Here is a 144,179-nt window from a genome sequence, read left to right as displayed (position 1 = left end):
GTCCTAGTACTTAGATTTAGGTTATATCTATAGAATGTGTTTTATATATACTCCTTGGAATCACTTTTCACTTAATGTATATAAGTCATTCTGTATGAAGCTAAGTTAAGCATTTATATGTTTAGGGCTTAAAAGCACATCTTAGGTCAAATCCAAACCTCTATTACTGGATAACACTGCCTAACTCCAAGACCCTGCTTATACATTGTATTCCCATTGTGTAGACATAGAAATTGGTTTTTGCAATTTAATTTGCCCAGTGTTCTGAGCTTTAATAGCACAGCTGAAATTTTAGTGTGCCCATGGGTTGAGGATCCATCTTGATGTCCCATTGAAGGGTTGAAGTCTTTGCTGTTTTTAATTGGGTGGCTATCCTAAACATGTATGTCTATTCTACAGAAGTATATGACAGGTATATAAGCATTTTACAACTGATAAAATTTGCCACTCTTAGGATTCCAGTAATGAAATTCCTGCCTTTCTTCCCAGGAACCCAGCCCACTTTGGGTTACCTTGTCCAGTGGCTTCAGTTAGCATATGTAAGCTGTTCAGGTTTCTCTATCCAATTACGTGCCAGATGCCAGAGCCTCACTGTAAGTTGACAAGCCCCCACACCTGGTTTTCAACCCATGTCCAACACATGCGACACAATCGTTCTGATACTGGAATTTTCATCCCGAAACACTTCTGCAACATCAAAGTCCTTTTGATTCTGTTTTTTTCCTCCTATCAGGTCTCCAAAACACCAGATGTTGAAAAGGGATTTTCGTAGAGCAGAACCTGGAAAGGTGTTAATACTAAGGTTTAGCAAAGATGCTATGCTAACCTATGCTAAGGTAACCTGCTGGTAAGTCACTTCACTCGTGTCCGACTCTGCAACCTCATAGACTGCAGCCCACCAGGCTCACCCGTCCTTGGGATTCTCCAGGCAAGAACACTGGAGTGGGTTGCCATTTCCTTCTCCAATGCGTGAAAGTGAAGTCCTCAGTCGTGTCCGACCCTCAGCGACCCCATGGACTGCAGCCCTCCAGGCTCTGTCCATGGGATTTTCCAGGCAAGAGTACTGGAGTGGGGTGCCATTGCCTTCTCCAAGGTAACCTATGTTAACCCATTTATAACAACATTGTGCCAGATCAACTTCTAATTAGCTTGGGGAAACAAGAAAATTTCATTGCGTAAGAGTCTTACAGTTCTATTCCTGAGGCCAGCGGTGATTTAACCTTTCCTAGAGGAGCTGGTGTTCTCAGTTCAACTGAAGAAGTTGGTAGGAAATTAGCCTGGCAGTGAGCTACTGACTTGTCCTCTAGCCAAATTTTCAGCATTCTCTGCACTAGGAAGTTCTATAACTACAGTGGCAGTTAAGATCATTAATGGCTAAGGAGTAGGTTGTTAAGCAAAATGTGCCTTCCTAAATCAAAAGATGCACTTGCATACAGTTCTGAAATTTAACTAACACATGCCAGGGTGACTGATGGTTTAGCACTTGTCATCACACAGGGATAATTGCATTTAAGCCATAAGCAATTCATAGGGCCTGAAATACAGCTAAAACCTGGCACTTAAAATTCAGGAATTGCTATTATCTTCAATTCCTTTGTTAAGTCACTAAGTTTTGTGGGGCTCCCTGGCCCCATGGACTGCAGCACACCAGGCTTCCCTATCCTGACTAACTGTAAATAATGGAGTACAGGGGAGATAGCAGTGAACTAACTGGGTTTTTAGTCATAAGTTCCACAGTTGGTTGGTTAGGTGACCTTAAACTTGCTTACTTAAGCTCTTTGGTCATTAATTCTCATCTGTAAGAGGGGAAAGGCTACCCACTCCTGTGTTCTGGCCTGGAGAATTTCATGGACAGTATATAGTTCATGGGGGTCACAGAGTTGGATGCGACTGAATGACTAAACTATTCCAGGTAAGATTTTTTTCCCTCTTCTCCAAAGGAAACATTAACGTTTTCCCCCTAAAAATAAAGAGAAATTTTGAGACCTTCAGTAACTCACTTAACATGAATGAACTAAAGTGTAATAAACATCTGCCCACTACCTCAGAGGACTTTAAAAGGACAAATGAGAAAATATACATAAATGCATTTGTTGTTAAGTTACTCTGTCATGTCCATCTCTGTGACCCCATGGACTATACAGCACGTCAGGCTTCCCTGTCTATCACCAGCTCCCAGAGCTTGCTCAAACTCATGTCCATTAAGTTGGTGATGCCATCCAACCATCTCATCCTCTGTCTTTCCCTTCTCCTGCCTTCAATCTTTACCAGCATTGGGGTCTTTTCCAGTGAGTCAGTTCTTCACATCAGGTGGCCCAATTATTGGAGCTTCAGCTTCAGCATCGGTCCTTCCAGTGAATATTCAGGACTGATTTCCTTGAGGATGGACTGGTTTGATCTCCTTGCTGTCCAAGGGACTCTCAAGAGTCTTCAACACCACAGTTCAAAAGCATCAGTTCTTCGACGCTCAGCCTTCTTTATGGTCCAACTCGCACATCTGTACAGGACTACTGGAAAAACCATAGCTTTGACTATACAGATCTTTGTTGGCAAAGTGATGTCTCTACATGTTAATACACTCTTAAACATTCAAAAATAGCTACTTAAAATCCATACTGGGCCTTCAAATATTCATAACAAAATAATGGTAGTTTACATAGTGGTATCGATATCAATGAGTCTGGGTTGTAGGCCATCTTGTATGGATTAGGGAGGCAGAGTGTTAGTCCCTCAGTCATGTCCAGCTCTTTGGGATATCATGGACTGCAGCCTGCCAGGCTCCCCTGTTCATGGAATTCTCTAGGCAAGAATACTAGGGTAGCCATTCCCTTTCTCCAGGGGATCTTTCCTGTCCAGGGATCAAACTTGGGTCTCCCACATTGTAAGCAGATTATTTACCATTTGAGCCACAAATTAGCCCGAGGCAGAGGAAGGTTGAAAGTGGGAGGCTCTCCAGTCCTTACCACATTCCCATTAGATTCACAGCTACTTTGTTTTAAACATGCAGCTAAACCGGAGACAACAGCTATGCATTGCTAGGTCAGATTTTTCCACCTGAGGCTCCTAAAGTATGTATTAAATAGGTTCAGGACCTGGGATGTAAGGTAAACGGGCAAGAGAGGAGATTCGGCTGGGCTGTCAAATCTGTTTCAAGTTTAATTACCTGGATATGCAGGCTTAATAAAATACTTCTTGGAGCCTCAATTTTTATGTGCAAAATGAAGGTACTTGTGTCTATCTCAAGGTCATACTGGAGGTTCCTTTGTCTCTGGGAGACATTTTCTAACAAAATCAAGACTGGTTTGCTAAGTGCATAGATTTCTCCCACGGCGACCTCGATTCCCACAGGGTGTGGTGCACTGCTGACCAATGGTGTTCGGTGAGATTATTTACAGGGGCATTTGAGCCCAGGACATGGCTTTCCTAACTGCTTCCTCCTTCACCGAACTAGTGAGTACACAGGTCCAACTCCAAAGCAGAACGTGGCAAAGCCAAAGTTTAACCTCTAGAAACTAAGAAGAACTAATTCTCATTCTAGGTATACTACTTTTCACTTTCATAGCAAATTAGACTTCCAGAACAAGAGAACTTGATCTTTCTGTATGTTTTGTCCTATAAAGTGCTTTTTTTTCTTTACATAAAACCCACCCACCCCAAAAGGTATTGTTAATATTGAAATCTTCAGAACTTTTCTTATGAATACAAGTATATGTGATTTTAAGCTATTCAATATCTTTTCTTTAGCCATATAAAATTTCTCTCTTTAAAAAGACATGTGAGACAATACTAAACATATTGCTCTCTGTATATTCTGATATTAAGTGATTATCTGATATGTGATTTGCAAATTCTCCCATTCTGTAGGTTGCCTCTTCATGTCAATTCATTTTGAGTACATTTTTGTATATGGTATAAGGTGATTTTTGCAGATGGCTTCATTCTTTTGCAGTATGTCTCTGTATTTCTCCCAACACCATTGGCTGGAAGAGACTTCTTTTCCCCAGTTGCTTGGTCTTGGCACCTTTGTTGTTCAGTCTAAGTCGTGTCCAAATCTTTTCAACCCTATGGACTACAGCACTTCCTGTCCATAGGGTTTCTCTGTCCTTCACTATCTCCCAGAGTTTGCTCAAACTCTTTTCTGTTGAGTTGGTGATGTCATCCAACTGTCTCATCCCCTTCTCCTGCCCTCAATATTTCCCAGCTTCAGGTTTTTTTCCAGTGAGTTGGCTCTTTGCATCAGGTGGCCAAACTATTGGAGACAGCCTTTCCAACGAATATTCAGGATTGATTTCCTTTAGGATTGACTGGCGTGATCTCCTTGCAGTTCAAGGGACTCTTGGGAGTCTTCGGCACCACAGTTCAAAAGCATCAGTTGGCACCCTTACTGAAGATCACTTGACCTTCAGTCAAGGCTGAAGCATCCTTGTGTGCAGGAATAAATCCCACTTGGTCATGGTATATAATCCTTTTATCATGCTGTTGAATTTGACTTGCTAGTAGTTTGTTGAGGAATGCTTCAGTGTATTCATCAGAGATAATGGTGTGAGTTTTTTTAATTGAGGGCTTCCTTGGTGGCTCAGGAGTAAAGAATCTGCCTGCAATGCAGGAGACTGCCTGAAATGTAGGCGACGTGGGTTCTGGCTGGGAAAGATTCCCTGGAGGAGAGCATGGGAATCCACTCCAGTATTCTTGTCTGGGAAATCCCATGGACACAAGAGCCTGGCGGGCTACAGTCCACGGGGTCCCCAGAGTTGGACACGAGTTAGTGACTAAACCAAACCACCATAATTGACATATAGCATTATATTAGTTTCAGGTGTACCATGGAATGATTTTATATTTGTATATAATCAGTAGTTTTCTTGTAGTGTTTGGTTTTAGTATTGGAATAATGCTGCCCTCACAGAATGAATTATGAATTGTTCCCACCTCTTCAGTTTTTTGTAAGAGTTTGAAGAAGATTGGTGTTAGTTTTTCTTCCAATGTTTGGTAGAATTCCCCAGTGAAGTTGTCTGATCGTGGACTTTTCTTTGTTGTTCTTTGTTAAAGCTACTTCAATGTCATTACTAGTTCAAATTTTTTATTTGTTCATGATTCAGTCTTAAGAGGTTCTGTATTTCTAGGAATTTATCCATTTCTTCTAGGTTATCCCATTTGTTGACATATAAGCATTTATAGTATTCTCTTATAATCCTTATTTCTGTGGCATTAGTTGTAATGTCTTATATTTCAATTCTGATTTTAGTTAAGTAGTTTTTTCCTAGTTAATCTAGCTAAGAATTTGTCATTTTTTTTTATCTTTTCAAAAATTGAGCTCTTAGTTTTATGAATTTCTCTGTTATTTCCCTATTCTCTATTTTATCTCTGCTCTAATCTTTATTATTTTCTTCATTCTGCTAACTTTGAGTTTAGTTTGTTCTTTTTTTAGTTCTTTGAGATGTAAAATTAGATTATTTTTCAAGAGTGTATTGTTTAATTTCCACATATTTGTGAATATTCCCATTTTTCCTTTGCTATTGAGCCCTAGTTTCATTCCATTGCAGTCGTTTGGTATGTCCATTTCTTTCCTCAAATTTAGAAAAATTCTTTTTTTTTGCTCTTATTTCTTCAAGTAAGCTCTCTGCATACCCTACCCCTTCTCCTTCTGGAGCCCCTATAATTATTACACTGATCTGCCTGATGGTGTCCCAGAACCCCCAAACTGTTTCACTTTTCCATTCTTTATCCTTTCTGCTCCTCTGACTTAATAATTTCAAATTATTGTCTTCAGGTCATTTGCTGATTCTTCCTTCTTCTTGATTAAGTCTGCCACTAAATCCTCCTATTGAATTTGTTAATTCAGTTACTGTGTTCTTCAGCTCCAGAATTTTTTTTTTAATAATTTCTGTCTTTTTGTTGATCTTCTCATTTTGTTTATCCACTGTTTTCCTGATTTTCTTTAGTTGTCTATCTGTGCTCTCTTTTAGCACATTGAGCACCTTTAAAGTGGTTATTTGAATTCTGTGTCTGGTAATTCATAGACTTCTTGTTTCTTTAGGGTTGGTTTCTGGAAATTTATTTTGATCAGTTGATTGAGCTGTTTGTTTCCCCCCTTTTAATTTCTTGTAAGCCATGTGATCCTTTGTTGAAATTTGGACATGTGAAAAATGGCCATCCCTCCCAGTCTGTTGTTCATTCACCAATTTGTGCCTGACTCTTGCGACCCCATGGGCTGGACTGTAGCTTCAGGCTCCTCTGTCCATGGAATTCTTCGGGCAAGAATACCAGAGTGGATAGCCATTTCCTTCTCCAGGGGATCTTCCTGACTCAGGGATTGAACTCGCGTCTCCTAAATTGGTAGGCAGATTCTTTACCAGTGAGCCACCAGGGAAGCCCCAGTCTGTAGGGGAAGTCTAGTCTGTAGAGGAAGTCATCTTGGCTGGAGATTTGAGAACCTCTCACACTTTCTGGGGGTACGTCTCTCTGGGCTTGTGTGTATGATTTACTAGAGACAGAGACTTGCCTGTTTCCTTCTCAGGAGCCTGTAATCTCTTACTCCCTCTGGTGTCTGTCTGTGGTACTGCATTCTCCATGGTATCGGTTCAGTTCAGTTCAGTTCAGTCGCCCTGTCGTGTCGGACTTGGCGACCCCATGAACTGCAGCGCGCCAGGCTTCCCTGTCCATCACCAACTCTCGGAGCTTACTCAAACTCATGTCCATCGAGTCGGTGATGCCATCCAGCCATCCATCCTCTGTCGTCCCCTTCTCCCACCTTCAATCTTTCCCAGCATCAGGGTCTTTTCAAGTGAGTCAGTCCTTCACTTCAGGTGGCCAAAGTATAACTCCAACTGAACATGACTTTGTTCTCAACTGGCCTCGAGTCCGGCAACCACACACAGTATACTGCTTTCCCATCAGTTCCCTGAGTTCCAGAGAGTGAAATTAGTCCCTTAGGCAGTCCCGCAAAAAGCCAGGACATTGGACTCATGTTCCACTTTATTTTCCCTTCCAGGAGAGAAGCTGGGAGCTTTCTTCTGGTCTCATCCTGGACGGGGGTGTGGGTGGTCACCTACTGTGACCCTTCTTGGCTTTGTGCTCACCTCATGCTGCAGCCTGTTGCCTGGTTCCTGGAGTCGTCACAAAGATACTGTGGTCTGTGTATCACTGTTAGGTTGGTGTGTGTGTTAGAAGAAGGTCTGGGGCTTCCTGTTTATCCCTCTGTCTTGCTGACATCACTCTAATGAATCTTTTTGAAATATAATCAAATATCATAAATAACAATAACCTCTTAATATTCTTAAATATCCAGTAGTATTCAAGTTTCTTTGAGTATTTTTACTGTTTATTTATTTGAATAAGGATCTGATTGATGTTTCTCAAATTTCTTTTAATCTAGTGCTTCCCCTTCCATCTAAGAAATTGTTTAGGTACAGTCAAACCTCATTTTGAGCAGTAGCATGGGACCAGAGAAAGTAAACACGCAAGCTGAAAACTTGCAAAAGGTCCTAATAATCAACAGGAAAAATTATGGTGGTTCTGTTACCTATAAAGTTTTACAAAAAATTAAGTCTTTGCTTTCAGTTATAAATGTAAAGGAAAATATAAAATGGTAGAACTGATATTCAGTATGTGTGTGCTGTGCTAAGTCACTTCAATTGTGTCTGACTGTTTGCAACCCTGTGGACTGACGCCCGCCAGGCTCCCCTGTCCATGGGATTTTCCAGGCAAGAATACCGGAGTGGGTTGCCATGCCCTCCTCCATGGGATCGTCCTGACCCAATGATCGAACCCATGTCTCATATCTCCTGCGTTGGCAGTCCAGTTCTTTACTACTAGTGCCACCTGGGAAGCTTGATATTTAGTGTACTATCATCTAAAACATTAGTAATATTAAGAAAATATTCTATGCCTTTGTTAAAAAAAAAAGAACGAAAACCAAAAACCCAAGCTCATCAATAGTAGTATGAACAGTGCTTGCTTTCTCATTACATAACTTACGGCATTTTTTTTCCTATGCCTTGGTGAGCTGTCATATTTCTGACTTTGGTCATGAAATATTTCTAGTTTCTTTTTAACGTATAGCTTTTTAATGGTATCCCCCCTCTAGGACATCATCACCCTTTTCATCACAACCGCGCTCCTCCTTCATCTCAGTAAGTCTGTCTTCACTGAGCCTCTTTGGCTGTGTTTCTGAGTCTCTCAACATTGCACTGTCAACAGGCTCAGGGTCCACTGTTCGCTCCACCACCCTGTTCACGTTTGATTCAGACTTCACATCCAGCATTCTCATGTTGCTTCTTCGCTGTTCTTTTGTCTTTGTGTGCCAAATTCCTGTTCTTAAGTCTCCATTTTTGTAAAACATCACATGGGTTTATGGCTCCATGCTTTGTTGTCTCTGCTGCCTCTCTGAGGACTGAATAACATGAGCCATCACCAGACTTTGAGAGAAGTGACGTTGTTATGTGTGTGTTAATGATTTGTAGACTGAAGTGTTTGCCACAGAGTTTATCTTCTCTGCAGCTTCTCACAATTGATGTACTGTGGTAACTGATACAGGAACTACATCGGGGGGCCTGGTGCTGTGGGCCTCTACTGTGATAACTGTGATAGAGCTCGTGCTTATCAGAACCTGGCAAAGCAAAGACCACCCACATTTGTCTTGGAATTATCTCTGATTTCTCAGGGGCAATTGTCTATTTTGATTTTTCCCCTTGAAGCTATGGGGAATCTTTGGTTTCTTTTATTTGTACTTAAGAATCGTAATTAAGCTTTTCTTTCTGGTACTGGTCTGGATCTTCCCTCTTAGGTAGACAGACCTGCATCTCTAATAGGCTCTTCTTTACCATTTGAAGGATTTTCAAGGCCTGGAATTCCCTGTAAGGTACACGTATAGGCAGCCGGCTGCTAGACTGGGGACCCTCACAACAGACACCACTTAAATGAAGAGCAACACTCGGTCACGTTTGATGCTTTTATCTCTTCCCAGGGTTATTCAGGTTATAGACAGCTACAATCTCCCTCTTGTCCTTAGTGAGGCAGAAGCTTGTGGGGCAGGCTGACAGGTATAGGTGCTTCAACAACACACTCTCAGTTAAAAATTAAGCCCCCTGTTGGTAGCCTTCTTCTAATCCTGCACCCAGGGGTGCACCATCTCCTCCCTACCCAGAGCCCCAGGAAGGGCAGTTCCCGCCACCAGCCCTATTCTAGGGTGTGCCTCCTCCATTCTGTCTCTTCTCACACATTCTGGATCCTAGAAAGCGGTTGAACTCAAAAGTCTGTTCCATTCTCTTTCTTGTTATTGATTTAATCCTTTGTTTTCCTCTACGATAGTTTCAGCGAGGTCTCTAAACAGAGGTGAGGCAACTTCCTTGCTCAGTCTGCAATCCTGAGCTGATTTCTAGCTGATTCTTACCCATCTGGGACCCGCCTCCTTAGGAAGAACGGTGGACTAGTGTAGTAAGCAGAGCAGGGGCTCCTAGCCAGGCTGTCTGTGCTCATAGTTCGACTCTGCTCATTTCTAGCTGAGACTGAGTTATTTATCCTCTTGTATCTTGCTTTTCTCATCCAGGGCTTCCCTGGTGGCTCAGATGGTAAAAATAAATCTGCCTGCAATGCAGGAGACCCAGGTTCGATTCTGGATCAGGAATATCCCCTGGAGAAGGGGATGGCAAACCACTCCAGTATTCTTGCCTGGAGAATCCCTGTGGACAGAGAAGCCTGGCGGGCTGCATTCCATGGGGTCACAAAGAGACAGACATGACTGAACAACTAACACTCACTTTCTCATCAGTGGAATAAGATTTACTTATAAGTAAATAAGTACTTATTTATACTTATTTACTTATAAGTAAATCTTACTTATAAGTAAACTTACTTATTATATATTTATAATAAGATTTACTTATTTTCATCAGTAAAATAAGAAAATGCCTCATGGAATTGTTTGAAAATGAAGTGAGTTAACATTTTTAATGTACTTAGGACAGTGGTTAGCACAGAATAAGAACTATTTAAGTATTTGAAAATGAATAGCTTTGAATTTCAAGAAATGAAAAATGAATCTGAAAATGTGGCCCCTTTAATTTCTTGTCTCCACATCTAGAACAGAGTTCCCTGAATACAAAGAAGCTTAAGAAAAATTTTTTTGCCTGCTTAAAAATCACTTAGGTTCAGTGGTGACTGCTTTTGCAGTTAAGTAGGCAGTTCATAAGAAGTAAATGTGTAAGTCTGAAGAACTAAGTGTATCCCAGACAGGACACACAGGCATCAGAGTAGCAACTGAAATGAATTCACCATACAAACAACTAACAGGGAAGAGACACAGCCTGACAAAGGAGGCTCAAAGACAGGATTCCAAACATCTGTTTGCTTCTATTTTTGGTAATCATTGCATCCTCACAATACTTCAGCCAAAGCTCGAGGAAAGCAAAAACGCTACCTATTGAAAGCCCAGCAAAAAGACCACAATGAAATACTCAGCAAAAGATCAAGTTCTGACAAAACTGCAATTAAAAAAAAAAAAGAACTGTGGACATTGTTTTCCTATGAACATTCAACAGGTGTTTTCAATCATTTATCATTTGTTCACTTATGACTGAGCACATTTGTACATTATCAAGTCTCAGATGTTTTCATTTCTAAAAGCGTCAACACTGAGCTGGAATCTTTTCCAAATACGAATCCCATTAAACTTTGGTTTAAGGAAAATGATGGAAAACCCACAAGAACAAGAAGTAAATTGTCTCAAAAAAAAAGTAAATTGTCTCTTTAAAACAGGAAGGAGAAATAAACCAGTTACACTATGAACAGGAAGCCTCATTGATCCCAATTCTTGTTGGGATCCCAAAACTTGTTGATCCCAAAACTTGTTGATCCCAAAACTTGTTGCTGCCATGTCAGAAAATAATGTTGACAAACATATGTTCCTTAAAGATTCTTTCTTTTATTTTTCCTTTGTAACTGCAAACTTACATAAAAGCTGTAAGAACAATACAAAGAATATTTTGTCACCCATTTGGATAAAAAGGATCAACATTACATCATCCTTCAAATACTTCCCTATGTATATTTCAGCCCTGCCCCCCCACAACCATAGTGCAGCCACCAAAATTAGACCAAGGATGCTCACCTTGGTCTAATCCTCGTGTCTCATTCAAGTTCTGTCACCAGTCCTAACTCAGCATCAGACTCAGTCAGGCATCGCACTGCATTAAAGTTCTGTTTTGCCTGATTTAGCCCACCCATTCCTCAGTCTTCCTTTGACCTTCATGACCTTGGCACTTTGGAGGGTTACAGGCATTGTAATTTGGATACCTGCCTTACCTGAACAGGCTGCAGCCCCACTCAGGGCTCGCTCCTGCAATCTTGTCCTTCTCCACTGAGCCCTTCCCTCTCGGGCGATGTCCTGGGCTGGGCTGAGCTGCTGGTCCCACCACCTCCCCCCGCTGGGTGCTGACACCCTGCAACGCGGCCACTGCCCTCCCACTCCCTCTGGGGGTGATCAGACCCATGCTGAGATGCTCAGGGAAAGAGGGATAAAGGATAAAGGGGAAAGAAAAGAAAAGAAAAGGAAGAGGCCTCTAACAGTCTAGAGAAATATGTTTTCGTGTGGGTCTAACTGTAACTGTAGCAGGTAAAACTTTGATCCAGTCGATGATCTGAAGTCATCCTGAGTAGAATCACAGATTTTAAACAAAATGCCTTTCCATTTATGTCATGAATCTCAGAAGAATATTTTGAGGGGTTAGGAAGTGGTCATACTTAACTATGATTATTTTAAAAATTCATACAGAGAATTCACGTGGTCTTAAACATTTATGTGTGTACCCCAGAATGATATTCAATCTATTTTGCCCACACTGAAAAATGAAATCAGTAAATTATTGTATAAAACATTTAAAGTAGTTAGAGGTTATTGTGAAATGTGGGTTTATGTTCTGCAGTGATGTGTTGGGGTTCTCCAGAGAAATAGAATCAATAATGTATATATGTTGTATGAAATTTATTGAAATGTATGAAATTTATTATGAGTCATCTCACATGATTATGAAGGTGAAGTGTTAGTCGCACAATCATGTCTGACTTTTTGTGACCCCAAACGACTGTTTGATGTCTGTGATGATTAATTTTATGAAATTTGTAAATTAATTTATAAATTTTATGAAATTTAATTAATTTCAGCTTGACTAGGGCATGAGATGCCCAGGTATTTGACCAAACATTTTTCTGGGGGTTTCTGTGAAGTGTTTTGGGATGAGATTAATATTTAAATCTGCAGACAGTAAATCAAGTTGCCCTTCCTAACATGAGCAGGCTTCAGCCAATCAGCTGAAGGCCTGAATAGAACACTGAGTCTAACTCTCCTGGGAGTAAGAGGGACTCTTCCTACCTGGCTGCCTTTGAGCCTGAACACGGCTTTATCCTGCCTTCAGCCTTGAGCTGAAACACTGGCTCTTCCTGGTCTCTGGCCTGTTGACCTTCAGACTAAAATTATTCCATAGATTTCCCTGGTTCCCAGGCCTTTGCACTCAGTCTGGACCTAAACCATCAGCACTCCTGATCTCCTGCTTGTTGCCTTGTCCTGTAGGCCTTGGGGTCTGCCGACATCCATAGGGGCTTTCCTGGTGGCTCAGATGGTAAAGAATGTGGCTGCAATGCAGGAGACCTGTTCAGTCCCTGGGTTAGGAAGACCCCCTGGAGAAGGGTATGGCTACCCACTCCAGTGTTCTTACCTGGAGAATCCCATGGACAGAGGAACCTGGTGGGCTACAGTCATGGGGTTGCAAAGAGTTAGACATGACTTAGTGAATAAACAACAGAAATTTAATCCTCTAATTTCCAAAGCTTTTCTATTATTCACTCTCAGGGGAACTCTTCTAATATAGGCTATGCTGTTCCCTGATGTATTAAATAGGGTGTACCAATTATCTAGGCCTTATCTGCTAGAGGGCCATCTGAACCTCAGGTGTTAGAAAACTGTCTGTCCTCAAGGGCCATGGCACCATGAGGGGCTCTTGAGTTCACTTAAGGAGATGCTGCTCTAGTTGTTCTCCTCTTCCAGGAAGGTTTCTCAAGGCTCTCTTTCCAGTGGCATCACGCTTACTAGAAAAGCTGTCTTATGGAAAGAGTGAGCAAGGTGCCAGAAGGCTGAGTGGAAATGGACTGAACATAGCTAGGCCCCTGCTTGGTCCTATGGCCACGTGATTGCATCACTTGCCCTTCTGAGGCTCCAAGAGCCTGTGTGAGGCGCTTGTTGTTGTTCAGTCACTAAGTCGTGTCTGACTCTTTGTGACCCCATGGACTGTGGCTTGCCAGGCTCCTCTGTCCATGGTATTTGCCAGGCAAGAGTACTGGAGTGGGTTGCCATTTCCTACTCCAGGGGATCTTCCTGACCCAGGGATCTAACTTGAGTCTCCTGCATTGGCAGGCTGATTCTTTACCGCTGAGCCACCTAGGAAGCCCAGTATGAGGTGATACACACCCACTGATACACACTCCAGAGAGCGTGCCCTTGCCCCCCATCCAGGTCTAGCTATAATGCCTTTCTCAAATTCTGTGGTATCCTACGGTGAGCTCTTCTTGAACAAAGAGCTCTTTTCTTTTCTTAGGAGCTTTGGATTACTGGACATTTGTGGTGGACTTCAGTGAATTCACTTTGAAATTACAGACAAAATTTTGCTTGGGCTTATGCCTGACCCTTCTGGAAAGAAGATCCAACAATGTCATCAGATTCTCAGAAGGAATGAGATGGGCTGAGATATTACTCCTAAGATGGGCTGAGATCTTACTCCTAAGAAGAGGAAGTGATGAAGCGAGGTCATTAGTCTTCTGAACAGGTTTGGTCTGAGCTGAGCAGGTATAAGCAAACTGATAGAATAAATTGCCAGAGTAACCTTTGTGGAATGAGACTCCGAGGCACCCAAGTGTGTACATGGAACTCAAATTACAGTGCTGTCTATACAAGGTCCTGGTTTCCTTCACTTACATATCATAGACATCATTTTATTTTTGTTTATAGAACTGTTCTAATATTTTAAAAATAATTACATAGGATTCCATTGTATGGCTATACTGCAATTTATTTATCCGGCACCTCATGGATAGATATTTATAATTTTTATTCTAGTCATTTTTGGTCGTAAACTGTGCTACCCTGCAGATCTTTGTACATATGACTTTGCACAACATATAACAGTATCTTTTTGCTCATTCCCTTCCAGCACAGGATATTGTGATTATCTTTTGGGAATTTTCCTGAATGAAAGGTGAAAACTATGTCTTTTACTTGTTATTTATTCTCTGGAAGATGTTCGTATATTTATGATTATCCGTATTTCTTATTCCATGAAATGTATGTTCACATTTGCCCCATAAATACAATCTTTCTAGAGTATGAAGTGTTATAAATGAGAAGCCAGGGTGCTAGAGGAACAGCTTCCATTTCACCGATGGATATGTGATTTGACCCTGGAACAAATTATTCATGTCTCTGTTTTCTCTTTTCAATGATTTTTTGCTGAATCTGTTAAGTTCAGCTGGAAATCTGATAGAAAAGTTAACTGCCAAAAGACTAACAATGCACTGATGCACTAAATAAAGATTTATTAATACCCGGTGATATTCCAGGAAATAATAGGAACAGAGCAGATTAAGAGGTCAAAAATTCTATAACATGACCCCAACTTAAGTTGACTATGAACCTACTTAAGGAAATGCTCATAGCAATCATCATAGTTTTTTTTTTTTTTAGGAATGCTTTGTTGTAACCATAGATCTCATTATTATCTATAGAAAAATAATTTAATGTCCTGTAGTGAAAACTATTATAAAACTTCAAACGGGTTGTGATTTTTAAATGCAAACTTTGAAGTTTTATTCCTTGAATAATCTCCCTGCAGGTTTTTAGAAGTTGGTCTATTTCTTTTAACATGTGCTTGATCCTTTAAGAGCTTATTAGGAATTTGGCTCCATAAGAGGTGAAGGGCTGAGCTCTGTGTTGAAGGCAAGCCTTGGTAAATCATATGTTTGTCTGTAAATTTCAACATGGTTATGATAAAAATCACAGTTTCAATTCAATACATATTTGTTTTATTATCTGCAAAGCTAGATGTTTCACCTAACTCAGATTTTGGAAATAAAGGTCAGAATAAACTAGATTGTGGATGGGCGCCAGGGCTGGGGGGGTCAGGGAAGTACTAAAGAGGACGAGAACAGGTGAAGGGACATTCCAGGAACAAGGACCAGCTCGCAGCTGAGAAAGAGTGTGGCATGGTAAAGGGGCTGAGAGAAGTCAGGTGTGGATGAAATGCCTAGTCTGGGTTCATGTGAGGAGAGAAACAGGACTGGTGCCATAAGAAGGGTTGGGTCATACTTTACCCTGTGCTAAGGAATGTAGCGTTTGTTTTCCAGCAAAGGGGAGAACATCAGAGTGTTCGGTCAGAGGCGTAAGATGAGGGGATCTGCTGTTAAGAGTGGATTGCAGGGAGAGGGAAGCCTGGAGGCTGACCAGTGATTGAAAGGGTCCAGTCGAGGCAGGAATGCAGCTTGAACTAAAATAGAGGGACTGGGGATAGAGGAAGTTCTATCACTATGAGAGGTTTCAGAGGAAGATGCTACTGCAGTTATGAGTAGGTCGAATAGGAGGAAGGGTAAATAAAGAGTGAGGCAGGATCTTGAGTGGTGAATGCTGACTGAGTATTTACAGAGAACTCTGAAGAAGGGTTGTACGGCTGGATCTGACATGTTTGAAGTGGCCTTGTGCCTTCCATGTGTAGAAACTGATAAATCGCTGGACAATGTGGATCTAAAGATTAGGAGAGGAATCTTGGGTGGGGAGGTGGACCTGGGAACCTCAGCATAAAGATGATAATCGCAACCATGGTCATAGGTGAGATGGCCCAGGGAGTGTGAGACCAGTGAGCTGAGCTGGATGGAGCCCTGAGCAGACAGATCCTGAGAGGAAGGGAACCTGTAAGTGGGATCAAGAAAACCAGCAGACCAGAATGAGGGGGACACCAAAACAATATTTCAAGAATGAGGGTGGTGTTAATTGGTGCTGATTAGACACAAGTCAAATAAGTCCATTCAGTCAGTTCAGTTGCTCAGTTGTGTCCGACTCTTTGCGACCCCATGAATCGCAGCACGCCAGGCCTCCCTGTCGATCACCAACTCCTGGAGTTCACTCAAACTCACATCCATCGAGTCAGTTATGCCATCCAGCCATCTCATCCTCTGTCGTCCCCTCCTTCTCCTACCTCCAATCCCTCCCAGCATCAGAGTCTTTTCCAATGAGTCAACTCTTCCCATGAGGTGGCCAAAGTACTGGAGTTTCAGCTTTAGCGTTATTCCTTCCAAAGAAATCCCAGGGCTGATCTCCTTCAGAATGGACTGGTTGGATCTCCTTGCAGTCCAAGGGACTCTCAAGAGTCTTCTCCAACACCACAGTTCAAAAGCATCAATTCTTCGGCGCTCAGCTTTCTTCACAGTCCAACTCTCACATCCATACATGACCACTGGAAAAACCATAGCCTTGACTAGACAGACCTTTGTTGGCAAAGTAATGTCTCTGTTTTTCTATATGCTATCTAGGTTGGTCATAACTTTTCTTCCAAGGAGTAAGTGTCTTTTAATTTCATGGCTGCAGTCACCATCTGCAGTGATTTTGGAGCCCCCAAAAATAAAGTCTGACACTGTTTCCACTGTTTCCCCATCTATTTCCCATGAAGTGAAGGGATCAGATGCCATGATCTTCATTTTCTGAATGTTGAGCTTTAAGCCAACTTTTTCACTCTCCACTTTCACTTTCATCAAGAGGCTTTTTAGTTCCTCTTCACTTTCTGCCTTAAGGGTGGTGTCATTTGTATATCTGAGGTTATTGATATTTCTCTTGGCACTCTTGATTCCAGCTTGTGCTTCTTCCAGCCCAGCGTTTCTCATGATGTCCTCTGCATATAAGTTAAATAAGCAGGGTGACAATATACAGCCTCATGTACTCCTTTTCCTATTTGGAACCAGTCTGTTGTTCATGTCCAGTTCTAACTGTTGCTTCCTGACCTGCATATAGGTTTCTCAAGAGGCAGATCAGGTGGTCTGGTATGCCCATCTCTTGAAGAATTTTCCACAGTTTATTGTGATCCACACAGTCAAAGGCTTTGGAATAGTCAATAAAGCAGAAATAGATGTTTTTCTGGAACTCTCTTGATTTTTCGATGATCCAGTGGATGTTGGCAATTTGATCTCTGGTTCCTCTGCCTTTTCTAAAACCAGCTTGACCATCAGGAAGTTCATGGTTCACGTATTGCTGAAGCCTGGCTTGGAGAATTTTGAGCATTACTTTACTAGCGTGTGAGATGAGTGCAATTGTGTGGTAGTTTGAGCATTCTTTGGCATTGTCTTTCTTTGGGATTGGAATGAAAACTGATCTTTTCCAGCACTGTGGCCACTGCTGAGTTTTCTAAATTTGCTGGCATATTGAGTGCAGCACTTTCACAGCATCATCTTTCAGGATTTGGAATAGCTCAGCTGGAATTCCATCACCTCCACTAGCTTTGTTTGTAATGATGCTTTCTAAGGCCCACTTGACTTCACATTCCAGGATGTCTGGCTCTAGGTCAGTGGTCACACCATTGTGATTATCTTGGTCATGAAGATCTTTTTTGTACAGTTCTTCTGTGTATTCCTGCCACCTCTTCTTAATATCTTCTGCTTCTGTTAAGTCCATACCATTTCTGTCCTTTATCAAGCCCATCTTTGCATGAAATGTTCCCTTGGTATCTCTAATTTTCTTGAAGAGATCTCTAGCCTTTCTCATTCTGTTGTTTTCCTCTATTTCTTTGCATTGATCCCTGAGGAAGGCTTTCTTATCTCTTCTTGCTGTTCTTTGGAACTCTATATTCAGATGCTTATATCTTTCCTTTTCTCCTTTGCTTTTCGCTTCTCTTCTTTTCACAGCTATTTGTAAGGCCTCCCCAGACAGCCATTTTGCTTTTTTGCATTTCTTTTCCATGGGGATGGTCTTGATCCCTGTCTCCTGTACAATGTCACGAACCTCCATCCATAGTTCATCAGGCACTCTATCTATCAGATCTAGTCCCTTAAATCTATTTCTCACTTCCACTGTATAATCATAAGGGATTTGATTTAGGTCATACCTGAATGGTCTAGTGGTTTTCCCCACTTTCTTCAATTTAAGTCTGAATTTGGCAATAAGGAGTTCATGATCTGAGCCACAGTCAGCTCCTGGTCTTGTTTTCACTGACTGTATAGAGCTTCTCCATCTTTGGCTGCAAAGAATATAATCAGTCTGATTTTGGTGTTGACCATCTGATGATGTCCATGTGTAGAGTCATCTCTTGTGTTGTTGGAAGAGGGTGTTTGCTATGACCAGTGCGTTCTCTTGGCAAAAGTCTGTTAGCTTTTGCCCTGCTTCATTCTGTACTCCAAGGCCAAATTTGCCTGTTATTCCATGTACCTCTTGATTTCCTACTTTTGCATTCCAATCCCCTATAATGAAAAGGACATCTTTTTTTGGTTTTAGTTCTAGAAGGTCTTGTAGGTCTTCATAGAACCATTCAACTTCAGCTTCTTCAGCATTACTGGTTGGATTACTGTGATATTGAATGGTTTGCCTTGGAAACGAACAGAGATCATTCTGTCGTTTTTGAGATTGCATCCAAGTACTGCATTTCGGACTCTTTTGTTGACCATAATGGCTATTCCATTTCTTCTAAAGGATACCTGCCTGTAGTAGTAGATATAATGGTCATCTGAGTTAAATTCACCCATTCCAGTCCATTTTAGTTTGCTGATTCCTAGAATGTCGACGTTCACTCTTGCCATCTCCTGTTTGACCACTTCCAATTTGCCTGAGTCCATTAGATTTAGCAAAAATTGATAAAGGACAGTTTCACAAAGGTGATGGGAATGTGAGGTAGATTACAGAGGAGAAGGAGAGAATGGAGACCCTTGAGCACAGAAAAATCTGAAAAGTTAGGCTCTAAAGGAGATAAAATAGACAAAGAGCAAGAGTGCATCAGCGTGTGGTTGAGAGTGGACCTTTGTGTTTCTCAGATGAACTTTAAGGACTTTTAAAGGTTGCCGGGAAGGAAGCAGCAGAGAGGCGAGAGCTGAACACACAGGACGAGGCGATGATGATGACATCATCACGGGGGAGGAGGTGGTGGAAACTAATACAAAGTTCTATGTTAATTATATCTCAATAAAAATACTTTTGGAATAAGATCAGCAATTTCAATTAAGCTTTGCATTTCATCAACAGAAAGACTTTAAAATCCTGCCTTCGGGGCTTCCCTGGTGGTCCAATGATTAAGAATCTAGACCAACCTAGATAGCATATTCAAAAGCAGAGATATTACTTTGCCAACAAAGGTCTGTCTAGTCAAGGCTATGGTTTTTCCAGTGGTCATATATGGATGTGAGAGTTGGACTGTGAAGAAAGCTGAGCGCCAAAGAATTGATGCTTTTGAACTGCGGTGTTGGAGAAGACTCTTGAGAGTCCCTTGGACTGCAAGGAGATCCAACCAGTCCATTCTGAAGGAGATCAGTCCTGGGTGTTCTTTGGAAGGAATGATGCTAAAGCTGAAACTCCAGTACTTTGGCCACCTCATGCGAAGAGTTGACTCATTGGAAAAGACTCTGATGCTGGGAGGGATTGGGGGCAGGAGGAGAAGGGGACGACAGAGGATGAGATGGCTGGATGGCATCACCAACTTGATACACATGAGTTTGAGTGAACTCCAGGAGTTGGTGATGGACAGGGAGGCCTGGCGTGCTGCGATTCATGGGGTGGCAAAGAGTCGGACACGACTGAGCCACTGAACTGAACTGAACCAAACCAATCCTGGTTCAATCCCTAATCCAGGAAGATTCCACGTGTCTCGAGGCAACTAAGTCCCACAACTGCTGAGCCTGTGCTCTAGAGCCCGGGAGCCACAACAGAGAAGAGAAGCCACCACAGTGAGAAACCTGTGCCCTGCAACTAGAGAGTAGCCCCTGCTTGCCAACTACAGATCGCTTGCTCAGCAATGGGGAACAAAAATAAATAAATGAATCTTAAAAAAAATAGAATCCTGCCTTCATACACCATATGCCTTGTCTTTATACAGAAAAAGATACACATCCAGCCACAAACATCCAGTGAGAAAGAAATAGTTATTGACAAATTCTGTTAGAAGAATAAATGGGCTTTTATATTTATCGAGGTGGCAAAGGAAATAACATCTGAAGATACCACAGTTTAAAATGGAAAGCTAACCTCTCTGCTGAGCAAGAAAAACAGCTCTCTGGCTGTTTTTTTTTTTTTAATTGAAGTATAGTTGATTTACATCTATAATTTCTGCTCTACAGCAAAGTGATTCATTTATATACATTCTTTTTCACCAATAGATAATAATACTGCAGTGGACACTTTAAAACCTGTTAAGAGGGTAGATCTCATGTAGGGTCTATTTTACTATGATTAATATTACCATGTAATAGACCAAGAAATCCACAAACGAAAGGGAGGATGTACAACAGAAGAAGATTCTGATTGTTACGTCCAGTCAGCGTGAAAGGAAGCCAGAGCCCATGATGAGCCTCTCACAGCAGCAGGGGAGTCGTGACTGTGCCTACGTGTGAGCCTGCACAAATGGCGGAGCTGAAAGAGCACAGGACTCAGTACTGGGAGAGATGGGCTTCACTTCTGTTCTTCCTTCTCATTTGTCCTTGAGCAAGTGGTTCGACCTCTCTGGGACTCGGATGCCTAGTATATGAAAGTTGAGGCTAAGTGAGATCTCAGCTTTGAACTCTACAATTCTATGATTATATTAAGGAGAAATAGTTTTTTTCCTAATCGTAAACAAGTGTAATGCAAACTTCCTCCCATGGCTATATAACATAATTAGTAGGAAAAGTGTTATACTCCATGATTACAAGAGGACTTTCTATTGCTGTAATTCTAACTAAAGATCTGAGAATACTGGCATTGATGTGCTTGGAAAAGTGCCTACAGCAAAGAATCTAGTAACATTCAATAAAGCAAGTTTGTTGTTGTTAGAACGGAGTTTTAGTAAATAAGAGATGCTAACTTATTTTTCATCTTTAAATAAACGTACATAATTGGGTGCTAAGTTGCTTCAATTGTGTCCAACTCTGTGAGATCCCATGGACTGTAGCCCACCAGGTTCCTCTGTCCATGGAATTCTCCAGGCAAGAATACTGGAGTGGGTTTCATCTCTTACTCCAGGGGATCTTCCAACCCAGGGATCAAACCCATGTCTCCTGTCTCCTGCATTGGCGGGCAGATTCTTTACCATGTTGCCATGTGGGAAGTCCTAAATAAATGTATGCAGTACTGAAAATCCTAGGAGATGCACAAACTTTCCCCATGTAATTAATGAAACCTCTCCCTTTTACTGCCCCCCCCCCAAATATCCCAGTCTGGATGCTAAGATGGAAGGGCACTCCACTGTTGGTAGATTCTTTTCTACTTTGCTTAATTCCAAACCCACTTCAAAGATATTCTTCATCTGGTTCTCAAGTGGCTTCAGATGGGCTTTATGAAAATCAATTGCAGCCAGAAGAGTGGGTTTTTCTCTTTCTTTTTCATTTCCTAGCTGTGGGGTTATTAAGAGCATATTTCCAGCGATCCAACATGCTGATGCGGTTTCTGCTGTCACAGGTAAAGAGCTCAGAAGTCATCATTCCCTCCTGTGATAAGAAAAGCTGACCAACAGAAAATCAAAGAATTTCCCTGTACTCATCTGAGAACTGCAGCCACAGGGCACCCTCCCCCCCAACCCCACACCAAATCTGGAGGGTCTATCACAACCAGAAAAGTTCCTGGAGCAGAAACTGGGGATCCCAAGCTGGCAGAAAGATTTAAATCATCCCTCAGGACCCTCTCTGCCCTCCCTCCCAACCCTGCTTCCTGGAGAACGTCCCTTCCATTCTCCACAAGGTTCCAGAACTCACAGCCCAATATATCTTTATGTGTTTTTATTAATTCCAGGGACTCAAGATTGGCATGAAATTTATTACAGCAAATTTAAAGCATTGCACAATTTCACTGCAACTTTGAAGAGATTCCCTAGGGATTTTTTTTACGTGAAAATTTAATCAAATAACCCCTTGGTCATCAATCTGCCCGGCCAGTTGATGGGGAGTTGTGTTCACACCTGCAGTGACGTGTACTCCAGACTCGATTCAATTATAAATCTCGGTGACCTCAACTCACCTACAGATGGCACTGAACGGCATGGAAATGGTTCAGATCTGCATGCTGTCTATAATTACAGTGATGTATCCAGTTCTGCAAAATCAGTGAACAGCTCCTGAAGTTGTTATATATAGCAAAATGGTGCAGAGTTACATGAAAACTGAAATCCTACTTCGTTCCGTCAACAGGGAAAGGCTTGTATCATCTCTGATTTTCATTTGTTTTTTAATCAACTTATAATGGCTATAAATGGATGTTTCTCAGAGAAAATTTGACTTAGCTCATTGTCAACTACAAATGGGCACTCGCCATAGGCCCTTGCCTCTACAAGGCTGAAATCATGAACTACTGCAGCTGCTGACCTTCAACACCTTCTGAAAGGAGTTCAGGGTGGAGCACAGAAATGAGGAACGCTGTGCTCAGGTAGAGGGGAGGAGGGAGAAACTGGCAGGACAGGTCTTCAGGTAGTTTGGTATTTTCAGGAGCTGATTTTATGAGCCCAATTCTTATATCTCCTCGGGTCTAGAAAAGCACTAAAACCCTTCATGGAGACCACTGCTCCTTGTGACTAGCAGAAAGTTTCTGGGAAAATTTGTGCTTGATTGCATGTACTCTCCCTTCACCAAAATCACACACATACTGACCTCCCCCCACTGTCTCTTTGGAGTGGTCTCTCAGAGCTATCTGAGGTGCTGTTTCCCGGGCTGCAGTCCGCATTTTGCCCCCAATAAAACTTAATTCACAGTTCTCACATTGTGCATTTTTTAAAGTTGACGTCATCGCCACTTTTGCTATTGGGAGTTGTGGGGTGGGGGGTGGGTGGTGTTTCTGTTGAAACCTCACTCTCTCCGGAGAACACAGAGCACTGCAATCTCTCTTCCTCCCTGAGGACCCAGCATCCTTCAAGAGACCGTCTTATCACAGCCAAAGACTACTCCTTCCAAGCACCCTGGAGATGCCAACCTGCTCCTCTTTGAGCTCCAGCCAGTCCTTCTGTATCTGTTGGAGATGATGTTGGTGGCAGCTTTGCCTCTTGGTGCTTTGTCCTAGAAAAGCTGCCTCTCCTCGTCTCCCTGGGGCTTTCCCATCCTCTCGAAGTCCCAAGACTCTGATGCTAAGAGATCCTTGTATGTGCTTAGTTGCTCAGTTGTGTCCGACTCTTTGCAACCCCATGGACTGTAGCCCACCAGGCTCCTCTGTCCATGGGATTCTCCAGGCAAGAATACTGGAATGGGTTGCCATGTCCTTGGATCTTCCAGACCCTGGGATCAAACCCCAGTCTCCTGCATTGCAGGCAGTTTCTTTACCTTCTGAGCCATCAGGAAAGCCTTTATATGTCTGTACATGTTGCTGCTGCTGCTGCTAAGTCGCTTCAGTTGTGTCCAACTCTGTGCGACCCCATAGACGGAAGCCCACCAGGTTCCCCTGTCCCTGGGATTCTCCAGGCAAGAACACTGGAGTGGGTTGCCATTTCTTTCTCCAATGCATGAAAGTGAAAAGTGAAAGGGAAATCGTTCAGTCATGTCCGACTCTTAGCGACCCCATGGACTACAGCCTACCAGGCTCCTCCATCCATGGGATTTTCCAGGCAAGAGTACTGGAGTGGGGTGCCATTGTCTTCTCCGATGTCTGTACATATATATATGTATGTATATATATATTCTTTCTCAGATTCTTTTCCGTTATGGAAGATGACTTCCTAACCAAAGGACACACATCTTACAGACATAATCTCTCCAGGGGTCTATCTTAACATGCCTTGGTGGTTAGAAGACTACAAAGAGTGTCAATCAAATTAACATCTGAAATGATTTTTTCCATCTATTCATATGCCAAGTATATAGGAAAATACAGGGGGAGGGGAATAAATTTTTGCCATTTATATTCTAGGCAATCTGCTACTTTGGTTATCTGCAGTTTAAATGTGCCAGTTATTTCAGCTGTGTTTCTTTTTTTAATGACATATTTTGAAAAAACATTCAGGTTTATAACCAATATATGTTAATTAATCATTTCAGTTTTTTCCCTTGAGATGTTTTAGACCATAATTGACCTCATTTTTCCTCTTTCAGTCTTTATTCTTAATAAAAGTATAACTTTATGAATAACAATCTGATATTAATATAAGCATGGACTTATTAAACAAGGGAATTTTATGTAAGTGTTAGGGTAAAGTTAAATAACACAATATTAATATATTGCTTTATGGTTTCTAGAACAGACGCTTGGAATTGAGAGATCTCAATTCTGCTGTCTTAGAAGGCTTAAGTTATTTTGTAACTTTTTAAAGTGGCTCTTACTGACTTTTTCATCACTTCCTATTTCTGATAAGATCTCTTTCATACACATTATTATTGGACTGAATATTTAAAAATATTTTATAAACAAAGATTCTAGGCTGAGCTTGTAAGTAAAACCAAGTTATTGAAATTTGATGGCTCAAGCCATTTGGTATTGAAAGGACTTCTGGGGAAGGTGGGGGGAAAGTGCTTTCATTTCATTTTTCTTTCAGTTTTGTATTTGGATGTAAGGTAAGGTATAGCTGATGAAGTAACCAGACCACCTCTGGTTCATTTATGTGACAGGACACTAGATGGCACTGTCTTCCTTGGGAATTGATCAGAATTCTTTTCAAGTGCATTTGTCAGGGATATGTTTCTTTTGTGTTTTCCAGAAATCAGATAAAAAATTCCCTCCACTTGCTGTTCTTAATGAAGTGTTAACTTTGTGAATAAGCATCTATACTTGAAACACAGCGGACTGTCTGAATAATGTAACTGAGTAAATGACGGGTTGGTGGCTCTTTATGGCTTCTGGGAACCACGACTCCTGGAACTAGTTTCCTTTTTCATTGCTGTTGATGCTAATAAACTTTGGAACAGTTTCAGGTTTACATAAGCATCTCAGGGCTAGTGCAGGGGGCTCTCGTGCACTGTGCCTCCAGGTCCCTGTTATTGCTCCCTTGCTTTAGTGAGGCACAATCGTCACACCGATGAAGTGATGTTAACTTACTGTTAGCTGAGGTCCGGACTTCACCCCGTGTCCTTAGTTGTTGCCTCATGTCCTTTTCCTGCCCCAGGACCCCCTCCAGATGACTGCTGGACATGTCGCCACCCTGTCTCCTCGAGCTCCTCATGATGGCCTCGATGGTTGCCAGGTTACTGACTGGGTGAGTGTCTGGTGCTCCTTTGCAGGTCAGGCTGGGTTATGGATTTAGGAGAGGAAGACCACACAGGTGCCAGGCTGCCTCCTCGCCTGCTGTCGGGGTGCACACTGTGCTCAGTCGTGTCCGACTCTGAGACCCCATGGACTGTAGCCCACCAGGCCCACGGGATTTCCCAGGCAAGAATAGTGGAGTGGGTTGCCATTTCCTTTTCCAGTGTGCACACTATTTAAAAAATTAATTTATTTTTAATTGGAGGATAATTGCTTTACAATATTCTGTTGATTTCTGCCATACATCAGCATAAGTCAGCCACAGGTATACGTATGTCCCCTCCCTCTTGAACCTCTTTCCCACCTCCCAACACATCCCACCCCTCTAGGTTGTCACAGAGCACTGCTCCCCGCGTCATACAGCCAATTCCCACTTGCTATCTATTTTACATATGGTAATGTATATTCTTCCGTGCTACTCTCTCGATTCGTAAGTGTCCACAACTCACACTATCGATGTGACCAATCGCTGTGTACATTGACCTTCATTTCCCAGCTGAGGGGTGCTTGTCAGGCTTCCTGTTTCCCCACCGTCAAGGTACTTGTCCCCTCCTTTTCTCTACTTTTCTCCTTGGAAGGAAGTCACTTTGCACAGTGAAAACTTGAGGAGGTGGGTGTGATGATTCACCTCTTGGAAAGTGAAGTATCTATTACATTAATCATCTGGAATTTTTCTGCTTTGGAAAAATTTCTCTTCTCCTCCATTTATTCACTAGTTTATTTATTTATAACAGTGTAGACCCATGAATATTTATTTTACCCTCTGGGTTATAACTCAGTACTACTTTATTTATTTTGTTAGTCACATTTTTCCAGCTTTGGCCCTTGGGGGATCTTTCAGTTGGCTTCTGTGTGCCTTTGACATACTTCCATCAATGTATTTTTTTCTTTTTAAGCAGTTCAGTCTACAAATGGGATTTCACACCATTATTCTGTGAACATGACTCTTTTCCATTACTGGAGTAATATGTTAATAATGAAAACTAAAAGATAGATGAAAGTAGAAAGAAAAAGAAACAGTCCACTTTATTTAAAAAAAAAAAGCCTTCGTTACTTTGTCAATTTTTGTTACTATTCGTGTGTTCTCTGAAAGTGTTTCTTTTTTCATTATTATTTTGCATACTTTTTTTTACATTTCCTCTTTAAAAAACAGGTTTACTCATTCTTTGTAAATAATTTCATATCCTGATCATTTCTATTTAACAATACATCATGGATATTTTTCCCATGTTATTACATATATATTACTTGAAATGTCCTCCATCGAATTAACCTTTCCTTTAGAGTTGAATTGGCTCATAAGTATCTTCAGTGTGTAATTCTGGATGCAGAACGACCTTTAACACATAGGAATTGAATAAATTATCTCTCAAAATTATCTGTTTCAACATTTTAGAATTACAGTGATGTGAAATGAGTACATTTGAGCCTACAAGTTCTTTAGGCACTTTCTCCTTATTCAAGTATTTAAGATTGCTAGGAGTTGAGCTAGGTCCCAGGAGAGCAGCCGTATTTTTGAAGCCCTTGATTCATGTTTGGATTTTACAAAATTGGGCAAGCTGTATGAGGGCAGCCTAGGAAAAGGAAGGGGAAGATGTTGTTCAGACTACGCAAATAAGCCAGGGATCAACAGCCAAGAAGCTAAGCAAAATGAATTGCTTAGTAAGAAACAGGCTTTTCATAGAAATGATGTCTAATTCAGAGGCTGGGTGCTGCCCTTCTCAGCACAAATTCTTACTCCTTTACTGAGAAATTATGCAACTGACTTAATTCCACGTAGTTCAAGAAAATACAGGAGGAGATGACTCCATATCCTGGGTGGTATTAGTCACCTTATCCCCTCAGGAGCTCTCCTAAGCGGGCAGAACAATGAGAACTTATATTTTTCCCTAAGATCTCTGCTTAATCACACCACCATGCTATCCAAAATATTCATTAAACAGTTAACAAAGGTGACTGAAAACAGAAAACATCAGAGGCTAGATTCTTACACATTTAACCAGAGATTGTGCATTAAAAGAATGAAATGGAATTTCTGTCATTTTTTGTTTTAAAATTATTTTTCTCTCCAAGGAGAGAGTTCAGCCCTCGTTTTGTATTATGTGGCATAATAACACGGAATTTCTTTCTGGGGTTTCACATTCAGAGGTTAAACCTCACGCACATCACCTATGTGTCTGGCAGGGAATCCTCACTGCCCCACTCATCTCCAATTCTCCCGTGAGGAGCTCGCAAGGTTTTCACTTCATCTTGTCTCAGCTTTGTCCTTGGGGAGCAGGGGGGCCTATTTTCTCATCCATAGCTCTTGTTCCAGAAATTTGTGTATGTGTGAATTCTCTTCTCAGAGGACTTCTTTGTTATACTATTGATTGATAAGAAGAAAAATATTTATTTTTTATTTGATCCTCTGGAGTTGAGGGTTTTCATCTAATTTTTAAGTTTTTCACACTCTCCTTTTCTTTATTTCTTATTACAGACTGAGCAGCTCTCTGGAATATGATTGGGATATTTTTAAAGCTGTTGACAGATGGGGAGCTGTTGTTCAGAGAGCTAAGTGACAAATGACTGTGGATGTGTGTGTGTGGCGGGGGGCATTCGTGTCGGGGTGTCCTTAGAACGAAATGCATTCCAACCAGCCAGCACCCGGCACGGTCCCTGGCACATGGCAAGTGATCCACAACTACCTGTTGATTGAATAAATGAATGAATAGCTGGTATTTTATTGTGATATGATTCCCGAGCTTGAGATTTTGTGGTTGTTGTTCAGTCACTCAGTCATGTCCAGCTCTTTGCGACCCCATGGACTGCAGCACGCCAGGCTTCCCTGTCCTTCACCTGGAGTTTGCTCATGTCCATGGAGTCGATGATGCCATCCAACCATCTTGTCCTCTGTCACCTCCTTCTCCTCTCTTGGAGCCAAGGGTGGTCCCAGAGAGGGATTCCAAGAAGGGAAGATGATGCTCTGTCCCAGAACCAGAAACTCAGGGGTGGGCCAGGAATCTGTGATGAAGAGGCAATTCTGAGGCCTTTAAGATTGACAGTCATGCCCTAACTCTACAGTCTGGGGGGCTCTGTCCTTTGATGTCCACTCCCTTTGGTGCCCTCCTCCCCCCTCGCTTCAGCCTCTCTCTGAAACCCCCTGCAGCCTTCTGTCTGCTGCCAGCACCCTGTCCCTCCTCTAAGCCAATCCTGAAGGTCACTTCTTTACAAAGCCTTTTTGCTGTTTGTCCAGGCCTGTCTTTGTAACCAGCCCCACCACCTCTCCACAGAAAGATCCTCTTCACCTCCCCCCTCCCCCACTTATAATCGTTTTCCTGAACTTGCATGATCATCACTGCCCTTGTCCCCTTAAAGCCGGCCACCTGAGACTGAGTTCAGTGAAGCACTGTAATGAATGACCACTATTAACTACGGGATAATGTTCTTTCAAACTAAATACATTGACAAGAAATTAGGAGTGATGATCCACTTTGGGAAAAAAATGCCTTACAAAGAAGAATTCAAATCCTTTGACAGGGCAAGTGTTTTAACATCTGTCACCTGTATCCCCTTGCTCACATCAGAGTGACTTCCAGGGCAGTTAGATTTGGGAGTTCACCATCAGTGATCAGAATTGAACGGAACGCCCCCTTGTGGTCTTTTGTGAAAGAGCATCTCCTTTTGTTTGTGGTCTTTGCCTGCTACTGCGCCCATTATCTATTTCAGCAACCACATCACTGGCATCTTTGTGGTCACTAAAACCACTAGACATTTCTTCCCACTTGAACTTCGAAGTCCCAGGCCTCCCTGAAGTGCATTTGATCAGACAATATTTTAATGACTATATTGCTTCAGGGCTTCCCTGGTGGCTCAGACAGTAAAGAATCCACCTGCCAATATAGGAGACTGGGGTTTGATCCCTGGGTTGGGAAGACCTCTTGGAGGAGGAAAAGGCAACCGACTCCAGTATTCTTGCCTGAGAATTCCATGGACACAGGAGCCTGGTGGGCTACAGTTCATGGGGCCACAAAGGGTTGGACATGACTGAGCAATTAATACACACACGTGTTGTTTCAAAGAGATGCATAAATATTTTGCATCTTGCAACATAGCCGCATTAAATAAGTTTTGAGTAACCACAACCCCCCTGTTGGTCAATTTGAACTGGACACTTCACTAACACTAAAAGATCTCACATACTCTTCAAGTTCTGTGGTCCGTCGCCTTAGCCCCGGAAGTCCAAAACACCCCAAACCAGGCATATTTAAAGAACTCATTTGGTGGTAAAACCTGATCTGAAGCTATGTATAGGTTATATTCACTCCACTTCCTATGAACTCAGGTATTTTTCCTACAGAAATGTTTTATTTGTTTAGTGGTTTCTTCTCCAGTGTTCACCGAGAGAAATCCACCAAATATTCAGTATATTTATTGTATTAAGTGAAGTCACTAAATCGTGTCCAATTCTTTACGACCCCATGGACAATAGCCAACCAGGCTCCTCTATCCATGGGATTTTCCAGGCAAGAAAACCGGAGTGGGTTGCCATTTCCTTCTCCAATTTATTGTATTAGCCTTTCAAATAAAAACAAAAACAAAAAAAGCAAACCTTAAATCAGAAACACATCTGACCCTGAGGTTAGCAGATGAGGGCTTAAGAACTTGTCTGAGCCCCAGCATAAAGTGTAATTTTAAAAATTCACGGATTGTTTTGTTTTGTGACATGGTATTGACTTTCAGTGCTGTAAATAAAGCTACCTTTGATTCTAGAAGCTCTGTATTAACAGGGCACAATGACCAATCCAGATTATATCTGAAAAATCTTATCAGTGGCCTAGAGATGGAGGCCCAAGCCTGCCCCTATCATTTCCAGACTTAAGGGAATATTCGAGATCACTTGGTGACCATCTTGGGGACCCTGTGACATTTTTGGCACTTGCTCCTACTCCAAGTATTTAGATTCATAAGAATACAGGAAATTAAACTGGAAGTCTTCCCTCTTACACATCTCTCAGATTAGGACTTTCTGGGATAAATTTTCATCAGTTTAATACAACATCAATGTCATGAAATGGAACACAAATGTTATCAAAGCAATTCATTCAAAAGCGTAGTTTCCATAAGTTGTCTTTTTAAAAAGAGTGAATGGTGAGTTAAATACTTGCATGACTTTTCTCCCCAAATTAAAATTTTTAGAAGAATTTTTTTCTCACATCTGTCTGGACTTCAAGTGGGGCATCTTGTAAGTAGTTCCTTTGCCTGCTTAGAACATCTAGCCGAGTCACGAAGATGCCACTGTAAAGGAATTTCACTTGTTTTATTTTGCAAGAAAATATGAAGAGAAACCACTCTATTCCTTTTGTGGCCCTGAATGCAACTGATTTCTCAGCTGTGAATCAGCGATCCTAGCGTCCAGGTATTCCAGAGTGACTGTGTGAGTTCAAGGTGATCTTTTTTTTAAAGTGCCAAAGCACTGAATGGAGAGAATGGTGGGTATATGGGTATCTTTGTGTATCTATAGTCATTATTGCCATCAGGAAGAAAGGCAAGGCACCTCCAGTTCATCAGAAAACTTCACATAGTCAAAGCGTAGAGATAGAGAACTGATATCTCATTCAACCAGTAGTAGAAATGCAGATACAGAATGGGGGAAAAGGTGGGTGTTGTGAGAGATGCTCTGATGGGAATTAAGCGCGGCCATGGAAAGTGGTTTTAAAATCATAAGGGTCGGGGGCTGACCCATAGGATGAGCAATTGTTTTAATTCAGTTGAATTTATTAGATGCTGGTGCTTTGCTTCCTTTTAGCTGCAACTTCCTCGGCTATAGTTTGTTTGAGCAAAAGGAAAGCCTTCAGCACAGGCTGATGGGAAATGAGCTCACATTTAACTTCAGTGCCCTTGATCTGTCGTGTTGTGTAAGCAAACAAATATGGCCCCTCCTCTAATCGACCCTCTTCTATGCTCCTGGGTGTAGTGTGTACCCTTCTGTGGTGTACTGTGTCCCCTAAAGGCAGACCCAGACATGCTTTACAGGTGGGATTCTGACAGCACCCTGAGAAGCCTTCTGGAGGGCCTATGGAGGCACCAAGTGTCCCCTCCTCCCAGGGACACATGTCAGGGCTACGAACTCTACTTTAGGTTCAGCGAGCTTCCTGTTCGTAAGAAAGGAAAAAGCCACACTTCCTCCTCCTTCTTCCTCCTCTACGCCTACAGCCACCTTTGGGAAGGCAAGCCATCTAGAGAAAGAGGTCTTTTGAGCAGATCACTTTGTAGTACAGGTCAAAGCTGGGGCTGGCTCTTGAACCTGGGCATGCATTGTACTCACCTTAGATTCCTGGGAAGCTTTTAAGTTCACTGACATCTCTGTATCTCCCTCACCCAGTGCAGAACAATAGAGTCAGGATCTTGGGGGTGGAAGTGGAATGGGCATTCTGTTTTTCAAATTCTCAATAATGACCTGGGACATGAAGATGTAACCAGCCTGCACGTCTCTGTGGACCCCGAGATTAAACACGTACCTGCCCAGCCCCTGGTTCTGCCAGTCAGGAACCCTAACAGTGTGTGTTGTCTGCTGAGCACCACCTAGTTGGTCGCAGGTTGAGAACAAGCGAGGAAGCCCAGGTGACAGCAGAGATGCTGAAGGCAAAGGAATTCAGACTTGAGCTGGGGGTGGGGTGAAGGGTGGGGGGACAGTTGAATGTAAAACTGCCAGAGGAAGCAGAATGGAGAAAAACAAGGTGACGGTGAATTTAGTCATTTCCTAGAGATGTTGTTTTGCTTTGGGGATTCCTCATACTCTCTCTTGATGCTGGGTCATGTGTGAGCTTCTGAAACGGAGTGTGAACAGGTGTGTGTATGTCAAAAAATGCAGCGTGGTGAGTCACGTCACCAGCTGTGCAGACATTAGATGGTGATAATAGTTCACCTTTGTGAAGGTGGCTCTTAGGACTTGAGAATTTTAGAATACTTTACAATGGACCTTTAAAAAACATTATATGGGAAAGGAAGTTAAAATTTAGGGGAAAGCAGAATATTTCGTCCATTTCTCCAGGCACCCAACACCTAGGCAACACATACAAAGTGAAATTGTAATGGTGCTTGATAGATAAGCCCGATTTCCCTTCTGGCTCAGTGGTAAAGAATCCACCTGCCAGTGCAGGAGATACAGGAGATGCAGGTTTGATCCCTGGGTTGGGAAGATACCCTGCAGGAGGAAACGGCAACCCAGTCCAGTATTCTTGCCTGGAGAATCCCATGGACAGAGGAGCCTGGTGGGCTGTAGTCCATGTGGTCGCAAAGAGTCAGATAGGACTGAGCTACTGAGCACGCATGCATACACTTTACTAAGCCTATTTGAAAACAAATCCTGTTGGGCCCCCTGACAGGGATGATGGGTGTCCAGGCCACCAACTCCTCGGTTCTCCAATCTGAAAACACTCAAAGGATGGAGGCAGAACTTGTACACAATTTTCAATTGATGTAACCAATGGAATCACCTCCCAATCCCCAATCCCCCACCAACTGGTACCCATTCTTATATTGACGACACTTGGAAATGTTAAATACCAGTGGAAAACTTGAGATGTTATGGGCCCAGGTGTATTAAAATAAGATCAAAAATAGAAATATTAGGTATATACACAAACAGCATAGGTGAAATGTGATATGACATAGCGTTTTCCATTCAAGCTACAGTAGAAAAATTTAACAAACACAACCTCTATCTAATTGCTCCAGTGACTCAGAAAAGCCTCCTCACTCATTTAGTTTCCAGCATAGCCTCATATAAATAGACTCACACAGACCACACACAATTTAGAAAAGATTGCTGAATCACAAAAATAGCCCCCGAATACGGCATTTTTACTTTCTAGAGTACAACTAAAATGAATACTTGATCAATAAAATAATGTTCAGAATCATTTGAAGCAGTAAAGAAAGCTCTGATGTTTTGTAAGGCCCTAGAAGGTTCCGCAGAGATTAGAATCATCTTGTTCGTCCAAACTACAAGGTCCAAAGAAGTCTGGATAGAGGAAATTGTGGAATTGAAAAGCTGGACTGTTAAAAAAAACATTCCTTCTATTGGCAGAGAAGTTCCTGAAGCTCCCTTCCAGGGGAGCTGGGCAAACCTGGGTGGCTGGGGAATCCGCGTCGCTTAACACAGTGGCCCTGCCTGCTTGCTGATGACACTTTCAAGGAAAGAGATTCCTCTGCCCAGCTGGGGTTCTGAGTGATCTCCGTGGAAGGAAGTGATCTCCAGTCCAGATTTCAGGGGGTGGGAGGTCACAGAAATCTGGGAAGGACATGGAAGCATCTGACTTCACCTGCAAAATCTAACAGGTTGGATTAGTAGATTTTTTTTTTTAACAAATAAGCTCAAGCACAGAGAACATACAAGGAAGTGCAATGGAGACATCTGGTTATCTCTGTTGTGCTCCTGTCTGCGATTCACTGAAATGGCCTCCGAACCTCTGAGTCACATGCCCCCTTGTAAACAAGAGGCCGATGTGGGTGCACTTTGGTGGGATAGGTGTTTTCTTCTCAGAAATCCAAGTCCAGGTGTTGGACTCGCAGAGCCAGTGTGCCCGCTGGGTGCAGGCTGGTGGGCATATCGCCCTTGAGAGGAGAATCCTTTCCCATGGAAGAAGTCCTTCCTGAGTTTTAGCCTTGTGTGAAGGAAGCAAGGATAGCCGGGGAAGCCAGCCCAGGAAATAACTAGTGACCGGGGATTGTTGTTTTTCCCTTTGGAGGGAGGCGGCGGTCCTGTGCGTGGCTCGAGCCCCCAGCACTAAGGCTGCTGCTGGTACTGGCCCTCGGTGGCCGTGTAGAAGTCGTCCAGCACGCTCTGTAGGTAGTCAAACGTTGGTCTCTCCTCTGCCTTTTCCTTCCAGCACATCTTCATGATGTCGTAGAGCTCATCTGGGCAGTTCTCCATGCGGGGCATCCTGTAGCCCTGCGACAGGGCGGTCATCACGTCCGCGTTAGTTCTCCCTGGAGGCGAAAAACCCACAGGTACTGTTTAGAAGCCCGACTGAGGGTCATGCGATGCAGTGGTACCCACCTCCTTCATCCCTGGTTGGAGTAAGTGGCGGATGATGGGGTGGCCTAAACTGTGTTCCCACAGTCTCCGCTATCCTGGAGACCTATACTGAAGACCTAGCCCCAAGGACCTCAGAATGGGACTGCGTTTAGACATAAGCTCTCTAAAGAGGTGACCAAGCCTTTAGGGTGGGCCTAAGCCCCGTCTGACTGGTGTTTTTATAAGAAGAGGAGATTAGAACATGCAGATGCAGGAGAAAGCCAGAGAGAAGCAAATGGAGATGTTGTCTCAAGAGCCAAGGATGAGCCTTGGAGAAAGCAATCCTGTCAACACCTTGATCTTGGACTCCCGGCCTGAAGAACTATGAGAAAATACTTTTCTGTTGTATGAGCGATTCAGTTTGTGGTATTTTGTTACAGAAGCTCTCAAAACTGTTAGAGGGGCTACAGACATTTCTGTAAGCAATGCAATCATATAAAGGAGGTTAGTACAAAGAGGATCTAGGCAGCGTTCAGCTGCCAAAGTACAAATCGGTGAATGCGATAAGCAGAAGGCAGAGCGAGTTCTCTTCAACGACAAAAGGATGTTGGACCTGACTGACCTTGTGAATAAACAAGCCCGATTCTAACATTTCATCTCACCCTCTTTTGCACTAATTTTTATCCCCAGCTTCTACCAGTAATTAAAAAAAAAAATCATTTTCTCACCCATTATCTCCCAATACTTTTTCAAAATCAGCTTTTCATTGCAAGTTTACTTAAAGAAGTCAGGATCCTTAAGTGAGCTAGACCAACTGTTTCATTTCCACTCCTCAAATTGTCCTCAGGACAAGTGGCAGAGCTCGGCGGGCTCCGGCGAGGGAACCAGCGTGCCTGCTATGTCACTTCAGTGTCCGACTCTTTGCGACTCCATGGACTGCAGCCCGCCAGGCTCCTCTGTTGGTGGGATTCTCCAGAATACTGGAGTGGGTTGCCATTTCCTTCTCCATGGGATCTTCCTGACTTAGGGATCCATCCCGTGTCTCTTAAACATCTCTTGCATTGGCAGATGGGTTCTTTACCACTAGCTCCACCTGGGACGCCCAGGGCACCCACTATTCCTGCTGGGCTCTGCAGGATTGCTGACTGTGGAGGATGGCTTTTACTATAATCACTTGTCTCAGGTTAGCTCAGACACTGAACTGTCCTTCTTTGACACTGAGAAGATCTTTAAGGGGAAAAAAAAGGTCATTTTAATAATATTTTTCTCCATCATTAAAATGGGATAATAAAACATGCTCATTCAGCCATTTTAGCAGGCTTCCCTGGTGGCTCAGTGGTGAAGAATCCACCTGCAATATAGGAGACCTGGGTTTGATGTCTTGGTCGGGAAGATCCCCTGGAGAAGGGAATGGCAACGCACTGCAGTATTTTTGCTTGGAGTACCCATGGACAGAGGAGCCTGGCGGGCTACAGTCCATGGGGTCACAAAGAGTTGGACACGACTGAGTGAATAAACAACAACAACATCAACAACAAGGGGCTAGAGGGGGGCAGGCGGGTCAGCGAGGTAGGGTCTAATGGGTACAGTATCAATTTGGGAAGACGAAGACGTTCCGGAGATGAATGATGGTGCTAAGTCCAGCAGGTGAGGGCGAGGTGGCCAGTGTTCCGTAGGAGCCAGTGATGTGGCTCTGGGCCACAGTCTCCTTCCCCGAGCCCCAGAGCCTCGTCCACACATCACTGTGGAGCGTGCAGTACCTACCACACAACACTTGTGAGGTTGTATGTTTATTGATCAGGTGTCATATATAGGCAAAGTATATAATCCTTCTCTATAGGTTGTATATTATAGATAGATATCTGGGCTGATTCAGAAATACCGTCCCTATTTTGCGGTGTCTAGAGCAGAGCAGCCATCAGAATATGAAATCTGGCACCGGAGGGTTTCACGGGACCGTCAGCCCACTGTGTAGGCCCCACCCAAAGGCCTCCCCCTCCCACCAGCCCTCCAGGCCCGACGGCAGCAAAGGTGACTAGGAGCCTGGAGGCCACATCACTGCTCTGCCCCAAAGTCTCCCGTCTCTTGCAAAGTCAGAGGTGAAGCCCCTGGGCAGCCTCTGAGGCTCACATCTGCTCCACGTCATCCCTACACCTCCTGCCCCTGCTCGGGACCCTGTGCTCTGGCTGTTTCCCCCATGGGACACCCAGCCCCGGACAGCCCCTGGGGCTCTCTGTCAAGTCACTGAGTCCCTGCTGCTTTTAGAACCTGCGACCCATCCCCCCAACCCAATCCCTAAACATCACACCCTCCCCCAACAGCATACTTCCCATCCTACATACGGTCCTTATTATCAGTGATTATTATAAATGATTGTAATCAATACTCAACTATTAGCTCTCAAGGGACGAGCTGGGACTGCTCCATCAGGCACCTTGGGAATGCTTAGCACCCTCAGATTTTTGAATGAGGGAACGATTTAAAGATCTACTTTTAAACTGGCCATATCCATTGATTTTGTGAAAAGCCCATTAACAAGAAAGAGAAGGCTTTAGGGAAAAGTCCCTCTGCTTCCATGTTCCTGGAAAAGGGAGGGCTGGTAGAATATGGCTGGGAAGATGTTAGGAATCTGGAAATACTGAATGACGTCCCCACAGCCAGTAAGTTGAGGATCTGAAGAATCATTTGTTTGCAGACAGAGGTGGTTGTCTCTTGAAGTGGCAGAGACTCCAAAGTACATTATACAAATCTCTGTTTCAGAACTGACCAAGAATCATACAGCATCATTTCTATGTCCGTTTCCTCCACCATCCGGTGCGAGGCTTGGAAGGAGCCCTGTGTCTAGACCTCCAATCCTGTTGCTTCAGCAATATCTGTGACCGCGCCAGGCACATTCTAGGCTGTTAGTGGTGGAATTCATTAGTGGAGCGAAAGATACGCATTCAGACAAGAAGGCGGAGAAGAGTCTAAGCATATTTTACAACACCTTCCACTAAAGACAAAGTTCTCACACCCTTGTCTTTCCTCTGGATATTTGTTCATCTTTTTTATGTCTCATACCACCTGGCTTTTTTCTCATATATATCCCGCAAATGGAAATAGGTAAGTAAGCAGTACCTGGGTAGGGAATTTTCCCATAGGTGACAATTTCATACAGGAGAATTCCAAAGGACCACACGTCAGACTTGATGGTGAAACATCCAAAGTTGATTGCTTCTGGAGCTGTCCACTTAATGGGGAACTTAGCACCTAGGGGAGAAGACACAGGGGCTTTACTTGGGTCTCTGAGCTGAAACAAAAAAGTCACAGGCATGTGACTCTCACACTTTCCTTCTTTGAGGGGGAAGGTTTTGATGATTTATTTTGAGTGGGTAACACATGCATATCCCAGGTGGCTCAGTGATAAAGAACCCGCCTGTCAATGCAGGAGACCCAGGTTCAATCCCTGGGTCAAAAAGATCCCCTGGAGAAGGAAATGGCAACCCACTCCAATATTCTTGCCTGGGAAATCCCATGGATAAGAGGAGCCTAGCGGGCTACAGTCCATGGGATCGCAGAGTCAGACATGACTGAAGCTACTGAGCACACACACACACACACAGAGGCTTGTCAAATTCTACAAAACCAATGTAATAAATTGATCTCCTGGGTCTGAATCCTGGCTCTCCCACTTGCTATGTGGCTTCAGAAGCTTCTGAGCCTCTCCTTTTTCCTCATATACAAGATGGAAGCAATATACTACTTATCATATAGGGTTATTGTAGAGATAAATGAGATAATGTATGAAAAGCACTTAGAACAGCAGCTGCCTCACTGAAAAGCTCACTACCTTTTAGATTGCTGCTGTTGTTCAGTTGCTCAGTTGTGTCTGGCTATCTGCGACCCCATGGACTGCAGCACACCAGGCTTCCCTGTCCTTCACTACCTCCCAGAGTTTGCTCAAACTCATGTCCATTGAATAGGTGATGCTATCTCACCATCTCCTCCTCTGTCACTCCCTTCTCCTCCTGCCCTCGATCTTTCTCAGCATTAGGGTCTTTTCCTTTTACCCACTTCTCCTCAAACGGTTTTCCTTGACCTGCCATTTTGCTGAAGGTGATTAAGGCCAAAGATAAATTATAGTCCACCAAAGAGTACCGAAACTTGAGGCAGGAGAACCACATTAAGCATGACAAATGCAAGAGATGTTTCACAAATCAAAGCAATGTTTTCAGTCTGCCTGTCACATCTATGAATTCTGTGGGCACCTTCCAGAAATAAAACACATGTTGTTAAATTAATCTTTAACAAGTCTTAGGAATGTCAAGGAAGTGCTTGACTCTTTCAGAAGAGAAAGCACTGCAAAAAAATCCCCAAAACTACTCACTGAACTTTCAGGAATGAGACTGTCGGAGTCCTCAGATCACAAGCAACACAGAACAGTCTCCAACAGGAGAGGCCAGCGCAGCACCGGGAGGGCCGGCCTCGGAGCGCCAGGCCCAGGACTCGGGGATTTACGCTGCTCTGGGTGTTCTTTGGTTTCCACGTGTAATATGGAACGTGGGGAAATAAAGGAGTGTGTTTTTGTAGTGTTACATTTACTTCTGTGTGTGTGTGATAATTTCCATGTTTTAATTTGTATTGGGTTGGCCAGAAGGTTCGTTCGGGTTTTTCCACAAGCTGCAATGGAGAAACCTGAACGAAATTTTTGGGCAACCCGACAGTTAAAAGGCCAGAATACAGCCTTGAATAGTATAGTATAGAATTATTGTTACAAATATTTTTTCTACAGTGAAGCAAAGTGTACCTCATTGGGTGAAAAGCTCTGACATGTAATATGAACAAAGAATTATGATTCTGCCAAGCCTCTTCTTGTTTTGCCTCGCCTAATTGAAATACAAATGACAGCATTTTTAAATTTTATAAAAGTATCATAGAGAGATAATCGAAAGAGTAATTTTTTAAAAAGAAAACAATTAGGATATACCACAAGCTGCAACTATGGTACATTTTGAATATTGTACCAAATGAATTCTTTTTTTTTTTTTTTGATGCCTATTGTAATCGCTTTGTTAAAAATAGGCAAAAGCAAAACAAAACTAAACAATAACCAAACACCTAAAGATAGCTCTGGGAACATACCTTCTCTGGCTGTGTACTCGTTATCTTCAATCACTCGAGCAAGACCAAAGTCTGCGATTTTGCACATGAGAGACTCGGACACTAACACATTAGCGGCTCGTAGGTCCCTGTGGATGTAGTTTTTCCTCTCGATGTATGCCATTCCCTCGGCGATCTGGAAACAGAACAAGGCTTTCCTTTAGACGTTCTACTTAGGCCCAGAGAGGAAGATCAGAAAGCTTCTGAGTTCTTGTAGATATTCTGATGGTTCAAGTTTTTCAAACAGAGGGTAAATTACAATCGCCCCCTTGAGTCCTCTCTAAAATAACCGCTCCTCCAAATCTCCAATGATGACAATCAGTCTCAACATGATTGTTTAAGTTGTCTCAACCTTTCTGAATGTGTGGAGGCCCTTTTGAAGACTCTGTAGATACAAGGACATCATTGTCCCAGCTTTTCAGAAGTGAAAACAGAGCCGGGGGAGTGATGTACTAACAGACCCAAGAGCAGGCTGTACCTGTCACCACATATTCATGCAAGAAAAGATGATTCTAGATTCCATTAGCCAGAGTAGTCTCTGATTTCTTCCTGCTGTTGTGAAATAGAGAAACAGAGCTGGATTTACTGGTGTCCCTGTCACCACATCCCTGCTGTACAGTTAGTCGACTGCCCACAGGACCCAGGCTCCAAGCTCTCTCTGCACAGTTCCTCCAGGATGAGCAGAAAGAGTCACCCAGACACAAAGCTGATGGATGGCAGGAGAGAAGCAATGAGCCAAAGATAAAACAGGGGAGGTGAAACCGCTACACAGCAATTACTGGAAAATCGAGTTAAGGAATTAAAATAGAGTTATTTAGGAAAACATTACCAAATTATTAAGATAAGAATCAAGAAGTAAGAAAGGAAGGGAGTAAGGGAGGGATGGAGGGAGGGAAAGGAAGGAAAGAGAGAGGGATGAATGAAGGAAGGGAGGGCGGGAGGAAGGGAAGGATGAAGGAGCTGTGCCTGGTGAGCAGTTAGAGGGAAAACTAATTAGGATTACTTCACACAGGAATGAGTGTATTCTGCAAATCCTACCTTGAATTCCAGGCAGCTCAGGGTGGCAGACCTGACTCCTTCCTAACTCCATCCTCAACAGCATCCTCCTTATCACTCATCAAAGGCCAGTTCAGCCAGGCGCTGCGGCTCAGCAAAGGCTTAGCTCCTTACTACATGCAATGCTTCTCCTCACTCCAATGACTACAGACTGGGACCATAGACTCCAAAGACTGGATTGGGAACCAGGAAGAGCCGAGGTTTGCTGTGATTCCAAAGCAAGCTGGACACCACATCAGGGACACTCCAGACACGGTTCCAGGATGTGGCCCACCACCCCGAGCAGCCCGGGGGACACAGGCTGATCTCTAACCTGGTGCACCAAGGACTCATGTTTCTCTCATTCTCGGTGACGGGTCTGAATGCTCAGCTCATGAAAAGCAACCTGGGAACTTGTTGGTAAGGCTCTTCTTACACACTCACCGAGTTCTGCATTTACACAGACCTGAATGCATTTTTAAAAAACATGATTCTCTGACATAACAACAGACTTGCAGCAAGTCCCACTTATTCTGGCTTTCTTTTTCATCTTAGGGTTTGGTAAGGAGCTCATATTGCAAATAATAATAACAGCGCTCACTGAGATGAACATTCGAAACATTAGCATTTGCCAAGTGGAATAAACAATGGATATGAGAGCATAACAAAAGCTTTTGGATAGGACTTGTTCTGAGGTCACAAAAGACTACAATTCTCTTTTTATATAAAATGTACTATTTCCCTGGTCTGTATGCATTGGTCTTTCTGGGTTTCTTTCTTTCTTTTAAACCTTAATCTTTTTTTTTTTTGTTTGTTTGGTTGTTGTATTTACTTTGACTAAAGTAAAACCAGCGCTATTTCTCTATTTCGCAACACCAGGAAATCAGAGACCACTCTGGCTAATGCAATCCAGGATCAACTTTCCTTGCGTGAATATGTTCTCCCTCCTCTGGGCCACTTAGCCTACCAGCTGTCAGCATGGAAGAAAGAGCTGTTGCATAAATATGTCACCCCCAGGCTCAGCCATCCTCCGGGACCCAAAGAGGGGGGGCGGTGCTCACCCTCCACTTTCTTTTTAATTAAATTATAGTTCATTTACAAAGTTCCAGTCGTAATGTACCGCAAAGTGACTCAGTTATACCTGTATATTGGGTTGGCCAAAAAGTTCATTCGGTTTGTCATAAGATCTTATGGAAAAATTGAATGAACTTTTTGGCCAACCCAATACATGTGTATTCTTTTTCAGATTCTTACCATTATAGGTAATTACAAGATATTGAATATAGTTTCCTGCACTCTACAGCAGGTCCTTGGTGTTTATCTATTTTATATATAGTAGCAAGGATCTGGGGCTTCCCAGGTGGCTCAGTGGGTACAAAATCTGCCTGCAATGCAGGAAATGGGGAGACGCAGGTTTGATCCCTGGGTTGGGAAGATTCCCTGGAGGAGAGCATGGCAACCCACTCCAGTATTCTTGCCTGGAGAATCCCATGGACAGAGGAGCCTGGTGGGCTATAGTCCATAAGGTCGTGAAGAGTCAGACATGACTGAAGTGACTTAATATGCATGGATGCATGCACACAGCATGTATCTGTTAATCCCACCAGCTTGGGAAAGGTGAATTGTGAAGGAGTTAGGCGGAGTTGCTCAGGTCTGATGAGGACAGAATCTGATTCAGGAAGATTCCTTTGCACCCAGAGGTATTTTACATAGATGATGATAATAATAAGGTGGCTGACTGACAGGTAGATAGATAGATATATAGAGAGATGGTAATAACCATCACTTCTCCCAGCACTAAAGGGGTGCTTTTTATGCACCAGACACTGTTTTACCTTCATTAAACCTACTTCACATTTCATCTGAAAACAATCTATCAGGAAAGTTTTATTTCAATTATACACATGCGAATGAGACTTAAAGAGGCACAGGAACCTCCTGAAAGTCACAGAGGGAGGGAGAGAGCCAGGACTGACACCCAGGAGGGCTGACCTCCAGGTCACATCCCAGAATGTCCCATCAGCAACAGAGCTCACAATTTGATGCTTCTGGAACTCAAATTTTTCATCAAGAGGAAACTATTCTGCTGAGAAGAGAAAAGAATGCTTTTGACATTTCCTCTTAGAATTCATTGTTGATAAGCTCAAATTTCACAGCTCAGAAACGCTATCACAAACCCTCCCCAGGCAGAGTTCAGGAAGGACATACAAGCTCGGACATGCATGGGTTGTCTTAGTCTGGAACAGTGCTTCTCAGCCTTTTTTCATTATCACCCTCTAAGGAGAAAAATTGGAGGGCAAGAGGAGAATGGAGTGGCAGAGGATAAGATGGTTGGATGGCATCACTGACTCAATGGACACAAGTTTGAGCAAACTCTGGGAGATAGTGGAGGACAGAGGAGCCTGGCATGCTGCAGTTCATGGAGTCGCAAGGAGTTGGACATGATTTAGTGACTGAGCAACAACAACAAAATACCAGGAAATAGGATTTCATCCAGTAGGTCTGAGCTGTGGAGGGCCACAGAAATATCTAAGCTTTCCTCCTCCCCCATGAACAAATTCTGACTCCCGTGGGGGCAATCTTGCCCCATTTTGAATTCTCGGTCTAGAAGCTAAATTAAGCAAAGAAGGTATAAAGCCCATTTTTCCCTATGACTCAAAAGTGGCAAATAAGATGGATGATGATATATTCTTGGCTGGGATGAGGTTAACACTCTGTCAGAATGAAAATAACCAGGCTAAAATTAAGCAGGAAAATATTTTTTCATTCAAGTAGCCCTATATATTGTGAAAAAAAGCAATAACTATCTTTCCTTTTGGAAAATTCGACAAGGCTGAAAGGAAATTATTTTCCTAGAGTCATGCCACAGGTTAGCACAATGGTTTGGAAGTGACTTCAATTTCCCTTCTGCTCATTTAGTGGTTAAATTCAGTTTTAACCCTTATGACCATATTTCTTAACTCTCACTGGCTGTGTCCCTGGGCATCTTATGTTAACCCAGGTCTCATCCTAAACCACTGAAAACTGCATCCCTAAGAGTGAGGCCTCTCTGGCTGGTTGTGATGTGCAGTCCAGGTGCAGAACTGCCCTGGTCCTTGTTGCTTCCCCGGAGCTTGACTCTGATCCTGATTTATTCGGTAAGAACCTGGATTTTAATAAGCTCTTTGTCTGCACAGTGAACTTAAAGAAGCATTGCATTAGATCCAGTGCTTTTAACTTCAGCTGTCTTAGGATTTGAAGTTCTAGACAGACTGGCATGAAATCTCAGTCTCAGTCTCATGAATGGAGGGACGATTGTCCTCCTAAGGCTGGGGAAAGGAGGTCCCCATACAACTCAACTGAGGAGAAATAAGGAGCAAGATGACCACAGCCGGCAGGAAGGAGCCCAGGTGGGGAAGCAAGGGTGCCAAACGGGGGCTGATGGCCCAGATGGTGGGCAGCACAGAACGTGTGTCCTGAGCTTCTGTTTCTTTTGTAACTTAGGGAGAACGCTAGGCTCACAGCTCAGAGGCAGGGAAACTGGAACCTCTTCCTGCACATCAAGGTTCTGGGGTCAGGCTGTTATTGACAGGGCTTAGAAAATTGATTTAACCTTTCAGCTTTAAATAGTCGGAGGGGATTCTCTGCCTCTTGAGCCACGTCAGCATCATGCCAGCATCAGGCTCAGTGACGCGCAAACATGAGAAAACCTTGACTTTCTGAACCACCTGCCAACACTAAAGAAGAACTAAAAATGTCTCTTTCTCCATGGGCTAATTTCCAACTCTGTACTAGAGTGTCTGTGTGTGAATCAAGTGGAAATTTGAAATAAAAACCTCCCCTATGACTTAAAATGAGAATAATCATACAAGGAGACAAGGTTGGTGATGTGTCTGGACTCTTGGTTTAAAGTTACCTTGATTGACGGTCACATGGGCTTGCCATTTCCTGAGGTCAAATAGCGTGGCAGGCATACATGTCTAGTTCCTCTTTTTCTACCGTCAATGGAAATATATGGTGACATTTTCTCTCTTTAATGTTTCTGTGTGCAAGTGTGTGTGTGTGTGTGTGTGTGTGCCTGTAAACTATCCCAAGAAGACAGGGAGGAACCACTTAGAAGTGAACCACTGGGACCCCCACCTGCGCAGTAACCCAGCAGCTTCTGGCAACATTTCCCAGGCATCTGGTACCCAGTAAAAGTTCTAGGCACTGAGAAGACATTAAAAATGATGCTTCCTGAGTTAGAGGTCAATCTCATCTTGTATGCGTGCATGCTCAGTCGCTTCAGTCATGTCCAACTCTTTGAGACCAAATGGACTGTAGCCTGTCAGGTTCCTCTGTCCCTGGGATTCTCCAGGCAAGACTACTGCAGTGGGTAGCCATTCCCTGCTCCAGGGGATCTTCCTGACCTGGGGCTCGAACCTGGGGCTCCTGTGCTGCAGGCGGATTCTGCACCACTGAGCCATCAGGGAAGCCCCAATCTCATCATGGGGCTAAATAAGCAGACCCCCAGCCTCTGGCTGTTCTCCAGGGAGGCCTTTCAACATGCTGTGAGAAGAAAAAGTGTGACCATTGGGCGACTGCCAAGCAGCTTCCCAGACAGGACCAGAGAGGAGGCTCTGACCCCACATACCGGGAAGCCACAGTTCTGAGAAACGGGCGAGTAACAGGCTATCTTGCTCAATGAGTAATTTGTAAAATTTTAATGAGCAGAGCCCACATGAGACAGAGCGGATGGAATAAAGGAACCTAATTGACAGACTTGCTGTGATTTCTCGAGCAAAGCTAAAATCTGCCCCAGGAAATTCCAGCCCGAAAGAAAACTGGAACTGAAAACCCAGCCTGTCTTCGAATTGGCCAGTTGGAAAACATTTGTCACTTAGATGAGCAGTGAGAGAGAAAGAGCAAGAAACCTGCCAGAAAGCAGGAAGGACTGAACTTTGGTTTTCTTGTGGCATGTCGTGGCACCTGTCCCATGAGGCATTGTTTGCCTTACTCTCTAGATACGTACTTTCTTCCTACACTTGGGAAAAATAGAATTCAAATAATTAATCACTTGCAAAAACCCTAGGGAGATTACAAAATACTAGTAGTGTTAATATTAATAAGCTGGAACCAAGCCAAAGGGTAAAAGCCTCTCAAGCCTCTCTGAAGGGTTCTCTCCATCACCCTGGGGTTAATCCTAAATGGATCTGAAAAGACCATTTCATGACAAAAGGAAAATAAAATGCAGAGAAAACAGTCTTCAGAAAGAAAGTTTAAGTAAGAACACATTTCCTTGGCACTCCAAATGGTACAGCATTTGCTTTGTGGCAGGTGATACTTCCTATAGATGTACTTTTCTATCAATATTCACTGAGCCTACATACTGGATCCCTGCACTCTTTAGTCCATAATTTGGATGAAGGAAGGGATGGCTTAGAGAGCTCATTCCTTGCTATGTTGGAGCATCACATTTCTTAGAAATTATGTTTTAGCTTTATTGGGTTATTAAAACATTCTTCTTTATTCCTCTTTTTCCAGCAAAACTTCTAAGAAATAATGGAAACTATGGCTTTGATGCTGATGGTGATGACAGTGGAGATGATGACGAGGACGGTGGGGACAGTGACGGTGATGATGATCACAGTGACGGTGATGATCACAGCCACCGTGTACTGGCTGCTCACTCTGCCCAGGCACCTTGCCAGGCATTTGTAATCCCTAAAATAAGCCTGTGAAGTAGCCAACATTCCTAGTAAAGCTGAGTCTTGGAGAAGTAAGATTTTTTTCCCTAGACAGACTTGGATTTGAATCCAAAGCTGGCTGGTCCTACCCCCTGTGCTCTTAATTATGTATCTGTACTAGCTTTTTCCTTTTAAAAAGGGCTACAAACTGTAGAATGCTTGCAAGTTGACATCAGGGGAAAGGAGAGAAAGGAGAAATAATAACTAGATCATGTAACAAGTGGCCACACTAAAGTGTGCAGTCTGTAATATCTTCATAGCTGAAAGATGAGGGCAGAGTTTGACACATACAAACTTAGGGCTGGTGAGGTTCTCTGACAGATCAAAATTTAATCGGTTCAGGGACTTCCCTGGTGATCCAGCGGTTAAGAATTCGTTTTCCAATGCAGGAGATAGGGGTTTGATCCTTGGTTGGGGAACTAATATCACACATGCTACGGGGCAACTAGACAGCCCGTGCATTGTAACTAGAGAATTCTTCATGCCACAGTGAAGACCCAGTTTAGCCAAATTAAAAAAAAAGAAAATCAATCCAAAAGCATGCAAGGACCCACAAAGCCTCAGGAAGACACAATTTCCACGCAGACAGCATCACAAAATAATCATACTTAAAGCAGTAAGTTTTCATCAAAGAGATTTATTTTCATTAGCAGAAAAGAAAGAGCCATTTGTCAACTAATTCTCATAGACTTTTTCCTGCAAAAACTTATTGGACCAGCTCATATCCATTAGGACGGTTGTTATAAAAACAGTCAAACAACAACAAAAAGAAAATAAACAGTGTTGAAGAAGTGGAGAAATTAGCTATTGCTGATGGGAATGTAGAATGGTACAGCCACTGTAGAAACCAGAATGAATGTTCCTCAAAAAATTCAACATAGGATTACTGCACAATCCATCAATTCCACTACCGGGTATAAAGCACAAAGAACCAAAAGTAGATAGTTAACATTTGCATGATCTTGGACAGATGCACCCCTGATGATAGGAGCATTATTCACGATAGCCAAAAGGTAGAAACAACTCAAGTGTCCGTCAGTGGGCGAAATTAAAACAACAACAACAACAAAAAAACAACCAAATTGCAGTCTCTACAAACAATGGAGTATGATTCAGCCATAAGAAGGAATAGAATTCTAACACAGACTACAACATGGATAAACCCTGAGGACAGTAAGCTAAGAGAAGTAAATAAGCCATAAATCATTAAGAAGGGCAAATACTGAACGATTCCACTCATGCAAGGCACTTAGAGGATCACATTCCCAGAAAGGCGAGTAATGGCTGCCGAGGGCCGGTGGGAGGGAGGAGCAGAGTAACGTTTCATGGGTGCACAGTGTCAGTTCGGCAGGATGAAAAGGGTTCTGGAGATAGATGGCGGTGATGTCCACACAGCAGTGGGAATGCCACTGCCAACTGGATGCCACTGAACTGTGCGTTTAATAATGGATGAAATGGTAAACTTTACGTTATGTGTATTTTATCACAGTTGAAACGTAAAACGGGGGGCTTCCAGCTGTAGGGAAGCAGGAACAGAAGGCGGAGAGCCTGCTGGATGCTGCAGACTGGGCCACACCCACTGCCCCCCACCGCGCAGTGCCTTCTGCGGCTTGTGGTGGCACCCTGGCCAGGGACGCCCATGCACACCTGGGGGGACCAAGTCAAACTGGGCAGTGGTCAGGGCTCCTCCCATACCACTTCCTCCCCAGGCCACTCCTCAATCTAACCTCAAATAGACCTGGCCGTGATGTGAATACACAACCAGGAATCAGCAGGAAGTAGATCAACAACGCCTCAGAAGATAGTCAGATGCTTGTGACTATGCGTCAGAGACTTACAATAAGTCATCTTGGGTTTTATACAAAACAGGGGCAAGTTTCTTCTCAAAATCTCAACTTTTCCACTCTATGAAATTCGATAAGAGTAGCATCACCTCAGAGAGTCCAGATGAGACTGAAAAGGAGAATGCAAGACCACTCAATGCAAGATGGAGATGAATGATTCCTAACATTAATACATCCTACTGTACAGCACATGGATCTCCACTCAGTGCTATGTGGCAGCCTGGATGGGAGGGGAGTTTGGGGGAGAATGGATACACATATATGTACAGCTGAGTCCCTCTGCTGTCCACCTGAAACTACCACAATATTGTTAATTGACTATACTCCAGTATAAAATAAAAAGTTAAAATGGTAAAAAAAAAAAAAAAAGATGAAATGGGATCATAGCAAATAGTAGTGATTTCCCTTTTTCTTTAAGCAATTTTTTTTTTTACTGTGGGAAAATGTACATAGCATAAAATTTACTATTTAAACCACAAAAAAATTATTACTACTACTGTTAATAATCCCTGGAGAAGGGCAAGGCAATCCACTCCAGTATTCTTGCCTGGAGAATTCCATGCACAGAGGAGCCTGGCAGGCTACTGTCTGCCAGGTAGGACGGGTCATAAAGAGTCGCATACGACTGAAGCGACTGAGCACGCACTGTTAATAAGACCCACATCCAGATCTGGTCGTATTGGTGAATGGAAAGTAGGGCTGATCTCCAAGGGGCAGCGGGCAGAACGCTGCCCACAGGTGCCCGAGTGCAGCCTTGCTCACACTGCCTCCCCTGCTGAGCGGCTGACATCACCCTTGGGAGGATCTGGAGCTGGACTCCATGTCCACTGACGGGTTCCCTGGTATCAGCTGCCTGAGGCTGAAAAGGGATGACCTGTCAATGATCACCTCCTCCCAGTCAGGTCAGGGACTCCCCACTCTGTACCCCCAGGAGAGGGCAGTGAATAACCGACACTAAGATCAGAAATCTCCTTTGCTTACTGTCCCCTCTTCTGCATCAATTTCACTGCTGCTACTGTTATCAAGATGACCTACTCTGACCTGCGGCTAATGAACCGTGCTTATCACCTTAGAAGGAGAAGAAGGAAGCGAAACGTTCTCAACTTATCCCAAGGATGGAGGAATGAGAGAAAAGCCACTGGTTCTTCTGCCCAAGCTTTTACAGGGCCAGATCAATGTTGCCTCTAAGGAGGAATGTGGCCTGACGGGGTTTGCCCCACACACCTCCATCAGAGGGACAAGTCGCGGGATGCAAATGTGCAAATCTGCTCAATGAAAACTAAAACTGTCAAGTGACTCGAAAACATTCCTACTCTGATCTTATTATGTGGCAACTGGGGCATAAGGAAACAGGTGCAGTAAGTAAAGAAAGGTTTTGTTTACTTGTATTAATGGAAAAGTGGAGATTCCCCAAACATAAACCAAGGAATGGTAAGGAAATCATGATACAGTTACAGGATAGAATATTATACTTTAATAGGTACATACATGTTGATGTATGTACTAAATACTAAAAAAAGATTTAGTTTATATTTATTTATTTGGCTGTGTTGGGTCTTAGCTGCAGCATGTGGGATCTAGTTTCCTGATCAAACATCAAACCCAGACCCCCTGCATTGGGAGCATGGGGCCCTAGCCACTGAACCATGAGGGAAGTCCCTGGAGAGTTTTTAATTAAATGAAAAACTGTAATATTAAGTTCAATACATATAACACAGCACATATGGTACAAAGCTAATATGCAATGAAAAGAATAATTAGAAAGGATGGATAATGATGAACTAATAACCAAAAAAAAATGGTTAAAAGCTTAAAGAAAGAATTCCCAGAAAAATAAACTGCAAACAAAGAATAAATATAGGAAAAGATGCATGATTTCAGCTATACTAAATAAACACAACTGACAATAAAGAAATAGTGCATGCCTGCCAAGTTGCTTCAGTCATGTCTGACTCTCTTGCAAACCCCTGGACTGTTGCCTGACAGGGTTCCCTGTCCATAGAGTTCTCCAGGTGAGAATAATGGAGTGGGTAGCCATACCCTCCTCCAGGGGATCTTCCCAACCCAGGGATCAAACCCAGGTGTCCTATATTATAGGCAGATTCTTTACCATCTGAGCTACCAGGGAAGCATCCTGAATTTAGGGTGGGTCCTAAACCAAAACTGAGGCCAGGAGAAGGGGGTGACAGATGACGAGATGGTTGGATGGCATCACTGACTCAAGGGACATGAATCTGGGCAAACTCCAGGAGATAGTGAAGGATAGGGAGGCCTGGAATGCTGCAGACCATGGGGTTGCAAAGAGTCGGACATGCCTTAGCAACTGAACAACAGCTAAACCAATGAGCAGTGTTGTTTTAAGAGAAGACACATGGAGAGACACACGGAGAGGAGAAGGCCTGTGAAGAAAAAGTGATGCTGTGGCAAGCCAGGGAATTCTAGGAACCACCAGGAGGCAGAAGAGGCAGGAGAGTCCTCCACTAGAACCTCTGGGTGAGTGCAGCCGGCTGACACACTGAGGTAGGACGTCTGGCTCCCAGAACTGTGAGAGGATAAAAAGTCCCAATGGTTTGGATACCCAGTTGGTGGTAGCTGGTTATGTCAGCCCTAGGGAAGTACACTGTGCTCTCAATGAGATCACTCAGGAGGTAAATCTGGAGAAAGAGGAGGTCCAAGAACTGACTTCGGGGACCTTCCAGTGTTTAAATGCTGGGAGCCGAGGAGGAAACTGCCAATGAAGTGGGAGGAAACCCAGAGAGCAGTGTCCCAGAAGTCAAGTGAATAGGAATGTCTGGGAGGAGAGAGAGATCAAGCACGCCGCTATAAGTCTGAGGAATGCCCTTGGACTTGTGTGGTGAGGTCACCGAGGTGACTTGTCTAGAGCTGTTTGCTCGAGAGCTGGTGGGCTCTAGAGAGAGCCGGAGGGGAAGAATTGTGAAGAGAGAATATGGTCCTTCAAGGACCTTTGTCGTGATGGGGTGGAGTGAACTGGAAGTAGAGGCAGCTGAAGAGGGGTGTGGAGGAGAAGGGGCGCTGTATCATACTTCCTATGGGAACGGCACAGAAATGAAGGGAAAACAGCAGGGCAGAATTTCTAGGGCAATGTCTTGAAAGGAGGGCTTCCCAGGTGGCTTGGTGGTAAAGAATCAGCCTGCAATGCCAGAGATGTGGGTTCAATTCCTGGGTCGGGAAAACCCTTTAGAGAAGGAAATGGCAACCCACTCCAGTATTCTTGCTTGGAGAATTCCATAGACAGAGGAACCTGGCTGGCTACAGTCCATGGGGTTGCAGAGTCAGACATGACTGAAGTGACTAAACGTGCACGCATGTCTTGAAAGGAAGAGGGGACAGGTCTTGGTGCCCAGTGCAGGCGGCCTCAGTCAGGAAGGAGTGAGTGTGCTGGCTTCTCCTTCCCAGGGAGCGACAGCAAGTGACCCAGGAGAGTGGGAGGGGGAGGGTTTTCAGTCTGGGGACACGTGTGTGTGAGTGGGGTCCCTAGGCAGCTCGACCCCTGGTCTAGAAGCAGAAGAGCCAGTGCCTTCCGTCAGCAGTGGTCACGGCTGGTGTGCACACATGGGGGCCCAACAGGTGAAGGGCTGGGCTTGACCCAAGCGTAAGTGATAAAGGAGGGGGCAGGCGGTGCACAGAAGCCAGGTCAGGGGAGAAAAGAAACATGGGGGGCATGCAGAGGAGGAAACATGGAGGCCTGGAGCAGGAGCCAGGCAGATGGGGGATGGGGGATGAAGGGCAGGAATGGGGGCCCAGGGGCAGAGTCTCTGGCCATAACCATGGTGGGGCTCCAGCAGGTGAGAACAGAGTCCTGGGGGAGAGGAACTCAAGAAACAGAAGGACTGAGTGTGAGGGTCTACATGCCTGGATGGCCACCAGCAATGGCTGGGGCTCCGGGGGATGGAGGGGGTGCCTGGGTGAGTGTCGCGCTGAAAGGCAGTGCCCAGGGATCCTGGGATGGACGGTGGGCTGGTGGATCTCAAAGCCGGGGGTCCAGAAAGGGGGAGATGGAAGGTGTGGAAACGATGAAGAAGATCAGCTAAAACACACGGCTGCCAACCTGAGTATAATATGATGCTTACCAACCAACGTGCAGGTGGTTCTCCAGCTCAGAGCAGCTCAAATAGGGACATCATAGACACGACTGTGTGTGTGTGTAACAGGTAACAAGGGCTAGAAACGCCGGTTGCTAAGAAAAGCCTGCCAGCCCCTTCGCCCCTTGAATTCCAGCTTCAAAGGAATCTGAATGGCACTAGAGAGGAAAAACTCGTCCATTTAAAAGTGTTCTCCCGATTAAAAGCATCCGCCACTGGCTGCCATGTGCAACATTTCATTTATCGTTTCTCATCCCCCTGGAGTTCTTTACTCCACAGACAGTGGAAACAAGACAGCTCTTTGTCTTTTCAGAAAGGCCTGGCTACTTCTGTTCTACTTCCTTCTTTTTCTCTCACTGTGATTTTTGACCAATCATGTGAGCTTAGTACAGGGAAGTCAGCACGGTCAGAGGGAGGGGAGAAAGAAATGTACCAGGAACATGTTTCATGGGTAAATCCACCTGAAGAGTGGCCCAGAAAACACCAGAAACACAGGCTCTTCTAATTACTCATTCAGAGCCATGCAAAGCAGGCTCTGTTGTTTTAAACTGAACACGGGCAGCGCCCGCGTGGGTCAGTGCAGTCATTCGACAAATATTTATTGAGTACCTACTGCATGCAAGGCACTGTGCTAAGTGTCTGGGACACAGAGATAAACCAGAACTGCCCAAATATTCACACTGCAGTAGGTGCACTGAAAGAAACAGAAAAGATAAAGTGGGTGGTCTCCAAGAGTGGGCTTGGGGGAGAGACTGAGATAGGAGCCTGGTGCGCTGCAAACCCGAAGAAGGCTGGGGCCGTCTTCATCAGGAATTTTTTGGCTTCCCTGGTGGCTCAGATGATAAAGAATCTGCCTGCAGTGCGGGAGACCTGGGTTTGATCCTTGGGTCGGGAAGATCCCCAGGAGAAGGAAATGGCAACCCACTCCAGTATTCTTGCCAGGAGGGTTTGCTCAAGGATAAGCCCACTGCCACTAGGGTAGGGGGCCGGGCAGGACCTATGAGCCCACAATCTGGGGCTACATCCTCGGGCAGGGCTCTGGGGGGGGGCAGAGGCTGGGGAACGGGTCTCGGTGCACAGAGGGGGCAAAGCTGCAGGGTGGCACCCATGGCAGGGCACCATGTGGCCTTGGGCATCACCTCTCTGCTCTGGCAGCCCTATGGTCACAGAGTTGTCCTTCTGGCCCTTGAGCAGGACCCCAGGCTGAAAGTGAAGCTGGGGAAAGTGCCTCCAGCTCCACCTTGACCTCAGAATGAACACCAATGACAACAAACTCCTCTTAAATTGGAGATGGAGTGACTTTTGGCAACTCAGTTTTAAGCCTTCTATTGGATTATAGGAAGCCAGGGAGTGAAGTAACACAAGTGTCTTAAAGCACGTATTCCAGGGGTGGAGAAGGAAGGACTCATCTGTGAAAGGCTACAAAAGCATCTAAAGATTTTGGGTAAAGGTCACTCATGTAAAGGTCACTTGAAGTAATTTTCTTCCATTTTTTTTCCTGCATAGAAAAAGTCAATATGAACCTGCTTTTAAAAACAATGACCAAACGATTCCATTCAAGAAATACCAGGTATCAGTTGTTTGGAGAGCATGACTGAGAGAGGCCAGGAGCGGCGTGGGGTGGGCACAGGGAGGAGGAGCAGTCAGGTCTAGGGAGGAGGCTCCGGAGGCAAAGGAAGGGATTCCAGGAATCAGGGACAGAGGAGAAGACCCCGAAACAGGGAAGGGGACAAGGCCCCAGCTCAGCTTCCACTGAAATCATCACTGGAAACCATCCAGCTGTTACCAGGGGGCTTCCTTGTTGCTGGTGGCACCCGTCCAGACGATTTTGTGGAACTGACCATCTCTGCAGACTGGTGGTTCCAACTCAGAGTTATTACAAGGGATGCCCTATCTATACCCTGTTTTCTTGATCAGTAGATATTTCAATGAGGGCAGACTCAGACACTCTAATGTCAAAGACTTTTGTACTAAACAGGCTGAGAATTACATGATCGTAGACTGAGGTATCTGACCTGCCTTGTTCCTCAATTTCCGACTTAAATGTGTCCTACCCTTTAACACGAGAAGGCAAAATGTATCTTGAGCATAGTCACGATGTGACACAAAGACCTGCATCTTGGCAATAGAGATTCTTTGGGGGAAAAAAAAAAACACTAGAGATATTATTAATTCTGAAAATCAAAATCTATAAAAGGGGAAAATACATATCAGCAAAATGTCAGGTGCAGATGACCACAGGGCAATTCTGATCATGAAATTACGATGGGGTGCAGAGGAAAGGACCAGTTATCTAGAGTCAGAGGAGCCACAATGGAGCCCAGCAATTCTACCACTAGCTGTAACCTTGGACAAGTCCAAGGTCACCCCTCCATCTGTAAAATGTATCAAAGTGAAAGTGAAAGTGAAGTCGCTCAGTCGTGTTCGACTCTTTGCGACACCATGGACGGTAACCTACCAGGCTCCGCAGTCCATGGGATTTTCCAGGCAAGAAAACTGGAGTGGGCTGCCATTTCCTTCTCCAGGGGATCTTCCCAACCCAGGGATTGAACCCGGGTCTCCTGCATTGCAGACAGATGCTTTACCGTCTGAGCCACTAAACAACAATATAAATGCTTTCAAGGTTGTTGGGCTTGAGTTAAATGATGGAGGTAAAACTGCTTTATCATCCAGAAAGAGTTAAAGAGATGTTACTTGCTGCCATGATTATAACAACTTTGATTTTCCCATTTTTACTGCAGTTTTGTTGTTCAGTCGCTAAGCACTGTCTGACTTTTTGTGACCCCATGGATTGCAGCATGCCACAACTTTGTTATGGTGAAGGGGTTTGTGTAAGTCAATGAAGCTATGAGCCATGCTGTTCGGGGCCACCCAAGATGGATGGTTCATAGTGAAGAGTTCTGACAAAACATGGTCCACTGGAGGAGGAAATGGCAACCCACTCCAACATTCCTGCCCGGAAAATGCCATGGACAGTATTGCAGCTTTACTCACACATAACTGTGTGTTCTTTGACTTTTGGTACTTTTTATACCCCCAAAGCTCAAGAAGTGCCTTGATTCCCCTGAATTACAAGATGATTTATCTGACCTCCATATTGCAACTGTGAAGTCCCCACTTCCTTTCCTTCTCTGTTTGATGAGTCTACAATCCCATTTCCATCTCTGCTGAAGGAAATTCCCACAGATTTCACCCACTCCTCTTTCCAAGTTCATTTTTTTCTCTTACATGAGGCAAGGGCTGGAAAGCAGTTGGACAAAGTCTCTCTGCTTTGAAAGTATCAAACTTCCTTTGCAAAGGGGTCATTTTTCTACTTCAGCACAAGATGGTTTTAATACAAGAAAAGCACTGGATACGGCTGACTCAGTTGGGATTTCTTAATCTCCACTAAATGGAGAGGAAGACGGGTGGCTGGAGAGGTGGGTTGGTCGATGACACTGGAGCTCCGAGGAACCTTTCAGAACTCATCCTGAGACAGGAAGTGATGAAATCAGCTCTCACAACTCACTTCCTATCTTGACGGGCCCTGAGGGAGCTTGCGGAGGGGAGAGGAGCATGGGGAAGTGGCTGGTGGGGAGAGGGAAGAATTGCTGAGAGGAGAGTCTGGGAAAAGTCCCAGCACTGCCCCTCACATGCCCCACCCTCACCCCTGTTTCCTTATTCTTCTGGGGCTGGGAATCAGTCAACTGGTTTATTTCTGCTCTCAGTCTCCCATTGCAAAAACTACTGAATTTAACCATAGCCTCTTGTGAACATTCAGTTTCCCAGATCTCTGATGCTGCTGACAGTGCAAATGGAAGAAAGAAAGTATAAAAGTATTTTATAGGTTACTGATTGTTGAGTTCAAATACCACTCAGACTCACCAGTTCTTCTGCTTTACCCCATTTCCGCTTTCAATAGCCTAGTGGAGGTAAGGGGTAAGAAGGTTGAATTATTAGCAAACTGGGTGTCCTGTGTCACCTTACTGATTGTTGTGGTTTAGTCGCTGAGTCGTGTCCGACTTTTTGCCACCCCGTCAGGCTCCTCTGTCCATGGGATTTCCAAGGCAAGAATACTGGAATGGGTTGCCATTTCCTTCTCCATGTGTCACCTTGGGGCAGCTTTATGAATATTTACTATTCTCAAGTTATTCACTATGGGAAAGCAACAATGTTCATTACTGGCACATGATGGAGGGGAAAAGGAGAAACAATTCAGAGATGACTTTCTTTATACAGAGATGGTTTCAGAAAGGCCCATGAAGACGGAGGAGGGTGGGGAGCGCCAGTCATAAAGGGAACTGACTATCACAGAGGGATGGGGTGGCCGGCATGGTTGACAGCGATCGGATGCGTGCGGTGTAGGATTTCAAACCGAAACTGAGGCATACATGCCTCACCCTCACTGCCAAGGTGCAGGTCCCTCCAACATTACAATAAGAAAAGCCACGAGCAGATGAAATGGGTGACAGTTAATAACAGACAACAGGAGATCTCAGTAGCTCCCCCTAGAGGGGAGGGCTGGGGGGGAGTTGAGGCGAGGTTTGCCCTGTGAACAAAGATGGTCTCAAGGAGATGCAATTCGGTTGTAAGGACCTTGAGCTTTGTGCTGACCTCGCCTGCTAGGGGCTCCCTGGTGCTACCGACCCTTCACAGACACTCAATTCTCCTGCTCTTAAACTAGACGTGGTTCCCGGCAGTCACTGCTGGGAGAGCCAGCCTGAGACGGATGAAGAAGAGCATCATCCTGTGTGATGGATGCAGTACGCTGGCTTGGACCATGACCAGGGGTGGGTGTCTCAGTTGCTCCCTGGCCCCTCCTGGAACCCACAATCTGAAAGTTAAAGATTAGAGATGGAGGCCTTGACTTGAACCTTAAGAACTATGTCAAGATAAGGTTTTATAAGATAAGCTATACAAAACCAGATACAAAGATAAGTGTGACAAGATAAGTTCTACCCAGACATAGCACACAATCCGATGTGCTAATTTCCACCCTACAGAATAGCAGGCAAGAATGACCCTGAGAACCCGGACAGGGATGACCATCCAGGCTTCCAGGCCACGTACCCTCCTCCTCCACAGCCCCCTTCCCCTTCTGAGAAGCAGGTGCACAAGCCCTTATGACACCCCTCAATGTCCGCATCCAGCGGGGACTCCCATGTCACCAGCCTTGGCAGGGCTCCCCCGCCTCATATAATGGTGCCGAGAGTGACACAGGCTCATGAGCCTCTGCCTTTGAGACAGGACAGGACCCCTGACTCCTGTCCGGGCGGGGTCCAGAGCTGAGCCCAAGTCATCTCTCCTCTCACTCCCCAGCAGTGGTTTTCAAAGCGTGGGCCTGGGGACTCCCCTGGAGGTCCAGTGGTTAAGACTGTGCCTTCCGATGCAGGGGGTACAGGTTCAATCCCTGGTAGGGGAGCTAAGACCCCACATGCCTCTCAGCCAAAAGACCAAAACATAAAACAAGCGATGTTGTAACGAAGTTAATCAAGACTTTAAAAATGATCCACATCAAAAAATCTTAAAAAAAACAAACAAAAAACTGTTGGCCCAGAGCCTGGGGGTCCCACAGAGCCTCACAGGGGTGGCTTAGAGAGTTTGAGAAGAGGGTTCAAAAGTCAGGGTGGCCTCCCCAGCCTCCATAACAATTTTGCTTCTTGCCACACTAGATATTGGAGTTGCAGATGCTGTTTGAATTGCCTACTGGGATAAGGAACCTGTAGAGAGCCCCAGCTGTGCAGACGAGGTGAGGGCTAAGCAGGACGACTTGCTCACTCGCCTTTACTGCAGGGAGGGGGACAGTCACCCCCAGGGTCTCTTCAGTGTCCCCCCACTGGCTCTGAAGCACCCAGTTCACAGCAGCTCATTTGACTCTACCCTCAACACCTCTCCTTGAAGCAGGAATGACCACGCCCCTTAAACAGGTGAAGACACCAACCCAAAGAGGCAAAGGCGCCTTGACAATGGCCACCAAGTGGCTGAGTATTGGCATCAGCTCAGTCCACGATGCTGGGCTCTGACTCTGCCCGCTGACACTCTGCTGCACAGCGTGTGCTCGGGGTCTTTCCTACTCAAACTGCTTTACCTGCGGACTAATTTGTTCCTCTGGTCTCATCTTCCCAGAAAGTTAAAAAAGGAAGGTGTTAGCCGCTCAGTCATGTCTGACTCTATGTGACCCCATGGGCTGTAGACCTCCAGGCTCCTCTGTCCATGGGATTCTCCAGGCAAGAATACTGGAATGGGTTGCCATGCCCTCCTCCAGGGGCTCTGCCCGACCCAGGGATTAAACCCACATCTCTTGCATGACAGGCAGATTCTCTACCACTGAGCCACCTAGGCAGCCCGAGGCTAGTACTAGAAGTGTTACAAATGAACATTTCTCAGAATTCTAAACACACATCCAACAAGCAGGAGTGAAAGTGGGGTAGAGAGGGAAGGAAAACAGTTCTTCTGTTTCCCAGAACACTGAGGCATCAGAACTTAGTAACTTAAACACTACATATACGTCACTGAGAAGGTGCCATGCTTATACTGCATGGAGTTCATCTCCAGAATGCACGAAAGTGATCAGCTCAGTGGTGCTGTTTCTATCTTTCATGCAGAAATGAACACAAGTATAATGAGGTGGACTGGGTCAGACACAAGAACATCCATGTCATCAATCAACACGTGCACACACGTTCCAAGAGAAACACCCATTGCCACCTCCAAGGACCTGTCCTTCGAAGGTCTACTAGGAAACACAACCCTAATGCCTTCCCCCTGAAAGTGCAGCTCCATCCCAAGTATGAAGCAGGGGGACATTTACAGTGCTTTACAGCTGCTTTTTCATACATCACCTGAGCAGAGAAGTCAATCAGCTTCGGAAGCAGCACCTTGCCCCCCTCATCGCTCTTTAGGAAATCCAGCAAACTGCCTGTTGATGAAGAAGAGCGAATCAGTGCAGTTCAAACATGCACACACACAAAGAAATCCAAACAAAATGCAAATGATCATTCCGACTGGCAGGGCAGGGAGGGCGGACCAGGTGAAATGACTGCTTTACCACTCTGTGAGGTCACAGTGCCTTTTCCTGATGTTGGTCAAACCCAGTTCCCTCTAACCTGTCCCCTTTGACCTGTTGTGAGATGTACACAAGCTCCAGGTAAGAAAGGGTGATGGTGGATGCTCCTTTTCTTGCTACAGAGCATTTGTACCTGCCACCATGGCACGCGTCCTGCAGGGCTTCTCTGGGACAGAAACCAGCCTGTCCTCCCAGCTGTGCTCTCCATGCCCACAGCAGGCACTCATCCATGCCCAGCATGGCTCTCAGGCACCACCCAGGTGCCCAGTGAGGATGTGATGAACCAACTGTGCTTTGGAGGAAAGTGAGATATCACTTAAAAGGGAGCAAGTGTGCCAACCGGCATCGTCTGCAGCATCCCTGGACTTCATCTCTAAAACACGCCCTGTTCCTTCTTCTGGAACTTGTAGCACCAACTTGAGGGTGACCTTGGGCAAATTCTGTACCTTGTCTGAGCCCCTGTCAAGTGGGCAGTTCCCAGGAACTCTGCCACAGTCCATGGGAGGAGGGGTTTAAAGCACATGCCAGGGTGATGGCAGGTAGTGAGCGCTCAGTGGATCCATAACACAGAACGGCGGTGCTCAGCCTAGACTGCTGGGAAGATGAGTGCGCTCCTCAGGGAGGACACCAGGCGCCATCTAGCATATAGTAACTGCTCAGTACAAGGTGGGCACTGCTACCACTTACATTTATGGTTAAGAACACTATTAGTTAATCAATCCCACAGGTATCTATGAACTCCTGCTTAAGCGTCTGATCCTGAGCCTGGTTCCTGAACGGCAGCAACCTAATAGGTAATAGGGCTTTTCCAAAATATATTTATCTTTTTATATTCATTTTCTTGGTTGTGCTGTATGGGCTGCTATCTAGTTGCGGTACACGGGCTTCTCATTGCAGTGGCCTCTCTTGTTGTGAAGCATGGGCTCTCGGTGCATGGGCTTCAGTAGTTGTGGCTCCTGGGCTCCAGAGCACAGGCTCAGTATCTGTGGCGCATGGGCTGAGTTGCTCCGTGGAATGTGGGATCTTTCAGGATCAGGAATAGAACCCGTGTCTCCTGCACTGGCGGGAGAATTCTTTACCACTGAACCACCAGGGAAGCCCTGATAGGGCTTAAAAAAATATTCTTTTTTAGAAGGACTCCAGGGGATATTAATATTCTGAAATATATTAAATAAGAAAATGCAATATTCATCTTTCTAACCTATTCAGTTATGGCATCACACTGTAATCTCCATTCTCAGGAGGTCACTGTTAGTTCTGGATGATGGCTTAGGTATCATCTTCGTTCCTTCTGAAGATTCTTTAGAAATCAGGGGCAGTTAAATTAGCATTTCTCCTCAGCTGGAGGAAGAAGGATGATGACTTAAGATCCTTGATCTGACGGGGACAGCAGTGGGAGAAAAGATGGCTTCTTGAAACCTCTTCTTCAGGGATTCTGTGATGATGCAGGAACTTGACCTTGACAAGTTTTTCAAATATTTACGTTTTAAAGTGTCATTCTGAACATTTAGATAATGCTAAAGAGGACAAGGAACTGGTTTTCAATTTTGAGAACTCACAATTGGAACCCAAAACAATAATACTCATATTTGATATCTGTATTTACTTATTTGACAAGTATGTCTGGGGGGCCGTCTAAGTTTAGGGTCTCATTCTTGAGGCCAGCAGGTACATGGAGACAACTGCACAGAAACTGGGAAGACAACATATTCATTTTATAATAGATGACTTCCAGTGACGTGGCTTATGAAAGGGCTTTATTGTCCTGTGTTTTCTGATGTTTTTGTAATAAGCCTGCGTGCTAAGTCGCTTCAGTTGTGCCAACTCTTTGTGACCGCATGGATTCTAGCCCACCAGGCTCCTCTGTCCATGGGATTCTCCAGGCAAGAATACTGGAGTGGGTTGTCATTTCCTCCTCCAGTGGATCTTCCCAACCCAGGGATCAAACTGACATTTCTTATGTCTCCTGTATTGGCAGGCGGGTTCTTTACCACTAGTGCCACCTGGGAAGCCCTTATAATGAGCCTGCTGTTGATAGTCTGAATTATCTGAGGAATCTCTGAATGTCTAAGTGTTCTCCTTTCCGAGGGCTGGGCCATCACACGCCCGGGTGTCCTTTCTGAGGGCTGGGCCATCACATGCCCGGGTGGAGGCGGGCACTCACCCTTGGCCATGTACTCAGTGATGATGTAGATGGGCTCCTCTCTGGTGACCACGGCATACAGCCGCACCAGCTTGTCGTGCTGCAGTGTCTTCATGAGGTTGGCCTCCTCCAGGAACGCCTGCACAGACATTGTGCCTGGCTTCAGTGTTTTTACAGCCACTTTGGTGCTGTTGTTATAGTAACCTAGGGAGGGAAAAGAAGGCAGGTCGTGATTCATCAAAAACTTCATGCAGACTTAGAAGAATATTTAGCTACAGACAGAAAAAACTTCTATAAACTCTATAGTGTTAACATTATCTAAAACCTTTAGGGACTTCCCTGGTGGTCCAGTGGCTAAGATGCTGAGCTCCCAATGCAGGGGACCCAGGTTTGATCCCTCGTCAGGGAACTAGATCCCACATGACACAACTAAGAGTTTGAGCCTTTGACTGTGCGGATCACAATAAACTATGGAAAATTCTGAAAGAGATGGGAATACCAGACCACCTGACCTGCCTCTTGAGAAACCTGTATGCAGGTCAGGAAGCAACAGTTAGAACTGGACGTGGAACAACAGACTGGTTCCAAATAGGAAAAGGAGTACGTCAAGGCTGTATTTTGTTACCCTGCTTATTTAACTTATATGCAGAGTACATCATGAGAAATGCTGGGCTGGAGGAAGCACAAGCTGGAATCAAGATTGCCAGGAAAAATATCCATAACCTCAGATATGCAGATGACACCACCCTTATGGCAGAAAGTGAAGAAGAACTAAAGAGCCTCTTGATGAAAGTGAAAGAGGAGAGTGAAAAAGTTGGCTTAAAGCTCAACATTCAGAAAATGAAGATCATGGCATCTGGTCCCATCACTTCATGGCAGATAGATGGGGAAACAGTGGAAACAGTGTCAGACTTTATTTTTCTGGGCTCCAAAATCACTGCAGATGGTGATTGCAGCCATGAAATTAAAAGACGCTTATTCCTTGGAAGGAAAGTTATGACCAACCTAGACAGCATATTCAAAAACAGAGACATTACTTTTCCAACAAAGGTCCGTCTAGTTAAGGCTGTGGTTTTTCCAGTTGTCATGTATGGATGTGAGAGTTGGACTATAAAGAAAGCTGAGCACCGAAGAATTGATACTTTTGAACTGCGGTGTTGGAGAAGACTCTTGAGAGTCCCTTGGACTGCAAGGAGATCCAACCAGTCCATCCTAAAGGAGATCAGTCCTGGGTGTTCATTGGAAGGACTGATGTGGAAGCTGAAACCCCAATACTCTGGCCAACTGATGCGAAGAGCTGACTCATTGGAAAAGATCCTGATGCTGGGAAAGATTAAGGGCAGGAGGAGAAGGGGACGACAGAGGATGAGATGGTTGGATGGCATCATCGACTCGACGGACATGGGTTTGGGTGGACCCTGGGAGTTGGTGATGGACAGCGAGGCCTGGGGTGCTGCAATTCATGGGGTCGCAAAGAGTCAGACATGACTGAGCGACTGGACTGAACTGAACTGAACTGAACTGAACTAAAGATCTCACACACTGCAACTAAAAAGATCATGCATGCTGCAACGAAGGCCTGGTGCGGACAAATAAATAAGTGCTTAAAAAATGATAATAAAAAGAAAAACAAAACCTATATATGTAACATTAGGGGGCTTCCCTGGTAGCAGCTCAGCTGGAAAAGACTCCACCTGCAATGCAGGAGACCCTGGTTTGACTCCTGGGTCGGGAAGTTCCCCTGGAGAAGGGATAGGCTATCCACTTGAGTATTCTTGGGCTTCCCTGGTGGCTCAGATGGCAAAGAATCAGTCTGCAATGCCAGAGATCTGGGTTCAATCCCTGGGTTGGGAAGATCCCCTGGAGAAGGAAATGCAACCCACTCCAATATTCTTGCCTGAAGAAGCGCATGGACAGAGGAGCCTAGTGGGCTACACACAGTCCATGGGGTCTCAAAGAGTCAGACATGAACTTGGTCGCAAAATGACTGAGTGACTAAGCGCAGCACAGCATGTAACATTAGGGGCAACTAAGTAAAGAGTATATGAGAATTCTTTGTATCATCTTTACCAAAAAACTTAAAATTATTCTAAAATCAAAAGGCTTTTATAAAACAATGGTAAAACAAAACTCCATATGCACTGTACCATTTTCTCTAATTAATTTGATTTTCTGTTTCATTAGATTTTTTCTAATTGATAAAATGTTTTTTATCCCAAGACAAAAAACCCCACACACCATAAGTCTATTAGATACTCTTACACACACAAACACACACACACACACACACACACTCTCTCTCTGACAACTGTCTGGAAGAAAATACACCAGAATACACTGAGTACTGGCTTAATTACGAGTGATTTAAATTTTGCTCACCATACCTTTAACTCTTTACCAACTTTACTACAATGAATATGCATTATTTTTATAATCAGAAAGAAAAGCTTTGCCCTTGAAAATACTTTACTAACTCTAAAGTACAAAGAATACACAGGAATCAAATAAGTATTTCTCAAAGTTTTCAAAGAGAACTGGACACAGTGATTCTATGCAAAGGAAGGGCTCTGGGTTGAGCCACCTGGGAACCCCTGCCTGCCCCACGCCATCTCACCCAGGAGACACAGCAGGAGTGCAGACAGCCCAGCAAGGAAGATGACCGTCTGGCTCGGTTAACCACAGCATTTCCCACGCTGTCTCAACCTCAGAACACATCTTCATGTACCTTTTATCTTCCAGAACACACTTCGGGAAATACCGCCTCCTTAATATAGTTCCCCCAAGGCACTGATTTTCTGGGACCTGCCTCCATGATGTGGTTACTTTTTCTTGCTTTAAGATTACTTTTGATGTGGACCATTTTTAAAGTCTTTATTGAATTTGTTAAATATTGTCTCTGTCTTCTGTTTTGGCTTTTCGGCCGTGAGGCAGGTGGCATCTTAGCTCTCCAAGCAGGGATCGAACCCGTCCCCCCTCCATTGGAAGGTGAAGTCTTGACCATTGGACTGCCAGGGAAGTTCCCAATGATGTGCTTACTTTGGAGCTTGATTTTCTCCTGGAAAAGCCTTTTCTTGGTGGTTTGGAAAGCATAGAGGTAATCACACGCAGCTTTTCTTTCTGTTTCAATAGTTCTCTTGGAAAGACAGGAAAAGGTGAGGATGGAGTGGCAGATGGTCACCACGAATCACCCTCAAGGTCACCTCTTCCTGGTGTGTGACAGCCTAACAGCCCCAGGCCCAAGAGAGACAAACACCTAAGGAACAGTGATGTGGAAACGTCCAGTCCCTTTTCAGGTCACACGATTATCAGTACACACACAGCTTACGCTCAGTGAAAACCAACGATGGTGGTCTCCAGAGGACTTCCCTGGTGTGGTTAAGCATCCACCTGCCAATGCAGGGGACGTGGGTTCAATCTCTGGTCTTGGAAGATTCCACATGTCGTGGAGCCACTAAGCTGTGTGCCACAACTAGTGAGCCTGTGCTCTGGAGCCCTCGTGCTTCAACAAGAGGAGCCCCCTCACTGCAACGAGAGAAAGCAACGAAGACCTAGAGAAGCCAAAAATAAATTAAAAAAAAAATCTCCAGGAGAAAGAAACCACCACCCAGCAAGACAAAAATGACAAAGTCTGACCATCTTGAGTGCTGGCAGTGCTGGCCCCTTAGCAGGACAGCTGGGGCAATTCCTGCAGGTCCTTTCTGGGTTCTCTTCTGAGCATCGCTGAAACTGAGTTGTAAAGTTTCTATCTTCAACAGTATCCTCAATGGCCCTGGAAGGATGCTGACAGAGCAGGCTCTTTTCTAGAGCAGTTATATTGAGTGACCACCCACCTGACCATGAACCTGTGTACACTGGTGGGGAGGGTGTAACCCAGAACAGCGCTTTAGAAACAAAGACTGCAGCATTTATTGGAGCCGAGGGCTTCCCAGGTGGCTCAAGTGGTCAAGAATTCGATCCCTGGGTCGGGAAGATCCACTGAAGAGGAAATGGCAATCTACTCCAGTAATTTTGCCTGGGAAATCCCATGGACAGAGGAGCCTGGTGGGCTATGGTCTGTGGGGTCTCAAAGAGTCAGACACGACTGAGGGGCTGAGCACTGGAACTGAAGATCCGTATACCTGTGATCCAGTAAATCCTCCTCCCTGGTCATCTAGAGAAACTCATGTACCCTGGCACCAACCAGTGCAAAAACGTTCACAGTAGCCTGTTCCTAATAGCCAGAACGGGGGAGTAACTCCAATGCCATTGATAAATAGTAGGGTTTCTTTTATATAAAGTTTAAAACAGGGCAAAAGTAAACTACTCTGGGTGCACACAGCCCCATACACAAAAGCAGCAGAACTACAAAGAAAAGTCAGGAAATGATCACAAAAGCCAGACTAGCAGCTGCCTTCAGGAGACAGGTGGGGTTGTGGTCAGGAAGGGGAGCACAGGGGCTTCGGGTGTGATTCAGTGGTCACCACACAGGTTTTCATGTTGTCAGTAGCTGTGAAAGCGAACGTTCGTGTGGTAGGCACTTTTCCGTCTGCTTCTTATACTGCATGTTAAAGCAACAGAAGAGAAAGAAGCAGGGGTAGCTAGTCTCCTTTTGTCATCACAAAAGCCATGGGACTCACCGAGACTTTTCACAGAACATGAAGTTATGGGTCAAGGATGAAGAAAAAAAAATGCTCTCCAAGCGTAGGGGAAAAAAGTCACCAGGAAATACTGCAGCTGCTAAAGATATTAAAAATGCTGATAAGGAGTTTGAAAAGAGTAGCAATTAAAGCAGCTGTGTCAAACCCAACTCTAGGAGGACAGCAGCTTCCACTCATGGCTGCTTAGGGCTGTGACGTTTGCACGACAGGGCAGCTTTCCATCTACACCAAAGGCATGAGTTTTACTCAGCACTAAGCATCAAATCGTACTTTACCAATACACTGCCCAGTATTGGCAGGTTCACAGGGGTCACAGAGATGTGGCATGACAGATGGAAATATACACATGCTGCTGTTAAGTCGCTTCAGTCGTGTCCGACTCTGTGCGACCCCATGGACGGTAGCCCACCAGGCTTCCCCATCCCTTGGATTCTCCAGGCAAGAACATCGGAGTGGTTGCCATTTCCTTCTCCAATGCATGAAAGTGAAAAGTGAAAGTGAAAGTGAAGTCGTGTCTGACTCTTAGTGACCCCATGGACTGCAGCCTACCAGGCTCCTCCGCCTATGGGATTTTCCAGGCAAGAGTACTGGAGTGGGTTGCCATTGCCTTCTCCATACACATGCTACTATGTATAAAACAGATGAAAAACAAGGACCCACAGGGAACTCTACTCAATATTTTATAATGACCTGTAAGTGAAAAGGGCTCAGAGGTTAAAGTGTCTGCCTGCAATGCGGGAGACCTGGGTTCAATCCCTGGGTTGGGAAGATCCCCTGGAGAAGGAAATGGCAACCCACTCCAGTATTCTTGCCTGGAGAATCCCATGGATGGAAGAGCCTGGTAGGCTACAGTCCACGGGGTCGCAAAGAGTTGGACACGACTGAGCGACTTCACTAAGGGAAAAGAATCTGAAGAAAGATTCTTATATATAACTGAATCGCTTTGCTGGACACCTGAAACTACCACAACACTGTAGATCAACTGTACTTGAATAAAAAATAAATTTGTAATAATAAATAAATAAAAGGAAGCTGCAAAAATAATTTTTTTTAAATCTTTTGAAGGAAGTAAATAATTTCTTGTGGGTGCCGCTCTGCCATAGGTAAAGCAGAGAGCGCTCCAATGCAGGTGTGGCTGCCTTGCTATACCACAGGACGAAGGTGGTTTCTTTAATATGAAAAGATGAATGCAGTTGTTTTAGAAGTCATTCAATACAGTTGGCTCCCATGAAGATGGATCAAGCAAACTTCAATGCAAAATCAGTTTCCTTTCTTTCCCAAAGTCTCTTCAGAGACCGAGCGGGAACAGGAAATGTCACCCTTTGTGTCACTCATGGGTCAGTTCCCTCAGTGTCCAGCAGCCTGAAGAGGAAAACGGGTCCCTGAACCAGACGGCCGAGGATCACACGGACCAGAGGAAACAGCTTGAGGGACAAACTCCTCTCTCTTTTCTCCCCACCCCTGCTCCCCCAGATCAGGGCATTTCCCAGTATTTGTCCACTGTGCTTCGGACCAAAAAATCCAGACCATAAATTGTGCCTGGGAGCCTCTGAGCCATTTCTCATGCTTCACGATAATGTTCACTTACTTGATTAAAAGGGATGCAATTTTTAATCTGCTGTCCTTTTTCTATTCATGAGCAAAGCCAGCCAGCTTATTTATCCCTCGAGAAGTTAAAGCTAATTGCCAGCAGCTCTAAACTGCACAGACAGACCTCGCTTTTACACGGAGCCTTGGTCGGAATGAGACGTGCAGACACACATGGGAGGGGCGCATCCTTTGACCTGATTCGTAGCACATCACTCCCCACTGTTCTTTTGGTTTTATTTCCAGCATTCCCCTGCTAAGTGCATTCAACAAACTGACGTAATTTCAGCAGTGAAGGAAGAGCTCCCTGGCTGGCAGCCAGGTTTACAGAACCACACTTGCACAAGACCCCAGATCAAAACTATTTTTCTCCTCTTCTTTCTTTTCCTTCCTTCTCTCCCTCCCTCTCTTTCTTTTCTTTCTTTAATACAAAACTGGGGGAAAGCACCATTTAAAAACAAACAACTTTCAGCATCAACATTCCAGCGGTAATGTTATACCATAGTCTTGCAATATGTTACTTTTGGGAGAAACTGAGTAAAGGCTATATGGGACCTCTCTGTATTATTTCTTTTACACCTACAATAGCTTTATTGAAATACAATTTATATGCCACATTACTTTCCCATTTAAAACATACCATTCATTGGTTTTGGTATATTTCAATTTGTGGTACCATCACCACAATCAATTATAAGGACATTTTCATGTCCCCACCCCTAAAAAATGGTACCTATTAACAATTACACTGCCATCGCCCCCCACCCCGACCTGAACCAACCACTCATTTCCTTTGTCTCTACAAAACTGTCTTTTACAGACATTTCACATAAATGGGAGTCATATAACACATGATCCTTTGTCTCTGGTTTCTTTTCTTTATTATTGTGTTTTCAAGAGTCAGCCATGTAGCGTGTGTCAGGACTTTCTTTTAATTACCAAATAATATTCCATTGCAAGGAAACACCACATTTTGTTTATCTGTTCATCAACTGATGGACATTTTGGTTGTTTACACTCCTTGGTTATTATGAATAACGCTCTTACTTATGAACAGTTGTGTAAAAATGTTTGTGTGAACAGATGTTTTCATTTCTGTATTATTGCAGACAACTGTGTGTGAATCCATAGTTATCTCAAAATAAAAAGTTTAATTGAAAATACCCAAGAAACAGCTCATGTTGAGGGGGGAAATTCTGGGTAATTTCTCCCCTCTATTTCATAGTCTTGGCTCTAATTTATCATACTATCTTCATAATATAATTATTTAAAATAATAACAACTGTTCTTAAATGCTGTCAACTATATTAAATGATTACTTGCATCACCTCATCCTGTTTTTACACCATCCCTATTTTATTGTTGCTGAGCCACTTGAGAGTAAGCTGCTATTGTTCTGTTTGATTTTAAGGAGGTCTACCAGATTTCTCTATTTTTAATGTAACATTTTAATTCCCTATTATAACTGATGTATTCATTACCTTAGGGGAGATTCTTTAAAATTGTTTAAATATCCAAAAGCACTTTCCCCACATGGTTTCAGAATCACGTGCTCATCTGATTCTCATCCCTCTTAGAGGCCATCACCTCTCTAAAAGCTGCAGCCATCTGTCCTCTGACCTGCCTCCACCCTCCCCGGTGCCCCCACCCCACCCCAAATATGGTTACTCCAACTTCTGGCTCAGTCTGGGAACTAGGGACTTTGCCCTCCCTCCATGGCCTGTAGGCAATAATGGAACCAACCATCACTCTGTACCCCTGAGGGATGCAGGAAGACACAGCATTGCTTAGTACTTAGATGCTATTTGTGACCCAGGGCATAATCTGGACCAAGCCATGGGAAACATTGGGAAAGCCAAATGAGAAACATTCTACAAAAGGACAAACCTGTCATGAAAGATGGAGACATGCCAAGGGACTCTTCCAGATTCAAGGAGACTACAGACAGGTCAGTTAAAAGCAAACTCTAGATCCCAACAGCCCTGGGGACAACACTGGGACAATGGGGAGAATTAGGATGTCGACTCGACACTAGACTCTGCGGATCAATGCAGAACTTCCTGAATGTGACCACCGTGTGGCATGAGACCACAGCCCTTCTCTGAGGAGATGCCTGCATGAGTATTCAGGGGTGAAGGTCGTCGCGTCTGCACCTTACTATCAAGTGGCTCCACAAAAATAAAACATGTCTGTGTGTGTATATATAGAAATGATACAGGAAATACAGCAAAATATTAACTGGTGAATCTAGGTGAAGAATATACAATGTATATTATACCTGCTCCTATTCTGTGGACTTGGAAAAAATATATTAAGGAATAAATGCAAATATCTCAGGGGAGAAAGAGGTGACAATTTTTTTTTAAATGAGTAGATCCCAGTTAAGACAGTTCCTTAAAAAGTTAAGCACAGAATGGTGTGACTCAGCAATTTCACTGCTAGGAGAATGTATATCCGTAAGAAAATGAAAACACCTGTCCACACAATAATTTCCATATGAATGTTCAAAGAAGCATTATTCATAATAGCCCAAAGATGAAAACAAGCCAAAGGTCCACCAACAGATAAGTAGATAAGCTGTGGCATACCCATACAATGGAATAGTGTTCGCTCACAGAAGAAAGAAATTCTGACAGATGTGGGTGAACCTTGAGGACATCATGCTGAGGGAGATAAGCCAGACACAAAAGGACAAATGTATGTAGGATCCCACTGACGTGAGAGCCCTAGAGTATTACAGTCATAGAGACAGGAAGTAGAGTGGTGTCCAGGGGCTGGGGAAGTGGGGGTGGGGGTAGGTGTGTGCATTATGGGTACAGGGCTTCCTTCTGGACTGATGGAAATATTCTGGAACTAAATAGAAGTGGTGACTGTACAACAATGTGAGTGTGAATTGTTCACTTTAAAATGACTGACCTTATGTTACATGAATTTTACTTCAATAAGAAAGGAAAGGTGGACAGAGCAAGGAGGAGGAGGTGATGATTTAGGCAGCAGAGTGGGAGCAGAGACACACCTAGAGCAAGATCACGCCCCTGGTCTGTGGACCCGACCGGAAACAGGGTGCCACGTACTCACACAGATCCCAGTGAGCAAGGCGAGGCTGTGCAATCATGATTTAGCCTGATTCCATTATCATGTTTCCAGAGAATTACAGCACAGTAAGAATTTATTATGGACTTCTCAGGTGGTGCTAGTGGTAAAGAACCTGTCTGCCATTACAGGAGATGCAAGAGACGCAGGTTTGATCCCTGGGTCGGGAAGATCCTCTGGAGGAGGGCATGACAACCCACTCCAGTGTTCTTGCCTGGAGAATCCCATGGACAGAGGAACCTGGTGGCCTACGGTCCGTAGGGTCGCAAAGAGTCAGACTCGACTGAGCGACTGAGCACAGGCACACAACCCAACTGTACCTTTCCCTGAGATGCCTGCACTTAACCGTATGTCCAAAGAATCTGCTGAGGAGAGTCAGGGAAGAGTAGACAGATAAACCAGGATATGCACCCACTGCCCCTTCCTTGTAAACATTCATTCAACAAAAGAATGCCTAAGTCTCGAGGAAGATTAAGAGTCTAATCATGAGGACTGTGTGGGCTTGTTCTTGGCACCGGGGATACAGAGAGAAATGAAAGCATCAATGCTTCTGAGAAAACTGATAGAAATCAGCTGGAGCCCTTATTTCTCCAGAAGAGACTCAGGCTCCAGAGCCACACACTCACCCATCCAGACTTCCCCGAACTGCCCGGCGCCCAGCCTCTTCACCAGCTTGATGGACTCTCGGGGGATCTCCCAAGCATCCTTGTCCCATGGCTTCTGTGGTTTGGGGCTAATGCACGCCTTCTCCAATCTCCGGCACAAGCCATCTGACTGCTCTAATTTCAAAGAGAAAGTAAATGTGGAAAAAGTCATCCTTTGTATTTTACCAGTATCTACAGAGAAATCTGGACTATGAGTTTTATCATTTCCAACTCGCCAAGGTCTACAAACTTAAAACGTTTATGGGGGTCTCTTCTGTGTAATCATGACTTGAAATTCTTAAATGAAAGACAATTTAAGAGGCACTTGATTTGATTCATCAATAATATTAATCTATGAAAATAAAAACAATAAAATAAATAGACAAACACAGGCTGGCAGGTTGTCACACTTAATAGACTATAATTTTAATTACTGAGTCCGTGTAAACTCTTCAGGGCACAATGGTGGGAACTTGGTCAGGTCACCAGGGGACACTTCCCCTCCCTGCCCAGCCTCAGAACAGGGCCGGGGCTCCACAAGTACTCAACACATATGCCAGATGAATAACTTGATGGGGCTAACAGAGGGGGAAGGACTTACTACTCTAGAGTACTTGCTCTCTCCATACTTGGGGACATAAGCAAATTTTATGTGTATTACCTTAGAGCAGCTTGAAGAAATAAGCAGTAACAGCTTCCCACTACAACTGACCTCAAACATAAAGGGAAAGTACCTAAAGGCTATTCACGGGGTCAGCCTAGCAAGGTCGTAGAGCAGACTGGGGACGAAGGACCACTGCCTGGCCACTTCTAATTGTTTTGGTGTTACTGTTGTAATTTCTGTTTTCTTTTACCAAGGGTACGTATTACTTTTACACACACACATACACATGTCTAGACTAGAATGCAGATCTACAGATCTGCATTCCTAGTCTGGATATTAAAAGATGTGTTGTAAAGTTATGCACTATATGAAAATAATATTCATTTCTATCTTTGTAATTTTTGAACATTAACTGTTAAACAGCAGAAGCTAGGTGGGAAAGACTAAGATAATTATTCACAAAGATCAAATCTGACTTTGAATGTTTGTGTGTGCTCAGCTGCTCAGTCGTGTCCGACTCTCTGTGGCCCCATGGACTGTAGCCCACCAGGCTCCTCAGGCCATGGACTTTTCGAGGCAAGAATACTGGAGTGGGTTGCCATTTCCTCCTCCAGGGGATCTTCCCAACCCACAGACTGAATGGGTGTCTCTTGTGTCTCCTGCATTGGCAGGTGGGTTCATTACCACTAGTGCCACTGTTGAATGTATAGTTATAGGTTACTTTAGGACCAGTTACAGAATATGATCCTGCAACTTTATCCAAAAGAAATATCATTCTTCTTGCTAAAGAGGCTACCAGGAAAACTACTAGAGTTCATCAATGAATTCTATAAAGTTGCAGGATACAAAAATTTTTTATGTAAGTTTGACATCATATATTTATCATAACAGATGTATCTTTCTTTTCTTGTCTGACCTTGTGTTTTCACTTACTTTGATAATGCTTAATCATGTCACTGATACAAGGAAAAGTGATTCGTGGGGAGATGTAATAACCCCCATTGTCCAGACTTCTGATTTTGTAGTGCTTAATCACATCGCCGTGCACGGGGTCATAGTCTCTGACAGACAGAGAGTAACTTCCTGCAGAGGAAGAAGTACAAGCAAAGATTACACTTATATTTTGTAAACAAGATTGGCATTATGGGGAGGGAAGTGTTGGGAGTTTGGGATTAGCAGATGAAACTATGACACATAGGATGGATAAACAACACGGCCCTACTGTATAGAACAAGGAAGTATATTCAATAACCTGTGATAAACCAGAATAGAAAAGAGTATGAAAAAGACATATATGGATAACAGAATCACTTGGCTGTAAAGCTGAAATTAACACAACACTGTAAATCAACTATACTTCAATAATACGAGGTCTGCCCACAATTCTTTTTTAACAGAATTCTAGAATCATTTCTAAGAATGATTTCCTAAACAGCATTTGATAAGAGACCTTATGTCACTTCCTACCTTTTAATGTCTCACTTTCTCTGATAAGGAAAGCTCCAGCGCTGTTCCCTGGGGCCAGAAGCTGCCTTTCTGCATCTTTCCTGGTTATATCCTTGAAAAACCACCTGTGAAGACATATTAACATCCCAAGGCTGTTGTAATCCCGGGGAGAAAAAAAGATGAAAAAGCAAGAAATCCAGCATGTCACACAGAACCATTCCAGACCACTCCAGGTAAGGACTCACTCTTCAGTTTCCAAGGTGTTGACTTTGGCCACATAGTTGCTGGGAATGAAGCCTTCTTTCTTTGTCGAAATGGACTTGGCTTTCCACCACTCTCCGTGCCTGGAATAGAAACCCGCATCAGAAAGGGTTTGTTGGACTTCCCTGATGGTACAGTGGTTAAGAACCACCTTGTAATGCAAGGGATGTGAATTCAATCCCCCGTCAGGGAACTAAGATCCTGCACGCCATGGGGCAGCCAAGCAAGTGCTTGCACCTCCAAGAAAGAGGCCACACGCCACAGCTAAGACTCGACGTGGCCAAATAAATACATATTAAAAAAAGAAAAAAAGGGTTTGTATTCAGTGACTCAAGAATTACAAGAGCAATTGTCTTAAGGTGTTTGTCTTGTGGGGTGTGGGACAGTGGGGAAGACCCTGGGACCCCAGAAGGCAGGGGGAAAGTTGATGTGTCCTGATGAAATACAAATATGTTTAGTGATGGACCCAAAGGAAAACAGCCTCATAACTGAAGTGTGGGTCTCTGTGCTCAGAGCTGCTGCATAAGAGTTGGTGAAAATGGTTTCTATCTTGCAGAAGCAGAATTCTTAACTTCCCCAGGGATATCTATAAAATGGGCTTCCCTGGTGGCTCAGAGGGTAAAGAATCTGCCTATAATGCAGGAGACCTGGGTTTGATATGTGGGCTGGGAAGATCCTCTGGAAGAGGGCATGGCAAACCACTCCAGTATTCTTGCCTGGAGAATTCCAAGGAGAGAGGAGTCCATGGGGTCACAAAGAATTGGATACAACTGAATGACTAACACTTTCACTTTTCACACTTACAGAAATGGGAGTCAAGGGAATAAAAGCTCATAGTTCTTAAGTTATAAATGCCTTTGTTGAAATAGCTAGTGTCCATAGGCTGATGCCATGGGAAAAAAAGAAAACCACAAAACAGTCCCAAGCAGATGAGCCTCATCACCACCTCGCATCTCCTTCAAGGCATGGAGCCAGGGAAGGGGCTGGGGAAGGAGGAACGGATGGGTCGCCAACGGATGAGCCTCAGCTGTGTTCCCGTCAGGTTCCCACAACCCAGATGGGACCCTCATCTGGCAAGACATGAAGGACAATTACAACTGGCACTCGGCTGTGGTACACTACACGCCTGTGCCATATTTATAAAATGCACACACACACAAGCCATTTCTGGTTCCCAAGCAAGACACTAAGATACAGAGTTGAAGTGACTTGTCACAGTCACACAGCGATCAAGTGGCAAGGCCAGAATGAGGCTCAAGTTCACATTCAGACAGTAATGGACAACCCCTCTCAGGTACTCAACACCTTATACTTAATAAGGGTCTCTCTCCTCCAGCCAACCAAGGGTCTCCTGTTGGCGGGCCAAGGTAATGCTATATGAAGAGTAGTAGAATTACTGAAGTTCCTTATTCTCAGCACAGTCCTGAGCCCTGTGAGTCAACCTGGAGGGGTCAAGAAAATGATGTCCAAGCATCTTCACAGAAGCGCTAAGTGCTGAGCAGGGGCTTTCCCCAAGATGACCACTGCCTTGGCACCCCGCCCTGATGACTCACACCCAGTTGGACCCATACACTTGGTGTGAATTTGAGGAAAATAACAAAGTAAAAATGGCATTAAAAGAACATGCAGGGACTTCCCTGGTGGTTCAGCGGTTAGGAATCCACCCGCCAATGCAGGGGACACGGTGTGGATCCCTGGTCCAGGAACTTAGATGCACGTGCTTCAAGGCAATGAAGCCCACATGCCACAACTAGAGAGCCCATGTCCTGCAACTCCTGAAGCCTGTTACACTCTAGAGCCCATGCTCTGCAACAAGAGAAGCCACTGCAGTGAGAAGCCTGTACACTACAACTAGAGAGTCGCCCCTGCTCACAGCAACTAGAGAAAGCCAGAGAGCAGCAACAAAGACCCACCACAGCCGAGAATAAATTTTACAAACATTTTTAAAAAAGAAATGCAAATTCCACATAGATCTAAACCTCTTAAGGCAGCACAGATGGATAAGGAAAGACAATGGTGTTTGGTTTCAAAGGAAAAACTCTTGGGAACTGCTCACAGTAAAGCCTAAGAGGAAAATCCCTCTGGCCCAGCTCCTTCTGGCAGCAATAAGGCTGGAGTTCCATGCCCACCCCCAGAGGGGTGTCTGCCGTGCTGTGCCGCTGGCAGCCAAGCCCGGGAGGGGGATAGGCTTCGGAATTTGGTGCCATAGAAGAGGGACACTTGGCTGCACTTACTGCTCCAGGACTTTCATCTTCTCCCCTTTCTTGAAGGACAAGTCGTCTGGGTGGATGCCATCGTACGGATACAATGCGATCACGATGTCCCCTTGCTCCTCTGGATCTGAAAATGAACAAGGCGAGCGAAGACCTTTAAGAATCCACAGCAGAATATTTAAAATGGATAACCAACAAGGACTGACTGTATGGCAAGGGAACTCTGCTCAATGTCATGTGGCCAGCCTGGAGGGGAGGAGAGTTTTGGGGAGGATGGATACATGTATACATGGCTGAGTCCCTTTGTTCACCTTCCCTGTTCACAACATTGTTAATCAGCTATTCAGTTCAGTTCAGTTCAGTTCAGTTCAGTCGCTCAGTCATGTCCGACTCTTTGTGACCCCATCAATCGCAGCATGCCAGGACTCCCTGTCCATCACCAACTCCCAGAGTTCACTCAGACTCATGTCCATCGAGTCAGTGATGCCATCCAGCCATCTCATCCTCTGTCGTCCCCTTCTCCTCCTGCCCCCAATCCCTCCCAGCATCAGAGTCTTTTCCAATGAGTCAACTCTTCTCATGAGGTGGCCAAAGTACTGGCGTTTCAACTTCAGCATCATTCCCTCCAAAGAAATCCCAGGGCTGATCTCCTTCAGGATGGACTGGTTGGATCTCCTTGCAGTCCAAGGGACTCTCAAGAGTCTTCTCCAACACCACAGTTCAAAAGCATCAATTCTTCGGCGCTCAGCTTTCTTCACAGTCCAACTCTCACATCCATACATGACAACTGGAAAAACCATAGCCTTGACTAGATGGACCTTTGTTGGCAAAGTAATGTCTCTGCTTTTCAATATGCTATCTAGGTTGGTCATAATACCCCAATACAAAATAAAAAGTTTTTTAAAAAAAGAATCCACAGCAGAAATGTTGTAACAGCTTGTCATGGGGCACAGAGTGCAGGGATGTACTGAGGAAACAGGCAGCTGGAAAGAAGATGTGTTTTCCTCCCAGATGGCTCGGGGTCCACACGGTCCATGGTTGGCCACACACTGTACACACGGGTACATGCCTGTCATCTCAAATCATAGAGACCTATGACCTCAATGACTTCCAGCTCTAGGTTTAAAATGTGATACACCTGCGCTCACAGCAGCATTGTTTACAAAAGTTAAAAGGAGAAAACCATCCGAAGACATTGTGTATACATACCACAGAATAAAGGAAGCAAAATTCGGACACCTGCTACAACATGGATGAACCTTAAAGACATTATGCTAAGTGACATAAGTCAGCCGCAAAGGACAAATACCATTTGATTCCACTTAGGCGATATCCCCAGAGCCGTCAAACTCATAGAGACAGAAAGTAGAAATGGTGCGTACCAGGGGCTGGGAGGATGAGGGATGGGAGTTTGTGTTTGATGGGCACAGAGTTTCTGTTTGAGATGATGGAAAGTTCATCATCCCAGATGGAGAGATGGACGGATGGAGGTGATGGTTGCACAAAAATGAGAAGGTAGTTAATGTTACTGACCTGAACACTTCCATGGCTAAAATGATAAATTCTATGTTATGTCTATTTTTCCACAATTAAAAAAAAAATTCGGAGACACATAGTTTTTCAAGACAGAAGCCTAGTGTGTCTCCTTTTGCCTGGCAAAACAATAAAAGTATCCTTTTCTACCTCACCCCGCCGCCTGCCCTCCCAAAATCAACAAAAACACCCAGGACAACTATTTTACAGAGACTTGAACAGTAAAGAAACTACCATGGCGTTATGAAAACATACCTTTAGTTTGAAACCTCTGTCCTGGTAAAAGCTGGGAGTCTGCAACCTAAGAGAGAATATTCATTAGAAAAATATTTTCTATGTTTAGCATTTTATGCTTACATTCACACTGTATGCTATGTCATTTTCGAACAGAAGCAAATAGGGTTTAGATTTGTTAATTTTTAAGCCAGAAAGAAGAGGAGTGCAGAGGAACAGTCCTGCGGAGCTGTGTTCTGATCCCTGCCCCCCGCCCCAACCATGGAAGGGCTTTTCCTTCTTCAGCAGCCACTGGCCTGGGGGTGAAAGGACACTTCTGAGCCGCTGCTGATCCAATCGGCTCCCTCCTTCTGATTTGTTACCAGAGCCCAAATATCCTTAGAAGTGGTGGTTTGCCCAGCTCCATGGTGATGTTTCCCCATTCTCCAGCCTTCTATGCAGATGGCAAGGAGTTGACCTGCAGGCAGGTGATGGGGCCTTGGGATCAGCTTTCTTATTCGCTGGGCTTCTTCTTCCTGCCCAGAAGCAGGTGATGAGCTGGACTTTGAGCAGCCATGGATACCAGTGACCAGAGACAGCAGAGCCAAAGATGGAGAGGGGTCCTAGGGGTCACCTGGGTCCTTGGTGACCTTGTGGAAGTGCCACCCAGGTCAGGACTGCTGATCTTTACTTTTCCCAGACTTGTTTTAAAAGCTGCTGTAAGGGCTTGGTCACTGGCAGCTGAGAACAAGTCCTAACAGATCCAGGCTTCCTGTGGCTGACCCCGATTCCGCTATGGGGACAGATGGCATCCCTGTTATTTTAGCTTGGAACTGAATGATCAGGAAGGGCCTGGTGGTACAAAAGGCCACCCCAATCACCTTGGAAATCAAATTCCTTTTTCCTTTGTTGACATGGGGAGGATGTGTGAGACTTCCCAGGCTTTATCGTGTTTCTCTTTGATTAACGTGATTGAACGGAATATGAATCAAAACAGCTTGTACTGAAATTTAAATTTCTGATGGAAGTCAGCCCATCAAATCTCCAGGGGCGGGGAGCAGGGGATTACGTTTTTCTGGTTCAGAAACTCTTGGCTCCAGATGATCTTTCAATACTTATTTCAAGGAGTTCTATACCGATTTTTAAACTCATTCAGATTTGCATAATTAGAATGTATGATCAATTTTAAAGCAGTTAGAGGAAACAATTAGAAGATGAGACGCTGATTAAATCATTTTGAAAGCAGCAAGCTGATTTTCAACTATCAAAGAGTCCTTAATTGACAAATGATTGAACACAGTCTTCAGAAGGCCAAAACACATGTATAGAACTCATCTGCACCACTCTTCTTCTCTAAATGTCTTTTCCTTAGAGTGTTATTGAATTCGAGTCAGTTCAGCCTTGCTGTCACACAATACAGCCTGTAATCAATCCAGGGGTGTGTTTTGGGCACATCTAGCTGGAACTGAATGTTATCCATGGAATAAGGCCCAAATGCCCAGTTCACAAACCAGGGCACCTGTGACCACAGAAGGTGGAGTGTACTGCGCTCCGGGGGTGCATGAGGGAACTGAGAGATTTCAAACGTGCTTCCTACTTCTGCTTTCTAACTTATCTTTTAACCTCCTTTACTCTTACCAAGAGGAAAAATGGTGCGTAAGTTTGTACTGGTCTCCTTTGCTTTTCTGAATGAAGGACATCTTCTTTCATTACGTTAAAAAAAATATTGGGGGATTTTAAACCATGTAAAATCTACAGCACATGACACTGGAAAAAGTCAGGTCCTTTTTATGACACCTTTGAAGTCTATAAGGAGAAAATTATCTGTGACTCCAAGTCCTTGTATCATTTCATTTTCTGTTAGTCATATTTCCATAGCATAGCTCCACGTCTATAACTATTTATGTGATGTGTTTTTGAATATTATATTTATAGGTATTTATAACTAAATTATAAAAGTTATTAATAATCGTGTACATTTTGACTTTCTGTTGTAAAATGACAACACTTTAAAAAATTTTCTTTATTTTTGGCTATGCTGGGTCTTCACTGCTGTGCATGGGCTTTCCCTAGTTACGGGGTTACTCTCTAGTTGCAGTGTACAGGCTTCCCAGTGCAGTGGCTTCTCTTGAGCACGGGTTCTAGGGCCCACAGGCTTAATTGCCCTGTGGCATGGGGGTCCTTCTGGACAGGGGATCAAATCCATGTCCCCTGCATTGGCAGGACTCTTAACCAGCGACCACCAGGGAAGTCCACAATGTTTCTCTTGAATTTCTTTTTCGGTTGTGCACCACAGCCTATAGGATCTTAGTTTCCCACCCAGGGATCAAACCCTTGCCCCCTGCATTGGAAGCATAGAGCCTTAAAAACTGGACTGCCAGGGACGTTCCTAAAATTAACGTTAATTTATCTGTCTAGAAATATCATGTAGGGAATTAACAGCATAATGTATTCACTCTTCATCTCTACTTTTTTGCAAGAATATCAGTTTTCTGGTGCAAGCACCGATTTACCAATCTCAACAATGATATGTGGCCTTGACATACACCATACCTGCAGGATAAGGGGGAACGTGGGGGAGGGGGCTGGTATAGGGCGTAACAACAATAATATACTTCTAGAATGCCAAGGCATTTAAAAACATGTCAGATTAGAGAAACAATGAAAACTCTTAATGAAGGCATTTGGACTAATGTGGAATAAGCTGCTTTCAGCTTAAACTCTGAAACACTGGTTTCCATAAAAACCAGGCAATGGGGGATGTACATATACACAGTGAGCAAACAGAAAGGACCTAAGATCTGAAGTAAAGTGCATTTAAGGTTGTAATTATCCAAAGCTATGTTCCTTTCTTCCATGAAATGTGATATTAGTTCTTTGCCAAGCATTTCTCAAACACATCAGAGAGCACATCCATCATGTAAAAATGCTGGTACAGATATTTGTCCTAGGTTAGAAGGCAGAATTAGTTGCTTTTTTTTTTTAATCTTTTAATTCTCTATAGTAAGTCGTGACAAATTCAGTGTTCGTACTAGTTTGAATTAATTGAAGAACAACATGATGGGATAAAGTATGATGGCTACCCTGGTGGCTTAGCGCTAAAAAATATGCCTGCCAACGTGGGAGACAGAGGTTCGATCCCTGGGTCAGGAAGATCCCCTGGGATCTTCCTTCCCCAGGGAAGAGGAAATGGCAACCCACTCCAGTATTTTTGCCTGGGAAATCTCATGGACAGAGGAGCCTGGTGGGTCCACAGGATCTCAAAGAGCTGGATGTGACTGGGCGACTAAACAACAACATCTACCAAAGGGCATATTAGCACCTATTTTGGCTTCCGACTTGAATTCAGCATTTCCTTCTGCTTCCAGACCACTAATCTTATTGCCCATCCTAAGTCACACAAGCTCATATACATGTCTTTACATATAAAGAGAGGGTATTTGTACCAGTGACAGGAAAGGTGATAATAGCCACACATAAGGTGACCAAAGTCCCCTTTAGTGTACATTAAGTGGCCTGGTTGTCTTGAATATATTTATAAACTCTTTAAAGGATTAGGTAACAAAGTATATCAAAAATTATTTGAGGCCCAAGTAATTAACATGATTTTTTTTTTTTTTTTTGGGCATGCACATGGTAAGATTTGGAGTTTAAATTACGCAGCCATGTTTTGATCCTGCCGTGGGAATGCTCCCCTGAGACTATCTACTTACTGGCCTTTGGTGTTTATTGGACGTTGGATCTCTCACATAAATAGTTCGGTCAGTATTACGTACTGGTTGCGTCTTCAAATCTACTCCATCGTCATTCAGATTGTCTTTCCTTTTTGACTTTATACATCCCATAGTTCCTGTTGGAATACAAAAGCAATGGCATTGTTTTACCATTCCAGAACTGGCTTCCAGCCACTGAAGTCTCTCCATTTAAGAGAAGGTGATAGCGACTCAACAACAACAACAAACACACTTCTATTCTTCATCGCTGATGATTTAACCAAGTCAAAAAGGTGAAGACTGTTTACAAGTCAGGTGCTTGTTCATAATCTGTTCACTCATTCATTCAACTGACTTCAGGCTCTACTACAAATCCACAGTTATCAAGACAGTATGGTACTGGCACAAAGACAGGAATATAGATCAATGGAACAAAATAGAAAGCCCAGAGATAAATCCACGCACATATGGACACCTTATCTTTGACAAAGGAGGCAAGAATATACAATGGATTAAAGACAATCTCTTTAACAAGTGGTGCTGGGAAATCTGGTCAACCACTTGTAAAAGAATGAAACTAGAACATTCTAACACCATACACAAAAATAAACTCAAAATGGATTAAAGATCTAAATGTAAGACCAGAAACTATAAAACTCCTAGAGGAGAACATAGGCAAAACACTCTCTGACATACATCACAGCAGGATCCTCTATGACCCACCTCCCAGAATATTGGAAATAAAAGCAAAAATAAACAAATGGGACCTAATTAACCTTAAAAGTTTCTGCACATCAAAGGAAACTATTAGCAAGGTGAAAAGACAGCCTTCAGAATGGGAGAAAATAATAGCAAATGAAGCAACTGACAAACAACTAATCTCGAGAATATACAAGCAACTCCTACAGCTCAACTCCAGAAAAATAAATGACCCAATCAAAAAATGGGCCAAAGAACTAAATAGACATTTCTCCAAAGAAGACATACAGATGGCTAACAAACACATGAAAAGATGCTCAACATCACTCATTATCAGAGAAATACAAATCAAAACCACTATGAGGTACCATTTCACACCAGTCAGAATGGCTACGATCCAAAAGTCTACAAGCAATAAATGCTGGAGAGGGTGTGGAGGAAAGGGAACCCTCTGACACTGTTGGTGGGAATGCAAACTAGTACAGCCACTATGGAGAACAGTGTGGAGATTCCTTAAAAAACTGGAAATAGAACTGCCTTATGATCCAGGAATCCCACTGCTGGGCATACACACTGAGGAAACCAGAAGGGAAAGAGACACGTGTACCCCAATGTTCATCGCAGCACTTTTTATAATAGCCAGGACATGGAAGCAACCTAGATGTCCATCAGCAGATGAATGGATAAGAAAGCTGTGGTACATATACACAATGGAGTATTACTCAGCCATTAAAAAAGAATACATTTGAATCAGTTCTAATGAGGTGGATGAAACTGGAGCCTATTATACAGAGTGAAGTAAGCCAGAAAGAAAAACACCAATACAGTATACTAACACATATATATGGAATTTAGAAAGATGGTAACAATAACCCTGTGTACGAGACAGCAAAAGAGACACTGATGTATAGAAGAGTCTTATGGACTCTGTGGGAGAGGGAGAGGGTGGGAAGATTTGGGAGAATGGCATTGAAACATGTAAAATATCATGTATGAAACGAGTTGCCAGTCCAGGTTCGATGCACGATACTGGATGCTTGGGGCTAGTGCACTGGGACAACCCAGAGGGTGGTATGGGGAGGGAGGAGGGAGGAGGGTTCAGGGTGGGGCACACATGTATACCTGTGGCGGATTCATTTTGATATTTGGCAAAACTAATACAATTATGTAAAGTTTAAAAATAAAATAAAATTAAAAAAAATTTATTGAGCATCAATTTTAGGTCAGCATAAATTCCTGCCCTAAAGACGCTCCTATTCTTGTGGTGAAGATGCGTGAATTAAAATAACAATGCGATGTGGCAGGTCAACGACAGAGGATGCACAGGACATAGGAAAGGACACTGACCTCAAGCGAGAGGAAAAGGATGTGGGCAGGGGAAGTGTCCTGATGGAAACGCTTTGAGTCAGAATGGGAGTGATGTCAGCTAGGTGGCAGAGTCAGTAAAGGGATTCCAGGAAGAGACAACTTCACATGCAAAGTACTGGCCCCGGGAACACAGCCCCTTCGGGGAATTAGTTCAAGTCAAACCCTTCAGGGAACAAGTAGGGAAGTCCAGGAGTTGGGCTGGAAGGGGAGGCATGGCTGAAGGCAAATGTCACTGTGCAAAGTGAAGTGAGGGGACCTGGGGCTTCAAAGGCAAACATGAAGAAGAGGCAGGAAGCATAAAGGGTGGCTCCAACCATATGTGGCTTGGGGCCTGGGGCAATGGCGGTGGCCTTCACGGAGACGGGAAATCAAAGAGGAGACACAAGTATGGAGAATAGATGCTTGTAGGAACATCCACACGATCACATCTGTAGACTTCCCAGTGAGACGTGTGAGTGTGGATAACAGGAGAGATATCAGAGCCAGAGGCACAGAGGGTGCCGCCAGGCAGCCCAAGGCCTCAGGAAACACGCCCCGACAGAAGAGGGCTTGAGCACAACCAGTGAGACAGATGGAACCACCCTTCTAAAGGCTAAACTCTTATCTGTCTATTCAGTTATACTAGGATGTGCAGAGTGCCACCCAAAGCAGACGGGGAACTTTAGGTCTAAAGGCGACTTTAAAACTGAAATTGGATATGACTATTTCTCACAGCACAGCCTCACGGTCAAATTTATACATTAAAGACAAAACAAAATCTGTTATGCACTCCATTACAAGGTACTGGAGGGCGGTGTTCCCAAACCTAAAGGCACGCAAGAATCGCCTAGGTTCACAGACCAGATTCCCTGGACACAGTCCAGGAAGTTCTCCAGGGGCACAAGGGGGTGGGCGCTCCACTGTGACTGTCATTCTCAGGCACTGCCAAAGGGGACCCCTGCCCAGAACATCACAGAACAAGGACGGTTTCACGTGGGGAAGGCGGGTAATGGGAGTTCGGAACACCTCCTAGAGGAGGAATGGGTCAAAAAAGCCTCAGGAGCTGGTCCCTATTGCCCAGGCTTGGCCTGCCTCTGGTCCCACAGGCCTCGGCGACCACCGCCTTGTTTATCATCTCATTGGCTGACATATGAAGCCTCTGAAGACGGCCACGCCTCTTTCCGAAGCTAGTGAGCTGTAGTTCCCAAAATAAAGGGGAAGCAAGCACTTCTTTGACTCAAAACAGCACAGTATTTTTTTTTTCTTTCATGTGCTGAAGTTTCTGAAATGGGATGGGTTTCCTAGTTGATCTGTAAATAAACAGGGGAGCTCTTTTTTGACCCATCCCACCTCCACCCCTACTCCTACCCTCCAAAAAAAAAATGTGTTTTTGTTTTTAACTTATTCGCATGAAAACGGGGCTGCATGAAGGAAGGAAGTCGGTATTGGAAAAGGCCAACCCTAGTGGACCCTAGTGGACCCCAATGGCTCCCTGAGCTGTGAAAGGAGCAGCCCAGCGGGCCCCTAGGACACATGCGTTCCTCGTCATGCGTACCTCTCCCCAGGATGTTTCCCGGGAGCCCACTTGTCTCCCCAGACCCTCCCTGGCTCTAACACACTCCAGTTCTGTCTTTTTTTCCAGATCTGGACCCAAATGTTACCTCCTCAGATCTTCTGAAGTAGACAGGCCGGGGTCCCAACCTGTTTGTTCTCTGAAATACTGCTCCGAGCAGGTGCTCCAGGAGGGTTCGTGGAAAGAAGGGATGGACCAAGTGCTCAGGCTGCTGCACTCTGGGCTTCCAGTGTGCTCATCCCAGCCCCTCTCACTCCAGACAGACAAGGAAAGGGAAAGGGGACATCCCTGCCCCAGCTGTTGTTGTATTGGAGATAGAGGCACAGAAACCTATAGAACTAACTACTAGTTCACAGGAAACAGAGGTTAAAGGATCAAAATAATCACACAGGTCCATGATGTGTCAAAAGGTGGGAACTTCAGAAGTATTCCCTAAATGAGCTTTGAATGAATAGGTGAGTGGGGAAGGACATGTGGGTGGATCATTGGAGATATCTGAATACATGTGGACTTCATTCCGGGGGATTATGCGTTTCATTGATGTGATGATGGTACTGTGGTCATGCAGGGGAAGGTCCTCATCTGAGAGGATGCTCATGAGGCGGGTAGGGATGTGGGCTCAGGGTATCTGCCAGCTGTCAACATTTCCACCAAAACGAAAAAGAAAAAAGAGGGACAAGGGAGCAAGAGGAGGGGACAAATGTGGCAAAATAGCTTTAAAAAAATTAGTGACTCTAGGTGAGGATTTTTTTTCTGTAGATTTGAAATTTTCAAAATAAAAAGTCAGATAAGGGAGAACATAGGACAGTATAAACGACTTTATGCCAAAAAATTCCCAGGAAAATATTAGCTACCCCTGTAGTGTGTGCGTGTGCACACACATTTGTGTGTGAAGGCAGATGAAATTAGAAAGTCACTTTGTGGGTGTTAGTGATATGGCACAGATTGGGGAATTGGTGGTTCGGTCCTCTGAAGCGGTGATGGCAATCGTCTGAAGGCCGTGGCCATGGGAAGGAAAACAGAGAATGAAAATTAAAAGTGGGAGGATGTGTGAGGGGGTCGTCTAATCTGCAGTATTATTTATTTATGCATAGTTCATGATTTCCCTCTCCCCCATCACATGGGCTTCCCTGGTGGCTCAGATGATAAAGAATCCACCTGCAGTGCAGGAGACCTGGGTTCAAATCCCTGGGTCAGGAAGCTCCCCTAAAGAAGGGAATGGCAACCCACTCGAGTATTCTTGCCTGGAAAATTCCAAGGACAAAGGAGTTTGGCAAGCTACAGTCCATGGGGTCACAAAGAGTCAGATACCACTGAGTAACTTGCACTTTTCATCACACAGATAATTGAGAGCCCCGTGTGCACACTGGAGACGAAGACCCTAACCCACTAGCACTGAGCTTTGAGTTTGGGTCCCTGCAGTTGAAACATTCCAGCAAAAGAGCTCAGATAGCATCCTGTTGCATCAGAGGATAAACAGCACCAGGTCTTCAATTCTTTTCACTGAGCCACGGTACCAGAAACACACAAAACCCAGTGCACCCCCAACAAAAACTAAGAGCCCAGTTACATGTTTGCAAGTGACAGGAGCTACGCTTTATAAGGATTTACACCTTAGTATTTATTTTTCAACTAAATATCTGTAATTTTCTGAGCATCTCATCTAATCCTCAAAGAAACCCCATGACCCAGGTATTATTAATCCCATTTTACAGAGGAGTAAATGGAGGCATGGAGAGATTACACGACTGGCCTCAAACCATTGCACAAGTGAATGGTGGACTCACATAGCTTTTGCCTGAACTATGTGCTTTTTTTTCCTTACCCTTTTGCCAAACAATGGCTATTTTGAAACGTGTTTTATCTCATTATTAATCATGCTAAAGACACTGTTTTTTATAGCCTGCTTCTTTCTCAAAAAGGATTTGAAATACTTTTACCAAAAAGTGAGTTTAACAAACTGGAAACAGAAAACTCTAGGCGAGGAAAAGAAGACAATGCAAATGTGGATCCAGATTTGCAGTAGGAGCTTTCCGGCAGGAAGAGCCAGAGCCGGCATCACAGGACGCACTCCTGGGAAAGAGGAAGCTGACCTGGGTCCACAGTTGACGGGCACGCCCCGGCATAAAATTTCTAAAGTTTCATAAGATGGGCTTCACATAAAGTGCTGTCGGCAATGTCTTCGATATTTCTTTTTTAACAGTAAATGAAAGCACATTTTACATGTGGACTCTGTTGTTGTTCAGTTGTTCAGTCACGTCTGATTCTTTGTGACCCCATGGACCACAGCACACCAGGCTTCCCTGTCCTTCACCATCTCCCGGAGTTTGCTCAGACTCATATCCATTGAGTCAGTGATGCCATCCAACCATCTCATCCTCTGTTGACCCCTTTTCCTTCTACTCTCAATCTTTCCCAGCAGATATGATAATAATTAACCATGATAATACCTGAGGGTCTCGCATGCAAATACACCCCTAGGATGCTGTTCTTCATAGAAGCTCAAGTAGATGATCTAACCAGACACAGACAGCAGGTGACCCTCTATCACAAAGGGACTGCCATCGACATATCCAGAAATCAGGATTGGGCGACTTTTCTGTCCAGACGTTCACTGGGGCAAATATCCATTAGTGGTGCCTCATCCTCACTGAAGGGCCTTTGAATACTAAAATCTCTGTTTAAAAAAGAAAAACCAGAAGAAACTCTGGGATAAAAGGCTAATTATGACTCCTCGCTTATCATCAGGCTGGTCATGGTCAGACCAAATAATGTCCCACAGTTATCGACATGCTCGGCAAGGAAGCAGCTGTCCACCTGGAATTCCACTTCTGAGAGGCTGTTCTTTTTTCTCTCTCTCCAGCTTTTTTTTTTTTTTTTTTTTACAATCTTATTGATTTATTGGCTTTGTGGGTCTTCGTTGCGGCATGTGGGCCTCTCTATGCGGTGCTTGGGCTTAGTGGCCCTGTGGCATGTGGGATCCTAGCTTCCCGACCAGAGCTCAAACCCCTGTCCTCTGCATTGGAGGGTAGGTTCTTTACCAGTGGCTCACCAGGGAAGTCTCTCTCTCCAGCTTTACTGAGATATAATTGACATATACCATTGTATAAGTTTAAGGTGTACAATGTGACGATTCGATATACTTACATATTGCAAAATGATTACCTCAAAACAGTTAACACATTCATCACTTCACATTTTTAGGGGTTTTTGTTGTTGTTTGTTTTTATGGTGAAAACTTGTAGAGGATTTGTTCTTTAGATATGCTTACACAGAGTACAAGGATGTTCATACTGGTCTTATGTATATAACAGACACAGACAATCTAGATGTCCATCAATAGGGGTTGTGTTGCTGTCTGTGAGTTGTTCAGTCATGTCTGACTCTTTGCGACCCCATCGACTGTAGCCTATCAGGCTTCTCAGTCCATGGGATTTTCCAGGCAAGAGTACTGGAGTGGGTTGCCATTGCCTTCTCCAGGGGATCTTTCCAACCCAGGGATTGAACCCGGGTCTCCGGCATTGTAGGCAGACGCTTTACCCTCTGAGCCACCAGGGAAGCCCTAATATATATCTATCAATTTATGTAATCAATCAGCACACACACACACATACATACATACACATACACACACATGCACACATCCATGTATAATTAACATGCACAGAAAATAGTCTGAAAGGATCCCACCATCACGTTGCTTAGGTTCTGAAGTTCATTTGTAAGATGCAACAGCTCATAAAGAAATTTTCTCTTAAAAAAATGTCTAAGGAAAGGAGTTTCTAGATGCCTAGTGGTTAGGATTTGGTGCTCTCACTGTGGTCGCCCGGGTTCCATCCCTGGCCCAGGAACTGGATCCCACAAGCCCCACGGTGCAGCCAAAAAATATATATATATTTTTTAAATTCCTAAGGAAGACACCACAATTTGCAAAATATTTTGGAGAAAAGAACTGTGAAGTCAGATTGCTAAACTCAAATCCTGCATCCCTCAATTATTAACTGTGTGATCTTGGCAAGCAACCTAACCTCTGTGCTCCAGTTTCCTTCTGAAAAAAATGGAGATCACTTCATCTAGCTCATCAGTTTGTTATGAGGGTGACATGCCTTAAATCAGTAATATGTGTAAAGTGCTTAGAAGTGTACTTAAGCAGCACATAGTAAGAGCTATATACATCTCTGCTAAATAATATATAAATAAATGTAACCCAAAGCCTAGGTTTCCCTCCATTACTGGGAGGGAGAGAATTCGTGATGAGATGCATAAGGAAACCCTACTTCACCCCAAAGAGGGACCCGCAGCAGCACACTTCCCAAATCAGCTGCTGGCCGGCACATGCCCCACTTACACCTTCTAAATGGAGCTTTTCTCCCCTCTCCTTTCTCCCCTCTGTTAGGCAAGGTAACCTAGACATCAGGTCACTCTTTTGTCTACTTTTTTTAAAAAATTACATTTATTTATTTTTGGCTGTGCTGAGTCTTTGTGGCCGCATGGGCTTTTCTCTAGTTGCTGGGAGCTGGGGCCAGTCTCCAGTTGCCATGCTCGGGCTTCTCACTGCGGTGGCTTCTCTTGTTGCGGGCGCTCAGACTTCAGTAGTTGCAGCTTGAGGGCTCAGTAGTTGTGGCTCCCGGGCTCTAGAGCACAGGCGCAGCAGTTGTGGTGCACGGGCTTAGTAGCTGCGCAGCATGGGGGATCTTCCTTGATCAGGGATCAAATCCATGTCTCCTGCATTGGGAGGTGAATCCTATACCACTGAGCCACCAGGGAAGCCCTGCTGTCCACTTTAATAACATGATGATGTGAACATAAATGTGTGTATTCAGTTCAGTTCACTAACTCAGTCATGTCCGAGTCTTTGCAACCCCATGGACTGCAGCACACCAGATTTCCCTGTCTATTACCAACTCACAGAGCTCACTCAAACTCATGTCCATTGAGTCGGTGATGCCATCCAACCATCTCATCCTCTGTCGTCCCCTTCTCCTCCTGCCCTCAATCTTTCCCAGCATCAGGGTCTTGGAAAAGAGTCAGTTCTTCGTATCAGGTAGCCAAAGTATTGGAGTTTCAGCTTCAGCATTAGTCCTTCCAACGAATATTCAGGACTGATCTCCTTTAGGATGAACTGGTTGGATCTCCTTGCAGACCAAGGGACTCTCAAGAGTCTTCTCCAACACCACAGTTCAAAAGCATCAATTCTTCGGTGCTCAGCTTTCTTTATAGTTCAACTCTCACATCCGTATAAGATTACTGGAAAAACCATAGCTTTGACTAGATGGACCTTTGAGGGGAAGGAATTCTGCAATGAAAGAGGTTCCTGAGCTTGGATTTATATAATATACATTTCAGGTAATATTTTGTTTTTCACCATAAGTTTCACAAATTTAAAAGATATTCCATCATGTCCATTTCAGCCTGAAGTTCATATAAATTCACCTCTCGGCTATAGAAAGATTTTTAAATCACCAATTTCTCCTATTCTGAGAGCTAAAAGAAATAAAAACAGGAAATTGGATTGCTACTTCCCCTATAAAATCTGAACCCACATTTTAACAGCTATTTCACACATTTATGTTCAGAATCCTAGATCTTGAAATCGAAAAACAGAAGTACTAGAATTTAACCCCTGAGAACATAAATTTCTTGCCTTTACAAAGTGCTACCAAAGAAATTGGTTTCTTTGCTTTGTTTTTATTATGACAGCATTTTCTTTTTATGATGACCGATGTATTTGCTTTCTTTAAAGGCATCTGTCTTTAAAGATAGCATCCCAGCAGCCACACAGAAACTCAACAAAAACATTTTTTTTTTCACTTCACTGCAACTTCCCAGACTGAATGTGTACATTTGCACGGCACTTTCCCAGGAGCTAGTAAATAACGCATCCAGAGGTTCTGAAGTCCCCCTCCTGACTCTCTTTGGCCTGACCTTGCTAAATGTAAGTGGTCATTCTGGAGTGACCAGAAGCATCTCTAGGGCAGGAGACAGACAGCATGTGGGAAACGAGAGGAAGATGAGCACTTGCTTGCTCTGTGACTGGCACAGTGCAGACCAGGAAGACACTACCAGAGATGGACCCATGCCTGGTGATCAAAGGTCCCTGCCAAAGTGGACCTGAGCCCAGTGGCCTTGGAGATGCACTTCCAACCACCCAAGGCCTCTTGCCTGACCGTGCAAGGAGCTCACCTCCAGAAGAGCTGAGTGAGGGAGCCTCAGAAGAGAAAGGAAGCCCCAGGAACATAGGGATGGGTGCCTACGATCCCAGACAAAAGTGGTCTTGAGCTTCCAAAGCAAGTTGAGCTTGGTTCCAGGATCATTCACAGGGACTCATCCCCAAGACAATTCTTATCTGGGCAACCTGGTACCGGTTATGTAGCCTGAGAGATGTACCTTGCCTGCACAAATAGAAACCTTTCAGATGCCCTTTGACCGTTTTCCTTTTTCCTTTACTTTTAAGAATGAGACTTTAGAGGCTTTTTCAGAGATGCAAAGCCCAGGGAAGAATTGGGATCTTTTCTCCAAACTGCTTATACGAGAGAAAGGGGTCAGAAAAGCCTCCTGGGTGTCCTGGGGAAGGAAGGGGACAGAAGAGGAGGGAGCATCAGAATTCAACTCCATGACCAGCACCATCTATTCCAACTTAAGTAGTTGTCTTTCTCTACTATAATGCCCCTGCTAAGGTCTAAATCACTTTAGACTGACATTACTTTTTGAACAAAGGTCCATTTAGTCACAGCTATGGTTTTTCCAGTAGTCATGTACAGATGTGAAAGCTGGACCATAAAGAAGGCTGAGTGCCCAAGAATTGATGCTTTTGAACTGTGGTGCTGGAGAAGGTTCTTGAGAGTCCCTTGGACAGCAAGGAGATTAAACCAGTCAATCTTAAAGGAAATCAACCTTGAATACTCATTGGAAGGACTGATGCTGAAGCTCCAATACTTTGGCCACCTGATGTGAAGAACCGACTCATAGGAAAAGACCCTGATGCTGGGAAAGATTTAGGGCAAGAGAAAAAGGGGATAACAGAGGATGAGATGGTTGGATGGCATCACTGACCCAATGGACATGAGTCTGTGCAAATTCTGGAAGATAGAGAAGGACAGAGGAGCCTGGTGTGCTGTAGTCCATGGGTTGGACATGACTTAGTGACTGAACAACAACAGGCATTTCCACGTGTGCTAATATCAACCATTTGTTTGAGGTGGGGGATGGCTTCTTTCTCCCCAAATAACACAAGAGAAACCTGCATCTATCTACATCTTGGAAGAGAGCAGAAGAAACAAGGACAACTCTTATCTGGAAGGTGTAGAGTCACGATGGAAAACAGACTGTTTAAAATGGAAATGATTTGACCCCTGTTGGTCAACTTAAGGTTGTTTTCCCACCTGCTGCTACTCAGAGCGCTGGAGAGAGAAGAGTTAGACAATGTGAAGATTTCTTTTCCCTCCTTTTTCCTTTCTTTTCCTTTTTTTTTTTTTTTTTTTGCACGGTTGAACTGCTGTATGCAAAATCTGCAAGCCTGTTTCACAGAAGATGCATCAGTTTCTGGAATTAGAGAGTGGTGATGGTTTTACAACTTATGAGTATACTAAAAGTGTATCAATAAAAAATTAATTTTAAAAAGCGCCCCCCCCCATGCTGAAATGAGAGACCCAGTACATTATGGCTGATTCCCTCTTCATTAACTCTTCTTCAAGCCTTTGAAATAAAAATCTGATCCATTTTAATTTACTCATGTTTGCCGATGTCTTTATCCAGTTTGAAACCATTTCTTTATTTTGTGCTCTAAGACCCAGGTGCGGCTTCAGGAAGACCCAGGGATCGGGCAATGAACTATAACATGAATGTGTGGCATAAAAATGTGAACCTAACCTGACACAGGGATCTTTCAAAATAACAGTCAAATACAAAAGACAGCAAATTGACTGCATTTTTGGAACTTTAATAACCTGGTACAATTTTTATCACTACATTAATCAGAGTGAGTCCAGAAAAGAAATGCAAGACAGTTTCAGAGGTAGATGAAATTCAAACACCTGGAGGTTAGTATCCAGCACAGAGAAAGTGGAAGAGAACTCTAGCTCTTGCCTGGAAGAGAGTGGAGAAGTGACAAAGGTGTGGGGAAGTTAGGAATCTGGGTGTCCAGCTGCAGGTCTGGCCTGGACAGTCCTGTATATGGACAAGACTAAGCCAGTCTCAGGATTCTAATCTCCTCACCATGAAAAGAAATCGGTGGGCATGGCGGGAAAGAGTATGTGATACTCTTCACCTTGACAGCACGTAACAAGGGCCTTTAAAACGTATCCACTTCTCAACACAACACCCACACCTCTCCCAATAAGAGATTTCTAAGAAAATAACTGGGTAGTTACACAAAGCTCTAAGAAAGGGATTTTTATTGTGAGACTGTATTATAATACCATCCAATCAGAAATAGACTTATTTGATGTGGAAGAAACCTAACTGTCCATCAACAGACGAATGGATAAAGAAGATGTGGTACACATGTGCATATATATATATATATAATATATATATACACACCATATATATGCAAGTGGAATATTATATATATATAATAGAATATTACTCAACCATAAAAAGTATGAAACAATGTCATTTACAGCAACATAAATGTACCTAGAGATGATCATACTAAGTAAGCTAGGCAGAAAGAGACAAATATCATACATCACTTATATGTGTAATCTAAAAAAATGACACAAATGAACTCATTTACAAAACAGAAAAAAAGACATAGAAAACAAACTTTATGGTTAACAAAGAAGAAAGGTGATGGAGAGACAAATTAGGAGTTTGGGAGGACATATACACACTGCTGCTGCTGCTGCTGCTAAGTTGCTTCAGTCGTGTCCGACTCTGCGACCCCATAGACGGCAGCCCACCAGGCTCCCCCGTCCCTGGGATTCTCCAGGCAAGAACACTGGAGTGGGTTGCCATTTCCTTCTCCAATGCATGAAAGTGAAAAGTGAAAGTGAAGTCGCTCAGTCGTGTCCGACTCTTAGCGACCCCATGGACTGCAGCCTACCAGGCTCCTCCGTCCGTGGGATTCTCCAGGCAAGAGTACTGGAGTGGGGTGCCATTGCCTTCTCTGAACATATACACACTACTGTATATAAAATAGATAATCAACTGGATCTACTGTATAGCATAGTAGTATACTCAGTATTTTGAAATAACTTTTTTTTTCTTTTTTTTTTTTTTACTTTTATTCTCTTTTTTATTTTTAGTTGAAGGATAACTGCTTTACAATACTGTGTTGGGTTCTGCCATACATCAACATGAATCAGCCATAGGTATACATATGTCCCCTCTCTCTTGAACCTCCCTCCCACCTCCCGCCCCATCACAGCCCTCTAGGTTGTCACAGCACCAGCTGTGGGTTCCCTGCACCGTACAGCAAATACCCACAGGTGATCTGTTTTACATACGGTAATGTATATGTTTCCATTGCTTGTTATTCACTTATTTTTCCTTACTGCTATCTTTTGCCTTCAGTAGATCTATTTTTAAAATATTAATCAAGTGCTGCCATCTTTTTTTGTTGTTGTTGTTGCTAACTCTATGGACTGTTTCTTTTTTTCTTAATTTAAATTTATTTATTTTAATTGGAGGCTAATTACTTTACAATATTGTATTGGTTTTGCCATACATCAACATGAATCCACCACGGGTGTACACGTGTTCCCCATCCTGAACCCTCCTCCCACCTGCCTCCCCGTACCATCCCTCTGGGTCATCCCAGTGCACCAGCCCCAAGCATCCTGTATCCTGCATCGAACCTGGACTGGCGATTCGTTTCTTATATGATATTATACGTGTTTCGATGCCATTCTCCCAAATCATCCCTTTTAATGAAAGAGAATGTAAACGTAGACTATATAGTTATATGTCATTGTCATTTAGTTGCTAAGTTGTGTCTGACTCTTTGTGACCTCATGGACTGCAGCCCACCAGGCTCCTCAGTCCATGGGATTTCCCAGGCAAAAATACTGGAGTGGGTTGCAATTTCCATCTCCAGGGGATCTTCCTGACCCAGGGATAGAACTCATGTCTTCTGCATTGGCAGGTAGATTCTTGGCCACTAAGCCACCAGGGAAGCCCATATATATGTGTGTGTGTTCAGTTCAGTTCAGTCGTTCAGTCATATCCGACTCTTTGCAACCCCATGAATTGCAGCACGCCAGGCCTCCCTGTCCATCACCAACTCCCGGAGTTCACTCAGACTCATGTCCATCGAGTCAGTGATGCCATCCAGCCATCTCATCCTCTGTCATCCCCTTCTCCTCCTGCCCTCAATCTTTCCCAGCATCAGAGTCTTTTCCAATGAGTCAACTCTTCGCATGAGGTGGCCAAAGTACTGGAGTTTCAACTTCAGCATCATTCCCTCCAAAGAAATCCCAGGGCTGATCTCCTTCAGAATGGACTGGTTGGATCTCCTTGCAGTCCAAGGGACTCTCAAGAGTCTTCTCCAACACCACAAGTTCAAAGCATCAATTCTTCAGCACTCAGCTTTCTTCACAGTCCAACTCTCACATCCATACATGACCACAGGATAAACCATAGCCTTGACTAGATGAACCTTTGTTGGCAAAGTAATGTCTCTGCTTTTGAATATGCTATTTAGGTTGATCATAACTTTCCTTCCAAGGAGTAACCGTCTTTTAATTTCATGGCTGCAGTCACCATCTGCAGTGATTTTGGAGCCCAAAAAAATAAAGTCTGACACTGTTTCCACTGTTTCCCCATCTATCTGCCATGAAGTGATGGGACCAGATGCCATGATCTTCATTTTCTGAATGTTGAGCTTTAAGCCAACTTGTTCACTCTCCTCTTTCACTTTCATCAAGAGGCTTTTTAGTTCCTCTTCACTTTCTGCCATAAGGGTGGTGTCATCTGCATATCTGAGGTTATTGATATTTCTCCTGGCAATCTTGATTCCAGCTTGTGCTTCTTCCAGCCCAGTGTTTCTCATGATGTACTCTGCATATAAGTTAAATAAGCAGGGTGACAGTATACAGCCTTGACGTACTCCTTTTCCTATTTGGAACCAGCCCTTAGCACAAGTTAATTTTAAAAAATTCTTTTGAACATAGTGGCATGTTTTTTGCTATGTCTGAGGCTCAAGTCTTCTGCTTCTTTCTACAAATTCCTCTATACACCCTCACTTCCTTTCCATATCTCAAGATTCTTCTATCCTTTCATGTCAACTGATTTTACAAACAGCCGACAGATCAACACAGCCTAACTTATCCTTAGAATCCAGAGATTTAGCATGCCATATGTGTTGGGAATGTTTTTTTTTTAAATATTCGTTTATTTATTTGGCTGCACCAGGTCTTAGTTCTGGTATGTGGGATCTTTAGTTGTGGCATGTGGGATCTAGTTCCCAGCCAGGGATCAAACCTGGGCCCCCTGCATTGGGAGTGAGGAGTCTTAGTCACTGGACCACCAGGGCAGTCCCTGTGTTGAGAATGTTTGATCACTTCCAATTACTTTCTGATCCTTCTAAATTTAAATTTAAACTTAAAATTATAAGTTTTTAATTTCACAACTCTCAGAGTTGATATGCCATTTGAAGAACTAGCAGGAGAACATTAAAATGCCTAAAGTTTCTTTAAAAATAGAAATAATATTCAAGTAGTTCAAAGAAGCATGTCTTCTGGTAAATTGGAACATTTGATAACTTCATCAAATTGGCCTTCAGGCAACTGACTTTTGTAAAATTGGTCTAGAACATGATACTTCAACAAAAGGAATACTAGTAGTCATTAAAATATTGCACATTATATCTGTTGACATAAAAAGATATTCACAATATATTTAAGTTAAAAAGCAACATATATTGCCAGATGCTATTTTTTTGTGAGGAGAAATTATATAAACAGATAGGAAAAGTGTCTAGGAAGAAATATCCTAAAATATCACAATGTTCATCTACAGGTGATGAGTTTGCAGGTATTTTGGGGTTTGCCTTTTTCTTAAAATATATGTGTATATATTTACATGTATGTGTACATGTGTGCTAAGTTGCTTCAGTCTGAGTCTTTGTGACCCCATGGACTATAGCCCACCAGGTTCCTCTGTCCATGGGGATTCTCTAAGAAATAATACTGGAGTGGATTGCCATGCCCTCCTCCAGGGGATTTTCAAAACCCAGGGATGGAACCTGTGTCTCTTATGTCTCCTGCATTGGCAGGTGGGTTCTTTACCACTGGCACCACCTGGGAAGCCCTACATGTGTGTGTGTGTGTGTGTGTGTGTGTGTGTATATATATATGGCATATATATAATTTCATATTCAGATATATATATGTATACACACACATATCAGAGTTTGAAGAACCTTAGGTCATGTGTTTAATTACCCTTAATCTAAAATTTTAAAAGATGTTTTTATTTTGTGTAAATTATACATACATATACAATGTCTCTAATTATATATAAGTATATATATAACATATAATATGCACACACATACATAAACTTGTACAAAAATTGATTGAAATTTTAAAACAAGAGGACCCATAACCTAAGGTCCTTCAAACCCAGAGAATCTGTAGGAGGAAAGAACTTGGAGAGACTCCAGCTGGAGCCATTGTCCATCTACATTTGCTAAGATCACTTGGAAATGAAATGTCAATCATGCAGACGGTTACTGACATCAGGAAAATGGCTCCATGTCCAGGAGGCACATACCAGCATGCCCTGGACGGACAGAAGGCTCCTGCTGGCTATCTCAGGAGGCGACAAGCACTTGGTTCCTCATGTGGACACAAGAGGTAGGTTCCGTGAATACCTACAAGCCTTCTTCTCTTTGGTTCCAAGGCAGTTGGAAGGTCATGCCAAGATCCATGCCGGGAATGAGGTAAGAGGTGGGGAAGGAGTAGGTGAGGCTGGAAGAAGGCTGGGGCTGAGCTATACGAGAGGAGGCCAGGGTCCTGACTCTCGTGACAACAAACCCACCAAACATGCCGGTGACAGTCTCTGGGATTGAGTACACAAAGCTGATCCTATTTGCATAACTCTTAGTTGAGCAAGTTCACACAGAGGAAGACACGGGGGATTGCTGAAACAAGTGGGGGTTTTTGGTTTCGTTTCTCTTCACAGTAAAAGGGAACACTATGAAAACAAGATGAGCTAATGGAAAGTTAGGTATCACAGGGAAAACGTGTCATTTCAAGGACCAGAAGAGGAAATTCAAAGCAGAGTCTGAATTCTGTATGCACAACCCACCAAGAAGCAGATGGAATATTAACCTTATTTCTAGCCTCGGAATTTTAGAATCAGTGGTCCAGCCGCTTCTCTTTAGAAATATATAAAATGATATGTTTAAATTCTACTTTAAGAGTTAGTCAGGTTTTGCTGTACAGCACAGGGAACTCTACTCAATGTTATGTGGCAGCCTGAATGGAGGGGAGTTTGGGGGGAGAATGGACACATGTATGTGTATGGCTGAGTCCCTTCCCTGTTCACCTGAAACTACCACAATATTGTTTGTTAATTGGCTGTACTCCAATAAAAAAAAAAAGTTTAAGTCAGGATTACATAAATAGATGTAACAAAATAGAAATTATTATGAAATTGAGAAAAAGTGAAACTAAGCGCAAGATAGCTCAAAGCTAAAGGTCATATCTTAAGTGGTCTGCACAATTGTTAGAGCAGACCAAAAATCTCCAGAAGTTTAGGTTTTCTGGAGGCTAAAGCAAGAAGAAAACATGCCCACAGATATAAATAAGTCTGCATCTCTGCAACAGGGTTTCTCAGCCTCAGTACTATTGACATTCTGAACTGAAAAATTATATGTTGTAGGGGCTGTCCAGTGCATTGTAAGGTCATTAGCAGCATCTTTGGCTTCTACCTACGAGATACCAGTAACACCCCCGCCCGCTCCACATGGCCAGATAGAACAACAAAAATGTCTCCAGACATTTCCAAATGTCCCCCCATGGCAGGAAATCTGGTATTTAAATTACTGGTAATGAGCTTATGTATTGATATGTTCTGTTACAGACTGGGACAGAAAAATATGCTTTGTCACTATCAGAGAAAGGCAGGTCTACTATTCCTTTATAAAATGTAAAGGACATTTATAGCCAAAAATTCTGTCCAATAGATGTCTGCCACTCTGCTTACACACACAGATACAGACTCACAAACACACACACAGACCTGGTGTTTGTTGGACTAGACCCAGAAACTTTCTACGAGAAAATCACCACCCTGGCTTCATACTTAAATACAATACAAACTAGTCTCATGAGATAAAACTAGAACAGTTGTTGTGCAGTCACGTCCGACTCTTTGGAACCCCATGGACTGCAGCAGGCCAGCCTTCTCTGTCCTTCACCATCTCCCAGAGTTTGCTCAAACTCATGTCCATCAGGTCGGTGATGCCATCCAACCATCTCGTCCTCTGTCAAGAACGATCTATTCTACCCACTCCCTCTTATGAAGAAACTAAGGCTCAAAGAAGTCAAGCCAAGAGTAGCTACTAATAGATTCCATTTCCACTGAAGATAACAACAACAGCAAAAAACCCAAACACCTATACTGTAAAAGTACAGTAAACACTACAACAAACAGTCTAAAAACTGTAGTACTGTATGCATGAAACTGTATAGATTATAGTGGAAATACCATTTTGAATAGCATAAAAAATTAAAAAAATAAAAGCATAGCAAACAGAATAGACAGCCCAGAAATAGTCAATTTGTCTTTTACAAAGGAGCAAAGGCAATTCCATGGAGAAATGACAGTCTTTTCAATAAGTAGTGCTGGAAAAACTGGACACCCAAATGCAAAAGGAAAAATTATTCTAGATCCATATCTTATACAAAAATTAACTCAAAATGCATAACAGAACTAAGTGTAAAATGTAAAACTATAAACCCCCTGGAAGATGACATAGGAGAAAATCCAGGTGACCTTGAGTTTGGTAATGACTTTTTAAATAAAAAACCAAAAGCATGAGCCATAGAAGAAAAAAACTGATAAAGTTGGACTTTATTAAAATTAAAAACTTCTGCTCTGCAAAAGAAAATTAAAAGACAAGCACAAGCTGGGAGATCTTTTCAAAACACAAAGTAAGGACTGGTGTCTAAAAAAATACACAAGAATTCTTAAAAATCAATAATACAAAAACAAACAACCCAATCGAAAAATGAGTATGGGATTTGAACAGACACCTCACCAAAGAAGGGAGAAAGATGGCCACTAAGCCTGTGAAAGATGGTCCACATCATATGTCAATGGGGAGATGTGGATTAAAACAGTGAGATACCACCACGCACCTACGAGAGCGACAAACATCCCAAACACTGACACCACCCAAGTCTGGACAAAAGGCAGAAGGAGAGGAACTTTCATTCAATACCGGAGAATAAAAAATGGTGTAGCCGCTTCAGAAAACAGCTGGGCGATTTCTTACAAAACTAAATATACTCTTAGTACCTGATTCAGTAATTCTACTACTTTGCTATTTACCCAAATGAACTGAAAACTTAAGTTCACACCAAAAACATGCATATGGATGTTTACAACAGCTTTATTTGTAACTGCCAAAACTTGGGCACTGCTAATATATCCTTCAGTGGGTAACTGAAGGAACACACTGTGGTCCAACCAGACAACAAAATATTATTTATCAACAAAAGGAAATGAGCTATCAAGTCATAAAAAGGCATGGAGGATACTTAGATGCATATTGCTAAATGAAAAAAAGCCAGTATGAAAAAACTACATAATGTATAATTCCAATGACATTCTGGAAGAGGCAAAACTGTGGAAGAGGAAACAGTTAAAAGGTCAGTGGTCACCAGTGGTTCAGAGAGAGGAAGGAATGAATGGGTGGAACACAGGGGATTTTGTGGGTGCTGAGCTATTCTGTATGACACCATAATAGTAGACACACGTCATTATACATTTGTCAGACCCACAAAAGGTACAGCCCCAAGAGTGAGCCCAATGAAAACAGTGGATCTGCATGCATCACAATGTATTAATATTAATACTGGCACATCCATTGTAATAAATACACCACACAATGCAAGATGTTAATAATTAGGGGAAACCGAGAAGGTGGTGAGCACTACATGGAAAACCCTCTGTACTTTCCACTCAGTGTTTCTGGAAACCTGAAGCTACTCCGAAAAATAAAGCATTAATTTTTTAAAAATTAAGTAGATTAAAATTTGTGACAGAATGGGCATGGAGCCACATACTTCTGAGTTGATATTTCAGAAAAATGTATCCTCAATTTTGAAACGACTATATTACCTTAAAATATTTCTGCTGAGAAAAGCTGTCCACAGCTACTAGCGTGTTCCTTCCTAGCACCCAATAGTCTTTGCAAAGATCGCAATGATCAAGGGCAGGCTGCTCTGCCTTAATCATCATTATGTAAAATACAATAGAATTTTGTTAAATCCTCTTAACTGAATCCTCAAACTTCTACAATGTTAGCTTGGAAAAATAACTGATAAGAGGTAGAAGTTTACTAATGTTTATTAAAGTCATATTCCTAATGAAACGCCTGTAGCCATCTATAATCAATGAAAGATACAACTAAATTAGACATAAAAACAAAAAGACAGAGACCATCAGATGAGGCAGCCCTGAGTACACACACATATTTGCATAATGAACAGGATTTTATCAGAAATTAGCAATCCTGAAGAACCACTGCTGTCAACCAATAGTTCAGTAAGTTGATTAAGTAAAAACAGGACAGTTCAGTTCAGTTCAGTTGCTCAATCGTGTCCTACTCTTTGCGACCCCATGAACTGCAGCACACCAGGCCTCCCTGTCCATCACCAACTCCCGTAGTCCACCCAAACCCATGTCCATTGAGTCGGTGATGCCATCCAACCATCTTACCCTCTGTCGTCCCCTTCTCCTCCTGCCCTCAATCTTTCCCAGCATCAGGGTCTCTTCCAATGAGTCAGCTCTTTGCATCAGCTGGCCAAAGTATTGGAGTTTCAGCTTCAACAACAGTCCTTCCAATGAACATCCAGGACTGATCTCCTTTAGGATGGACTGGTTGGATCTTCTTGCAGTCCAAGGGCTCTCAAGAGTCTTCTCCAACACCACAGTTCAAAAGGATCAATTCTTCGGCACTCAGCTTTCTTTATAGTGCAACTCTCACATCCATACATGACCACTGGAAAAACCATAGCCTTGACTACACAGACCTTTGTTGACAAAGTAATGTCTCTGCTTTTTAATATGCTGTCTAGGTTGGTAGCAGATACCTAAACTATATGGTAGCATTCAAGAGACTCCACCATGGTGTAAAGCTATTGGAATTGAGGATAAGAAAGTGGTTGGATCTGGTGAGTAAAACTGGATGGTGGATGCTAGGAAGGAGGAGTGAGCGTCTGATGTTTCAAAGTGTTTCAGATGTTTTGGTTTTTAAATTATGTGCAAGTATCTCCTTGAATGATGTGAGTTGGACCATAAAGAAGCCTAAGTGCCAAAGAATTAATGCTTTTAAACTGAAGTGCTGGAGAAGACCCTTGAGAGTCCCTTGGACCAAGGAGATCCAACCAGTCCATCCTAAAGGAAATCAGTCCTGAAGAGTCATTGGAAGGGCTGATGCTAAAGCTGAAACTCCAATACTTTGGCCACCTGATTCAAAGAACAGACTCATTTGAGAAGACTCTGACACTGGGAAAGATTGAAGGCGGGAGGAGAAGGGGATGACCGAGGATGAGATGGTTGGATGGCATCACTGACTCAATGGACATGAGTCTAAGCAAACTCTGGGAGATGGTGAAGGACATGGAAGGCTGGTGTGCTGCAGTCCATGGGGTTGCAAAGAGTGGGACACAACTGAGCAACTGAACAACAACAACATCACCTCCTTGAAAGTGACAAGCATCCATTTTTAAGAATGGCTAAAAGAACTCTGTGACTGAATAAAACAATGTTTATAATGTAACATTCTAACAAGGCAAGATTAAAACTGAATCCACATTATGATGACATACATAGGAACAAGTCCGGAAAGGACTATTCAAATCAAATGAAATCAGAACGGGATGGGGAGCGAATCAGTACAGCATTATTATATGTGATGGGTTTTAAAATTACAAGTGGAAAACACTTGGTTATTATTAATACAATAAACTTTAGAAAAATTTTTGTTTAAATCAAAATTAAAATAAAAAGATTTTCACACTTCTATGGTCATTTTTTATTTTTCTCCCTCTCCACTGCCAAAATGTCTATGAAAAGGGACACTGCTTTACTTTCACAGAAGTATGATCCTATTCCGTCCATGGGATTCTCCAGGCAAGAACACTGGAGTGTGTTGCCGTTTCCTTCTCCAATGCATGAAGTGAAAAGTGAAAGTGAAGTCGCTCAGTCGTGTCCGACTCTTAGCGACCCCAGGGACTGCAGCCTACCAGGCTCCTCCGTCCATGGGATTTTCCAGGCAAGAGTACTGGAGTGGGGTGCCATTTTACCGCTAGCACCATTATTATTTTTTTAAATGGTACTGAGTTGTGATAACGAATGCATATGAAGTGGTTTGCATCTGACTCCCTAGGGAATAGGACTCTGGTGCTTCTGCTCTAGGATTGCTGTGAAAAACTTACTGAGACCCTCAGGGGGCTGTGAACCAAGGGGGTTGGGGACCTGTGAATCTGTAAGTTTACACAGAGAGCAGCAGCAGGAGGGGGAAGATGCAGCAGGTGGGTGCTGTCAGCTGAAGCAGCCAGGCTGAAAGACCGTGGAGGGTGGGGCCCCGGCAGGTGCACGTGGGGGGAGGGGGGCTGGTGCGTTGGCGCTGGAAACCCACCCCGTCACCTTCCAGGCTGCCCACTGTGCTCTAAGCAGAAACCACTGATTCTCAGGGAGTATTGATGCTGGGCCGGGTGCCCCCTGGTCACTTCCAGAAAATTCTAAATCAGTTAAACAGCATGATGGCTATTCTGTTGAATTTCCATTATTCGTAGGGCAAATTTCTCATTTTCCTCCACCATCCTCGTCACCCAGGATCAAAACCTCTGTCAGTTGCAGTCCCATTTTATTCTCCACTGGGCCCTCGTCACTTTCTGTGTAACCTCGCTGGAGGCTTAGGGAAAGGCACGGACAAGGCCAATAGCGTCATTCTGACGGTTTTCCCCTATGTTAGTCTTCTTTCGCTACTAAACCCTGTGCGCATGCTCAGTTGCTCAGTTGTGGCCCACTCTTTGCGACCCCACTCGGCGGCTGCCAGATGCCTCTGTCCATGGGATTCTCCAGGCAAGAATACTGGAGTGGGTTGCCATTTCCTTCTCCCGGGAATCTTCCCGAGCCAGAGATTGAACCCGCCTCTCCTCTGAGTCTTATTGCAGGCGGATTCTTTATCCACTGAGTCACTGGGGATGCCCCTACTAACCCTTACATGATATTAATGACTAAAAGGTCCACTTTAGATGTGACTATTCTGGGTAGTGTGGTTGCCTCCTGGCCAGTCTCTGTGGCATCAGGCTTTTCCCGACTCTGGGCTCAAATCTGTGAATTAATCATCTCATCTTTTCATTTACATTCAGGATCCATCAGACCCACCTTCTATTCTTCACCTGATTAAATGAATGAATTCTACCTTTATTCAGAGGCAAACTTCAAAACTGAGATGTGCTCTCATTCACCCACTCCCTGCCCACCACTCTGTATTCACATTTCTCCATGGCATGATCACACGAATTTAGCTTACAGGATCTATTTTAGCATTTGCCTTGTCCCTCCTCGATGAACGGCAAGCCCCGTGAGAGTAGGGATTTTTGTCAGGTCTGTACCCTGTTGGACTGCCAGTCTGGAGAATAGAGCTTGGCACTTGGAAATGCTCATACATATTCATCATGGCACGGAGGACACAACAGAATAAACACTCAGGAAGTGTTAAGACACCATTATTACTACTATACCATCATCTCAAATTCTGCTACCAACATCTCTAGTACTGTCAACAGGAGAAAACTGCCAGTGTTCAGCTTGCCCCACACAGCTCCTCACAGCCTGGCTCCAGTCTGTCTTGCCGCTCAGTGTGACAAGGACAGAAGCTTGCATTTATTGACACGGTAGCACCATTCTGCCTCCCCATGTAGGCCAATCCCACTGATTCTCCAAAGCCTAATTCAGACCGAGTCTTGCCTACATCCTTCTCTCCCTGACCACTTCTATCCATCATCGATTTGGGATGTAGCCACAAGCCCCAGGACACCACCAACGGTCCTGTTTTATGTGGGTGTGTAACTCCTGCATCAGCTGCTGTTAATGTGTATGCGTCTCTCTCCTCCGTGGAGACTGTAAACTCCTTGACATACTATCTGATCAGCCTCCTTGTACACCACCCTGCTTCCACCATTGAGACACACACAGTCCCCTGACCTCGTCACCATGACACAGCAAAACACCTCCGTTGAATTGAAGTTGAACTTAGAAATCCCATGGACTATGCTGGGAAAGACTGAAGGTGGGAGGAGAAGGGGACGACGGAGGATGAGATGGTTGGATGGCATCACCAACTCAATAGACATGAGTTTGAGTCAACTCCAGGAGTTTGTGATAGACAGGGAGGGCTGGTGTGCTGCAGTCCATAGGGTCGAAAAGAGCTGGACACAACTGAGCAACTGAACTGAACTGATACAGTAGTTTGCAGTCAGAAGCAATTCTGTAGGTAGATCCCATTCTTTTTATTAGCCACAATCTATCTAGTTTATAATAGATGATCAACAAATGTTAGTTCCCCAAATCATTTTCGTTTCAGACAAATCTAGACCATGGCAGCCACCTATTCACTCAGTCTGTGACCATTCAAACAATCTAGGCTGAAATCTCAACTCAGTCATTTCTCTCAAATGAAGGTGCCAAGAGCTTGAGGATGAGGAAATTTGGGTCCAACCTGACTCCTGTATTTCCTGAGAGCCAAACAAACACCAGCCAGTTACTTAATTGAACTTCATCCTCCTCATCTGTACCAAGCAGATAACACTACTCCTTCAAGGGTTATTGTGAGGATTAAACACAAGAGCATATGTTAATCCCTCCACTTCAAAACAGTGAACAATGCATTACTTCCCATTTTCTCTCCCCATCCCCCCAAACAGGGAGAGCCAGATTATAGAGAAGAAAGGCTCATGGGACCTTTGGCACAAACAAAACTGCTAAATAAAAATCACTAAGGAGTCTTTACAAGTGTGGGTTTCACCAACTAAAGTGTTACAGTTTGCACAGCACCACAGACAGGCCTCTAAGGCACCCCACACTCAGCCCCATCCCAGACTTTAGTTCCCTTCCCTGAGATGGAAGCGGGCCAGATTACAGAGCCCTCCCCACTCACACGGGGCTCCCCTCACTGAACTGCTCAAGCCTCTCACTGTCTTACAGCCCCCACTCACCCATCTGGCAGACAAACGAGCTCTGTACTTACAGGTCTTTCTTTTTCAACTGGCTTTGGGTCTCTCCTCTGATTTGTCACCAAAAGAGTAAAAACCTGAAGAATTCTATTTTTGGCCTCCGGGTTGGCTGAAGGACCCAGAGGACTAAGGGGCAAACAGCGGGGACACAATTCAGTCCCCCGGTCCTTCACTCCCCAGGTTTACATCGAATGAAAAGGCAGCTTTGGTGCTTCAGACCCCAAGGCCCAAGCCTGCAGCCTCAGCTACTATGTCCAGAGTTCCTTTTCAACGCGGCCTTTCTCTGCCCATCACCCCTCCACCTCCGGGAAGCCCTCCAGCCAGCCTCACGCTGAGCTGGAGACTCAGACGGGCACAGCAGGCCTTTCAAGCAGCCCCAGGAGGAGGAAGTTTCTTGTTCCCACGGGCCTGGGTTTTTCTCTTTTGGGTCTGTTTTCTCTTTCTGAAACCAGGAAGCTCAATTTGCCTAATGGTTAAACCCAAAAGGATTACAGATTTTTTTTCTGTAAGAACCCGCAGTCCCGTGGTCCATCCCTCCTGGTAAAAAGCAATCCATTTCCAAACCATCCTGACACAGAGGGGCTTTCTGTTCTCCCAGGGGAAGACTCTTTCATGCCACTATTTGGATGAAAAGTACAACATTTACAGATCATTCATATTTCTGTTTGCCCCTCTCACCAAAACGCTAAAAGTGCAACCACTGAATTACATCTCAATTCCCTAAAGAGACAAAACCTATGCTTTCTTTTCTCCCTGCCTCTGTTTCTTTCCCTGCTTTTAACCAAACTGCTTTTAGGTTCAGACTCTCACACTTAGATCCCTCACATTTCCGTTCATTAGCCGTGAACGCCCAGCGACTTCTGCTTTTCTTGCTGTAATTGAGGTTCTCCTTCTCGCCTATGGTTTTTGCTAAAAATGTGCCCTCCCTTAGCAACACAGCCAAACCTTCAACAATCCTTCCTCGTGCCATCAGCTCCCCTGGTTTTAACCTCTAGGCAAGGGAGTAGGGGGCTTCACCCACAGCCCCCATGTGGCCCCAAGAGGGAACCACAGAGAAGAGGGTGTCACTCAGGATCAGAGAAGTGTAGACGCAGGCAGAATGTATGACTGTTGAGCTACTGGTCGACCTTGGGCAAGTCATTTACTTCCCCCATCCTCCGTGGACTTACTGGGAAACTGGGGCCACCGCCCCCTACCCCCAGGGCACCTGCTTTGGGAGGGCTCTTGTCAACATCACTTATGTGTGCTTATTCACAACGGCCTGATTCTTCCCAAAGAATCCTTTCTACATGAGTCACTCAATTCTTTTGTTTAAAAGAAACTTTTTATTTCGTATTGGAGTATAGCTGATTAACAATACTGTCATAGACTCAAGTGGACAGCGAAGGGACTCAGCCATACATATAATGTATCCACTCTCCCCCAAACTCCCCTCCCATCCACGCTGCCACATAACACTGAGCAGAGTTCCTTGTGCTGTATGGTAGGTCCTTGTTGGTTATCCATTTTAAATATACTCGTCTGTATATGTCCATCCCAAACTCCCTATCTACCCCTCTCCCTCATCAACCGTAAGTGTCACTCAATTCTTTTAAACATATTTTCAGCCATGCTGGTAACAGCAGTACATCCTGTGTTTGCTCTACCAATGTGTTTATTAGGCCACAATTCTTTTATTATTTTTGGAGTTTAGTTGCTTTACAATGTTAGTTTCTGTTGTACAGCAAAGTGACTCAGCCATACGTATGCACATATCCTCACTCTGTCAGCACAGAGCACTCAGTGGGGTTCCCTGTGCTGTACAGCAGGTTCTTGTTATTTATTTTACACACAGTAGTGTATGTGTAAGGGCCACCTAGGCCTTGATTCTTAACCTGAGCTAAGCATTGAAGATCATGGGGCTTTTAGGGAAAACACACGCTCCGGTTCTACGCCAGACCAGGCTCTCTGAGGGTCAGGCCTGGGCGTCAGTGTTTTTCAATCTCCACAGGTGAACAAGTAACTCTAAAACTTTTTAATCATTCCTTTTTTAAAAAGATTTTCTAGATGCATACCATTTTTGAAGTCTTTATTGAATTTGTTACAATATTGCTTCTGTTTCATGTTTTGGTTTTCTGGCCCCAAGGCATGCGGGATCTTACTTATCCCACCTGGGATGGAACCTGAACCCCTTGCATTGGATGGCGGAATCTTAACTACTGGACCGCCAGGGGAGTCTCCAACTCTAAGACTTTTAGGTGGTGGTGAGTGTGATGCAGAAAGAGCAGGGTAACAGGAGGTGAGGGATGGGACGGTTGGTGAGCAAGGTCTGGGTGAGAACATGTTCATGGCGAGGACCCCATGGAAGGGAACAGAACCACTGAGTCAGAGGGCTGGGCTCCCCAGCATCCGAAGTGGGAGGTCTCGAGATGCCCTTGTCCCTAGCACCGCAGACTTGCTTACTCAGCCCTTCCTTCGCCTCAGGGCAGTTTTGTGTAAGACCTCAGCTTCCTTCCAATATTTCCTCCTTTCTGCTTGTGCTGTGGCCAGAGCAGGTTTCCATGGGAACCCAAAGAACTACTAATGCCTCAGGTTATCTAGTTTAGACTCATCTTATTTGTGGAGCCATAGCTGACAAATTCCAATCGGAATCTGGGGGAAACTGAGTACAGCGACTACCACTGAGGATCCCGGATGCACTATTCCTTTACCTGGTTTAGACAGCCACTGTCTCCTCATTCACAGTACTCGTGGGTCAAACAAAATGTCCATCTTTTCCAGCTCAAATTCTATGCACCTGGGGTCACTGTGACTTGTTGAATCTACCGTAAGAGACACAGGAGCTGCAGACACCTTCCATACATGGGCCTCCCCTCAAGGAGCACACTTTTCTTCCCTTCTTTCTTCAGTTCATGTCACCAGCTCCCCCTCCTCCACTTTCTCAACAAGTTTGACACAATATCATTAGCATATCCAGTGTGTAAAAATGTTTGAAGAGCAATTGCAAAAGAATGACTCTTGCTGATCTCAGCATGGTCAGTCACTTCAGTCATGGTTGCCCCTTTGCAACCCCACGGACTGTAGCCTACCAGGCTCCCCTCTCTATGGAATTATCCCATCAAGAATACTGGAGTGGGATGTCATTTCCTCCTCCAGGGGATCTTTCCCACCCAGGGATCACACCTGTTTTCCTGCATTGACAGGCGGGTTCTTTACCACTGAGTCATCCGGGAAGCCCGTCATCATTCCAAATGAACAGAAATCTGGTCTTTTATTTTTCTGTCTGTACACACACACACACACACACACACACACACAGGCTTCCCTTGGGGGCTCAGACAGTGAAGAATCCGTCTGCAATGCAGGAAACCTAAGCTGGATCCCTGGGTTGGAAAGATCCCCTGGAGGAGGGCATAGCAACCCACTCTAGTATTCTTGCCTGGAGAATCCCCATGGACAGAGGATCCTGGGGGGCCACAGTCCATGGGGTCGCAAAGCGTCAGACACAACTGAGTGACTGACTAAGCACAGCATGCGCACACACATACACACACACACAGTGTTACCATCCCCACATCTCTAGGTCAGCGTGTGCTTGTCCCTCAGGGGTGGGGCATCGTGACATGCAGGACATGATGAGGGGTTTACACCTTCCTTCACATCTGGTGCTCGGGGATCAGCATCAAAGGCAGGACACCCACCTAGAACCCGTGTTCCAGTGGAACCATCTCCACTGCTCTGAGATCTGTACCCTGCACACACACCCTCCCAGAGTGGCATCAGGTCTGGAAATAAGGCACAAACCTTTCAAAATCACCCCTAGTAATCTGACAAAGTCCAGGAGAAGCACAAAATTTAACCTGGAAAGTACTATTTTTATTTTTTATTATTTTTTAACTTTTTATTTTATATTGGAGTATAGCCCTGAATATTCATTGGCGGGACTGATGCTGAAGCTGAAGCTCCAATACTTTGGCCATCTGATGTGAAGAGCTGACTCATTGGAGAAGAACCAAATGCTAGGAAAGATTGAAGGCAGGAGGAGAAGGGGACTACAGAGGACGAGATGGTTGGATGGCACTACTGATTCAATGGACATGAGTTTGAGCAAACTCTGGGAGGTAGTGAAGGACAGGGAAGCCTGGTGTGCTGTAGTCCATGGAGTCACAAGGAGTTGGACACAACTTAGCGACTGAACAACAAATAGCTGATTAATAGTGTTGTGATAGTTTCAGGTGAACAGTGAAGGGACTTAGTCATATATACACATGTATCCATTCTTCCCTGCGCTTCCCTGGTGGCTCAGCTGGTAAAGGATCCGCCTGCAATGTGGGAGACCTGGGTTCGATTCCTGAGTTTGGAAGATCCCCTAGAGAAGGGAAAGGCTACCAACTCCAGTATTCTGGCCTGAGAATTCCATGGACTGTATAGTCCATGGATCGCCAAGAGTGGGACATGACTGAGTGACTTTCACATTCTTCCCTGAACCATTTGAACTCATGTGAACCCCTGTCCCATCCAGGCTACCAGACAACACTGAGTAGAGTGAAAAGCACTATTTTTAAATGAGAAAAGAGCACACCATGGGAAACACAACCTCATCAGTTCCAATTTACTGGTTTCAAAGCTAATATCTATGGAACTCTTACTGTGTACTTGGTACTGTGTCAAGTTCTTTACATGGATTGTTTCATTCGATACTTAGAACAGTCTTTCAGATACTATAATATTATCTCTATCTAACAGATGAGAAATTTGAGGCTTTGGCAGGTAAAGTAACTCCTCCAAGGTGACAGGGATAGTAAGCCTTGGAGCCCAAGTTGACTTGCTTGCTCTCAGGTCAGCACCACTTGCCCCCAAAACCCTGAGAGTCCACACCTGAGAGCATGTAGTGCAACTGAGGACCATTGTGCCCCATCACCCACCCAGAACGGCTGCCCTCTGTGGATGGGTAAGACCGGCCCTTGGATGCTGACAGGTAGAGGGTTTCTTAGCAGGTGGGGTGAGCTATTGGAAAAGAAAAACAGGACCATAAGGGGTAAGCTTGGCAGAGGGCAGGAGAAGGAAGGAGTGATTACAGAATATACCTCTGAGGGCAGAAACTGGCAGATAGAAACATCTACTTAAGAAACGTGACAAATCCCTCCACCCCCCCAACCCCTGACACTTTACAGATGACAGAGTCAACATTTCTGAGCTGGGGAGACTTAAGAAGTCATCCAGACCAGCAACTTCAGCATCTCCTGGGAAATGGGTTACAAACCCCACTTCCCAGCTAGACCTGGGGCATCACTGTCTTGTTGGTCAAACAAGGAGACTGCACTAGTGAATCGGCAGTTCTGGACCTTACCGCAGGTGTAAGAATGGCTGGAGGTTCTCTCAGACCCAGACTGCTGGTTCCACCCCGAGAGGGGCTGGTTCTCTGGGGGTAGAGGGCAGGGGATTGGTGTTTCTAAACAGCCCATGTCCAGAACTGCAGAGCAAAATCATAGAAGATGGGGCAAAGGACAGTAAGGGCTGCAGTGGAAAGCAGGCAGCAGCCAGTTCTAGAATTCAGAGATCTTGGACCACTGCAATGCAGTGCAATGGAAACTGAAATGAGAAGACAACTTTCAAAAAGAAGAGCAGATAACAGATGAGGAGGCTTCAAGGCGAAGCACAGCCTCAGTCATCAACCCCGCGTTAATGTGTGTTATTATAAAATGGATCTTTTACATTTAATTAACAAACCCATCTGGCTTCCCAGGTGGCACAATGGTAAAGAATCCATCTGCCAGTGCAGGAGACACAGGTTCAATCCCTGGGTTGGGAAAATCCTCTGGAGAAGGGAATGGAAACCCACTCCAGTATTCTTGCCTGGGAAATCCCATGGACAGAGGAGCCTGGCAGGCGGGCTATCGTCCATGGAGTTGCAAAGAGTAGGACACAACTTATCGACTGAGCGCACACACACACCCATCTGAACTCCCCGTCTACATGGATGTCATTCACTTCTCCTAATTCTAAGCAGGGGAAACCTCGGGCAACAGAGGGTTGAGGCCCCTTCCTAGTCTGGCAGCCCAGGATTCCCCCGACACCAGCCCACTGTCATTGTTCACCTTCTCCACATTTGTTTCAAACTGGGTTCCCACGTTACAAACACAATGAACAAGGTTGGGGAGTGAAAAAAACAGCATTTTCCTTGGTCTTTCTCCCTTCACCAAGTAGGTGAATCTACCGGCTTTTGTGCTGAGATGGTGTTTTCTCACGTCTAGAAAGGAGAGTGAGACGGGTGGAGAGGAGGGATGAGGAACACAGCTCACACGGAGACACAGATGTGTGGGTTCCCTGCAGAATCTGGAAGACACCCCAGGGCTTGGGCTGGTGCCTGGATGCCTCAGCTGGTCCAAGCAGCGCCCAAGTCAAGGCTGCTGGTTGTGCCAACCCACCTGCAGGGCCCCTACCACCCTGAGACCCAAGGGACCAAAGCCTCTCACACGTGGAGACGGGAACATTCTGGCTTTTTCTTCTCTACTCTGACTTGAAGGGAATATTCGCTCGCTGAGGTATGGGGTCATCCCAGCAGGTTTCATGTTAATACTTCAGATGCTTCTAGGGAGCAGAGGGCTGGCCTCCCAGGGACTCACTGTGCTCTCTGTGCTCACACTCCCACCAGAGCTGAGTTTGAAACTCTCCACCCTGGCTTTCAGCCCTCTTGTTTCCCCTCTACCCCCACCCCCAGCCCATCCGCCATGCCGCACGGTGCTCTTCCAGTTCTCTTTCCAAAAACAACTGCAGCTCTCTGCCATTTCCTTGTTCCTCACACAACAGAGCTTGGCAAGACTCTCCCTTCACAGCAGCCTAAATTCCTGGTTCCACAAGCTGCTCACCTCACCCCACCCACCCTAAGGACCAGCTCCATGGGAACCCCACACCTGAGGGCCCCATTCTCCTCTAACCATCACACCTGCTCCTTCCTGGAATAATGACCCTCCCCCCCTCCACCCCACCAGCCCATAAGCAACCTCCTCCTTCTGGTTTCAAATGAACCATTTCAAATGCCTCGTCCTGTGTGCAAAGCTGTCCGGAGCTACCGGGCAGAACTGACCGTCCCTCCTGGCTCATGGCTCTTCCACACACCACCGTCAGTGCCCAGGATGCTTTCAAGCCCATTGGCAGACATTCAACAAACTCTGATGAACTGTGTAACACATGAGACCACTTACGTGCCATTATTTCTCCTCCAATCTCTCAAAAGGCTCTTTCACTCACACCTTCAAGACAGTTGGAATTCAACGATTGTATTTTATTTTTTAAATTATTTATTTATTTATTAACTGTGCTGGGTCTCTGCTGCTGTGTGAGGGCTTTCTCTAGTTGCGGCGAGCAGGGGCGACTCTGTAACGGTGCCTGGGCTTCTCATCGTGGTGGCTTTTCTTGTTGAGGCACACAGGCTCTAGGTGTGGGCTCAGTGGTTAGTTGTGCTCGGGTTAGGTTCTTCATGTGGGATCTTCCTGGACCAAGGATGGAACTTTTGTCTCCTGCACTGACAGGTGGATTCTTTACCACTGAGCCACCAGGGAAGTCCTCAATGACTATATTTTAATTATTTCACTCAAGCCAGTGTTTTCCAGATTTGCCAGCCCGTGAAAATGGCTGGCGTATTTGTTAAAAATACAGATTCTTGGACCCTGCCCTAGGCAGACCCCTGAATTCAAATCCACGTGAAGCAAGTGAGCATTCATAACAAACTTTACAGGTGATTCTCCAGGTTTGACTTAGGGGACATTGTGTCCACCACTGGAAATAGAGCAACAGTAATAAGCCTTATTGACTGTTCATATGGAATTTCTGGTAAAATTGTTTTACTAAAAGATTTAAGTAGAAGGGGTGGAGAAAAAGTCAGAGTCATGGCATATGTCCTATTTTCACTTTTCCAAAACATTCTCTGGATAAGGGGCCATTTTACATCCAAACCCTCTGTAATCAAAATATTTATTTAATCAAGTGGCTTCACCCTACATAAAAATAAAGTCAAGGAGAATGAACTTTTTACAAGGACCACTTTAAAAGAAATCTTAATATTTGTAGTCCAATTTTTTTAAAAAAAAAAGATGTATCTTTTTAATCAGGAAATGCAATATCACAACTGTGCTTGTATACACTTATTTTTTCTTCATAAAAATAGAAATGAGAGGGCTAAAATCCTTATTTGGGCTAAAATATCAGTAAATACTTCAGTGTAGCCATGCAGTTAGTTTTGGTGTTTGTTTAGTTGCCAAGTCGAGTCTGACTCTTTTGTGACCCCATGGACTGTAGCCCACCAGGCTCCACTGTCCTGGCAAGAATGCTGGAGTAGATTGACATTTCTTCCTCCAAGGGACCCTCCCAACCCAGGAATCAAACCCACGTCTCCTGCATTGACAGGTGGATTCTTTACCACTGAGCCACTTGTGAAGCCCAATTGTAATGTTAGATATTATAGTTGTAATGTCTGGTATAATTGTAATGTTGGATTTTATAAAAGCTGTGACTAAGACACTTCTGCACCCAGTTTATTTTTCCTGTCCTTGGTTGTCCACATAACCACTTCATTGCAAAAACTGCCCTGTTTGTCCTGTTTCATTATGCCTATCGATGGATCCTTAAAGACACATTGCAAAAGAGGTGCACAGAAATGTTACACAAGGAACTATTAATAGAAATATTCTGTAGCCCAGTTCCTAGGAAGCACATTTCTGTTTTCCCACCATTTCCCTTAGTAGCAGCTTGAAAGTGTGCAAGTATTATTTGCTCAGTCATGTCTGACTCTTCGTGACCCCAAGGACTATAGCCCACCAGGCTCCTCCGTCCATGGGATTTTCCAGGCAAGAATACTGGAGTGGGTTGCCATTCCCTTCTCTAGGGGATCTAAATGTTTATTTAGAAACTAGCTCGTCCCAGTCACCTGTGTCCTGAACTGCTTTTCTCTATTCCTTTGGAGCAGAGAACATAAGATGGGGGTGGTGGGGGAGGAGGAAGGGGAGACAGTTGGAGGAGAAGCGGGGGACAATTCATGAAATGTCCATGTCTTCCTGTTTACACTCCCTTAAACAAGGCTTGTCAGCATCACAACACACACACTTCCCACCCCATCTTCTCCAGCTCAATTAAGGGCCTCCCAGGTGCTGAGGTTGGAGACCCGGAAGTCATCTTGTACTCCTCTGTCTCACTCCCCAGATCCAGCTCATCAGCAAGGCCTCCCCATGGACATCCACTGCCCATTCTCAGTCTGACCTCCTGGCTCCAGCCCCACAGCCTCCCACTGCCAGAGAAAATGCAGGACACACCCAGCAACATGGCATTTCACAAAACAGCCAATCATTGTTTAGTATAAGTGCGTCCCAAACATTGCATGAGATATACTAAAAATACATTCATTGCATGCCTGAAATTCAAGTGTAACCTGGGCATTCTCTATTTGTATTTGTTAAATCTGGCAACCCTCTCTAGGGCTTCCCAGATGGTACTAGTGGTAAAGAACCTGCCTGCCAATGCAAGAGACGAGAGAATTTGGTTCAATCCCTGGGTTCAGAAGATCCCCTGCAGTAGGAAATGGCAACCCACTCTAGTATTCTTGCCTGGGAAATACCATGGACAAAGGAGACTGGTGGGCTACAGTCCATGGGGTCACAAAGAGTCAGACACAACTCAGCAATTAAACTAAACCACTAAGACATATTGCTGATGAATGAATGAATGAGTTTCCTGTCTGTAAAACGAGATTTCCTTACATTGTAAGCAGTCTTCACGGCAGCATGTCCAACTTTCATAATAATATGTTGACATCCCCAAACAACCTTTTCTGCCCCAAACTCAGACTTTTCCCTCTCAAACAATGAATGCACATTCCTGCCTGTTGCATGGTGCTACCGCCTGCCCTCCAAGTTCAGAGTCACCAGGAGCTCCGTCCTAGTCCCAACAGGTGATAGCTGGGACAGTGTCTTATTCGAGCTTTTCATTGTATTTTAAAGTGGTAATTTAAAAAATGTAGTGGGATGCTAAAAGTCCAAGGTGTTGATATGAATGCTAGGAAAAGACACGATGAAAATTACAAGGTAGGTTGAAAGTAGGAACCCTTCAGCCTTAAGCAAAACACTCTTTTCGGTGTATGCTGGTTGCATTTTCTAGTGAAGAAAATGCATGCAATTGAGACCATGGACGGAAATGCTGAACATATATTGAAAACTGTGTCTGAACAGGATTATGCAGTTTTGAAATGGTACAAACTGTTCAGCTGTCCAGGAATGGAAGCCCTTATCACACACTCTATTTCTGGCTTTGGGGCTCCGGAGAGGAAGAAGGGCCTGCAGGGGACCATCTGTGACTCAGCTGAGAAGCAAGGCGGCCAGGTCCTCCTACTGCAGCATGCAAAGACCCCTCCCCTTATTTTATAATCCTTCTGATTCCTGGCAATTGTTGGAGTTTCTGAAGAAGAAAAACATGAGGTCTTAGTTTGGACTTTTCTGAGCTGCTGGAGAAATGGCTTATTTGCAGTGGTCCAGGCCCTTTGGGCTGGGTAGATAGGCAACCTGAAGGCGGGCCAGGAAACCACAGGACAAGGAGGAAGGGAAGTGCTGAAGGCCCCATGTCGGGTGGGAGAGCCTGAGAGTTCACTTCAGCAAGAAGGAACAGAGACATGAATGCACATGCTAACCAGAAGCAGTGGTTCCAGGAAATCGTGCAAAAGGCTCCCCAGTTCAAGACTCTAAATCGCGCATGGTTTCTTGAGCCATTTAACAGATGCAGCACTGTTTTCTTTGAGAAAGCCTTAAAAGGTACCAGGCTGCGTGCTGACACGAGGACCACTAGGCGTTCAGCGCATGTTCATGGGAGCCTTCCTCACACGGATGGGGGCGGAGGACGATGAGCAGGACTGTCTCGACCCTTGGGAGCTCTCGGTCAGTGGAGAAGCAGGCAAGTCCGTGCTGATGTGGAGGGCACAGGTGTCCAGCAGAACAGTGTCCACCGCTCTTGGGAGCCGCAGCAGGAAGCAGATGGTCCTGTGTGTCCGGACGTATGAGGCTAACACCTCAGTTAGCTGAACTGACCTCACCATATGACAGCGTTTTTAGTGTGCTTTTCTTACTGAGGCAAAATATAGAGTCTTCTGGAGATGAATGGTGATGAGGGTTGCAGGACAGTGTGAATGTTTTTAATGTCACAGGATACTTAACAATGGTTAAGAGGGACTTCCCTGGTGGTTCAGCAGTTAGGACGCCGTGCTTTTACTGCCGAGGGAGTAGGTTCCATCCCTGGTCAGGGAACTAAGACCCTGCAAGCCAAGCTGTTGTGGCCAGAAATTTTTTAACTGAAAAAAATTAAAATGGTTAAGACAGTAAATGTTGTGTTAGGTATACCACAATAAAAAAAAGAAGAAAAATAAATTTTAATTATTCATCCCCCCAAAATCTATAGAGTAAAATGCACAGATCTTAAATGCTCTGTGAGATCAGTTTTTTGATAATGTCTCCACCCACAATCCCAGCTTCCAAAGCAAGAGCAGAAAGGCCATGTTCTGTGTGGACACAACCTCAGCACCCTTGGGTCCATTTCTGTCACCTCCTCCCCATGACCACTGTTCGTGAACTTCTGAGAAACAAGATCAGACAGTTTCTGTCTGATTTATCAGTCCTTCACTTAATATGATGTTTTGGAGATTCAACCAGTCATTGTTGGAGCAGTGTCTTTTTTTTGGTTTGAGTAGTCCTATTTTATGAATACATCATCCAGCTTTATTGAATCACTCTTCTGATAATGAATATTTGTTTTATGTACAGGGTTTTTTGTTTTATGTACATATTATGAAAAGAATTGCTATATACATCACCGTACACATCTTTTTGTGGACATGCGTCTTCATCCCTTTTGCATAAATACCCAGAAGTAGAAAGGCTTGCCTGGGAGGCATTTGTATGTGGAATTTTATAATAAACCACTGAATGGATTCCTGCAGTGGCTGGACCATTTCCACTCCAGTCTCCCCACACCCTCGCCTTCACCAGCATGCTGTGATTGTCAGGTTTGTTGTTTTTTTTTTTTAATGGGCCCTAATGGCTCATGGAACCAACATGAATGATGCCGGAAAGGGGTAACAGCTTTCAGGCAGTCTGCTCCTTCCCCCCAGACGAAAGGGCCAGCACCCCAAGCTGGAGTTTGAATGGGGTTCCTTTCTTTTCTTTCCTTTTCTTAACAAACCATTTTCACATACTCTTTCATAACCAATCCTGATAAGAAATTCTAACAGATGGCGAGAGAGCAGCTCAGAGATGCGGTAATTTGCCCAGAGCTCACAGGGTAAATCTCACCACCCTGGCCCTCTGCCTGAACAAGCACCCCATCTCTGAGACTTAGGGCAATCTGGATGTTAAAAAAAAAAAAAAAAAAAAAAAAAAACTTCTGAACAAGCTACAGCGGCATTATACTACTTTCTGGCTCCTATATGGACTTCCTTTCTCACTCATGGGTCGCTTTGACAGAGCCTTGCTCTGTAGAGGTCACGAGCGACCCTCAAACCCTGGAGTCCTGGGGAAAGGGGAGTGGTCCCCTAGTGCAAGGGAGATGCTCAGAAGCGGGAGGAGCTCTGTGTACCCACACACCTCACAACACAACCAGGACTTGCTGTGTTGGAGGCTGAGGCTCTCCCAGCAGGTAAGGTATCCCACCCCACCCTCAAGCTTCTGAAGTATGTGGGGGGAGACTGGAGGCGCAGGCTCTCTAAACCCAGGAGACACACCACCCTCCTAACTGGTGCTCAGTGTGGTGGCCCCTTCTCTAGGGATAGAGAGCCCGCACATCTCAGCTCTCAAGACATTTGACATTCAGGTGGGAACTGACCAGATATTAACAAGACATCTGAATTCACTGATCTGAACTTCAATCCATAACAGCCCCGACATCCTCAACGGCTGGATCTGATGAAGTGGTTCAACCTTGGTACACAAGCAGAGTCTCAAGGAGAGTGCTAAAAAGCACCAATGGGGGCTTTCCTGGCGGCCCAGTAGTTAAGACTTTACCTTCTAGTGCAGTCTTCACGGGTTCAATCCCTGGTCAGAGAGCTAAGATCCCATATGCCTCTCAGCCAAAACACCAAAACATAAAACAGAAGCAATATTGTAACAAATTCAATGAACTATCTTAAAAATGGTCCACATCCAAAAAATCTTTAAAAAAGAATAAAAAGCACCGATGCCTGGGTCCTCCACTATCCCCCTTTTATTAGCTGGGGTGCAGCTTGGGCCCAGGGAGAATTAAATGCTCTCCCATTGACTCCAGTGAGCAGCCAGGGCTGAGAACCATTAGACAAACCCTATACTTTTGACTTCACCTGCTCTGAAAAAGACTTTACAGTCCAATGGTGTTGGGATCCTTTTATCAGATACTGAACTCCACTTCAGAACTGAAATCATAGTAATAGACCTGCCATATGCGTTGTTGTGTTGTATTCAGTTGCTCAGTCACGTCTGACTCTTTGCAACCCTAGCAACGACAGGCTTCTCTGTCCATAGGATTCTCCATGCAAGTATACTGGAGTGGGTTGCCATGCCCTCCTCCAGGGATCTTCTCAATCCAGGGATCGAACCCACATCTCCTGCATTACAGGTGGATTCTTTATTGCTGAGCCACTGGGGAAGCCCAGATGGGCTATGTGAAAGTGAAAGTCGCTCAGTTGTATCCAACTCTTTGAGACCCCATGGACTATACAGTCCATGGAATTCTCCAGGGCAGAATACTGGACTGGGTAGCCATACCCTTCTCCAGGGGATCTTCCCAACCCAGGGATAAAACCCAGATCTCCCGCATTACAGGGGGATTCTTTCCCAGTTTCACCACAAGGGAAGCCCAAGAATACTGGAGTGGGTAGCCTATCCCTTCTTCAGCAGATCTTCCTGACTCAGGAATCGAATTGGGGTCTCCTGCATTGCAGGCAGATTCTTTACCAACTGAGCTATCAGGGAAGCCCAAAGTGAAACTCGCTCAGTCGTGTCCAACTCTTTGCGACCCCTTGGACTATACAGTCCATGGAATTCTCCAGGCTAGAATACTGGAGTGGGTAGCCTTTCCCTTCTCCAGCGAATCTTCCTGACCCAGGAATTGAACCCAGGTCTCCTGCACTGCAGGTAGATTCTTTACCAACTGAGCTATCAGGGAAGCCAAGGTAGGCCATAGATGGTTTAATTTCAGATGTCCTGCTGGCTAGCTGCTACAAAAGCCATCTCATATTGCATTACAGTGTCATACTGTTATGCAAGAGTGGACATTGGAATTTATCCACAACCAACCTAACCCCATACCTGAACTCAAATCAGAAAAAAAAAAAAAAGCTCAGCATGGGGAAAAAAAAAAGCACTGATTAATAAATGGAGCCAACTATTAAAAATTTGCTGGTGCAGCAAAATTGACTTTACTATCACAATTTGTCTTCTGAGGACTTTATTTTTTATTCTAGAAACCTGTGAACTTTTTATTTTATTCTATGAACTTTATTTTGTTCCACTTGGCCCCAAATGGAAAGTTATTTAGTCCTGGATTTGGTTATACTCTAACCATAAGAAAATGGTAGTATTTTCAAAGTATTAGCTTTGGGGCATATTTTATGAAAAATATTAATTCACTTATCCTTATCTGAGATTTATCTACTATAAAACTATCACTATCATTTTCCTTTAGTTCAAGAGTCCTTCTACCTTATAGTTTATAATCAATGCTCAGAGAATGAATGTTTATGAAAAGCAGAGCTACTTCAAGTTTCAAACCTCAAGATCTACATAAACAACAAAATAGCTTAAGTTCTATATAAACAAACAATAAACTAATCATCACTTATAAATGATGAAGTCTCAATAAACCCAGTGAATTCAGATTATACTATCAACACAGAAATAGAACTTACAGTAAAGAGCAGCTTCCTAGGAAATAAGTTTTCTCCTGACCTTAAACGTAAAACTTAGAACAGCAGAAAATTACCAACCAGTTCATTTCACGAAACATTGGCAGTCAAAAACAACAGAAGCATAGTTGACCCTTGAACAGGGTGGGGCTAAGGGTGCTGTCCCCTTGGAGAGGAAAATCCATGGACACCTCTACAGTCAGCTCTGGTTTACCACATCCACAGATTCAACCAAGGCAGATCGTAGTACTGTAGTATTTACTAATGAAAGAGATCCAGGTATAAGTGGACACATGCAATTCAAACCCATGTTGTTCAAGGGTCAACTATAATTCATTATTCTTCTCTTATTGGGGTTTATTGCATGTTTTTTGATTTTACCTCATGGGTCTGGCATACAGGAACCTTAATCAATTTCATTGGGAAGCTTTCCTAGTGGTTCAGTGGTAAAGAATCCATCTGACAGTGCAGGGGACAAGGGTTTGATCCCTGGGCCAGGAAGATCCCACGTGCTGCAGTGCAGCTAGGCTCATGTACTGCAACTGAGCCTGCGCTCTAGAGCCTGGGAGCCGCAACAAGGGAAGCCACCAAAATGAGAAGCTCACGCACTGCAACTAAAGAGTAGCTGAAACTAGAGAGAAAAGCCCGTGCCGCAAGTAAAACCCAGCAGAGCCAAAAACAAATAATTTTCACTGTTCTCCATAAGCTCACAATTGTTCTCTTGAAAACTTCAAAGAAACAGTCAAAGAGGGGCTCCATCTAACATCTGGTCTACCGTTTGCATAAACACAATGAGACATTTTTTAAATGACGACGCATCATCACTCACTCATTCGGCTTTTCTCACCCTAGACTCAATCCCATGTCTATCCAGGAATGAGTCCATTATGACCCTGGGGTAGTTTATTACCCAAGTCACAGTCCTAATGCCCTTTCTGGCTTAGGTTCTTCTCATCTGTTTACATTTGGTTGAACCAGGAAGTGCAATTAGACAAAGAACTAGCACGAACTACTCAGCAAGGAGTTCTTTCCTCTGCATGCAGCCCAGCCTCCAAAAGATCTCAAGCCAAGTGGCTGGTCCTGGACGAGCAGCGGTTCTACAGCCCAGAGGTTCTTACACGACCAGCAGCGGGTCCAAACTGTCAGTCAGTTGTGTTTATTTCAGTGTATGACTCATGTCGATTCTGGATAGGCGTCAAAAATATGGACACAAGACTCCCCCAGCTCTACCCTCCTGCCCACAGAAAGCAAGGATGACACACAACCTCTGCTAATGCCCAGCCTTCAGGTACCCTATTTGGAGACTATTGGTCATGGAAAATCCCCAGAAGTGGTTCCAGCCAGGCCACAAGACAGACCAGAATAGGATCCTGTAGGGGCCCAAGAATGAACACAAGGACTGATGTGGAGATTAAACAGCAATGTTTATGTTAACATCAAGGTCAAAACACTTCATCAAGACCAAAGAAAATTGAGATTTTACTTCAAGAATCACCTGGCACCCCAGGAATGAAAGGAAATCTAGGGATCCTAATACATTTTCCCTTCTAAAGAAAGTTTAAGTCTCATCCACTTTCCTTTTAATTTCTTTTTGGAGAGCAATCATTCAGAAATGGAAACAGCCCATCGAGGAACCATAGAGAGACAGCAAGCAAGGGGTACCCAAGTGCTGAATGGAGACACTGTCCAGAGGGTTGACACACTTCCTAGGGAATAAGTCCGTTTAGCCGAGGCTTAACCATAGATGATCTTGAATTCATCCCTGCAAATGCCACAAGAAACAGAGGAAGGTAGCGAGCCAAGGATGGATGTATGACTCACCAGATCCATATTCTTTGCCTTTTATCCAGCCCTTTGTCTTTAGTAATCTATTAACTACAATCTTAATAACTTTTCAAAGTTCAAGGCTTTGTAGCTGCATTTTAAAGATTTGTGATAATGTAAGATATTGCTTCATTAGGAAGAAAAACACAAGCTAGATGAGTACCTAGCAAAAGAAAAATGTGAGGGAACTCTGAAGAAAAGGCTAATCCAATCATGATTCAATCTTTGCTACAAAACAACTGATTTGCTTTGCTTGGCCAGCAGAGGAAAATCATTTCTTTCCCAACAAATGGTGACCAGGACACTAGAGAGAAATGGAGTCACCATCTGAAGTTAATGCATATAAAATCAACTGGCTTTATCCTAATCACACTTAAGCTCTTGATTTAATGTTCAGATTTTCAGCTCAATTTCAATATTTCAATTTTATTTGTCTTTGCAAGTTGTGATCATAGTAAGAATGACACTAAACTGTCAGAACTGAGGGCTCTCTCTTGCTGTGGCTGGTTGTGAGTGTCTGGGTTTTTTTCTCCCTCAAGTCAGACAGGTTGCACCTTGGAATCGTACAGCTGTAGAGTTGGCCTTAAAAGTCAGATTTCCAGGATTCAAGTTTGAGCTCTACCCCACAGAGATGTGACACTGGGCAAGTTAATTAACCTTCAATTATCCACAAAAAAAAGGGGATGATAACTGTACCGATTTCATAAGGTTGTTGTGAGGATTAAGTGAATAAAAACTTAGCAATGTTTAGAATAACGGATGACGTACAGTCTGTGCCCAGTAAATGTCCCCAAGCTGTATTTATTATTGATCTCTCAGGAGGAGTTGCATTCCTGTGTTTGCATTCAAGTTAATGTATAAAGTCAACTTGATAAACTATCCAGGATATTACCTTACACACATTATAACCTGATTTTTTTTTTTTTAATAACCTTTCAAAGTTAAATAAAACACATCAGCCTGGGAGTCGAGCTGTCTCATATTCCATTTACTTAGTAACCAAAAAAGAAAGTGGACTTCCCAGGTGGCTCAGTTGGTAAGGAACACACCTACCAATGTAGGAAACACAGAAGACTGAGTTGGATCCCTGGGTCGGGCAGAGCCCCTGGAGGAGGACATGGCAATCCACTCCAGTACTCTTGCCTGGAGAATCCCATGGACAGAGGAGCATGGCGGGCTATAGATCATGTGGTCACAAAGAGTTGGACATGACTGAGTGACTGAGCATGTAGACATGTCAAGGAGAAGGTATTTATTATCTCTAAGCCTTGATTTCCTTAACAATACCAAGAATACCAATAACAAGCCTTGTAAGGAATGGTCATCTAACAGAGGACACACACTCAATACATGATTGTTCTTTTTATTATATTTTCTGTAAAAGGTAATTATGGCCTGATACAAAAGTCAGGCAAGTAATAACAGTGCTGGCATCATTGTAAGATTCTTCTGGGAAATCCCTGGTGGTCCAGTGGTTAGGACTTGGCACTTTCACTGCCCTGGCCCAGGTTCCAGCCCTGGTCAGGAAACCAAGATCCTGTAAAAGTGTGTGTTAGTTGCTCAGTCGTGCCCACCTCTTTGCGACCACATGGACTGTTACCCAACAGGCTACTCTGTCCATGGGATTCTCCAGGCAAGAATACTGAAGTGGGTTGCCAATCCCTTCTCCAGGAGATCTCTCCCACCCAGGGACTGAACCCAGGTCACCTGCACTGCAGGCCGATTCTTTACCATCTGAGCCACCAGGGAAGCCCAAAAGCCTGTGGCCAAAAAGAAAGAAAGAAAAAAGAAGATTCTTCCACTTAAGAAGGAAACTGGCTTTCATTTTGCCAATTTAACTACTGTGCTCAAACTAATCACTCCCAGCTCCTTTTCTCCTTGGGCCTTGGACATCAGTCTCCGCCACCGAAAGAAAGTTCAGAGTGGCTCACCTTGACCTAGACTTTAGTAAGACAGTCTGAATTTTGCGAGCTAGAGAGGCCCTTTAGGTCCCTACAAAGCCCAGGCAGCATGGAAAACGTAAGTCATCTGGTGCGGTCCCTCCTCTGTCCATCGCTCATCCAAACATTTTCTCCCTTTCAGCCACACATGGTGTTTCTGAGCTTGAACAAACACTTCCAAATGCACTTTGGGCTCAAGTCCAAGTGCGCACCTAAGTTCAGATGACCACAACCCTCTCAAAATCTCTGCAGTCACTTCCATATTGTTGCACAGAATCAGCTCCCTAAAGACTATCATGGCTAAAAAAAATGATCACTTGAATGAAAAGAAAAGCAAATATGAAATATTTGTTAGGTCTGTATTATGTTTCAAGTACATCCATGCAAATAAACACAGCTGAACTTCAAAAGACCTTCTGTTATGAATTGTCACCTAACAGAGGGCCACAGGGAGACGTGGAGAAGTCAGATGACTTGCTCGAGATGACACCTCTGAGAGGGAGGGCTCACACCTGCGAAAGTGGAGCCAGGTCACGTGACCTGTCCTCTGTCCCGCCCACAGGACGTTCCTCCCCTCACAAAGAAGAGGAAGCACTGACTCAAATGACCCCATTTCCCTTGATGTTAGTGACAGCCTGAGAGAGGCAATGGCCATAACTGCTCTCCAGGTGAGGAGCCAGGGCTCATGGACACTGCTGCCCAAAGGAAACCCAGGAGTTAAAAGCAAGGCCATCTCCCCCGAGGCAGCAGGGTTGGGTGAGCGGGCAGCAGAATTTTGTAGTTGTTCAATTGCTAAGGCATGTCTGATTCTTTGTGACCGAATGGACTGCAGCACGCCAGGCATCCCTGTCCTTCACCATCTCCTGGAGTTTGCTCAAACTCATGTCCATTGAGTCAGTGATACTATCCAACCATCTCATCCTCTGTGGCTCCTTTCTCCTCTTCAGGCTTCTCCCTTCTCCTCTCCCTTCTCCTCTTCAATCTTTCACAGCATCAGGGTCTTTTCCAAATAATCAGCTCTTCACATCAGGTGGCCAAAGTAGTGGAACTTCAGCTTCAGTCCTTCCAATGAATATTCAGGGTTGATCTCCTTTAGGATTGACTGGTTTGATCTCTTGCTATCCTAGAGTCTTCTCCAGCAACACAATTTGAAAGCATCAGTTCTTTGGCACTCAGCCTTCTTTATGGTCCAGCTCTCACATCTGTACAGCAGCAGTGCAAATGCCCAGAGTTCACCCCTAGAATCTATAGCTCAGCTTCCCAAGGTCTGCTCCTTAATAACTTTCATCCAGGTTGAATAACACCGCCCTGTACCATCTTGGAGGATTCTTCTGGAGCGGACCTTTATTTTTTTTAGGTAGGAGATCTAAAAGAAAATAAGTACTACAAGTATCCTCAAGGTCATCCTGGAGCAACACAGTTCTCAGAAGCTGCTAGATTATTGCCAATGCACACCATAGGTAAGGAAACTGGCTAAACTGCTTTTCCATCTTTTCTTTTTTTTTATTCTCAACTGAAGAATGCACTTCTTCCCTGGAAAGCTGCCCTGCTCTGGCCAGTCCCCTTGCTAATCCTCCTCTCCCTCCATCCCTACCTTCCCTCCGAGTTCCAATTCCTGTGGATCATCCAGAGGTGAAAACGCAGACGCCAAACATCAGCAAATGCAGCTGGAGGAAGATGAACCTGGGGCTGGAGCTGTGGGCAGTCCAACCCTGGGCTCAGCAACTGCCCCGGGGTGGGGTCATTCCCTGCCTTGACCTCTGGACCACAGCTGTGACTTCTTCGCAGGAAGATGGGTACCTCTGTACTCTGCTACCTGACTGTATTCTTCATATTTCATATAAAATAGAAAGTTACCTTCTTCAGCCCACTTTAAAAAACATTTTAACTTCCTGAGCATTTATGGAACAATTCTGCTGTTGAAAGGTGATGGATAGGAGGACAAGTGGTAAGCCTGCACATTCATGACCAGGGAGCATCTGAGAAATGTTTCCAAATCATGAACAGATGAAGCATTACTTCATGAGTTAATGCATCCTGCAGGTCAAATGACAGTGCCCTCTCACCTCCAATCAGAATAAATGTCAACTACAAGAAGCAGAACATCAGTCAGTCACAGGGTGCCATGTTCCTTCACATCAGAAAAACGAGTCCCTTTTTATGAGGACTCTCTTAACTGAATTCACAAAGCCAGTTGGCACTTTCAAATGTCTGTGTGCACAGCAGGATGTTTGATTACTTGTGGGTCACTGGAAACCACCCTTATCACACCCACAATTCCACATTTGCATTTATACATGTACTGAGCGATGCAGAGATGGGTAGAAAAACAAGCTATATATGGTGAGTGCTATCTAATTTTACTAACTAATGGTTGGATAAACAGGTATTTAAATAAGGCTCTGATCAAACCCACAGTGTGAGAATTTTGGCCGCTGAATATCCAGGGTATAAAACCTGACCAGGACCTGCCCTCTATCCTGCTGAACTGCAGTCATGCCTGTGCCAGCCAAACCCACAGCTTGAAAACTTGTTCATCTGCCAAGCCAAATGGCTTTGTGCTGCTCTTCAGTTTCTTACACTTTATTGTGAAAAAGCCAACATGGGAAACTAAACTAAAACTTGAAGCAGGAAGGCAGATGCCTTTGAGGAGAGAAAGCATTATGTGTCGGAGGGAGGCACCCGGAGATGCTGGTTGTGTGCGTTGTTCTGCTTCTTGATCTGGGGTGGGGGTTACAGGAGGATCTGCTTTGAGCTAGGTTTGCCATTTCCTTCTCCAGGGGAACTTCTAGACTCAGGGATCAAACCCGGGTCTCCTGCATTGCAGGCAGATTCTTTACTATCCACTGAAAATATTCTTTCCTATTATGTAATTTGGAATTGAGGGTCTGTGGCTAGAAATAACATATAACTATCAAATTAGAAATTGCCTTTTAGAGGCATCCATTTCACCTTTTCTAAAAGGCCCTAAAGAAAGTCACTTAGCCTGTGCTTGTGTGTGTTAGTTGCTGAGTTATATCCAACTCTTTGGGAAACAATGGACTGTAGCCTGCTAGGCTCCTCTGTCCATGGAATTCTCCAGGCTAGAATATTGGAATGGGTAGCCATTCCCTTTTCCAGGGATCGAACCCAGGTGTCCCGCATTGCAGACAGATTCTTTACCAGCTGAGTCACCAGGGAAGCCCATGCTTACAAGCTTCTAACTTGTTTCCAGACCACCCTCATCTATTAATATTTGTACACAGTTCTGCTTACCAGGGGCTTCCCTGGTGGTTCAGACAGTGAAGAATCTGCCTCCAATGCAGAAGACATGGGTTCAGCCCCTGGAAAGATCCCCTGGAGAAGGAAACAGCTAGTCACTCCAGTATTCTTGCCTGGAGAATTCCATGGACATAGGAGCCTGGTGGGCTACAGTCATGGGGTTGCAAAAAGTTGGGCACAACTGAGCAACTTTTACTTTTCTGATTACCAAGTTAACTTAAAAAAATTTTTTTTTATTTTTAAAAGTCTTTTTATTGAATACTGACTCTTGTTTAGTCTTTTTATTGCTTCTTTTTTTTTTTTCTTTTAATGTTTTGGTTTTAGGGCCTTGAGTCATGTAGGATCTCAGCTCCCTGACCAGGGTCAAATCCACACTGTCTGCACTGGAAGGCAGAGTCTTAACCACTGGATCTCCAGAGAAGTTCGACAACTTTTAAAAAATCATTTCTCAATTGTATTAAAATACACATAACAAAATTAACATCTTAACCATCTTTAATTGTACAAATAAGTGCCTACGTAGTTTTGTGTGACCATCATCATGCATCTCCAGAACTCTTTTCATCTTACAACGCTGAAATTCCAGGTCCATCAAACAACTACTTTTCTCCTTCCCCCAGCCCCTGGCAAACACCATTCTATTTCCTGTCTCTATGAATTAGCTTTTTGACCAAACCAGTCAATCCTAAAGGAAATCAGTTCAGTTCAGTTCAGTCGCTCAGTCGTGTCCGACTCTTTGAGCACGCCAGGCCTCCCTGTCCATCACCAACCCCGGGAGTCCACCCAAAACCATGTCCATGGAGTCAGTGATGTCATCGAACCATCTCATGCTCTGTCATCCCCTTCTCCTCCTGCCTTCAATCTTTCCCAGCATCAGCGTCTTTTCAAATGAGTCAGCTCTTCGCATCAGGTGGCCAAACTACCAGAGTTTCAGCTTCAACATCAATCCTTCCAATGAACACCCAGGGCTGATCTCCTTCAGAATGGACTGGTTGGATCTCCTTGCAATCCAAGGGACTCTCAAGAGTCTTCTCCAACACAACAGTTCAAAAGCATCAATTCTTCAGTGCTCAGCTTTCTTTATAGTCCAACTCTCACATCCATACATGACCACTGAAAAAACCATAGCCTTGACTAGACGGACCTTTGTTGGCAAAGTAATGTCTCTGCTTTTGAATATGCTGTCTAGGTTGGTCATAACTTTCCTTCCAAGGAGTAAGGGTCTTTTATTTTCATGGCTGTAATCACCATCTGCAGTGATTTTGGAACCCAGAAAAATAAAGTCAGCCACTGTTTCCACTGTTTCCCCATCTAGTTCCCATGAAGTGATGGGACTGGATGCCATGATCTTCGTTTTCTGAATGTTGAGCTTTAAGCCAACTTTTTCACTCTCCGCTTTCACTTTCATCAAGAGGCTCTTTAGTTCCTCTTCACTTTCTGCCATAAGGGTGGTGTCATCTGCATATCTGAGGTTATTGATATTTCTCCCAGCAATCTTGATTCCAGCTTGTGCTTCCTCCAGCCTAGCATTTCTCATGATGTATTCTGCATGTAAGTTAAATAAGCAGGGTGACAATATACAGCCTTGACGTACTCCTTGTCCTATTTGGAACCAGTCTGTTGTTCCATGTCCAGTTCTAACTGTTGCTTCCTGACCTGCATACAGGTTTCTCAAGAGGCAGGTCAGGTGGTCTGGTATGCCCATCTCTTTCAAAATTTTCCATAGTTTATTGTGATCCACACAGTCAAAGACTTTGGCATAGTCAATAAAGCAGAAATAGATGTTTTTCTGGAACTCTCTTGCTTTTTCAATGATCCAGCGGATGCTGGCAATTTGATCTCTGGTTCCTCTGCTTTTTCTAAAACCAGCTTGAACATCTGGAAGTTCACGGTTCACGTATTGCTGAAGCCTGGCTTGGAGAATTTTGAGCATTACTTTAGTAGCATGTGAGATGAGTGCAATTGTGTGGTAGTTTGAGCATTCTTTGGCATTGCCTTTCTTTGGGATTGGAATGAAAACTGACCTTTTCCAGTCCTGTGGCCACTGCTGAGTTTTCCAAATTTGCTGGCATATTGAATGCAGCACTTTCACAGCATCATCCCTGAATATTCATTGAAAGGACTCATGCTGAAGCTCTAATTCTTTGGGCACCTGATACAAAGAGCCAAGTCATTGGAAAAGACACCGATGCTGGGAAAGATTGAGGGCGGGAGGAGAAGCGGGTGGCAGAGAATGAGATGGTTGGATGGGATCACCAACTCAACAGACATGCGTTTGAGCAAACTCCAGGAGACAGTGAAGAACACGGAAGCCCAGCAAGCTGCAACTCATGGGGTCGTAAAAACTTGGACAGGACTTTAGCAAACGAACAACAGCACAAGGACCTCATAGATGGAATTATACAATATTTGTCCTTTTATTTCTCTAACATACTGTTCTCAAGATACATCCGTGTTGTAGCCTGCATCAGAGTCTCCTTCCTTTTCAGGCTGTATGATATTCCCTTGTATGTATACACCACATTTTGTTTATCCATTCACCTGTTGATGGACACTTGAGTTGCTTCCACCCCCTGGCTATTGTGAATAATGCTGCTAGAGTGTAGGTGTACAAATATCTCTTGGAGACCCCATTTTCAATTCTGGGGGGTCTATACCGACAAGTGGAACTGCTGAATTGAAAGGTAATTCTGTGTTTAATTTTGGGAGTAACTGCCCTACTGTTTTCCAAAGGGTCTGCGCTATTTTACAGTCCCAACAGCAGTGCAGAAAGATTCCATTTTCTCTATATCCTCACCAGCATTTATATTTTCTGGGTTTTCTTCCTGTCAGTTTGATTTTTTTGGTAGTAACAATCCTAAGCAACCTTCTTTTGTTCATAACAATGACTACCATTGGCTATGTGCTTCAAATATAGTTTAGTTCTAAACCTATTACATCCTGGAATCCCCGCAACCAGCCTCTGAGGTTTAAATCTGAGGTCAGCAAAACCAGCACCTTATGCCTAGGAAGAGACAGATCTGGAATTTGAACCCAAGTGTGATTAATTTCATATACTGTGCTCTAACCACTTCACACACTGCCTTCCTTCTTTACCAGAACTCTTGGTTTCTGTGCACTGATTCTGATGCCTAGGGATTTCCTGAGCAAGGTAACTGTCCCACCCATGACCACAGCAAATTAATTTGTCAGCTTCTGGTGTGTGAACAGCCCAGACAAAATAGAACACAGTAAACTCTTTAGGACAGGAAGTTCACACTTATTAAGGTTTATGTTTCCCCCAAGAACCCACCACAATGCCCGACACACAATACTCAATAAATACGCTGCTGTTCAGTCGCACAGTAGTGTCCGACTCTTTGCGACCCCATGGGCTGCAGCATGCCAGGCTTCTCTGTCCTTCACCATCTCCCGGAGTTTGCTCAAACTCATGTCCATTGAGTCGGTGATGCCATCCAACCATCTCATCTCTGTCACCCCCTTCTCCTTCTTCCCTCAATCTTTCTCAGCATCAGGGTCTTTTCCAATGAGTCGGTCCTTTGAATCAGGTGGCCAAAGTATTAGAGCTTCAGCATCAGTCCTTCCAATGAATCTCTGGGTTGACTTCCTTTAGGATTGACTGGTTTGATCTCCTTGTTGTCCAAGGGACTCTCAAGAGTCTTCTCCTGCATTACAATTCAAGAGCGTCATTTCTTGGGTGATCAATCCTCTTTATGGTCCAACTCTCACATTCATATGTGACTACTGGAAAAACCATGGCTTTGACTATACAGACCTTTGTTGGCCAAGTGATGTATCTGCTTTTTAATCACTGACTAGGTTTGTCATAACTTTTCTCACAATAAATATACATTTTAAAAAATCCACTGTGATTACAGAAGCCCAGTTATCAGCATTAGTTCCACACCGGTCTGTGCGACTAGGACAAACACAGAGCAGACAACCACACACAGTACACATCACAAACTACTGATGAGAATAACTTACACTATCTCCCTTCCAATTTCCAATTTCCGGACTTTCACATATTGTGTTGTATTTCTTTATCTTTCATCCAGGTCTGACTTTCCTTCTCTCCTCTCTCTCCTACACCTTTTCTGTTTGTATCTTAGGACCATCTATGGAGCATCGCTTTTTTCACTGATTACCATTCAACCCAAAGAACACCACTCATGAACCAATCACTGGTAAGAATAGTAGCATTTGACCAATCAGAGCCAGTTTATATAGACAGGGATGTGGAAAACTTCTGCAGAAACTTCCATGGAGAAGCTGGATCGTGACATAATCTGGGCTCTGTTAGAAGAGAGGTGAAGTAATAGTGCTGGGTGGACAGTATGAATGTCCCTACACATTCCATACTTACAGCCACAATGGTTGGATAGTCAGTCCAACACCGCTGGCTTCAACTGTGCAGAAGCAGCGTAGAACTAGAACCAACAAGCAGAAACTATAGAAATAAGACATTACAGTACAAGACAAAAAAGCTTTTTAATATCCACAGCTGGACAAAAATGAAATGGGCCACTTTGGCCAACCTGTCACAGTGCTTCTCACAAAGTGACCTCCTTTACCACTGTTAAACACACTGGGACAGACGCTAACTTTTGAGACCCAGTGCTCAAGAGAAAGTGACTGCTTGATAAGGCCTATGTTTGAGAAACACAGCTAAGATATCTTTCTCCTCTGAGAGTCTGATTTTCATGTTGGACACCAAGGTAGACAGGCGATGTCCAGAGTCCAGTGGCTGACAGCAGAGGGGATGAGTCATTTGTTAAACGGGGCTGTGCAGCACAGCCTTAGCTGAAGACAGAACTATAGCAATAAGGTAACATTCAAGTCATTTACCAAACTCCTCAGATATTTTTTCTATTAAAAATTTGAAAGGTTATCCACAGATAAAGGAATTTATGGAAAATGACCATTAATTTCTCATTTAGTGGTTATCTTCACTTATTTAAAACTTTTAAAATAATTGAAAACCATAAAACAAAAGGTCTGTAGACAGTTATGTAACTGAAGTTGTTGAAATTTGTTTTTTATGTACACTTGCCATGCATTAAAGTTGAAACAGTTGGAAAAGTCAACATGGTCCAGAGAGACAAAAGCCAACTCTTGGGGTGCGTGTTTAATTACCCTGATGACCATAAACTGTGCATTAGCCACTTATTTGAGCAGGGAGCACACCCACTATTGTATTCCATCACTCCTCAGATGATAAAGTCTCTCATTATTTAAGGATGCCTCTCTTTAAGGTCTTCAAGTAGTACATTCCTTCTCCCCCAACCCTACATGACCAAGCATCATCCCCCGTCACCAAGAGTCCTGTCCTGTTTGCAGAGTGCTGTGTTCACCTGTCTAGGGCAAAAACAATCTCGCTCTGAGAACCACACTATGGCCCCATGTCCCACTCCTGAGGGCATCTTTGAATGCCAAGAACACCAAGCTCACCCCGTAGCCTCTGGTGATTCCTGGTGCCCCAGGCAGATCAGAAGTTCACCTGACTTCCAGTTTGTGTCACCTGGAAGACCATCTTCTTTCTACCACAAGTTTAAAACTAATAATCCCTCGGGGCTGCAGTCCATAAGGTCGCAAAGAGTTGGACATGGCTGATGCAACTTAGCATGCAGCAGGCACTGAATACAGCATGTATTCAGCAGGTCACCTCTGATTATGCAAAGGCATTCCTTGCAGAATTGCCCAATATCCCGTTTTGTCCAACTGTTGCCATTCCTGGTTATGGTGATGTTTTTAAACACATTAATTTGTATATGGTAAGAACAAGGCCAACACCAAGCCGCTGCTGTACAGCAGTCTCCATTTATTTATTTACTTATTTATCAGCACCCTTTGGGAATCTTAGTTCCTCATCAAGGAATTGAGCCCATGCCCCCTGCACTGAGAGCCCAGAGTCCTGACCACTGGACGGCAGGGAAATCCCAACAGTCTGCATTTAAGTCAAATGGAAAATACTAATAACCCTACAGAAACTTAGAACTCAACTCCTTTTTCCCCTCAGCAGTGTTGCCTCATCAGGAAGAGTCAGATAAATGTCTGAAGGTCATCACCTCCCAGGGAAGTGACCAAGTATCTGCTCGCCAGTGTCTACAAACGAGTCTTAGGTCATGTACAAAGGCAATAAATACTACTTTCTGGCCGCAGTTAATCTCCGTGGAAGTCCGCGTCCCTCCCCCTGTTAATCATCCACCTATTCAGAGGATGATACTCACCTATTTAGAGGACACTTAGCCATTACTGAGGGTCTCCCTGTCTCTACATTTTTTGGCAACATCATCAATACTTTGTTACAGAAGAGTCTAGTCAAGAAAGTGATTGTAATAGGGAAAAAAAACTGTTTCCCACACAGACTTTCCACAAGATTGACCTTGGTCTACACAGTGAAATCCAACACTGAGGGTCCTGGGGGCACGGCTCCTTCGCGCCTGTGCAAACTGCCTCATCACTGCCTGGCCGCCCAGGGATGCTGTGCGAACGGGTCTGTTCTCCCCACCCCAGACCCCTTCTCCCCTTCGGGGTTTCCTCCCTGAAACTGGGCCTAATGGATGGTAGGTTCACAAGAAACTCAGTACTAAATATGAGTAAATATCAGTAGACACTTCTTTAGGAAAATATTATGTCTGCTTACACCATCTGCAGTGCATGAGTTCCTCTAGGGTCAGTCTGCCCACAACGATATCCACACACCCATCAAAAGGACCACCTTTGCCTTAAAGTTTCTGCTGTCTCGCCAGCTTATTACGCGTCATCGCCCATCACACCACGGTCCTAAAACCACATAAGTCATAATCTTTGTAACAAAATAAAGATGTAAAAAAGAAAAATCAGCATTCACCTACCACCCAGAAAAAATCAGTATTGAAAACTTTACTATAAAAAAATCACTGATATTCATAGTTTATCATTGTGTCAACATAAATATTGTATTTCAGAAATGGTAATATATGATTACTGTTCAGCTTGTGTTCAGTTTTTAAAGAACATCTTTCACACCAGTAAGTATAATTCTGATGTATGGCAAAACCAATACAATATTGTAAAGTAATTAGCCTCTAATTAAAATAAATAAATTAAAAAAAAACCATAAAAAATAATAAAATAAAATTGGAATAAAAAAATAAAGATATTTACAAGGTATACCATTCATTGTATGCCTGCTAATTTGCTTCAGTCATATTCGATTCTTTGTGACTCCATGGACTGTAGCCTGCCAGGCTCCTCTGTCCATGGGATTCTCCAGGCAAGAATACTGGAGTGGGCTGCCATGCCCTCCTCCAGGGGATCTTCCCAACCCAGGGATCAAACCTGCATCTCTTATGTCTCCTGCATTGGCAGGAGGGTTCTTTACCACTAGCACCACATGGAAAGCCAGATGTATCTTAACTTGTGTTTGTGTAATAAACCTTATTGGACAGGAGCTTATAGAATAGCTGGGCTCACCTCTGTGCATTTTACTTTACTTATATAGTTATTTTGGGGCCAAGCTGCTTGCCGGATCATAGTTCCCAGACCAAGGACTGAACCCAGGCCACAGCAGTGAAAGCAGAAAGTCCTAACCACCAAGTCACCAGGGATTCCTCACTTCTGTGTATTCTACATCTCACCAAGCTGGCCTCAGAGGACTGCCTGGGGTCACACTCCCCACCCCCTACAAGCTGTGGGGAGGGGCTTTTCACCAAACTTTCTTTCTCTCTTCCTCTTTCTTTGCATACAGATGGATGTGCATTCTGGCACAAGATAAAACATGATGCTTCTTGATATGGATCAAAGTCAAAGAAGTTTGAAAGGTCACTGATCTACCCCAAGTATTTAAGGAGAGGCTGGTTGCTCAGATAGTAAAAAAATCTATCTGCAAATGCAGGAGACCCAGGTTTGATCCCTGGGTCAGGAAGATCCCCTAGAGAAGGAAATGGCAACCCTCTCCAGTATTCTTGCCTGGAAAATCCCCTGGACAGAGGAGCCTGGCAGGCTACACCCATGGGTGTCACAAAGAGCTGGCCATGACTGAACAACTAACACTCAGAGCTTAAAGAATTTTTAAAACAGTATTGATCCACTGTAGTTAAGATTAAGAAATAATTATACTGCCTGAACATTAAAAGATTTCAAAACCTCTATTCGGAGTTTTGTAATGATTTCCATGATGGAGAATTTCAAAATGAACATCTTTCTGTGGCTGAACAATCCAGCATGGCTGTGGGAGTCTCCCCACCCCAGGAGGCTCTGCACTGAGGACTGGCTTTATTCATTCCTCCTTCCCCTCCCCTCCCTTCCGCCTTCTCAAGGACCAACTGCAGAGAAGATGGTAGAAAGAACCCCAACCCAGAGGAAAAAGCAGGGCTGGGTGGCGAGGAAGGTGGGGCTGCAGGCAAATGACGGGCCTGGGCCTTCGAAGCAGAAGGAAGTACCACTTTCTTGCGGCCTCCTGCTGCAGCTCTGCGCTCTGTGACCCAGCCTCCCCGTGGAAAGCAGAAGTGAGCCTCCCTCTCCAGACGGTCTCTCTGAGACAAGCTTCTCAGCTGCCCTCGCCCCTGTGTGGGTTAACATTTCCAGGAAGACTGGAGGCACCCAGAAGGCCCAGCACCTGGGAGACATCTCTACTCTGGCTGGAGGCAGGATGAACCCAGACCTGCCTTACCATCTCACTGGGGACCCACGCCAGCACCGAAAAGTCACCATAGCTCCCACCAAACACTGGACCAGTGGAGAGAGAACTGGGGAGAGCTGACAATGAGCTTCCAACCAGCATAACTCGGGATCAATACAGAGAGTGACGTTAGATGCTTACAGGAAGGGAGGAGTGGGCAGCCATTAAAACGAATGAAATAAGGCTATTTGCAGCAACATGGATGGACTTAGAAAGTCACACTGAGTGAAGTAAGCCAGGCAGAGAAGGAGAAATTTCATATGGCATCCTTTATATGTGTAATCTAAAAAAGAAATGGTACACATGAACTTATAAAACAGAACGAGACTCACAGAAAATGAACTCATGGTTGCCGGGAAGAAGGGATAGTTAAGGACTTTGGGAAGGTCATGTACACACTGCTATTTAAAAAGGATAACCAACAAAAACCTATTATATGGCACATGGCACTCTGCTCAATGTTATATGCCAGTCTAGATGGGAGGGATTTGGGGGGAGAATGGATACACGTACATGTAGGGCTGAGTTCCTTGGCTGTTCACCTGAAACTATCACCACATTGTTAATTGGCTATACCCCAATACAAAATGTTTTTAGTGTTAAATAAAATTAAAAAAAAAAAATAAAGGAGGGAGTGTGGGCAGGCCCAACAATATCTGACTGTGTCTCAAGTGTGAATGGTAAAAAGGAAATGAGACACTTAAAGACCCTCTGAACCTCTTGATGAAGACTTCTTCCCCAAGTCCTATTGCTCATCAAGAGCAGAGCCCACACCAAGAAACATCCATCCAATGGTCTCTGTTAACATATGCCCATTCATCCATCATTTTATGGAGCATCACTTACACATCTAAGCACAATGAAGAAAGAACACAGTTACACTGAGGTTAACCAATAATGGCCAATCCCTATCAATGCATGGCTTGCAGGCTCTGTAAAACAGTGAGAAAGGAGTTGAAGAGGGGAGTTAGAGAAGAGAGAGTGGATATACGTTGATGGTGAATAAAGCAGAGATAAGTAACCAACACTTTGGAAGAGTTCTATAAAGGAAAATTGTATTCTAATTATAAATACAACTGTCATTAAACAGCTTGGCAGCAAATCAGGAGTGTTGATGCTTAGTCAGTACTAAGATGCAGACAGTGACTGCAGCCATGAAATTAAAAGACGCTTGCTCCTTGTAAGAAAATCTATGACCAACCTAGACAGCATACTAGAAAGCAGAGACATTATTTTGCCAAAGGTCTGTATAGTCAAAGCTATGATTTTTCCAGTAGTCTTATATGGATGGGAGAGCTAGAGATGGCTGAGCGCCCAAGAATTGATGTTTTTGAACTGTGGTGTTAGAGAAGACTCTTGAGAGTACCTTGGACTGTAAGGAGCTCAAACCAGTCAATCTTAAAGGAAATCAACCCTGAATATTCACTGGAAGGACTGATGCTGAAGTTCTAATACTTCGGCCACCCGAGGCAAAGATCCGACTCACTGGAAAAGACCCTGATGCTGGGGAAAATTGAAAGCAGGAGGAGAAAAGGGACGACAGAGGATGAGAGGTTGGATGGCATCACCAATTCAATGGACATGAGTTTGAGCAAGTTCTGGAAGATGGTGAAGGACAAGGAAGCCCGCAGGCGTGCTGTAGTCTGTGGGGTCGGGAAAAGTGACGCAACTGAGCAACTGAACAAGAACAACAAGGCAAAGTGAAGGTCAGGACAAGACTGAAGAGAAAGCCCAAGAATGAAGAACCAGGGTGATAATAGCCCCTGCAACCTGCCAGCATGGGTGAGCCTTTTCCACACATCATCCCAAGTAACTCCTGAAACTTGTTCTAAATGACAAGACAGCCCCTCCAGCTAATGTAGTCAAGAGAATCTGAAAGAAGGTCCAAGTCTTTAAACTGGTGTGTTCCAAAAATTTGAATCCCTCCATGGGCAGGGCTTCCCTCACAGCTCAGTCAGTAAATAATCTGCCTGTTATGTATGAGACCCGGGTTCGATTCCTGGGTGGGGAAGGTCCCTTGGAGAAGGGAATGGCATGGCTACCCACTCCGGTATTCTCACCTCGAAAATCCCATTGACAGAGGCGCCTACAGTCTGTGGGGTCGCAAGAGTCAGACGGGTTAGCAACTAAACCACGACTATGGGCAGATTTCCATACTATTTTCTACACATGGGCTTCTCCCCCAAATGGGAACTTACTCAAAATAAATGTCAGAAATGATGAGAGACTGAACTCAAGGTTTCACAATTTAAGTATCAGGAAACCAGGCAGCTGTAAGAAATCTTTCAGTACTTCTGACCAACTTCCTCTTCCTTGTCCTTCTCCTCATCAATCTTAAAAGCTGGGAGGGAATGTTTATCCATTATAGGAGTGTGGACTTAGGATGAGCCTGGTCCACAACAGGAGCCCAGGAAGGAGGCCGCATATTTCCACATGCATCCCATGGGCCCTGTCTCCTCAACTTGTACATTCCCCTCGAATGACACCTCTTACTGCTATAACAACCATACACGGAGGCTTGTAGGGTTTATAAAGAAGCTAGAAGGAACTTTTTTACCAAGTATCACTGAGTACTTTTATACTGTCCCAGAGGCTTCCCAGGTGGCTCAGTGGTAAAGATTACGTCTGCCAATGCAGGAGACTCCAGTTGGATCCCTGGGTCAGGAAGATCCTCTGGAAAAGGAAATGGCAACCTACTCCAGGATTCTTGCCTGGGAAATCCCAAGGATAGAAGAGCCTGGTGGGCTACAGTCCATGGGGTCGCAAAAGTGCCGGGCACGACTTAGCGACTAGACAACAACATAGTGACCCATAAGCATGGAACAGTCCTGAAGGCAGTCGCTAGTGCTGCTCCGACAGTGGCCAGGACAGAAGTCATCTGGGGAGTCAGCAGGCCTCCCCCTGCCCTGAGCAGGCAGCAAAGTTGAAAGACACAGAAACTCAGCTCAACACAGCAGCCTCCACGCCCTGCTCACTGGTCCACCTGCTCATTGACTCTAACAGTCCCTTAGTGCAGACCATCTCCATGTGATAGAAGATGACCTTGTGATTCTGCCCTTAAAATGTTTATTAAATGACGAGTTCATTTCTTTACTTTTAAGTAATGGAGTACCTACTACAGATCCAAAGGCAGGAAAGTGGGAAAAGCTCTCCGAGCTGGAGTGGGAAAACATACCTACTAGGCCCAATGATGTCACTTAACCAGGCCTGTGACACTGATCATGCCAACCCTCCTCACCCTCATTTTTTGGTCCCTGCCTATTGTGCAGGGTCCTGAGAGGTTTGGAGGAAAGCAGTGTTCAGAAGGCTTCAGAGCCCTGGATTGGCAAAAATCATCAGTACCACCATTGGCAGAAGAAGCCAAGGAAAGGTCTGAGACTGTCTCTGACATCAACATGTCACCGATCAGTGGCCCAACTAGTGATGCGATGACCTTTTCAAGTCTCCCCATGCCTGAGGACACGGAGGTCACAGATCAATGGTGTGAGTGGGCCACAGCGATGTTCCATGCTGGGGGGCATGTGCTCTGATTTGTGCAGATTTTAAATGAATATGGGTTCGTTTATGGATAATATGATTTCACGTTGTAATTTACAAACCCATATATTCATTTGAACCAGTTGGCATCTCAAAAGTTTTGGTGATTTTTTTTTTTTAATACAAAAATAATGGAACTAAAAGGCTTTGGGAATCATTGAATCACTACCTCGCTGGACCACTTTTCTGCTAAGAGAATGCCACGGGCAGCATTCAGGTATCACAAAAGTACTCTACAAACCTTTCCAACATTGATGATTCTAGGATGTTGTGTGTCTTTTTGATTGCATAACAGCTTGCCCAGATGTCAGCTTTACAGGCTGCATCTTACTACTTCAAATCAAGCCTTCTCTCTCAGTGTTACAAGCATGGAAACCAGTCCTGAGTGGAGAACTATAGCGCTGGGATAAATTGACAGTCAACTTCCTCCAATTTCAATTTTAAAAGCCAGGACTAGAGGGCCAGTGGGCTACAGATGCCTTAGAGGCCAGCCCTGTTCCTCAGACTTGCACAGGGTGAGGCTTGGAGACCCTCTTTCCTTCTTCCAAGCAATCTTGACCATGTGACAGGCACCAGGGCTGGCGTTTTGGACAAACCAGACAAAGCTGTTTTCATGGACATTTCACTGTAGTGGAGAAAACAGACTATACACATATGGGCAAATCATAATATAATTGTAATTACCATTGTGAAGGAAATGTTGATGGGATAAATGGTCCAAGTAATTTATCCCAAATCACAGTTCTGATAAGTGATGGAAGACACCCAAACTCAGGCTTCCTGGCTCCTGTTTTCTCTCCCTTCACATCGGCTGCCCTCTATTCTTCTCTCAGGAAGGTTACCCCATTCTGCATCCAAAGAGGACCGATCACCAAGAGCCTCTTGTGATCAAATTAAATGACTTCAAGCCTCAAAACACCGACTTCCATAAGAGAACTAGGAGCCACCTGAATCCTACCCTTTTCCAGCAGAGCTTACCTTATCAGGACAGATTCCGAGGACTCAGTAAGTGCCTATTCCCCTCCACCCTGCTTTAGAAGGTGCTGGAGAGAGAGACCCACCCCCCACACCCACCCCGGCCCTTCTGAACCCTACAGCCAGCTGGGGGTAGCCAAGAAATCAAAAGTAAGTCAAACCTCCTCATTGGCTTGTTCTTAGCCTGAGTCAGACTCCGGGCCCCGCTTTGCGACAGTAAATCACTGGTGTATTTATTATGCAGTGTATCAGTAAGGTCAAGTGGCTAAATTGGATAAGCCGTCTTAAGTTTAAAATCATTAAATTGCAAAGAACCAGGGAGCCTCGTTGTTATGGATAGAATTATTTGCAATAATAACAGCACCGTTTATGGAATGCCTAGTATGTGCTTGGGGCTTTACATGCAATAAATAGCTCAGAAGGTAGACAAGGAAACCCTAACCGAGAATTTCAGTAACGGGCCCCAGTTCACACTTAGCTAGGAAACTGAGAAGCCTGGGTTCAACTCGAGTTTCTGAGATGACAAAGAAGTTGGGTGGATTTGGGGTAATTCAACCAGACACACACACACATACACACACACCCCCCACGATCACGCTTGCTATTAGATGGAACATAACAAATGCTCAGCATCTCGAAGACACCACTGTGGCCGAGATAACGCAGGAAAGTGGGAACTGACGCTCACACCCTTCCCCCAAGGCGAAGGAAAGGCAACCCCTGAATTCTTAAAATAACTCTCGCTTCCTCTCGGCCGCAGGGGGCTCGGGGCTGCGGTTCCGCAGGCCGGGAGGCGCCGGGCTCGGCGGGAGGGTGCGCACCGCCTCCGCCGCAGAGCCCGGACGTCAAGCTCCGCCCGGGCCCCGAGGAGGGCAGATGCCCGCGGTTCGCGGAGGGACTCAGGGCGCGGAGGGGCCCCGGGCCCTGAGGGGATACCGGACTGTGTAGGCCTGAGGTCCCCCGGGGTTCCCCGCCGCGCGCGCGCTCCGCGTGGAGACCGGCTTCCCCGCCCGCGCGGGGACAGCATCCGGCCCTAGGGGCAGCGCCGGAGGGCCCCGCGGTGCGCCCGCCCCGCCCCTGCGCCCCGGGCACTGAGACACCTGCGGAGCCGCCCGCCCCCGCGATCGCTCTCCCGGGGGCGAGTCTCCGCGGGCGGAAGGCATCCGAGCGTACTCACCGCCCCGCCGTGCGCTCCCCACTCCCGCGCTCCTCCCTCCACCCCGCCCGGGTCCTGCCCGGAACTCACCAGCTCCGTGTGTGAGTCGCGGGGCGGCGGCGGCGCTCCACGGTGGCCGGGGGTCCGAGCTGGGGCCGCGACGGGGCGGCCCGGCGGGGCAGGACGGGGCGGGGGCGCGCGGAGTGCGGGGTGCGGGCGGGGACTCGGGTGGCGCGGCCGCCCCGCCTGCCGCGGGCTGGAGGCTGCAGGGCGACCGGCCCGGAGGCGCCACGGCCCGAAGCGAGCGGCGGCGGCGGCCCGGAGCAACGGAGGAGGAACTGGCCGTCGCCGAGCTCGGCCGGGAGGTCCCAGCTACTTCCTGGTGCTCGGATTTGCATACCGCGCCTGGAGGGCGGGGAAGTGACCGTTTGGCCCCTGCCCAAGGTTTGGGGCGCTGGCGTGGCTGTCGCGCAGCGCTTTGAAGGCACGGAGACCTGCGTCCCGGTGCGCAGAGCCCGGGAGCCTGGAGACGGACTGAAGGGGCTTCCAGGAGCTCGCCCTGCGCCTGGCGTCCCGCACAGCGAAGGAGCCCCTCGAGTCTCCGTTCCTTCCCTTCCAGCCTACTCCCCAGTGTTAGGAAGAGGGGTGCTTCTGGCAGCAGAGGGGGCGCTCGGGTCCCCCAACATTTGGAGTCCTCTGGAAAGAGGATGCTCCGGGTCTCCTTTAGTTCTTAACCCGTAGAGTCTCTCCTTCAGGGTGTACTCGGGGGCGTACTCCACCTGATGAGGGTGGAGGTGGCCGTGGCGTTAGATGGTCTGGCAGTTTACCCGGTTCCTTAAGACTTCAGTTTCCTCCTGGAAAAATGGAGACAGGGCTGCTGGGAGGTTATATAGGGCACTGCGCCTTGCACAAGGTCATGGTCGCTGTAATCTTTCCCTTTTACCATCTCTGCATCCCTGCGTGCTGCACATACCTGACCAGTATTTGTTGAAACAAGACTTCATCTTCAAGCTCATGGTTCAACTGAATAAATACCACTTACAAACCCAGGGTAGAGAATCATTGTCTGGCGCTGTGGATACCCACGTGTTCTAAGCAAGATTCCTGCTCCCTGGAATCCCAGCATTGCACTGCAGCTCAGAATTTACAAGGAAATAATTAGTACCCTGTAGTAGATTTTGCCTGGAGAATCCCAGGGATGGGGGAGCCTGGTGGGCTGCCGTCTATTGGGTCGCACAGAGTCAGACACGACTGAAGCAACTTAGTAGTAGTAGATTTTGGAGTTTGTGTCAATAGCAGACACCTGCATAGGGCCTATTGGGAGCCAGACACTGGTTTGACAAGCCTAAGCTTGTCAGACCGATAACCTTTTATTAACAATGTTCTTAGGAAGCTGGCCCCACCCGAGTCTGCAACCACAGTCCTGGGGTCAAGTCCACCATCTTGTAACATAACCCATCGAGTAGTCACTTATTACTGGTATCAGAGGACAAAGGTCTGCAAACTACCGCCTTATCCAACAACAC

General features: G+C 44.5%; 1 protein-coding gene and 1 non-coding gene across 5 annotated transcripts; one reads left to right on the top strand and one right to left on the bottom strand.

Annotated features, from left to right (window-relative positions):
* Positions 1-32,974: 32,974 nt before the first annotated feature.
* On the bottom strand, positions 32,975-142,929 carry LYN (LYN proto-oncogene, Src family tyrosine kinase). 4 transcript variants are annotated; one of them, XM_055546028.1, is made up of 13 exons: positions 142,744-142,929; positions 81,368-81,504; positions 77,697-77,742; positions 75,930-76,035; positions 73,680-73,778; positions 73,456-73,559; positions 72,922-73,071; positions 71,367-71,519; positions 61,445-61,627; positions 59,057-59,133; positions 39,531-39,684; positions 37,527-37,658; positions 32,975-34,381 (listed from the first exon to the last, which is right to left on the bottom strand). In XM_055546028.1, the coding sequence occupies exons 2-13, from the start codon at positions 81,497-81,499 to the stop codon at positions 34,179-34,181; spliced, it is 1,539 nt and encodes a 512-aa protein (XP_055402003.1). In that variant the 5' UTR covers positions 81,500-81,504; positions 142,744-142,929; the 3' UTR covers positions 32,975-34,178. The 4 variants fall into 4 exon arrangements, with proteins under 4 accessions (XP_055402003.1, XP_055402004.1, XP_055402001.1 ...); XM_055546029.1 differs by having other exon boundaries at positions 81,431-81,504; positions 142,744-142,928; XM_055546026.1 differs by lacking the exon at positions 142,744-142,929 and having other exon boundaries at positions 81,368-81,610.
* TRNAE-UUC (transfer RNA glutamic acid (anticodon UUC)) lies at positions 124,577-124,648 on the top strand. Its single transcript has one exon. It is a non-coding gene; the product is annotated as a tRNA-Glu (tRNA).
* Positions 142,930-144,179: the final 1,250 nt, after the last annotated feature.

The sequence above is a fragment of the Bubalus kerabau genome, chromosome 14 (genome assembly GCF_029407905.1).
Source record: "Bubalus kerabau isolate K-KA32 ecotype Philippines breed swamp buffalo chromosome 14, PCC_UOA_SB_1v2, whole genome shotgun sequence".
NCBI classification, from domain to species: Eukaryota; Metazoa; Chordata; class Mammalia; order Artiodactyla; family Bovidae; genus Bubalus; species Bubalus kerabau.
This window is presented reverse-complemented; position numbering and strand designations above follow the sequence as displayed.

What these genes read in the sequence shown, in the direction of transcription:
- LYN (XM_055546026.1), bottom strand. Translation starts at nt 81,577, where the DNA reads ATGGAGAGACTTCAGTGGCTGGAAGCCAGTTCTGGAATGGTAAAACAA. An exon ending in CCAATAAACACCAAAGGCCA is followed by an intron (nt 77,743 to 81,367) that starts GTAAGTAGATAG and finishes ATTCTCTCTTAG; the next exon opens with GTTGCAGACTCCCAGCTTTT. An exon ending in AACACCTTGGAAACTGAAGA is followed by an intron (nt 73,560 to 73,679) that starts GTGAGTCCTTAC and finishes ATGTCTTCACAG; the next exon opens with GTGGTTTTTCAAGGATATAA.